General features: G+C 44.8%; 13 protein-coding genes and 1 long non-coding RNA gene across 23 annotated transcripts; 4 read left to right on the forward strand and 10 right to left on the reverse strand.

Annotated features, from left to right (window-relative positions):
• The first annotated feature begins 212 nt into the window (after positions 1 to 212).
• On the forward strand, positions 213 to 9,318 carry LOC100823800. The gene is made up of 18 exons (XM_003575211.4): positions 213 to 392; positions 460 to 559; positions 1,220 to 1,276; positions 1,367 to 1,419; positions 1,577 to 1,610; positions 2,162 to 2,252; positions 2,723 to 2,814; positions 3,004 to 3,078; positions 4,656 to 4,750; positions 5,292 to 5,421; positions 5,932 to 6,021; positions 6,783 to 6,842; positions 7,406 to 7,497; positions 7,640 to 7,705; positions 7,813 to 7,870; positions 8,088 to 8,176; positions 8,380 to 8,500; positions 8,797 to 9,318. The coding sequence occupies exons 1-18, from the start codon at positions 319 to 321 to the stop codon at positions 8,851 to 8,853; spliced, it is 1,434 nt and encodes a 477-aa protein (XP_003575259.2). The 5' UTR covers positions 213 to 318; the 3' UTR covers positions 8,854 to 9,318.
• Positions 9,319 to 9,570: 252 nt separating this feature from the next.
• Positions 9,571 to 12,070, reverse strand: LOC100824111 (protein GIGAS CELL1). Of its 2 annotated transcripts, none has more exons than XM_014900328.2 (4): positions 11,794 to 12,070; positions 11,637 to 11,692; positions 11,080 to 11,389; positions 9,571 to 10,327 (listed from the first exon to the last, which is right to left on the reverse strand). In XM_014900328.2, the coding sequence occupies exons 3-4, from the start codon at positions 11,338 to 11,340 to the stop codon at positions 9,890 to 9,892; spliced, it is 699 nt and encodes a 232-aa protein (XP_014755814.1). In that variant the 5' UTR covers positions 11,341 to 11,389; positions 11,637 to 11,692; positions 11,794 to 12,070; the 3' UTR covers positions 9,571 to 9,889. The 2 variants fall into 2 exon arrangements, with proteins under 2 accessions (XP_014755814.1, XP_010235621.1); XM_010237319.3 differs by having other exon boundaries at positions 11,912 to 12,039.
• A 3,204-nt stretch (positions 12,071 to 15,274) lies between these two features.
• Positions 15,275 to 17,867, forward strand: LOC106866461. Of its 2 annotated transcripts, none has more exons than XM_014900708.2 (2): positions 15,275 to 16,098; positions 16,194 to 17,867. In XM_014900708.2, exon 1 carries the CDS (start codon positions 15,328 to 15,330, stop codon positions 16,087 to 16,089), a length of 762 nt encoding a protein of 253 aa, XP_014756194.1. In that variant the 5' UTR covers positions 15,275 to 15,327; the 3' UTR covers positions 16,090 to 16,098; positions 16,194 to 17,867. The 2 variants fall into 2 exon arrangements, with proteins under 2 accessions (XP_014756194.1, XP_014756193.1); XM_014900707.2 differs by having other exon boundaries at positions 17,051 to 17,867.
• Positions 17,868 to 18,003: 136 nt separating this feature from the next.
• On the reverse strand, positions 18,004 to 19,990 carry LOC106866448. 3 transcript variants are annotated; one of them, XM_014900684.2, is made up of 2 exons: positions 19,405 to 19,989; positions 18,004 to 18,102 (listed from the first exon to the last, which is right to left on the reverse strand). In XM_014900684.2, the coding sequence occupies exons 1-2, from the start codon at positions 19,725 to 19,727 to the stop codon at positions 18,093 to 18,095; spliced, it is 333 nt and encodes a 110-aa protein (XP_014756170.1). In that variant the 5' UTR covers positions 19,728 to 19,989; the 3' UTR covers positions 18,004 to 18,092. The 3 variants fall into 3 exon arrangements, with proteins under 3 accessions (XP_014756170.1, XP_014756168.1, XP_014756169.1); XM_014900682.2 differs by lacking the exon at positions 18,004 to 18,102 and adding an exon at positions 18,109 to 18,571 and having other exon boundaries at positions 19,405 to 19,990; XM_014900683.2 differs by lacking the exon at positions 18,004 to 18,102 and adding an exon at positions 18,109 to 18,647 and having other exon boundaries at positions 19,405 to 19,990.
• Positions 19,991 to 22,186: 2,196 nt separating this feature from the next.
• On the reverse strand, positions 22,187 to 26,945 carry LOC100821940 (polynucleotide 5'-hydroxyl-kinase NOL9). The gene is made up of 9 exons (XM_003572622.4): positions 26,679 to 26,945; positions 25,589 to 25,686; positions 25,460 to 25,493; positions 25,136 to 25,305; positions 24,166 to 24,346; positions 23,874 to 24,054; positions 23,481 to 23,592; positions 23,246 to 23,373; positions 22,187 to 22,519 (listed from the first exon to the last, which is right to left on the reverse strand). Exons 1-9 carry the CDS (start codon positions 26,873 to 26,875, stop codon positions 22,472 to 22,474), a joined length of 1,149 nt encoding a protein of 382 aa, XP_003572670.2. The 5' UTR covers positions 26,876 to 26,945; the 3' UTR covers positions 22,187 to 22,471.
• Positions 26,946 to 31,043: 4,098 nt separating this feature from the next.
• LOC100822249 lies at positions 31,044 to 33,811 on the reverse strand. Its single transcript, XM_024461464.1, has 2 exons — positions 33,669 to 33,811; positions 31,044 to 32,975 (listed from the first exon to the last, which is right to left on the reverse strand). The coding sequence occupies exons 1-2, from the start codon at positions 33,809 to 33,811 to the stop codon at positions 31,226 to 31,228; spliced, it is 1,893 nt and encodes a 630-aa protein (XP_024317232.1). The 3' UTR covers positions 31,044 to 31,225.
• Positions 33,812 to 57,587: 23,776 nt separating this feature from the next.
• On the reverse strand, positions 57,588 to 64,648 carry LOC100824417 (alkaline phosphatase D). Of its 2 annotated transcripts, XM_003575213.4 has the most exons (9): positions 64,385 to 64,640; positions 64,059 to 64,286; positions 63,259 to 63,380; positions 62,954 to 63,014; positions 62,228 to 62,368; positions 60,048 to 60,155; positions 58,996 to 59,224; positions 58,118 to 58,366; positions 57,588 to 57,994 (listed from the first exon to the last, which is right to left on the reverse strand). In XM_003575213.4, exons 1-9 carry the CDS (start codon positions 64,520 to 64,522, stop codon positions 57,912 to 57,914), a joined length of 1,359 nt encoding a protein of 452 aa, XP_003575261.1. In that variant the 5' UTR covers positions 64,523 to 64,640; the 3' UTR covers positions 57,588 to 57,911. The 2 variants fall into 2 exon arrangements, with proteins under 2 accessions (XP_003575261.1, XP_010235625.1); XM_010237323.3 differs by lacking the exons at positions 57,588 to 57,994; positions 58,118 to 58,366 and having other exon boundaries at positions 59,062 to 59,224; positions 60,053 to 60,155; positions 64,385 to 64,648.
• Positions 64,649 to 66,299: 1,651 nt separating this feature from the next.
• LOC100822874 (armadillo repeat-containing protein LFR) lies at positions 66,300 to 71,215 on the reverse strand. 3 transcript variants are annotated; one of them, XM_024462375.1, is made up of 8 exons: positions 70,946 to 71,215; positions 68,891 to 69,060; positions 68,227 to 68,360; positions 67,885 to 68,132; positions 67,331 to 67,433; positions 67,102 to 67,240; positions 66,853 to 66,980; positions 66,300 to 66,759 (listed from the first exon to the last, which is right to left on the reverse strand). In XM_024462375.1, exons 1-8 carry the CDS (start codon positions 71,124 to 71,126, stop codon positions 66,498 to 66,500), a joined length of 1,365 nt encoding a protein of 454 aa, XP_024318143.1. In that variant the 5' UTR covers positions 71,127 to 71,215; the 3' UTR covers positions 66,300 to 66,497. The 3 variants fall into 3 exon arrangements, with proteins under 3 accessions (XP_024318143.1, XP_010235622.1, XP_010235624.1); XM_010237320.3 differs by having other exon boundaries at positions 67,331 to 67,436; positions 70,946 to 71,214; XM_010237322.3 differs by lacking the exon at positions 70,946 to 71,215 and adding an exon at positions 70,814 to 70,931 and having other exon boundaries at positions 67,331 to 67,436.
• Positions 71,216 to 73,503: 2,288 nt separating this feature from the next.
• On the reverse strand, positions 73,504 to 79,530 carry LOC100824722 (DNA mismatch repair protein PMS1). Of its 3 annotated transcripts, XM_003575214.4 has the most exons (12): positions 79,237 to 79,529; positions 78,769 to 79,092; positions 77,350 to 78,570; positions 76,728 to 76,966; positions 76,514 to 76,640; positions 75,915 to 75,983; positions 75,727 to 75,800; positions 75,479 to 75,544; positions 74,964 to 75,067; positions 74,698 to 74,879; positions 74,148 to 74,247; positions 73,504 to 73,919 (listed from the first exon to the last, which is right to left on the reverse strand). In XM_003575214.4, the coding sequence occupies exons 1-12, from the start codon at positions 79,456 to 79,458 to the stop codon at positions 73,882 to 73,884; spliced, it is 2,766 nt and encodes a 921-aa protein (XP_003575262.1). In that variant the 5' UTR covers positions 79,459 to 79,529; the 3' UTR covers positions 73,504 to 73,881. The 3 variants fall into 3 exon arrangements, 2 of the variants coding, with proteins under 2 accessions (XP_003575262.1, XP_024318144.1); XR_001406552.2 differs by lacking the exons at positions 73,504 to 73,919; positions 74,148 to 74,247; positions 74,698 to 74,879 and having other exon boundaries at positions 74,992 to 75,067; positions 75,723 to 75,800; positions 79,237 to 79,530; XM_024462376.1 differs by lacking the exons at positions 73,504 to 73,919; positions 74,148 to 74,247; positions 74,698 to 74,879; positions 74,964 to 75,067 and having other exon boundaries at positions 75,478 to 75,544; positions 75,723 to 75,800; positions 79,237 to 79,530.
• A 608-nt stretch (positions 79,531 to 80,138) lies between these two features.
• LOC100825026 (xyloglucan galactosyltransferase KATAMARI1 homolog) lies at positions 80,139 to 81,965 on the reverse strand. The gene has a single exon (XM_003575215.3). The coding sequence runs from the start codon at positions 81,881 to 81,883 to the stop codon at positions 80,396 to 80,398; it is 1,488 nt and encodes a 495-aa protein (XP_003575263.1). The 5' UTR covers positions 81,884 to 81,965; the 3' UTR covers positions 80,139 to 80,395.
• A 7,652-nt stretch (positions 81,966 to 89,617) lies between these two features.
• On the reverse strand, positions 89,618 to 90,979 carry LOC100825331 (cysteine-rich and transmembrane domain-containing protein WIH2). The gene is made up of 3 exons (XM_003575216.4): positions 90,780 to 90,979; positions 90,522 to 90,660; positions 89,618 to 89,895 (listed from the first exon to the last, which is right to left on the reverse strand). Exons 1-3 carry the CDS (start codon positions 90,829 to 90,831, stop codon positions 89,850 to 89,852), a joined length of 237 nt encoding a protein of 78 aa, XP_003575264.1. The 5' UTR covers positions 90,832 to 90,979; the 3' UTR covers positions 89,618 to 89,849.
• Positions 90,980 to 96,848: 5,869 nt separating this feature from the next.
• On the forward strand, positions 96,849 to 99,409 carry LOC100823182. The gene is made up of 3 exons (XR_001406592.2): positions 96,849 to 97,010; positions 97,296 to 97,386; positions 98,986 to 99,409. It is a non-coding gene; the product is annotated as an uncharacterized LOC100823182 (long non-coding RNA).
• A 1,781-nt stretch (positions 99,410 to 101,190) lies between these two features.
• Positions 101,191 to 104,272, forward strand: LOC100825636 (pentatricopeptide repeat-containing protein At4g14850). Its single transcript, XM_003575217.4, has one exon. It carries the CDS (start codon positions 101,292 to 101,294, stop codon positions 103,923 to 103,925), a length of 2,634 nt encoding a protein of 877 aa, XP_003575265.1. The 5' UTR covers positions 101,191 to 101,291; the 3' UTR covers positions 103,926 to 104,272.
• A 513-nt stretch (positions 104,273 to 104,785) lies between these two features.
• LOC100825950 lies at positions 104,786 to 107,215 on the reverse strand. Its single transcript, XM_003575218.4, has 4 exons — positions 106,997 to 107,215; positions 105,974 to 106,332; positions 105,386 to 105,717; positions 104,786 to 105,190 (listed from the first exon to the last, which is right to left on the reverse strand). Exons 1-4 carry the CDS (start codon positions 107,082 to 107,084, stop codon positions 105,085 to 105,087), a joined length of 885 nt encoding a protein of 294 aa, XP_003575266.1. The 5' UTR covers positions 107,085 to 107,215; the 3' UTR covers positions 104,786 to 105,084.
• Positions 107,216 to 108,567: the final 1,352 nt, after the last annotated feature.

A 108,567-nucleotide genomic window follows, 5' to 3' on the forward strand; every position in this document is an offset into this window, starting at 1 on the left:
GGAAAGAGGGGAAAAGAAAAAGAAAACCACAGAACTTTCCACGCGAATCTTGATGCATGAACGCACGCACGAGAAATCGCGTGTGTTCCCAAGAAAAACCAGTCGCCTGTGCTATAGCAAAATCGTAATTCTAAATCTATAGACGCTTTATGTTTTTTCTTTGTTACCCAAACTCTGAAAGTCTGAAGACGTGCAATTTGCCTTTTTTTTTTTAATTCCAGACCGGTTGGGCAAAATCCGCGTACGGGCACAATATCCCCCGTCATTTTGGCGGGAAAGTGAAAATCTATCGAGGTCGAACCCTAACTAGGCGGCGCCATGGACAAGTTCCTCCTGGCGGCGGCACCTCCTCCCGGCAATGGACCAGCAGCGCCGCGGCCACCAACACAAAGGTGCCCTGCCTGACTCCTTACCCTTGTTCTGTCTCCTGACTGTGCTGACTTTTCTTCTGGTCCGTAGGTGGCACCGGTGGAGCCGCATCGCCGTGGAGCTAGAAGGGCGCATCGATGCCAGGTTCCGGCACCGGGAGTCGCGCCGCCTCCTCGACTCATACGCTGAGGTGATAGAAACTTCGAAGGAAGTTGTATTTTCGTTTTTTGGTTTTAAGCTCGGTTGTTGGTTGCATTCTCAATCGGAATTACTCCGTAGGAGTTTCGGAAATAGAAACTGAAAATCTCTAGAAGGACTAATTTCTATGACATTCTTTCGAAATCTAATGGCAAGACCATGCCAGAGTAGGTTAAATGGGACTATGGGAGCAAAAACTTTAAACAGTTCTGGCCATTTCAGTATAATTGTTGTTTTAAGTTTCAGCCCATTTTCTGTTTCATAGTGAGTGGTGGTTGTAAAATCTCTATGATTTGGGGCTTATCACTTTCAGGATGTTGCAAACCACTGGCCCTTCTTTTTTGGGTGGGTGGGTGGGTGGGTGGGGGCGGGGTACTAATTCATAGGTGCTTATGTAGCATATTCTTGATATTGGAAAAATATTATCTGAGATACTCTTTCAGGTTATATTTTGTATTTTATGATCTTTGCATAGGCAAGTATCCAAACTGTATGTTGCTTTGGTATTCTGTATCAGAAATTGAATGATTTTTTAGCATTTTAGCTGTGCCTATGTTACTTCCAAGTTCTATTTTTTTTTTGGCAAGGATACAATTTTATTCTTCATTAGTCTATAATGCTTGCAAAATGTCTTCTTTTTGATGGTGAGAAGACTAGGAGCTTCAAACACAAGTACTATACACATGGCGAGGAACGGTGTCAGACATATGTAATGCTGATAAGTACATTGATTTGTATTTTTAGTGTCGAGTTGCTGTGTATTATGTGGCTAATCCATCCACCATCATTACTTCTTTAGGTGAATCGCATGATTAATGCTTCAACTATGGTTGGATGTTACAATCCAGCAAGGTCAGTATTGATCTTCAATGCCTTTTAGCGTATTTCGTGGAAAAATCAAGTGCATAGCAGTAGTTACAATCCACCTTCCCGCAGTAACATTTTACACTTTTGTAGTAAATTTGCTTATTAGATAGGCTAATAAACTTTTTTTTACTTATTTGGGCAGGGAGGGGGTTTCGGCAATGGAATTTGATAGAAAGGTATCATGGAAATGTATAAAAACGTTAAGTTTTTTTTTCTTAGTTTACCATGACTACGGAAGGCTTGTCAGTATTTGTACATTCTGCATGGGATGACCATTATGTCCTGTTCAACCTAGAAACTGGAATAAAAACTCTTGCACTCTGCTCTGCCAGTACTGCACAGTTCCACTCCATTCGACCTCTCTATCTAGTATATGTCAAGAATGTTCTGTTCTGTTGCTCTTGCTATCAATTACTTAGCATGGAATTGAATTTGTTAATATACATTTGACTAAAAATATGACTACTTTCTGTATTCTACACATAACATGCGAGTCAGCTGAAAAATTTGAACTTAGGTTACAATTTGTATTTTTATATGTCATTATTATACACCAGAAGTTGCTGCTACTAGAGTGTCCGTTCCAATTGGGAAAACAAAATGGCCACTTGAATGGAATTAACAAGTATATCCAAAGTTAATTGATTCCTTACTTACTTTTAGTCAGATCGTGAATTCGTGATGCATAGAATATTTAAGCACCTTCCTCATGTTTTTAATTGTGCAGGGAGTATACCTTGCATCCGTGACAATCTCAGGGTGTTTAACAGTGCATGACTTTGAGACTTTATACTGCTCCATGTATGGCCCATCATGTAGTAAGTTAAACTTATAACCCGACTCACTTTACTTTTAGAAAGCTTAAATCAGATGTGTTTTGAATACATCAGGCATATCATAAGTTCTTAATATAAATAAGCAAGAATAACTTCTGACATTATCGTTTTTAAACCCAAATCTTCTCCTAGTTCAAATTATTTTCCTCTTCAAGAAAATAGACCTAGTTTGCCATGTTCATGTGATTCGGATACCAGATTAAGGATATGATGTTTGCTGTTGCTGCATTTTTGTTGATGCAAAATGACCTTGTTAACCATCGTAAATATATAGTTGAAAAGAACATGTATTGCTGTTTCTTAACCAAAAAAAAAGAGTTGGAATGAAACTCCTTTGAAATTATTCATTGACATCCTCCAATATAGTAAGCCACAGTATAGATAATTTGCTCATAGCAAACTGTCTCAGGTACCATCATAATTCTGCTGCAATTTTACTGTTTTCTTGGTAGGTTTGCCAGACGACTCTTCAAACTATCTGCTCCATATATCAAACCCAATGCCCCTTTGTTCCGTTCGATGGAATCCAGGAAATCAAGATGAGGTTGGTGTCAGCACTGATCTTCCTGTAGGATTCTATTTTCACTATATTTGAGTTCTGAAAGTACTTTGGCATTCCATACCAATGAGTATTGCTAAGTGTAACCAGCAGTTAGGGATCACAATTAGGTTTATTTCATAAATTAAATGAAGCGCTTATGATTCCATGTGGTTCTATGGATGCTTGATGCAGATTGTTTGCTCTTCTAGCCAAAGGGACAAAGTTTTCCTATTTGATATTGGCTATGTCTCAGCTGCCCCGAATGAAGTAAGTACCTTTTTTCACATCGTTCCATATGGATGCTTCAAATGTTACACAAGGTTATTTTCAATTTATTTGTCCATGTTGACTTACGTAGGAATTTCATAGTTCATGTTTCTCCCCTTTTGCTTTTGATCCTAATTTATCATGCTTAGAGCAGCCACACTCTTTTCCATCGGTACGGATCTATCTAAGCATGTGTATCTACACCTATACAATTTGGACATAATTTTATGACATAAGAGATGTACGTAAAAATATATCAGAACATTCATGGGTGCAGTACATCATGGCATAATGTTACATACATAATTTTGATGCCAAACTCTATAGTTTTTGGTACATAGAGGAAAAAAGAAGCTGTACCAATCATATGTAAAAATAAATTTGCCGTTACCTTCTACTCCATGTAGGATGTTCAGTAGTACAGCATGTAGGATGTTTTCTTCAGTTTTTTAGAATACCAATATCCAAAGATTAATGGGTATGGGTGTAGGTACCAATGCTAAGGAAACCACACTCAGAAATGTACCAAAAAATACTAAATAATTTTCATTGATGTAGTACAACATAGTACAATTGTACAAACAAGATTTTGGTACCAATCTCTAGTATTTGTGGCACAAAAACTGAAGCGGCACCAGATATATATATATATATATATAATATGTACTCCCTCCGTTCCATAATTCTTGTCGCTGTTTTAGTTCACTTTTGTACTAAAACAGCGACAAGAATTATGGAACGGAGTATAATATATCTATATTTCTTGTTACCTCTCATTTTCTTGTTTCTAACAAATGGTACCACATATGGCCATGCAACTTTGGGGAGATAATTACCCTTGTGTTAAGTTGTACGACATGTAGTTTTCCCCCAAGTGCTCTATTTTGATACGATGAGATATCTGAACTGCTACTTGGTACGCCCATGCTTAGAAAAGTCACATCGTTGGTCTAAATCACATATTGTCCACCATTAATGCATTTTTTTTACCTACGGTGGACTATACCACCCTACTATCTATTTTCAGATCATGCTTTGATGTTCACAATTTTTTTCCTCTACACTGTGGAGCACTGTACTCTGTAATTAACCAATTCATATTTAGCTTGCACTACTAATTCATTTATTGATTTATATGTGTGTTAGGCATGGAAATGAATTAATGATTAAGTGGGATAGTAAAATCTAGATCATGTTAACCTTGTTTTAGATAGGGCGGTATATTAGAATTCACTTTATTAAGGTGTGAAATGAGAATGTGCTATAATGTAGATGATGAAAATATGTGAATTTCAAAGCACAAACTGAAGTTGGATCTAGGGGTGGTATGGCCCACTGTTGTTAGCCACGTATTATCCATCAAAGGCAGACAGGGTTCCCTCTGTATGTACTAAAAGTAAAATTACAGAATGCTAAAGAAAACGTTTCCTCAGAATGTCTCAAGAAAATACTTGCAGATGTCGTACACTTGTACATCTTGGTCCATTAGAAAGAAATGTGTTCCAGCAGCTCCAGATCCATCACATAGCCTTTTGTATTACTCAACTTACCCTTCTGATTTTGTTACTGTATTTTAGATTCTACAGATAGGGAAGTCCAAATTTCACACTCTTTGCTCTGAATCCCGCAAGGGTCTGACTGATCTAGCTTTTACGTCAGATGATAAGTCCTGGTATGTAGCAATTTTGTGCTTATTCATGTTATTTGATACAAGGCCTATCGTGAACATTTCTAATTTGTAATATTGTGAAGCTTGGTATGGAGAACTGTCTCCATATCATGCTCTTTCTTATGAAAACAGATGGTATTGGTTTGGCCTCCTGATCCTGTAAGAAATATTAATGGTTGTGTAGAAAAATAAATTGAGTTTTGTTAAAATCTGGTACTACCACGATAATAAACTTTTTACTTGATTGGATGGGATAAGATGGGTTTCCAAAGAAGAGAGTATGTAGATTCTGCTTATGGTAGGTGTTGATCTGTATTGTAAAATTCAGATTCTTCTAATGTTGGTTTATCAGGTAATGGTAGGTTATCAGTGTTAATTACTAAGTGCACTTATAACACTGTTACTAACTTACCATCTTAACGATATTTTAGTATGTAGGAGACATAAGCCACATATACAGGTGTCAAATACCAATATTCTTAATGGGATTTCTCTTGCTGGAAATCATGCATAAACTTTGCACCTAATGGCTCTCCTTATGTAGGCTATTTGCATCTGGCCTTGATGGTGCAGTCTACATGTGGGACAGGCGGCTAAGTAAGACACATTGTCGTGAGCTTACAGCACTTCCAGAATCCCAATTTACCAGCATCAAGCTAAATATGGACAATAGGGTATGCTAATTCTCCTGTTAAGTATTTGTTGTTCTATAACAGTTAGTATGTACATTTCCTAATTCTCATGTTAACCACACGATGTTCTATAACAATAAATCTGCAGCTTTCTTAGTTTTCTCCTCTTATACACCTACATGTGTTCCACATTATGTCTTGCTTTGTAAATACCATGTAATATAGTGATATCCTTAGCTTGCTAATGTGTTGTTTAGCTTACTTAACAATAACACTCTATATAGGTGCATTACTGTATGATCAATCAACAGTCTCAGATGTAAAAAAAACTAAATAAATACAGTTTCATCTGAACTTGATTGGCTGGACACAAATAATTTAATGTTAAACAAGAGGTTAATCTAGCATTTTTTATGCTGCTTACATTTTCTGTATCTCTGAAAGTTCATCTAATTAAACATTTTCTGTTAACTTCAGCCATTAATTTTGTCAACTGTAAACATTCAAGTATTGGACCACTCACTAATGGGGATTAACAATTTCTTTTTTCAGACATTCTTCGGTGCAACTAAAAATGGTACCATGCATGTTTGGGATCTGCGTGGAGGGAAAGCGTCAGCTGCTTTTCAAAGCCATAACGAGGTACATTCAACAGTGGAACATTCTTTTTTCTCTCGAGAAAACGCAAGAGCATTTCGTCTCGTTGTATTGAAAAGGTGGAAGAGTATTTACAGGCCTAGAGAGGGGGTACAAACACCAGAGGAACATTCTGGTAGTTCTCCTTTGTATGTGATCCAATATCATCCAACAAGATGTATTCTGCATGATGATTTCATGGTTCTAAGATTCCGAAAAGTAAACTTCTGTTTGTGAACTTTATGTATGCAGTAATAATTTAGCATCCAGATGCATGTCTGTACAGATTTCCACTATCTGGTATAGCTAGTCAGCTAGTTTAAAAGTAGTGCAAGTTAGTTCTATTTGATTGTAAACACGCTTTGTTAGGATATTTTCAAATGAATCCCAAAAGTTGCTTTTATTTCTCCATCTTTTATTCTTACAACTGATATAAGTGATTTTGGGTCCCAAGAAAAACAAAGAAGCTGTGACATTTTACCCGGGACATATTTAAACTTAATAGATACTAAAGAATCCTGAATCATAGAAACAACTCTCATTAGGATTTAAGTTATATTGGAGATTGCGAAATATCTGAAATAGAGTATTAGACTATAGAGTGCGAAATTGCGAAGCATAATCTATCTAGTTTAATCATAAACAACGAGCCTTGATAGTTACCTTTTTATGCAGCAATGTCATAGCTGTCTTGGCGACATTTCATCCAGGTTCAACTGTCAATGTGTTTCTTGCCTTGGTTCTGGGCTGACAAAATTTTCATCCAGGTTCAACCGTTATCATCAGTGAAGATATCAACGTTGTTGGGCAAAATTACATCGCTGAAGGTATGAGCAAGATAAATAGATTTATCTATAGTGAGCATCTCTCCTTCTATTTTAGAGTTCCCATTTTGCTTGTCGCCCCTCTCATTTGTCTCTGCTGCTGGGGAACGAGTGGCGTTGATGCTCGCTGGAGCAGGAGAAGAGCCAAAAAAAAAAGTACATTTTCAACTAACCGTGTATTAACTTTTACTAAAAATATATTTGCTTTCAAATTGATGAAGAACAGAGATCCATCGGATGGATGATTTTTTTCTTTAGAATCATCGGATGGATGAACTATAGATACACTTTTGTACTAGTTTTTCCTCATCCAAAAGCAACATACACCTTGCAATTGAAATGCCCTATTGTATTACAGATTAAATGATATAAATCAAAGTGTGTTTTTTCTTTATTTTCTGGCATCAGGAACAAAAAAGTAATATTTGGAACCAGTTCCGGGGCATACCATTTGTAGAGAAGGCACTATATTCACATAACTATACCTTGCTAACAATTTTATAAAATGTTTAATTTATTTGATATCTTATTTTTCACATTTTTTTGACTTTGCATACTATTTTCAGGAACAATCAAACATTATTTCATGTGAAATTCTGTCTATTGACTTTAACCCTAGTTGCTCATATCAGTTGGCCTTTCATCTTGATGATGGCTGGTAAGTATCCTTGTTTTTGCCATGTCATTATCTGATGATTAAATTTTACACCCATCATGCTTACATGTCTAGAATAAATTCCAGTGTGCTTACTATGTACCAGATCTCAGTGATTTTCTCTTCCATTCGCATCCCATGTTAGGTCTGGAGTCCTGAATGTTAACACCCTCAGTGTGAGTCACTTGCACTGCCCTCCTCCTGCTTGGTTGTAAGTGTTGCTCTATGGATTTCTTCCAACATGGAGTGCATGCGCAGTTTCCCAAGTAAGCCTTACTAATATGACCTATTTTTTTGTGTCTCTGATGCTTTTGTTAGAGATGGTACGGACTCTGTGTTGCATAAGCGGAAACCAACCTGGCTGGCGACGTCTTCAGTAAGAATATTATAGAGCACCCTTAATTTTAGTACACGCAAGACTTTTTCTTGAAATTGTACCTCTTAGGCCCTGTTTGGATTGAATTTAGTCGGGGGTCCTGCCATATTTATATTTAGTACATGCTAGTCATAATGTATTGTTTTCATTACTTGGCATAAGATAAAGTGAAACACATTAAGGAATTTGATGTACTTAATATGTTTACAATGTACAGATTTATGCAGTTGGGTCTTCCTCCATTAGTGGAATGTATGTACTGGATTTTCATCCAGATACAAGCTCGGCATGCCATGTGGACTACAAGTGAGCTGATCATTGCTGTCCCTTTTGTTTTGGCTTTCGCACCATCAACTTCTGAATCCAATCTTTTGTTTGTTTTGCCGGGAACTTACATTTAAGTTCTTCCAGCGATTCATCCATCACTTAAAGTCCCCTGGAAATAAACACTTGCTTCTGCCCAATTTATACGCAATTTTATTTCTCATTCTCGTATTCTTATGTTTCAGTGAGGAAATAAAAGGTTCTGGGGAAAATCAACCCACTGAAAATAAGTTTATTCCTTTATCCGAAAGGGTGCTTTCCTGTTCAGCCCATCCACTCAGTGATAGCATAATTGCCGGTACAGAGGTTCGTTTGTTTACAATCTGGTTAAGATAGTTACATATAATCTGATTCTGTACGTGACAAGCCTTACTGAAGTTATTTTTATGTTGAATGCCATTATTTGTTACCTTGGACATAGAGTTGGAAACATCATTTACTTCTCATTAAGACCTACTCCCTCCGATCTTAAATTCTTGTCGTTGTTTTAGTTCAATTTGTACTCCGTACTAAAACAACGACAACAATTTATGATCGGAGGGAGTACAATAAAATTTAAGCCAGATGGTAGCAAATATTGACTAGTCATTATTTGGCTTCAGTTCTCATCGTTGCTCATGGTATCACAAAAGAACGAGACTATCAGAAATCCAGAGTAGCGAGCCAGCACATCTGGAGCTTCCTCCGAGCACAAGAAATATCTCCGATTCCTGCATTCAGAAGGCTACTCATCCGCTTTGTCCGTCCTGCACATAAGAATGATGGCAAGGGGTCTTTGCTGGTGCAAACACAGGCTTAGAATGTCGTTGGCAGGAAGCTAGCTGGGAAATATCACTTTACAAGAAAATCCATCGATATAGTCGTTGTGGACATCCATATAGATGCAGTGACGCTTGTGCTTGATCTTTCACAACGGAGTAGTTGTGGAAGGCATGCTTCCATTGGCCCAGCCGCCCATAAGTCTCATGCTTATTTGTAATCACTGTAGTCACCAGAAAGTGCCGTCCTCTGTATATGTTGGTGTTCGGTACATGGACTTTTTGTTACCAATTTAATCTGTGTGGTGTACATAAACTCTCTCGATTTATCATGCTTTACAAAGCACTCGAATTTGAAGACACTAAGTGCAATTTGAATTCAGCATTTACGTTGCAGGATCTTCATGCGCTAAACTATTAAGAGCATGTAAACGATTTGATCTCCTACACATTCTGCAAGACCAGAACATTAGTAACAACAGTTTCTGAGGGTTGTGCAAAATACTTAAATCTACCAATTTTCCAATTTGGACCTAAAACATAAATCTGGAACATAAAGCAAAAACTATACATCTAGAACAATGCCTGTTCTGTGACCAGAACTGTGATCAGAAGATCTTCAAAGGCACTCAGAATAATGCCTGTACTGCAGCTAACAAGAGGCATACTGCTAAGATTCAAAACACATTGTCTTTCTACTACATAGTGGAACAACTGATTTCACAGGATGAAGTTCAGCTGAATGATGATAAAACGTAGAGAAGCTATATACATATATGCCCTCAAGCAGAGAGCCAAGTGTCCTCCCACCCCACGTCCTCAAGCAGAGAACCATGAAAACCCTGAATCCTAAAGCCAAAACACTAGCACAATGCTACCTGCGGTTAGGACTAGCGGCTAAGAAAGCGGCAGACAAGAGGGAGAAGGTTAACCGAGCTCATCGCATAGACATCAGGGTGCGCCTCTGCACAGCCTGGGTCTTGGAGGGCTGAGCAGCCTTGGGATCACCTAGCGTCAGGTTCTGGCATACCATCTTCTCGATCTGTTCAATGGAGCTTGCCAGTAACTTCTCCAAGAGATCAGAGAGAGCTGGGTGGTTGCCTTGTCTCGATGGCGTCTGCAAGGAGCAGTCACCAGTTGCTGCCTTCAGCGTGCCCTCAGCCACACAAGTCGCTGAGGTGCTTGCAACAGCTTGAGCTGAGCCAGCAGGGTCAGAGGCAACAGCAGCAGCAGCCAGGGTTCCATTAGTTGGTGGTGTTCTTCGATGAACATCCTGATCTGCTTGTGCTGGATTCTCAGGTTCTGAGGAGTCTTCAGTCCACTGGAGCTGCTGCCGAGCCGCAGCATCTCGCAGAAGGTTTTTCCTCTCAACAGCCTGCAGGTTGCCATGGAAACCTTATACTATGAGCAGTTGACAAGCAGATTTTCAGCACTTAAATAAACAAAACTATGAGTAGGAATACAATGCATGAACAGTTAATCGTGTGCAGATGGTTATTTCAGATAAGTACTGAAGCAAAGTACTAAAGCGAAAAGCTGCACTGTAAAGGATAATACAACAGAGAAAACAAATGGTTGAATGGCACGCTTCCATTAGTTGAACTTATTATTTCTCAAAGACTTATCTGTGAAATTAAGCACTTATTGTTTCTGTAATCTTATCTGCGAAATTTAACATGCCAAAGAGCTAGACTGAAGCAGAGATGTTTCTAATTCATTTATGCTCTTAGGAACTTCAGATAACGGCACGAAACATAAAAGAAAACAATTGCATGCTAGCGTCTTCTGAAATCTAGTCGTTGAGACAATGATTAACAGAATTCATGGATCTTACAGTATTAACAACATACATATATTATCCAGTAGAGTCAAAATAAATTTGTAATTCCTACCGTCCCAGTTTGACTAGTGATGGATCGACGGCCACAATTGCTGTTCGATCACGCAAAATTGACCAGAACCTAACTTTTGGTAACCATAGATCTTGAATACAATGCCAATCACAGTTTCAGAATCATGAGGACAAGACAACGTAACATATCATGATACAACTTAACTCTGCTATTAGCAAAATGGCCAAAACATTTGGAGAAACCCCCCCAAAAGTTCAATGGAATAGTTTATCACCTTGATGATCGACGTTATGTCACGGAGTGGGGACCTTGGGTACCACTCGGGCAGGGTGCTTCTCCTCTTCTGTGTAGTCGCCACAGCCCACGCTGGTGGCACGTTCTCCTTGTTGCTTGATGGCGTCAGGGGCCGTCGAGCCAGCCGCTTGGCAGCGCCCTTCTCCACCACAGCTCCTGGAGACTCCACCCTCCTGATAAAGAACCCGCCACCAGAGCGCTCGGCTACCGCCGTCCTGCTGACAGTCCTCACTTCAACCATCTTGGGAGCCCAATTGCAACTTTCGAAACCCCGTACGATCCTAAGATACCTGCAAGAACGCTTCAAGGGATAAGACCTCACGAAAGCACCCATAAGGCCATAACATCAAGAAATCCGCCTCAAGAAAAACAAAATATCGTCTAATCTCCGATTCGTTCTACTCAGAATACAATCGAAATCCCCTAACTCCCAAGGATTCGCAACTAAATAGCCCAAGAAACGGATCAGAAAAAGAACGAATTCCATTTGGGGCGGACGCGATCCAACCAAATTTGTTCAGATTCCACACTACTGACCTCAGGTTCTTGCCTCCCCGTTCCCCTCACACGCCAATCCTTACCCTTCCGCAGATCTGCAAGAACAGAACGAAAGAAATGCATCAAGAAATTGCTCGGGAAGTGGCAAGAACGATAACACCCAACAAAACTGCAAAAAATCTCACGATCTGCTCACCTCTTCCCCGATTCCTTCCGATCTTCCTTCCGGTCCGAGCCTCTTCACGATCTGCTCACCTCTTCCCCGATTCCTTCCGATCTTCCTTCCGGTCCGAGCCTCTTCACGATCTGCTCACCTCTTCCCCGATTCCTTCCGATCCGAGCCTCGCAGGCTGATTCCTAAGGTACAGCCCTAATCGAGATCTGATTTCTGGGTGGATTCCTACGGTCTGTGCTTGGAGGCGGCTCTGGGCTCTAGACCTAACGGTCGGGGGAGACGAGGAGCGGGATCTGAACCCGTTTAAAATGCCAAAATGGCCGGTGTACAGTGTGTTCGGTGGACCCGGGGCATCATATCCCACCGTTCGTGTGTCCGGTTGGAGGAATGGACGGACAGGGTTGTTCCGGCGTATGGATCTGGTGCACAGTTCAAAAGTTTCGACCGTTGGTTGGTCCAGTCGTGGAATCACAGTCTCGGTATAATTTTGGAAAGTCTTTGCCTACGATGAAATCGTTACGATTGGGACGCGATCTGCTAATTTTGCTAAGTCCAAGCCCAAGCCCATATGGCAAAGATGTTAATTTGTTCTGCATCGTAACGAAATCGTAACAAGGTCATCGTACGTAGATCAGCTCTCTGTCAAATTTTGAAACGAGGTTGTTGTATTAGAAGTCAACCTACCCTCATGTTTCCTACAAATTCATTTGTGAACTGTGAGAATACAATTTTTTACTCCGTCCGTCTCATATTTAGTTTTTATTTAAGAGTGATCGTGAGAAGGGGTTGGGGTCAACTCACATTGCTGAGTATTTGACCAGAAACTGTAGGGAAATCCCCGACAAAAGGTCTAATCATCAAAAACTCACGTTGCTAAGTTGTCGATTGGTGGTGCTAGAAATATGATAAAATTGTAATAACTTGCAAATAAACTCATTTGTTTCTGGATCTTGTTTGTTCTTCGTCAATTCACTTGGTTCGTAAGAAAATCATACAAAGAACGTAGTACGACTAGCGTTTCCCGTATTTCATCCCGCCGATTGTTAGCTACTGCCTCTCTTTGGGTTTATAAGGTCACCGCATGTTCCAAAGTCATCAATTTAACTAAAAAATATAAGTTATATGGCAACAAAAAAATATACCATTGAAATTTCATTTGACTATGATTCTAGTGATATGGAGCACTTTTTTGCAATATAATACTCCCTCTGTCCCAAAATAACTGATCTATACAAATCCACATCACTTATTTTGAAAGGGAGGGAGTACGTATTTTGTTAGTTAAATTGATGATCTTGGAACACGCCCAGACCTTATATATCCGGACGAATGTAACAGTACCAAGGCCGGAGCATGTGTTGCACATTCCTCCGTACATGTCACGTGATTATTTATTCGTACGCATTTGAAATTTGACAGTTAAGTTATGCAACTATGTATTAAAGATACAGAAAAATAAATATTGCTTAGATTAAAATCTTGATTACAATTATTAAGTATACAATGAATAAAATTTAAAATTAATATTAAACGAGTGCAGTTCTACCCTGCATTCACTACTTATATTTAACTCACAGCTACTATTTGAACAAGCATTTTTTACTCGACCTCCAAACATATTAGTCAACTTTCCCTTTTAAAAATCATATTAGTCAACTTGTAGAGTGTGCTCCCTCCTCCTCCTCTCTTTTTCTCTCTCTCAATGTTTATATATTTGGCATCGCTCTAAGTCAAATTTTGTAAAAAAATATTTGATGATTGTTTTCTTTTAGAGTAAATTTCAAAAAACCACACATTTCGGGGCACTTTTCTCACGCAGCCCCTACTTTCACTAATTTGCCCGAAAAACCACAGTTTTCCGGTCACAATGTAACGTAGCGCAGCGGGCCGTGTCAGAATATGGGCATTCTGCTCGCCACACCTCCGCCCGCTGAATTCTCCCCCGACCCTGTCACCTATGATCTCCTCCCGGTCGCGTTGCGTCCTCCGCCTCTCCATACGCCGCTCACCACGAAATGTGCAGCAAAGCTATAGCTGCATGTCGTTAATTTACATCAATGAACTCACACACCCAAACGTGAAAATTGGGTCAACCCATTCACTCCGACTTAGCCTACTAAACATAAAATTGGTTTGCCCCACACTGACAATCAAACACGAAATTGGTTCGCCCCACTCTTGAAATTAGTTTTGGCCAACCGACCGCCCTCCACCAACCAAAAACACACCCTTAGAAAACGAAAAGAATTTAAAGGCCGTGGCAACGCACGGGCACTGTACTAGTTTTTATGAAAAGACCGTAGGGGAAACCCCTAAAGCATAATTGTGAGCACCGGTATTTGAACTCTTGTGGCGGAGTTATGCACCCGTGACTCCACCACCACACGAAAAGGTGTTTCTCTATATTTGATAATAGTTGATACCAGTTTTGGTTGTTATAGACATTTTTCTATAATAAACTCGGTAAAATTTGATGAAGTTTGACTTAAAACGAACCCATATATAGAAATTCCCCTTGAAACAAAGGGAGTATGTATACTTTTAAATCGAGTTCGCTATAATCATGATTAGATGAACAGTCCATATATTTTATTTTCATTTTTTGTGTCTTATTTTTTTTAGGGGATTGGTTTTTTATCGTGTCTTTTTTTTTTGACAAACATGTGGCTTTATTGATTCAATAAACAAGTTCAAAGTGTTGAGAAAACTGAAATAAAAACTGGCAACAAAGATCCCTAATGAAAATCTATAAGTCCGTAATCCGTATCTTGAAATCTTTCCATGTCTCTTGTGATGAAACTGCAGAACACTAGTGCTGCACAAGCTGGACTAACCATGTAGGTTTTGAATAGCCGCATGAGTTGCTCACCGCAACTGATGAGAACCTATGATCGTTGAACGCACTTTGGCCGGGAAGACACCCCTTGCAAGTCAGGTTGTCGAAACGCAGATTCGTCGCTAAACCGACGAGGTAGAAGACCAAAATAACAAAAATACAAACCGCGAGATCCACTAGCTCCATGGAGTAGATCGTGTTGACTACACCATGACGAGAATGGAGTCGGGAGACCATTATTTCATACGGCGCCGCCTCTATCGCCAGGACGCCGTCGCGAGGACACAAAACTTTCAAAAAAGATACTCAAACTATAGTCGGATGTTGATATATGGTTCCCCGGTCATCCGATGCCTAATCGGCGGTCGGAGTCATGGCTCTTTTTTTTTTTGAGGGGACGGAACGATGGCTCCTGTTTCGTGTCTCGTTGTTTTGAGTGGTAATCCAGAGGGCTAGGCCCAACGAGACCCTATTAGCCTGCGGCTATCGAGGCCTCCCGAAGAGGTGGGGAGTCCACATCCAGGTCCAGCAATGGGATTCGTGGGATTCGTGGTTCCGCTCCGGTCGAGTCCTTTTCGAATTGGGCCGGCCGAGGTAACACACGCCAGGTTCTCGTCTACATATACTACGGATCGAAGAACTCGAGGGCAACATCTTCTAAAAAAAAAACAATAACTCGAGGGCAACAACCGCTAGAAGACAGAGATCGATATTGGACGATGGCGATCGAGGCGCCCTTGAGCGAGGAGGAGATCAGGTCCATGGTAGACCAAGGCATAGTCGATCCCAAGGTGGAATCGTCCCTGCGGGCCGAGCACACGGTCGTGAGCACGACGCTGGAGCTGCACACGGACTTATTCTTCCCCTCGCTGGCGCATCTGGACTTGCAGGACAGCCGCGAGGGCTACGCCGTCTCGGTCCGCGACAGGATGGCGGCGGACGGCGAGCGCCTCAGGCACGGCGCGGCCGTGTTCGATGACGGGAGGGATCTCACGGGCGAGGAGGCGGCGCTGGTGTCCGAGCTGCGGCGCCAGGCCGCGTGGTGCGACGCGCGGCGCGCGGAGGCTGACGCGCTGGCGGCCGACGTGCGGCGCCTGCGGGACGGGCACCTGAGGGAGATGGCGACGACCGGGGACCCGCGGGGGGAGCTCATCGACGCGGCGGCGTTCGATCTGATGGAGTTCCTGTTCGCGGAGATCGAGGCCTTCGTGGCCCCCGAGGGCGGCTGCTTGGACGAGGTGGCCGGGGCCAGCATCGACCTCGGCCCGCGTTTCGCGGCGACGTTCGTGGGGCTGTCGGAGAGGGCCAGGAGCTGCGCGGAGGCGTACACGGCGAGCGAGGACGCGGCGGTCGCGGAGGGGCTGCGGCGGCGCGCGGATGAGGTGGAGGCGCTCTGCGCGGACCCGGAGGATCTCGTGGCGCAGATACGGGCGTCGGCTTGGTGGAGGTCTGGAGCTGGCGGCAGAGGTGCAACGTGGTGATCCCTCTAGGTAATGTTTGATCCTGCTCAGTTCAAACAAATGAACTGGTTTTTTAAAAAATTATGTCATTTTAAAAGTTTAATTCATTTGGTTGAACTAAGAAGGATCAAAGCGTATCTTGAAGGTCACAAAGTTGCAGATCTAGCTGGCGGATGATGCACGTCTAGCGTGAATTAGTTTTTTTTTCCGGCAAAATAGCATGAATTATTGTGTTAAGTGAAAAATAGTACTGTACTCCATATTAGCGTGAATTAGATTTTTTATTCGCAAAAAAAAACTCGCAGTAACTCTTATGCAGTTTCTACAGAATTATCATCATCATCATCATCATTATTATCATCTTGTATGAGTTGTTTAAATGTGTTTGTGTTATTATGTTCCTAAATTTAGTGTTGAAAAACAATATATTATGTTAAAATATAGATCGATCAAGCCAACTGTTGTCAAAAGATCGTGATGTATATATGAACATATTGAATGGACGCAAATATATTCATTTCCTAGCAACAACAGAAACAGTCTCAACCTAATGAAAAAAAGCACAAAATTAGATCTCCATGAGTACTATTGCGGTTACATAAAATTGATTATCATAACTGAACAATTGGACTAACTTTGACTTCTCAACTTTGAATAGACATTAAGCCCTTTAACTTCAAACTCCAATTTTGGAAAGTAGTGTTGAGTGTATGAATTTTCAAACAGCAAGATGAATTTTATGGATGTAGGTTTCGCAATGAGGTGATGACACAAGTTACTTCGAACTTTTGGGTAGTCGTTCATGCAAAAATAACAAATATATCCATCTTTTAGTTTCTTAAAGCATAAGGTGTTTGCTTGGTTAACTCTTCCCGACCGATGTTGGACGGGTGAACGTCGGTTGCGCAAGGGGCTTAGCGACAAGGCTACTTGTCTGCCCTGCGATCAAGAGCTTGAAACCATTGACCATCTTTTGTTGCAGTGCCCCTTTTCCAGATCCCTTTGGTTTGAGGTTTTATCCATCTTTAGTTGCGGACCTTGGACGCCGTCGGCCTCATATTCGCTCAAGGTTTGGTGGTCCGGATTTCTCTCTTCTCTCCATGGCGCAGCTCGTAAGAAGGCGAGCTCTATCATCCTTTTGCTGCTGTGGGAGATTTGGCTTGAGCGTAACTCTCTATTTTTTCGTTACTTCGATAGGCCGGTTCATATTTTGCTTGATGCTATTTGTCTTGAGCTAAGTAGGTGGAAAAAGGTGGGCCTGTTGAGAGAGTAGGTTTTTGCTAGGGTGTTCTTGTTGTGGTGGAGTGGTGTTGTATTGATACTATTGTGGTCGGCAGTTTTCCCGTCCTTCCTTTAATGAAAAAATAAAAATAGGCGTGCAATCTCGCACGGTTGCTGAAAAAAAGAAATTGTCATATTTGGGATGGGTTTATCATTTTTATATCATTCCATGAATTGATGTAATTTTTTCAAGTTTTTTGTCTCTAGATTTTCTAGGTGCAAAATCAGGAATCTGGGGCAAAGTGTAGAAGGTGGTTTTGACTCTCAAGGTTGCTAAATAAAACAATTCATTGATGTAGATAATGCAATAAAAAAATTCAACCAAAAAGAAATTCATCAAATAATTATGCATTTATGTTCCATATAAAAAGACAACGATAAATGGATTTAGACATTTTTGTATACCCTTGAAATGTAACCTTTTCTTTGTAAAAGCTCGAATCGCAACAAATATTGTGTTGATAGTTTAGGACGCATATATAGTAGAGTAAAAAAAAGGACAATATCTACAATATTTGTACAAGACTAGTAAGATACCCGTGCGTTGCAACGGGCCACCACACACCCCACTCAATTCTTCCTATTTTGCTCGTCCTTTCAATCATAGTTGGCACAAAAGCAATGTCATTGCATCACAACTTTGTGAAAACTTTGTTGTTTTAATCCCATTCCAACAATGCTATTTTTCAACAGAAATTACAATGCTATTTTCTTTCAGAGGCAATTACGGTGCTTGTAAAGGACTAAATTATCCTGCAAACACAATATGTGTACAAATTATATACACTCATAGTAAGTTCGTGCAGCTATTATAGTGAAACCTTATTCATCTGTTACACAAATAAAGCTGAAACATGGTAACCAAAATCTGAAATTCCAAGAGAATACCCAAGCAAAAGACCCCCAATGAAGCAGGAGAAGCATAACAATGGGAGGCAATTTTTCAGACCCTTTACTGATTTGTTCAAAAGAAATAAATGCTTTCTGAGTTCGTTCATCTTGGCAATCCTTCCCTACATGTATTGTTTCCCTTGGCAATTTGTTCTCTGATATGCAATGCGTACTAACTGCAGATACGCATGCAAAGCTCGTCACTTTAACAAACAAATTCACATGCCAAGACGCACATTTTCGATAATTAGAGTATTCATTTCCTTCCTGCTGCATTGAGATGGTGTGGCCGGAAATTGACAGTAGCTTCCAGCATGGTTCTTCTGGAAATCTTTGGCAATGGACCTCTCAGATTGTTAAATGAAATATCTCTGAAACACATCTATTCTGACCAGCAAGCAAGAAGGCTGAGGCATCAAGAACCAGAAAAAGAAATCTTTTAGAATAATTAATTAAGGTTCTTGAGATCGCCGACTGAACTGAGGATACTCCCAGTAAGATGCTTGTCTGATATGTCAAGCATTTGTAGCATCGCCGGCCTGCCTATGCTACCAGCAATAGGGCCGGAAATAGCGTTGTTCCGCAATAGACTGTCCAAGAACCGCAAAGATGAACACTTGCGATCTATCATCTCTCTAGAATCTAGAGCAAGCCATTGTACAGAATATGGGGCACATAGTTCCATACGGTACTAATTTAGATCTTGCCACACCCAAGTACAGTTCATAGAGATTAGTGATCTCAATCCTTAAGATCCAACAATTCTGAGAAAAAAGATGGGATACTCTTTGAAAGCACAGGGCAATGAGATATGCCAATATATAACTCCAAACCATCTCCAGTTTGAAATTCCAGTTCTCAGAGAACTGACGGAAATACCAGGAGACATGGAAGCCATCAAACCAAATTTGAACAAAATATTAAAATGCATAAGCCAAATCTGAAGAAATTTTGTGGGCTACAGCATCAAAATGCTCGTCTATCCAATTTTCCTACAGCATTCATGCACTTTCGTTCTGAATTTTTTGTGAAGAATCCTTTGCTATTTGGCTCCAACGTCTTTGATTTTTGGACAGATGGAACAGAACAAAGGGAAAAATCACAGGAAACACACAACAATGATTCAATCCGGCCCGTGGGTTCACCAGGGTTCAATTCAGATACCTGAAGGGTCGCTGCAGGGAAGAGCCGGCGGACAAGGCGGACGGCGGGGGCGAGCTCGAAAGGATCGCAGAAGCTGTTGCGGACGAGGAGACGAGGCGTGGATGAACTCGCTGTTGCGGGATCTCTTTGCCGGTGCCGAGGCCACCCTCGTCCTCGTGGGCTCGCGGCCCACCACGGAGGCGCCACAGTGCAGTCGGTGAGGGATGCAGGTGGAGGAGGCCAGCTTGCGGCGGCGGCGGTGATGGAAGTGGGGAAGCGGCGATCCAGTATCCATGGCGTCGCCCGCAGGGGAGGAGCGCGTCGGCGACGGGCCGTCCATGCATCTTGGCCAGCGGAGGCGGAGGTGGCGGCCTTGGAGGGCGGCGCCGTGGCTAGGGAGGGAGTGGGCGGCGTTCGCGGTAGGGGAGAGAGGCAGCGGCGTCCGTGTCGGGGCAGGGCAGCTGAGTCCCAGGCTGCGATGGGCGGCGGCGGTAGCGGGGGCAACGGCGGCATGGCCTCGCCTGTGGTGATAGCGGGGGAGCGAGACGCGAGGCGATGGAGGGAGGAGAAGGAAAAAATGCTTCGGTATCATGGCCGTGCGGCAGGGTCGGACTGCGCGTTGATTTCTGAAAAAAAAGAAAGACCAAAACGTAAAATTGCAACAACAGACGAAACTCGACTACGGAAACACTAGTGTTTTTATTACTCCGTATTAGGTACAGATACATCTACCATATAGCAAAATTGTTGAATTTATGCATTGTGTCTTTCCGGCAGAAACTAGCCGACATATGTGGTGATCAAACTTAGAATGTATATTTTCTAAAAATGTTTTTTTCGTGAACATGACAATAAATATTGTCTGAACTATGTATTAAAAAACTGAGAATTCAAAAAAAAAAATTGATCGGAGAGAATTCAACATTTGTTTCGAGATGGGACAGAGAAAAAGTGAATGGAGCAACCACTGACGATTATTATTAGAGAGCAGTGCGTTCTGGACAATGTCTCATGTTGTTTACCATGGACCTGATCTCCTCGGTCATTAGTCAAAGCGTTGCTCGGTACTCTATATTTTTAGCCTACGACAATGTCTCATGTTGTTTTGAGTGGGCCTGATAAGGTAGTCCTTTTAGCCCACGAGAATAAATATGGTGCCTTCGCCTCATGTTGTTTTGAGTGGGCCTGAAAAGGTAGTCCAGAGACGTGCAGTAATCGGATTCATCGTGGCCTCCGGGTCCTTTTCGAATCGGGCCGGCGCCGTAACACACGCCCCAGCCTGTGTCGTTCTCGTCTACATATATACCGATCGAGCTCGAGGGCAACCGAAGGAAAAAAGACAGATCGAGATCGATCTTGGACGACGATGGCGATCGAGGTGCCCTCGTTGCCGATGAGCGAGGAGGAGGAGGAGATCAGGTCCATGGTAGACGAAGGCATAGTCGATCCAGAGGTGGATCGTACTTGCGGACCATGCAGTCGAACATCACCAGGGCACTGGAGCTGCACATGGAGGAGTTCCCCTCGCTGGCGCATCTCGACTGGGTGGACAGCCGCGAGGACTACGGCGTCGGCGTCCGCGACAGGATGGTGGAGGACGCGGAGTACCTCAGGCACGGCGCGGCCGTGTTCGAAGACGGGAGGAGAATATCCCATGCGACGAGGACGCGCTGCTGGTGTCCGAGCTGCGGAGCCAGGCCGCGTGGTGCGACGCACGGCGCGCGGAGGCGGACGCGCTGGTGGCCGACGCGCGGCGCATGCGGGACAGATACCTGAGGGAGATGGCGCGGACGAGGGATCCGCAAGAGGAGGGGCCGCTCGTCACCGCGGCGGCGTCCGACTTCCTGGCGTTCCTGGCCAAGGAGCTGGACGGCGGCGTGGCCCCCGAGGCCGACGCGGCGAGGGCCGAATCCATGGACGCGGCGGCCAGGGCGGGCCACGGCGTCGGCGCGCGTTTCGCGGCGACGTTCGTGGGGCTGGCGGGGAGGGTCAGGCGGCTCGCGGAGGCGTACGCGGCGGTCGCCGAGGGGCTGCGGCGGCGCGCGGCTGAGGTGGAGGCGCTTTGCGCGGACCCGGAGGCGCTCCTGGAGCAGATACTGGACTCGGGATGGTATACGTTCTGGAAGTATCTGAACGAATACGCCGGCGGAAGAACACCAACTCAGCCTTCCGCGCCCGCAGCGCCAAAACCAACGCCGACGCCGACACATCCTCTCTGAATCTCTGATTAAAATTAGATCGAATAGGGAAGCTTCCGTGGCGTTGTTCATCAACCGTTTGGCTGGCAGGATAAAAAAACGGATCGATTTACTTTATTTTATAAGAGAAACTGAACCCTTTTGATGTAAAATGACCTGATACTAAAAACTACAATAGCCTGTTTGAAAAATATTCTTGTTGATTATTTCGCCGCTTGTGATCAATTGGTTAATGTGGCAAAATCCAGTGTGTTCATCGGTCCAAATAGCAAAGTAAATTGTACTCATCGACAAGTATTTAGGAACGGAGAGAGTAGAAAACAAATGTGGAAGTCTAGATATCATGGCAGAAACTCTCATCAATTACAAATATTTGGTACTGCCAACCAATTGTAGAGTGTGCGCTGTTTTTTTCTCGAACACGTCGAGCAACATCTCATTTTCATAAAGGAGAAGGCGCTGAGGAAGCGTTAGTACAATCAAATGCAAACCAAAAAGCAAAGCAAGTAGCAAAAACAGGCAAAGGAAAAAAAAGAAGAGAAAAACTAAGCTGTACAGGGGAGAAAAACAAATTTGTATGTTCCGAAACAACAACCCTTTGCTGATATGGTGATTCTTTGTGAATTAATATGTTTTGAATTTGAACTAATAGTTGTTGATATGATCATTCTTTGTCGAAGAGAACAGTTTCTGTAATCAAATAAGGTTTCTAAGGACCAGTGTTCAGTAAGAACATTAATTAATTGCTACGAAGTTCACAATTCGTACTAAATGTTAACTTTCCAGTGATTTATCTCTCTCCAGGTTGTTTGTTCATGGCAAGTGACCGAGGTGTTGTTGTCTACTTGTCTTCTCTTGCGATCATACTAACTGTAGACATCAACAGCACTCTAGAGCTCCCTCAGCCTGTCAGTTATACCGTCCACTATGTCCGACACCTGCAAGTACAAGGTCGACTTAGAAATGATTATGTGGATGCATAAATCAAATAATTGATCTACTCAAATACAACCAAAGTCCAGTGGAGCAGGTGCTATCTGTGTTTGTTATTTGTTGCTACTAACAAAGAATGGATAGTTGTGGTTTCATTTTCGGCAGATATTTATGGTTATTTCCTCCTTGACTTGGCATCATAAGTAACACTAACAAGATTATGCAGAACCACATCTTGGTGGTGTGCTGAGCGCATAAATGATAAATCTACATACTAAATGCACTATGAGTCCTAAAAGTATTGCAGGGTGCCAATTAATCCTAATACAATGAAAATAAAGATTTCAGTCCTAAAATTACAGTAGGTGAGTCGTCAAAGGTCCTATCCATGCCACATGATCCCTGATATGCACACGTGGCAGGTTCACCACCGCAATGTAGGCAGTATTTTGTAAAAGACCCCCTGAAAAGTCTCATCTTTCCATTTTGTGGCTCCTCAACCAACTTCGCAAAAAGTATATGGCCCAGGAATGTCGACCAAGAGCAATCCAGGAAGCATATTTAATCCAATGTTCAGTGTATATTCTAACACTAAGCAAAAAAATTGACTCTCACGTGTTAGGTAATTTAATTTAGTGATTACTTTATAAAGGTGAGGTAAACAGAAGGCTGTACATTCCAAGAAACAAAAAGGAAAAGAAATAGATAGAAGTCTCCTCACTATCTGTTACCTGCAAGAAGCAGCTAGGAACTGCCATACAACTTCGAAACATGATATCGACATTTTCCAGATGATGAAGAGAGACAGGTGTCATCAAATGAATGCAGTCTCCTGGAATATCAATAGCCTTGATGTAACCTAAAATCCAACTCAGCACAAGACCAGCACCATTCAGGAAAGTAGTCAGTGCCATCAATTTATTTTAGCTAAAACATTGAGTAAAGCAACAGTAAATCTCGACGTACCAAGTCCAATGCACCAAGGGGTGGAGCATTCAGTTGACGAAGGAACAGATGTACTTAATCCAATACCAACGATAGTACCAACCAAGAATTTGTATGCAGCATCACCAGAAACCTATACACAAACACAACCAAATAAACTACAGAGACCTCAAAATCAAGGTTCTCAGTATTGACATTCCATATCAAATTAATATTACAGATCGCATCCACTAATCAACTTAAAGAAATTTTGAAGTCACTGGCTGATCATTTCTTTTGTTTCACTAGAAAATACTGTTTGGAAGGAACACAGGAAAAAAGGCCACTATTAGGAAATCCTACATTCAGAACAAAGCTTGACTGTTATATGATGCAGTACTGATACGATATGAATAAAGGCGGAGAGGCAGTCACCTGGTAGTGTAGATCAATGACCTGTATTTTTGAAAGAGGAAGCTGAAAGGGTTGTATGGAAGCAAAGCCCTTAACTAAATCATCACGAGAGAAAATAGGAAAATCCTTTGGCAAGCACTGCCTGAAGTAAGCAATCAACCTAAGATCACGAATCATTCGGGCTTCTTTCTTCGCTAACAGACTGCATTGACATACTCATTAGTATAACAGCGATTCAAGGTCATATTCATTTCATCAAACCAATACTACCTGTCAAGGAGAGTTATATTCATTTCATTAAACTAAGACTTACTGAGGGGGAGGGTTATGCGATCCATGGATTTCAACTAGATTAACTGGTGAATCTCCTTCATGTACATTCAGCCAAAATGCACCAGTTGGTAAATTTTTACGCTCTATTGTGGTGCGTAGCTGAACAACATCAGTTGGGGATACATATCTCAATATTTCTGACAGTACATGAAGTCCAATACCTGTAAGTCAGATAATAGAAGATCAACAAATTTATAGAAACAAAACAGACAGTAGCAGAAGAAGAAAAGGTGCAATCATTTAGCAACAACAGTATTAGGATTACATGTGTGGTATCATTTTGAGGTAAACCATACCACCGTCGAGCCACAACAGATAGTGACATCAGCGCTGCACGAGTGGGAATGGTACAGCGTAGCTGTATCTTGCACAACACGTAGGGTACTTCAGCTAAGTTTTTTTTTGACCAAAGACTTCAGCTAAGTTCATTTAGGATATTAAGAGAATTCATAATCAAGTTAAGTTGATCCATCTCTAAGCTTACATGACTTTTTAGGGGCACTTAGTTAAAAATAAGTTGTCTGTTTTAATAATCTACTAGTGTAATACTCGTGAGTTGCTAACAATTAGAAGAACAATGCTATATGGTTAATAATATATTTCAGTCGTTCAGTCTAAATCTATCCATATCCACTTCTCAGCCATTTGTGCCAAATCTAACTTGTGTCTTGGTTGAATGTGGACAGGACTGCCCCCACCAATTTTCAACTTTATAGGAGTAAAGGATTTTCTAAAGCAATAGAAATTAACTGCATTTCCCTCCTATAACGGTCAGATGCAAATCCTGTTGTGGATAGGATGGTCATAGCTTGCCTCTGCTATCTTGTTATCCATTTCAATCAAACCCGAAACAAATCATACTATATGTTCCGATCCTACGTTTTACAAAGTTCATGTGAATTAACAAGAAAACCCTTTGATGCAAGGAAGTGCCAGCAATGAAATATCACCTTTCACCCATCCCGAAGTGTTAATAACAAGTGGTATAGCTGATTTGAGAGGGTTATCGACCTCATTAAAGCGATAGAGTTCCTTAAGAAAATAGTCATAAAGGCCAAATGTACAGCTCAAGAGAAGTTTTGGGTTCTTGTGTGCACATACATCACCAAAAAAGAAGCACCTACAGAAGTGAAAAGGTCTTACACAGTTTGTAGTAGATCATACATGAAAATTTTAATGCAATAATAACTGGAACGTCAATTTCTTTCAGTAAGTAAAATATCTACGAAACTATAAAGAGTACGCGTAACTGATACTTTTGCAAAATCAACTACCTCTTTGGAGAACGTAGATATAGCATCGTAAAATCTGCAATTATCAGAAAAAAAAAATATGATAAAATGCTCAACGTTGGAGCCAGGAATTTTGAAGGGGAAGTAAATTTAAAGACCAAGAGCCAACACCTTTAGCTGGTTCCTCAATTACATGAAGTGACACAAATCCTGGAGGTGTGAACTCAGGCTGACCAACATCAGTATCCAAGTATGCCACCGTCTGATACCTTTTTGTATGAAAGAATCAAGAATTGATATGACAGTACAGAAGCTAATAGGAAATACAAAAGGTAAATCTAACAATCCTGAATTGCTCAATCATACAAACTTGCGTCAACTACCAGTCAAACCAGTCTAGTCTTGCATATAATTTCTAGATTAAGTACAGGCATCTAACTAGTGCTGACCACAAAAACTACGTACTCACTCACACTTCTAAAAATCACAAGACCAACTAAGAAATTATGAGCAATTAGCTACCTTGCAAGGGGTCGAATAAATGAATCGTTGAGTAACTAACTCCCCGTTACCTTTTTTTCAAATGCAGATTGATTTTCTTTTCTTTTTTAGGGGAAAGATGCAGATTGATTTTCAATATAAATGCTAAATACAGACGGCATGTCAACTAAATTTGAAGCGCACGGAAATAGATATTCAGATTATGCATGAAACATTTTGACAAATCCCGTTTACTAAATAAACAAAAATGCAATGATTGTTTGAGCTTATGCTAATATGACTACTATGTTTGACCATCCTAATGCATCAATTCTATCTATCCGCAGATTTTTACAACCTACAAGCAAATTATGGCCCTATGCAAAAAAAGGGAAATTCAATCAACCCACTCGAACAGAGCACATTGATTCCATCTTACTAGCCAGAAAGCTAGCAAATAGGAGTCCCCTCTGTACGAGTAGTCGAGTACCGCAGCGATCACCCAGAACCTTACATAAATTTATCAAAGCACCACCCATCCCAAATTCCGAGCAAAATATAACTCAAATTTATTTTCAGCTTATGACTTGAGAAGAAGCCGTCGAGTACTCGCATTAGTCGATAATAACCGCATTTACTTGTTTTACTGTCAAACAGAAGAGACCGCGACCAAAAGAGGATTGGGGGAAAATGCAGTACGCAGGACTTCTTCAGCACACAGTAAATTTAGAAGAAGAAATAACAATTAAGCAAATTATGTACAGTATCATTACTGTTTCACCTTTCGAGGAGGGTGTTGAGGAGGAGACGGGAGAATGCAGACTTGCCGCAGTTGCCGGGGCCGCACACCACCACCACCGGCGGTGGCCAGGTGCACGAGTCGTACGCCACCGCCTCCGCCGCCTCCTCCCACTCCCGCTCCTTCCCCCTCGCCTCCTCGAATGCCTCGCCGCCGTCGCCCATCTCGCCTCTTCCCATCTCTCTAGCTCTTTCCACGGTTCACACACACAGTTCGCCTACTCAACGCTGGTTGGGGAATCCTTGGAGTACCACTACTTTCATAACTAAAGCCATTCACGCGGATCGCGACTGGAGATTTTAGTTGCGGCTGCGGGTGGTGACTCTGTATGACGTGTGGGGTCTTGGGCCCGCTCCTCAGCAGTGAAAATGGTAGGGATTTGTTTTCAGTTTGTGCAATGAAAATGCAAAAAAAAATCGATTTTGCTATATTTAAGTTGATTGATTTTTTAATTAGCGATAAATCGATTTCTGAGCCGTTTGATATGATTTGTGTTTTAAGATTCGAAACGGAATATAAAAAAAGTGAGTAAATGAGATTTAGATCCAACGGTTCTGATTCTTCAATTTAGATTTAATAATTTTGCTTAAAAATCAGGCAACTTAGATATATTAAATATAGCCACACCCATTTTTTTTAATCCCCACGGTCCTATATAAATCTTTTTCTTTGCATACAAATGTATGCTATGTATGTATAAATTTCATTTAAGAAATAATGTATGGGTGCACGAAAAAGAACCGTCGATGAATAGTACAACTAGCTAGTGTATATCTACTGCCAGTTTTCTCAATGAAATTTTACAATGACTTCCCCGTATAGATGTACAAGATTTGTTTTCAGGATTATAAAATTTCTGGCTCCATGCCGAGCTGTGAAAGCATATTTGGCTCAGCGTAGAACAAAATATAACTCAAACTATTAATTGAGTCATCGTTGCTTTAGAGGTGATTCAGAGCAGACGGCCCAGTGTCCTAGCATGTTTGTTTTACTGTAGTATGTAACATTACCGTACACAATAAATCATGACAAAACTTGCCATCCTGCCAACTCTCCGTGCGCACATATGGCAGGCAAAACGCTGTTACAGCAGAGCGGAGCGCTAGAAATTACTTGACCAGGCCTTGCGACGCCGTCAATTAGCCCGGGCATGCATGCTAGCATATGAGTTCGATCTTCAACTTTGCAAACATCGCGGATGCACTGTCGTCCACGCGTGGCTAAGCGTCCACAACTATTAGTCCCACATCGCCTACGAAGGAACGCAAACGCCAGCTTAAATATGCAGCTCTCAGCCCGTGCATCAGCCGAGCACAGTCGTTTGCGCTTGTAACTCCAAGCTTTGGAGGGCTAAAGAGTTCGTATCGTTGATTGTGGACTTGAAGCCCAATGTCAGAGCACAGTGTAAACGCCACACCTGCTTCCTGTCTTCCCTACACCACGGTGTGTGCCATAAAGGTCTGAGTGGTCCTCGTGTGGAGGCCTTCCGCCCGTGTCGAGCATAAGAGGGTCGGGTGGTCCTGTGAAGGAGAATTGGCAGGCAGCGGGCCTCGAGGCTGCAGGATCCCTTGGGCTGGAGTACCACTTCATGTAGCATGGGGTTCGCTTACTAATCAATCATACCAACTTTTTTTTATTTTGTTCACCACAACTAGACTTCAGTCCTCATTGCGGTCACACAGAAAAAGCACAGCCACCGCTGTTCTGGCGAGTCTCATGTTGAACACCTCTTTAGCCGTCCACCTTTGGTGTCTCGATTCTAATTGACTTTCATCGTTTCTAACATGGTAGTTGTATCTGTAGCCCGATGCAAGCACACGTGGACCGGCTAGTGATTTCTTGTCGTTGGGTTTTGCCGGAAGAGAAACATCACGAGCCGATGAACGCTGAGAGTAGAAGTAATTTGAACATGAACATTAACAAATTCAGAAAAAATTGAAAAGAGAAGGTTTAGGAACCCGAATAATCGCAGATTTTAGAAAGATCCACATTCGTATCATGAAATATATGGATCCTAAGAGATAAAAGCTTGAATAGTCGAATGGGACACCAAAATAAATTGCTATTGGTCTGCAGCACGTGATGTGAATGATGTGAACAATTTGTATGCACATGATATGCATGACGTGGATGGTGAAGTGCACGCTTTGCATGCGCAGCTTGTAAACATTAAATCATTTTAGTAAAGATCAACTTTATAGAGATTATAGATATGTGACGTCACAAACTTTTTCAATTGACGTCGCACGATTGAAATCTTGGCACCGCCTGCAGTCATTCACTCTTTTAAGCTTATCTCGTCAAATTATTTAGCCCGGCTTATCATTTCTAAGGAATTCGAATTTTGATATACAAATTAAAATTGTTATATATACAAGGCAATTAAAAGTACATACATATATTCTTAACCACAGGTGCTAAATAATAATTATTACTCCCTACGTTTCATAAAAAGTGTCGTCTATTTTGTACTAAGTTGCGACATTTTTTATGGATCGAAGGGAGTATACATCTACTTAACCCCTAGGGATATCAATTATCTAAGGTATTTGAAGTTGCCTTGCTAATGAGCAGAAGATACAGATGATCTATGATTGTTTGAAGTTCCCTTGGTCGAGCAGAAGACGGAGGGAGTATCTTCCTTGTTTCCCCACAGACAAAGCAAAAGGTCTAGAAAACAGACGCCAACGATTCTGGCAATAATCCATCTGATCGCCCTCAGCATCAATCAAAGTAAAAAAAAACATATAAAGCAGATAAACAAGCTATCCATTCATCAGCAACCAGCGGAATTCCCGTGAGATAACTTCAATATCTGCTATCTAGAAAAGTCATCATAGCTACGTTACATTTATCCAGTTTTCCCAAAGGTGCTCTGAACGCTGCACATCATGCTATATTCACATGGAAGTGGCATGTTGATTCTTAGCCCAAAACATCTATGGTCACTTGGTCAGTATCTAATTCAGTCTTTCCAGCTGTGATCAGACCGAAAACCTCTGCCTTTGTCCTCTGCAATGTGTAGATATCCCATCTTACACTTCTTTGGGAAAATATTATTAGCTGACGAGCATAAAACATGAAAACATGGAGGCCTGCATCGTTAGGAAAGCGAGAGTTGAAAAGTTGAGGTAGATGTGAGTAGCATACAAGCATTGTTGCCAAAGGACAATAGAGCAAGACGGTAGCTCACCAGCCATGGAGCTCTGTCTCGAGAGTACAGTGCCATTAAAAAATGCCACTGTTGTTTGTTCAAAAGCGCATTAATTTGATGGTTTCAGCTCAGACATAGGGAACTGAATACCACCAACAGAATTACCGTGTACGTCTCTTAGTTCAACTTTAGGGGACGTACTACTGAATTCCAATCAATTTTAATTGCACCATAATTTGGTTGGCCTGATAGATACAACAAAACACCAACTGATACAGAAGTAGCACAACTCAAACACGGCAGAAAATAAAGTAGATAAGCACTGAAAATTCTTAGTATCATGTGACATGTTTCATGGTAATATTTTAGCATTAAAATGTAGCTTTCAGAAAAGATTTGTTAAGTTTCTACTGGTCACTATGCAAATCGTGTTAAAAAGGAACATATTGCTGCTACAAGAGTAACAGAAAATAACCTTCATATCATAGTGCAAGAAGACACAAAGAAAATCCAGCAAGCCAAAACTTCAGAACACATCCTAAGTAATTGATTCATATTGAAAAAAAAAATGCTTTCTTGGTACCAATTTCTAAGAAAATGAAAGCTTACCATCATGAGCAAGATTTGTAATGGCAGTTAGGGGTAAAGACTGGCATTTGGGCTTGGTGTCAGGACAGGTACAAGTCTCATAATAGACTGAAATACTGCTGGTACAGAATTCTCAGCAGATTGTGCAAGCAATCAAAACGAGCGATTTCGCCAAAATGTACATCGCCAGTACTAAATAACACCCCAGTTATCTACATATAGTCAACACATTTTCCTTAAAAGAATTGAAGCAACGTTCCATAAAATTAATGAGCAGTCAGGCTAATTTTGATAAGATACATTCTGGGGTCTTGGAAAAATAATCCAACACCGCTTTCATTATAAGATGGATAAGTTGTGAAGCCTTACATCCTGTCATCAAACTGGGCAACATATTTCTAGTTCTAGAGCACATTTTTCGTCCCAAATTAAATAAACCAGTTATCTATGCCAATAACTTCTTAATTGATGACTATGCCAATTAAAGGACTATTTTTTACAAAGTAATAGTAAGCAAACCTTAGAGAAGCTTCCATATGGATAATCACATCCAGACAAACTATTAGAGAAGCCTGTCCATATGGAACATCGAACAAACAGATTAATTAAGTTCAACTGAAAATGCACCCAATGTTTATTAGCACTAGAAATTAAGAACGACCACGATTCCACCAACACATTATTATTTGAGTGAGAGAGAATATACATAAATTACATCAACTAAAACTAAAAAGAGGCCTTAATTTGTATTACTACACTTTCAAGTCTTGCACAAACATGAGAAAATTCAGCCAAAAACCAGTTGAACAGAAGCAGCAGTTGAGGAAGGAACACCATCCATGATCTGCTTCAGCGTGTTGTTCTTCTCCTCCGTGGTCCACGAATGTGGCTGCGTCACCATCTCCCAGTCCCAGTGCCCATTGTCCCGAGCATGCCCCTCCTTGAACAATGCGAGATGGTGCAACGCCGTGCATACTCCCATGACAAACCTGACAAGGTAAACCTGCCTCTCGGTCCCCTCAAAACCAACGATCACAAACTCCTTAAGGTGATGGTGCAGAAGCTCGCTGGGCTGCCAAGGTATCTCATCACCGGGTTCCTCCTCCACGCAAGGTGCAATGTGGATATGAAGGGTCTCAAGGGAAGGCGCCGTCTCAAGGAGGAGACGGGGCCATGAGGCGTCCCAGGATGAAGGCACGTCGGCGACCAATAGGCGTCTCGCGTTGGGTAACAATGAAGTCGACGGGGAGTTTATAGACGGTACGATCCATCTGTGAGGTCCAGTGAAGCGGAGAATAAGACTAGTTATGTCCGGGGTGCGTCCAAAGAACACGCCAAGATGCAGGCTGAGGAGCTCTGCCCGCAGCAAGTGTAGGATAGATCCTTCCCCCCATATGATACCGCACCACAGGGCAAAGTTACATTGCCTGAGGTAGGGAAATGAGGTGGACTCAAAGAGCACCCTGCAAACTCCCAGCGAGGCCAGTCTCTCGAGACTAGGAAGGGCCCTCATGCACACCTGTACGAAGTCACATCTGTCCACAACGAGCTCCCTGATCTCTGACCTTGGGGCGTCCACGACCAGCTCCACGCCGCATTTGCACAGGCAAGAGATGAGATGCACCACCTGCAGCTGCGGGCACGACGTGAAGACACCCGCATACGCTGCCTGTGATGTCGATTCCGGCAGGCCTTGCAGGACGAGCCTAGTGAGCGCGCTGTACTCGTGCAGCGGCGGGAGGAAGCAGCCTCCAAGCTTGAGGCTTCGCAGGCGGGACGCGCTGGGCTTCTCGCAGAGGCCATGGCTGGGAAAGGAGTGGACAGCTTGTTCCCTGAAGATTGGCGTGGCCACGGCCTCGAGATCATCGACCCCCCAAGCATCCACGGCCTTGGCGATGAGCTGGTTCATGCAGCCGCTGTTGAGGGTGGCGAAGAATTCCAGCGTCAGCCTGCTGATCCTCCGGCCAGGTCCTCCTCCTAGGACGCCGCCGCCGTCGTCCAAGGAGGTCTTGATAAAGCCGTTCAAGGCGCGCATGGCGCGGCGCTCGTACCTCCTGATGATATGTTTGAGCTTCTTCTTCATGGTGTGGAGTTCGTAGTCTGAAGGAGTCACCGTTGTGTTGCTGTAAAGGAGCATCAATCGGTGGCAGCGCGGCGGGAGTATGTCGCCGACACGGAAGTCGAGGGCAGGGAGCTCGCGGGGGAGGCTGGACCAGCGCCTGGACAGCAGCCCGGTGCCGAGCGCCGTGCGGGTGTCGAGGCGGCGCAGGATGACGAGGAGGAGATCGTCGGAGAGGGCGCTGATCCGGTCGCCACCGCGGACCACCTGCGGCCGCCGGCGTAGGAACAGATCCCTTTTCCGGCACCTTTGCCATGGGTGAGCTACGTCCGGCTGCGCGACGGATCGAGTAGCGAGAAGATCTTGCGGATATATAAATAGAGCCTTCGGCCGGCATCGACGCTGAGATCTACTCGGATTCGGGAACTGTGGCCGGGAAGTAATCGGCGCCGGCGAAGGCCTCAGGTTCTCTCTCTCTCTGTTTTTTTTAGAGGAGCCTCGGGTTTACTCGGGCATCCCAAGAAACAACCTCCAGCTAGAAATAACTTTAGACCCATTGGGCTGGAGTTCTCTCCCTCGATTGTTTAGCTTAGGAGGGTTTTGGGGTCACGTGGGCTCCCTAGCCCAGGTGTACTGACGATTAAAGGGCGTCGCCTCAATTCATGAGTTCTTTTTTCCGTTTCCTTTTTACTTCTCATTTTGCTTGTTTTCTGTTATTTTTTTGTCATCATACTTATTTTTTATAAAAAAAATTGTTCTTTCGTTTTTCACTATTATTATGAGACAAAATAAACGAACAATTTTTTTTGATATACTACCATGTTTCTAAACGTAAGAAATCGTACCTTTGTCTTGAGTACCAACAACTTTTTTCGTGAGTAGATGAACATTTGTCTACAATACAAGTTTTACAGTGGTTGGCGATTTTAGGAACCTCCAACCTAGTTGATCGAACGGTAGAGAAATAGAAAGTACTAGAAATTACTAAAACAAAAGTACTGAAAAATACTGGAAAGTACCAAAATTATCAATTATTTTTAAGTAAAAGCCCTCTATTCTCAACAGGCACCCTCTTGTGTGTGTCGATTGCAATCCCTAGCCCGAGCTTTAAGGAGGCCGACGGCCAATGGCTTTGTGGAGGCGCTAGCGGCAGACGGCGCTGTACACAGACGAAGGCGGCGACAGCCACGGCCCCATGCGCTGGAGGCAGAGGTTGAACCCCACGCACGGGCGGAGGATCCTCCAGGAATGGGGGCGGGCGGAGCTGCCCCACGTGCAGGCGAAGGTGGCCCCATGAGCCGGCGGCGTCCCCATGCTCTGACGGCAGCGGCAGAACCACGCGCAGGCGGCGGCCCCACGCAACGGTGGCGGCGTACCCATGATGTTAGCTAAATCGAAATGGAAGATTGATGTTAGCTTAGTCGAATTGGACGCTCTTTGTTTGTTGAATCGAATTAGATGCTCGCTGTTTCCTGAATTCAAATTGGTGCTTGTTGTTTGCTAAAGCTTGCTGTTTGCTGAACCTGTGTCTGCTCTTTAACCTGAAGCTGTTATCTGCTGTACAAAATAGCAATGGTGTTATGCTCGTTGTAAAGACGAACGCTGGTTTTTTTCTGTACCTGAATCAATGAAAGCTTTGCTGTTTTGAACGTGAAACAGAAATTTCTGGAATGAGATAGTACAGAAATTTCTGGAATGAGATATGTACTGTCGTACTGAGATCTCATATATTATGACAATGTACTGGAATCTCATCTTTTGGTGAACAAGAAGCATTCAGACTTAGGCAATAGGTTTACATTTTTGTTTATGGATATGCATATCTCATCAACACAAAACACAACATTCAGGTTTAGTATTCAGATCAAGAGATTAAGCTACAGTTTGACATGTATTGTGGAGCTTCAACAAAATCTACTGTTTTACATTGAAAAATGCATGATACGATCTCTGAACACACATGTATCGTGGAGTTTCAACAAAACCTACCCTTGGCCTTGTCGTAATTTATTATGTTCCAGAAATGTGTCTGTTTTGGCACAAAGACAGTCAGATTTACCGAAAACCTGATGATGAAGGGTCACCTTCGACAATACCCATGTTGATGAGCTTTAGATCAGGGAGAAGACACGTAGCGTGCGTATCGGCGACTCCGTCGGCTAACAAGGACACAAGGGACACGATTTACCCAGGTTCAGGGCCCTCGGAAGGTAATACCCCTACGTCCTGCTTGTCTGATCTTGATATCGATAGAGAGATTACAATGGAGCCGCTGGGGCTATGATGCGCATAGTAGATCTGGCAAAGGGAGTCTCGGCGACTCTGTAGATCTAGGGTTCTACGTGGAGATGGGTGTATGCGAGAGGCTTGTTCGTTGTTCGTTGTTCCTGGCTCCCCCCTCCTAGTCCTTTATATATGTAGGAGTCTAGGTCTCAGGGAGAGTCCAAACCCATTACAATGATGAGATATGCTATATTTAAAGCTTCCTTATCTCGAGTCGTCGAGATTGGCATGTTGACTATAGGAGCTGTAGTCGTTCTCCTCATGGACCCCGTGGTGGGCCATGATGGGTATCCTTGAGTTGAGTACATGATTAGTAACCACTTCAGTAGCCCCCAAGTGCCTAGTTGATTCGTAGACTTGAGTAGGGACTTCATAAAGACTTCATCCATCTTGAGTCGAGCCAGTTGCAGCCGATGGACTTGTAGACTCGGTATTGCGTCGAGTTGAGGCTTGTACTTCAAATGATGAAGGATTGACTCATAAAGATTGCTTGAGTCGAGTATATGTGACGATAGGCAGCTGAGATGCCAATGAATAGCTGAGAAGCTATTGATTCGGAAGTGCATCAAATCCTTGATTGAAGCTCGAGTCATAGGGATAATACACAATATGCCTGGAATTCTTGTCAAGTCAAATCCAGCTAATTGCGCTAGGGCAAACGCTATATTAGCTCCTTCAGGCTCGAGTCCCCGGGCTCGAACCTGGCAACTGGCGAGTTTCGACTCAGCCCACGGGGTCTTACGGAGTTGAATTCCAATTTTGACGTTTCACGTACTCGACTCGTATGTGAGGAGTCATGACTTTAATGCTGTGAGCATAATTGGGGTACGCAGCTGGTGTGTTTCCTTGGCTCATTAGAGAACCTGTAAGTTGCCACGTCATGAACGTGAATGACGGAGAAGTCCTGTAGAGGGTATTTACTGGATAATGTGCAGTTGATGCATATCCAGGCCTAGTAATAGGACTTATCTTCACACGATGAGTGTGGTTTGTAGGAAATGATTCCCAAGTCGAAACTTTCTAGATAAAGGCAGTTGATGCGTATCTAGGCTTGATAATAAGTCTTATCTTCACACAATGAGTGTGGATAGGGAGTGTTCCTTGAGTCGAAGCTTTCTAGATTAACGCAGTTGATGCGCATCCAGGCCTGATAACAGGTCTTATCTTCACATAATGAATGTGGATTACTAGAACAATGCACCTGGTGCGGTTCTAGGCCCAGTAGATGATCTATGGGTCTTATCTTCATGCAATGAGCACGGATAAACTAGAGTATCGCAGCTGGTACGACTCCAGGCCCATTGAAGGGGCTTACCTTCATGCAATGAGCATGGATAAACTAGAGTTGCGCAGCTGGTGCGGCTCCAGGCCCATTGAAGGGGCTTACCTTCATGCAATGAGCATGGATAAACTAGAGTTGCGCAGCTGGTGCGGCTCCAGGCCCATTGAAGGGACTTACCTTTATGCAATGAGCATGGATAAACTAGAGTTGCGCAGCTGGTGCGGCTCCAGGCTCAAGGGTTAAACCCTAGAGGCTTATTAGTTGTACGCAATGAGCGCATATTGACTGAAGAGACGCAGCTGGTGCGACTTCAGGCTCGAGGATTAGATCCTGGAGACTCAGTTGTATGCAATGAGCGTTTCTTTGAGTGCTTAACTGCAGCGGGTATGACTCAAAGGTTTTTTCGACTGTGAACAATCGACTCGCATGTCATGGACATGGCATAGTGGGTGTTTTTATGCAGCAGATGCAACCCTCTTTTGGTTATATGTAACAAGTTTTTCGACTGCATGGTGTCGAAGATGATGACTCGATAATCAATTGACTCAATCATGAGTCGAAGTGCCGTGAGAACAGATAATAGAATCGACTGTCGAGTCGAAGAAGTAATGCTGGGTGAAAATCGTCACGGGTGACGTACCTTGTAAATATGGAGAGTCATCCCTGGTCAATTGAAATGACCCAGGCGCAGTCTAGCCTGACAGCTAGGGGCACTGTTGACGTGCATCAGTGGAGAAATGACCGCTCAATGCCAATTTCCACCACCCAGAGAGGGATCTCCCTGCCAATGCATGCCGCTATATCAGCGGCATGGACCCCTGTTGCTGCGAGGGTTCCTTCGGTTGCCGGAGGGGCGTCTCCGGTAGCCGGCTTGGGGGTGACTGAAGGAGCCGCTTGCTTCTGGTAGAACACCCCCGCCGGGGGCTTCCGGCGCTCTGCTGCCATCTTGGCCAGCTCGTCAGCAGCAAAGTTATCCTTCCGCTTGACGTGCTCAAATCGCAAACCTTTGAACTTGCGTTCTAGCTTGCGGACTTCCTCCACGTACGGTGCCATCTGTGGGCTGTCGTAGTCCTTGTTCACCTGGTTGATCACGAGCTGGGAGTCCCCGCGAACAACCAAGCGCTTGATGTCGAGGGCGATCGCTGCCCGTAACCCGGCGAGCAAGCCCTCATACTCTGCCGTGTTATTGGCGGACTTCAGAAAATCGAGCTGGACAGCGAACCTCAACTGGTCCCCTGTCGGTGACTCGATTACGACCCCGGCGCCAGCTCCTTGGAGACTGAACGCGACGTCAAAGTAGAGGACCCAGTGGTCCTCGTACAGCTTGCCGGGCAGGCTGGTCTCCAGCTCATTCTCTTCCACGCTTGTTGACGTCCACTCCGCGACGAAGTCCGCCAAGGCCGTACTCTTGATGCTCTTGGAGTTGGTGAAGTGGAGGTCCAACTCCGACAGGTCCATCCTCCATTCGGCCACCCTCCCGGTGGTTTCACGGTTGGTGAGGGCTCGCTCAAGGCAGAACCCCGACACCACCGTGACGCGGTGCGCCTGAAAGTAGTGGCGCAGCTTGCGGGACGCAAGGAGAATCCCCAACGGGAGCTTCTATACTTGCGGGTACCTTGTTCGCGCGTCGCGCAGCACCGTGCTGACGAAGTACACCGGGTGCTGCACTAATCGCTTACGCGGTGCCGAAGCTGCCGGCTCGGGGGTGGTCCCTGGGTCCGAGGCGGTTGCGGAGCGCTGACTCGGCCTCGGGAGTCCAGTCAACCGGACCCTTCTTCTTCATCACCTTGAAGAAAGGTAGGGCGCATTAGCCCAGCCTTGAGATGAAGCGTCCCAACGCGGCAACGCGGCCGTTGAGGCGGTGGACATCTTTCACCTTGCGGGGAGCATCCATCTTCTCGATGGCCTCTATCTTGATCGGGTTGGCTTGTATCCCCCTGTGTGAAACAAAGAAACTCAGAAGTTGACCGGAGTTCACACCGAAGATGCACTTCTCGGGGTTCAACTTGAGCTTGATCCTACGGAGGTTATCAAACGTTTCCCGCAGGTCTTCAATCAGCGAGTCCCCGCGCTTCGATTTGATGACGATGTCGTCCATGTAGGCCTCCGCGTTGCGGCCTAGCTGGGCACCCAAACATTCGCGCAACGCGCGCTGAAATGTGGAGCACGCATTCTTTAACCTGAAAGGCATGCATGTATAACAATAGCAGCCAACCGGGGTGATGAACGCTGTTTTTTCCTCGTCTTCGATCGCCATCTTAATTTGATGGTAGCCGGAAAAAGCATCCAGAAAACTCAGCTAGTCACAACCAGCGGTAGAATCAACTATTTGATCGATACGGGGTACAGGGAAGGGATCTTTGGGGCATGCACGATTGAGATCAGTAAAATCTACGCACATGCGAAGCTTGTTCCCTGCTTTAGGCACTACTACAGGGTTAGCTAACCAGGTGGGGTACAGAACTTCCCTGATAGCCCTAGCAGCCTTGAGCTTGTCCACCTCCTGCTTGATGAAATCTTTACGCTCTTGTGCTTGCCGCCGAATCTTCTGCTTGACGGGGCGCGCGTCCGGGCGCACCGCGAGCCGATGCTCAATCACCTCCCTGGGGACTCCGGGAAGATCTGACGGTTCCCAAGCGGACACGTCGGCGTTATCCCGGAGGAAAGTGATGATGGCGCTTTCCTATTCGGCAGTAAGGTTCGCACCGATGGTGACGGTGCGTTCCTTGTTGCCGGCTTGGAAGGGCAGCTTCTTCACCTTGGCGGCCTCCTCCCGGAGCTTCTGCCCCTTGCCGGGGCGCGAGCTCGAGCCTGCGCTTCCCCCGGCAAGCTCCTGCGGGGTAGCGTGGGCCTTCTTCGTTGCCGGGGCATCGCCCGGCGAGCTGTCGTCTCCGGCAGCGTCTTCATCGCCGGCGTCAGCTGCAGCGGCGGCCCTGACGACCTCGCCCATGCACCAGGCCGCGTCCCTGAGGTCGCACCTGATGGAGAGAACTCCATATACGGACGGCATCTTCATCACGCCATACGCGCAATGTGTAGCCGCCATGAACTTGATCAGCGCTGGCCGACCTAGGATCCCGTTGTAGGGCAACGGGGTGTGTGCCACGTCGAACACTACGTGTTTGGTCCTGAATGCTTCCTGGGACCCGAAGGTTACCGGCAGCGTGAAGCGCCCTATTGGGCGCACGATCCCGGGGTTTACCCCCCGGAACGGGTCGGTGTGCTTTAGCTGCTCCACCGGCAACTGGAGTTTCTCCACCAGCCTGGCGGACAGGAGGTTAAGCCCCGCTCCGTTGTCCACCAGTACCTTGGTCACCGTCATATTGCTGATGATCGGCGAGACGACGAAGGGTATTACCCCTGAACCTAGCTGCCGCACGGGTTGATCGTCAGCGCTGAAAGTGATCGGCACATGCGACCACCTCAGCGGCTGTTGCGGCTCCGCGTCCGGCAACTGCGCGCACACATCACAGGTGAGGCGCTTCACCGCGGCGTAGAGCATAGGCTCCCCCATGGATGCAGGCAACGCCGCGAGGCTCCTGGAAGCCCGGCTCGTCGCCACCCGCGCAGTCGGACTTGCGCTGCTCCTCCGTGCGAGCCCTTTAGCATCCCCGGGGAGGGCGCTCCCGTCCCGCGCGAGGCTGGCCGCGTCAACCTTGGGGCTCGTCCCTGCCGGCGCCGGCGCCGGCAGGCCTCGGCCCCGCTCTGGGGTCGTGCGGGCAATCTCGGGAGAGATGCCCGTTGTCGCCATAGTTGAAGCAGGCGCCAGCAACGTGGCGCTCCTCATGGCGCTGCTCGCGCCGCTGCTTGACCCCCTGCAGGATGCGGCAGTCCTGCGCGTCGCGGGTGGAGTTGTTGTGGATGGGGCAGCGGGGCTCGTCACCCTGCTTTCCGCCAAACCTGCCACCCGCCGAGGCCTTCTTCGCAGGCCTCGCGGCAGGAGCCCCAGAGTCCACAGCGAGAACCTGCTTCCCGCTGCGCTTGCGGGAACCCTTCTTCTGCGAACCTTCGCCTGGGCTCGCAGCAGCCTTGGCCGCCAGCTCGGGCGCCAGGCGCCCTTCCTCGGCCATGGCGCACTTGTGCGCCAGGGCATATAGATCCTGCGTCGTCCGGATCCGATGTGTGTTCAGCTTCTCGCGCATCTTGGAGTCGCGGACGTGGAAGGCGAAGGTGTTGACGATGGCAGCCGCCTCCGCCTCCGGGATAGAATAGGAGAGATTGGAGAAGCGGTTGACGAAACTCCACAACATCTCTCCCGGCTTCTGCACGATCGTGTGCAGTTCCACCATGGTTCCCGGACGCTTGTAGCCGCCTTGGAACGCGCTCACAAACTGCTCGCGCAGGTCCGCCCAAGTGGCGATGGACCCGGCTGGCAGGTGGAGCAGCCAGGTTCTCGCTGATCTCTTCAGGACCATTGGGAACCAGTTGGCTCTGACCTTGTCGTCGGCGTCGATGGCATGCATCCCCAACGTGTAGGTCAGGAGGAAATCCTTGGGATTCACGGTCCTGTCGTACGTATCGAGCGCTGGCGCTCGGAACTTACGGGGCCATGTCACCCGCCGCAACTCGCGCGTGAACGCAGTGCAACCGTCCTCGAGGCCCATAGGAGCATCTTCCTGCTCCTGCGGGCGCTGGCGCTCTACCTCACGCCGGTGTTGGTGCTCTAAGCGCGGACGTAGATCCTCTTGCTGGCGGGCATTCAAGATGCCGCGCACGTCACCTCGCGTGACGGTGGGTGACGAGTCCAAGGACCCCTCCGGGCCCCCGTTTCCCTGGCCTCCCTGCGGAGAAGGGTTCTCCCCCTGTCGCGAGGTGCGGGGCGCGTCTCCGCGCTCCGGGTTCTGCCCGTGGCCGGAGCCTACCGGGACGCCCTCGCCTTGCGGCTGCTGGGCGGCCAGAGCGAGGAGCGCGTCCAACTCCTCGCCCCACATCTCGTCCGCAGGCGTGCCTTGCTGCGGTTCATACCGCATCATGACGCGCACGGCGATGATGGCTTCCGCCGGGGTTCGTGCGGGAGGCAGCCGATTTCCCGAGCGGCTGCTGTCCGCTCTGGCCCCGGACGCCTCCGGGTGCGCGGGGTGTCAGCCCCCGGGCGTCGCCCGAGACGTGGTATGCTCATGGTGCCGCTGTCGCTGCGCATCCTCGGCCCGCGACTCGACTCGCTGGCCGGTGCGGGCGGCACCATGACCGCTCGCGCGACTGGCCCCGGCACTGGGGGCCGCCGGTCCCCTCAGCCGATTGTCTGCAGACGGCCGAGGAGGCGGGAGAGGCAGCTGTGATTGCTGCACTCTCGAGGGCTCCAGGTTCTCCTGAGCCCCCGACGTGGGTCGCACGTCATGCGACCGCGTGTGCTCCGCTGGGGCCTCACGCGAGTCTATCCGAGGGTCACCAGCCCCCTTGGGGGGCATGGTGGCCGGTCCCGTCGGCGAAGAAGACGAAGCCGACGTCGATGCAAACACTGCTGTCGGCGGTCACCGGCGAGCTCTCCTCTCGCGCCCCTACCTGGCGCGCCAGATGTCGTCGCACGGGGCTCCGACACCGGGGCGTGCTGGCACGCCCCCTTTTAGGTTTGGCAGGGGCGTCGGGGATCGGTCCGGCGATCGCCGGCGTGGCCGATGGCCTACGTAACCTGCAAAGTAATGTACCCAGATGCATGCAAGCTAAGAACACGTGCACACACGTTTTTACCTAGGTTCGGGCCACCCGGAGGTGTAAAACCCTACGTGCTGCCTGTCTAAACTTGTATTAGCTATTGATCAAGTGTTTACATGTTGCCGGGGGGAGGGTCCCTGGGCGCTCTCTTTTTGGCTAAGTGCCATTTACTGCTTTAGGCTACTGCTAATGGCTAAGTGTGAGTTCGTCTACCCGTGCAATTGTGGAGCCGTGGAGCTATCCAACCGTGTGATCAGCGAACCGTAGATGAATGTGGAACCGTCCAACCATCGAACCCGTTGATCGTCGGCGGGGATCCTCCTTTTATATTGAAGGGGATACCACAGGTGCCGCAGTGCATGCATTACAAGTGTCGATCAGGGAGACATGCCACTCCCCCTCGGTGAGCTGGTGGCATGCATGGACGCCACCTCCGCTGCTAGGACTGGACAGCCACTTTTCACCTGATTTGGACGGGTAACGCCCCTCCTGTCGACTCATTTAATGCGCCGTGCGCCTCACTCCTCGCCCTGGTGAGACTACGCATCCGACGCCCGCCACGCGCCCGTGTGGTGCTGTTGCTCTATCCGCTGGGCCCCACCCTTGTGGCGGGAGCCTGCACCCGGGAACTCCCCCTCCCAGCAAGTCGCTCCTTGGAAAGCGCCCAGGCCAAACACACTCGGGAACCCCCTCCCGAGAAGCGGCTTCCCAGGAGGTGTCCAGGTGGGAATATTCCCCGAAGCCCCGCTAGCCCTTCCGGGCTGGTAGCTTGCCGGGCAGCTCGTGGCTGCTGCCCGGGACGGAATCCTCTCGAGAACTCGGAGACGGGCCCACACGTCGCGCAACCGTGGTACCCCGGGAGCCACTGGTGCGACATGAAGAGATTACAATGGAGCCGCCAGGGCTATGATGCGCAGAGCAGATCTAGCAATGGGAGTCTCGGCGACTCCGTAGATCTAGGGTTCTACGTGGAGATGGGTTTATGCGAGAGGCTTGTTCGTTGTTCGTTGTTCCTGGCTCCCCCCTCCTAGTCCTTTATATATGAAGGGGTCTAGGTCTCAGGGAGAGTCCAAGCCCATTAAACTGATGAGATATGCTATATTTAAAGCTTCCTTATTTCGAGTTGTCGAGATTGGCATGTTGACTCCAGGAGTTGTAGTCGTTCTCCTCATGACCTCGTGGTGGGCCATGATGGGTATCCTTGAGTTGAGTACGTGATTAGTCATAACCACGTCAGTAGCCCCCAAGTGCCTAGTGGAGTCGTAGACTTGAGTAGGTACTTCATAAAGACTTCATCCATCTTGAGTCGAGCCAGTTGCAGCCGATGGACTTGTAGACTCGGTATTGCATAGAGTTGCTGCTTGTACTTCAAATGATGAAGGATTGACTCATAAATATTGCTTGAGTCGAGTCGGTATATGTGACGATATGCAGCTGAGAAGCCAATGAATAGCTGAGAAGCTATTGATTCGGAAGTGCATCGAATCCTTGATTGAAGCTCGAGTCATAAGGATAATGCATAATATGCCTGGAATTCTTGTAACATCCCAAAATTCCAAAACCTTTCGTATGCATTGCATCCATGAGCTTCATGCCACAATTGCATATTTGAATTCAAATTTGAATCTCAAAAGACTTTAAAAAGGTTTTTATTTCATTTTAAACCCTAGGGTTTCAATCATTTGAGCTTTGGATCTTAAAACCAATAAGGTTTATCTATAAATGGGGTTTATTGCATAAATAAGCTATCCCATAATTTTTGGATATTTATTTGGAGTTGAAAAACTATTTTATTTATATAGTTATATAGCCCTAAAGGCATTTATAGGGAAAATATATTTTTTATATATTTTATTTTGAAGGGAAACTACTCCCAAAAGTTGAACCATGATAAAACATGATTTTACAAATTTTCTAGAATTTGTTTGGATCAATTTGGAGTTCAAAATCAAAAGATATCAAAGAAATCAGAAAAAGAAAAAAAGAAAAGGCTAAAAGGAAAAGAAAAAAAAAGAGAAGAAACGGACCGGCCCGGCCGAATTGGGCCGAACCGGCCTCCTCCCCCGCGTGCGCCCGAGCCAGACCGGCCCAGCGCCAGCGCAGCACGCGCCCGAGGCTGACAGGCAGGGCCCTCCTGTCAAATCCTTCGTCCCAAAGGAAGGCGCCGCGCGTCACGCCGCCAGATCCGCCCACGCCGTCGCGGCCGCCATCACCGCGCCCGCCGATTCCGTGCTTTCCAAAGTTGCCCGAGCACACCCCTATAAAGTCCAGCCTCCCCTCTCTCTTTCGCCTCTGTTTGCCCGCACTCGCACGCGCCCACGCCGCCGGAGTTACTCGCCGAAGAACACCGCCGCCGCCATCCTTCGCTTCGGGTCCACACCGCCAGTGAGCCTCCCCGCCCGAGACCTCAAATTTCTGGACCCCCTCGACCTTGCGCACATTTTGACTTGATCAGTTTTTCGTTTGGTGCTTCGTAGCCGCCGGACGCCGCTCGCCGACCTCGCCGGAGACTCGAGCTGTGCCGCCGCCGCTTACCGTCATCCTAGGCGACGTTCCCGACGACCGGCGACCACGCCACGCCGCCCTCGCCCCTCTCCACCCCGATGACCGACGACCACCGGAAACCGCGTCCGCCGCCCGGCCGCACCGCGCCGACGCCGGACGCCGTTCGCCGGAACCCTAGGGTTCCCGAAGGTGAGCCTGACCCCCTCCTGGCCGTTGGATCTCGGCCAACGGCCGAGATTAAAACATTTTAATGTTTTAAGTGAACCGGTACGTGCCAGTAGGGACGTGACACGTGGCACTATAATAGAAAAAGGAAATATAATTTTTAATCCCGGATTTAATTAAAAGGCTCTTTTGCAGAAAGGCCCCTGGAACTTCAAATGATCATAACTTTTAAACCCTTTGGCCAAATTTGGCAAGTTTTATCTTTTTGGAAAGCTCTTGACCTGTAGAATCTTTTAACACTGTTTAATTTTAAATTTGAATATTTGAACCACAGTCAATTTACAGAAAGGCCTTTTATGCCATTTAATTCATAACTAATTAATTAGAGATTCTTTTTAATTGAAACCAGTGCCCAAAAATTTGTTTTAATGTCCTCTGTCCAGTGGGACAGAGATAAAATTTTGGAATAAAATTGTTTAGCTGATGCAAATAAAACCTTGTATTAGGGTTTAATCCCTAGTTTTTGCATTATGTTTTTAAACCTAATGCAATAATTTTAATTACCAATGCTTAGGTCCTGTTGATCACCCGAATAAAATAAACCAATTCATGTCACTTGTTGCATCGCATCATAGCATATCTTATTTTGTCGTGATGTGAACTGTGTGTTTATGTATGTGTATGTTGTTTGTTTCGTATAGTTTTCTCGGAGAGCGAACCTTGTGTGTGACGAGTGTTTCAACTCCAACTGCTACCAAGGCAAGTTCACTTTGGTCATATCCCATTACTGTTTGTTTTTAAATACTTATGCATTAGAGTTGTTGTTAGAAATGCATTGATAGGACTATTACTCGTACTTATGCTAGCTATGATTGACCTACTAGCTATAGGGTTACTTTTGCCATGAATCCTCCACCAATAGCCATCGTGATTAGTATTGCTTAGCCATGCTATGTTAGTAAACGTGGGAGGGAATCTCAATCACTGTGAAATGATGATGTGGAGTGATTTTGGAAACTTGGCAAAACAACCCTAATGAACCATCCTAGGTGGACTGCTTTGAGATTTTGAGATGTTATGCGACGTCAGGTCCATTTCTATGGGTCCCTCTGAGTCGAGTCCCCGTGGATTCGGGGATGGATCATCCATGGACGTCTCCCTGTGGATTCGGGGAGCGCTTGCGTCGCAAATGTGGAATGCCACCCGGGGTAATCAGAGACTGGACTAGTTTCCTATTTAGTAGCTTCCAGTACAACCACATGCTAATATAGGCTCTAGCTGGATGGAGTAAGAAATATGAACCCAGATCCGAGGGATTGTAATGAGGTAGTTGTGTAGGTGGGAGCGCGGGTCCCTCAGGTGGTCTGGGTGAATATGTTCTGAAAAGTCTTGAAGTCGATGTCGTTGCTACTCCACCCGGAGGACAGCAAGGGATTAACACGTCGATTTCTTGTGGGGAATCTGTACAACCTCTCGAGAGTGTCAAACTAAGTACTTAGCCGTGTCCCCAGTTACGGACAATTATGAGCGACTAGATTTGGGGCCTGTAAGGAAGGTCTCACTCATTCCAATTTCTTAATTAAAATGAATGGTTTGAACTTGGGTTTAGGAGCATTGATGTATCTACTCGATGTCCTTAGATTAATAGGAGCATCGGTGTTTCTACCCAGTGTCCATTAGTTAACAATAATGTAACATTCAATTGTAGTAAGATAAACTATATTTTGCTATCACGCCATAAAGCCTGAACCCCACTGTACCTCAATTGCATATACTTGGTAGGTTTGTAATAACTACCAGGTGAACTTGCCAATACATTCAATGTATTGACCACGTAGTGGCTGCAATCAATAATGCAGGTGAATCTGACGAAGAGTGAGGTTCGTCGATGTTCTTTGGGTCATGTGCTTACATTCCAACATGCTCTCTCCTCTGGAAATAGTTGAGGCCATTTGCTCTACCTTTCCGCTGCAGTTTTATGATAAAATGTTTTATGGTTTTGAAACAGTATTTGTTTATGCTGGCCCAAGGGGTCATGCAATTTTGTAAGTACAATTAATTTTGGATGATACGATGTAATAAAGTACTTTTGACCTTTGTATCTTGGTATTACATCTTGAAACTGTGTGTGCTAGTGAGTCGATCTAGGGACTAGCACATTAAGCACAGAGATCGAACCCTGTACGGGGGCGGTCGCTTCAATTCTTGTCAAGTCAAATCCAGCTAATTGCGCTAGGGCAAAGGCTATATTAGCTCCTTCAGGCTCGAGTCCCCGGGCTCGAACCTGGCAACTGGCGAGTTTCGACTCAGCCCACGGGGTCTTACGGAGTCGAATTCTAGTTTTGACGTTTCACGTACTCGACTCGTATGTGAGGAGTCATGATTTTAATGCTGTGAGCACAATTGGGGTACGCAGTTGGTGCGTTTCCTTGGCTCATTAGAGAACCTGTAAGTCGCCACGTTATGACCGTGAATGACGGAGAAGTCCCGTAGAGGGTATTTACTGGATAATGTGCAGTTGATGAATATCCAGGCCTAGTAATAGGACTCATCTTCACACGATGAGTGTGGTTTGTAGGAAATGATTCCCAAGTCGAAACTTTCTAGATAAACGCAATTGATGCGTATCTAGGCTTCATAATAAGTCTTATCTTCACAGAATGAGTGTGGATAGGGAGTGTTCCCTGAGTCGAAGCTTTCTAGCTTAACGCAGTTGATGCGCATTCAGGCCTGGTAATAGGTCTTATCTTCACATAATGAATGTGGATTACTAGAACAACACAGCTGGTGCGGTTCTAGGCCCAGTAGATGATCCATGGGTCTTATCTTCATGCAATGAGCACGGATAAACTAGAGTATCGCAGCTGGTACGACTCCAGGCCCATTGAAGGGGCTTACCTTCATGCAATGAGCATGGATAAACTAGAGTTGCGCAGCTGGTGCGGCTCCAGGCCCATTGAAGGGACTTACCTTCATGCAACGAGCATGGATAAACTAGAGTTACGCAGCTGGTGCGACTCCAGGCTCAAGGGTTAGACCTTAGAGGCTTATTAGTTGTACGCAATGAGCGTATATTGACTGAAGAGACGCAGCTGGTGCGACTTCAGGCTCAAGGATTAGATCCTAGAGACTCAGTTGTACGCAATGTACATATCTTTGAGTGCTTAACCACAGCGGGTATGACTCAAAAGTTTTTTCGACTGTGAACAATCGACTCGCATGTCATGGACATGGCATAGTGGGTGTTTTTATGCAGCAGATGCAACCCTCTTTTGGTTATATGTAACAAGTTTTTCGACTGCATGGAGTCGAAGATGATGACTCGAGGATCAATTGACTCAATCATGAGTCGAAGTGCTGTGTGAACAGATAATAGAATCGACTGTCGAGTCGAAGAAGTAATGCTGGGTGAAAATCGTCACAGGTGACGTACCTTGTAAGTATGGAGAGTCATCCCTGGTCAATTGAGATGACCCAGGGTGGAGTCTAGCCTGACAGCTAGGGGCACTATCGACGTGCGTCAGTGGAGAAATGACCGCTCAATGTGTGGTAAATGAGGCGTAATGATGGCCTCCATGATCCTTGATCCCGCAAAATAGGCGGTCGTTGCCATGCCCACTGTTTCGCACCCCGTTAGACGCGGGACATGTGGCCACGAATTAGATCGTGTGACCCGAATTCTGCTCCAGGATTGGCTTATAAAAGGGGAGAAAGGTTAACTTGTTTTACCCTTCTGTCTCCTCACGCTCAAGCCCAAGCACTCCAGCTTTGTTCTTCTGTAGCAAGACAGATCTCTCGAGCTTTCAGAGCCCAAATCTTCCTCTTCCTCGACCCAGTTCGTTGGGAAAGAACAAAGCCGTCGGCACGAAGACTGGTGCTGGCAATAGCCTCGCCAACCAAGACGCCACCTCCTGGGCACTGGCGGTGAATGAGCGCAACCAGATCCTGAGCCTTCAGGAGGAAGGACTGCTACCGCAGGGTGAGCGTGTCATCCGCCTCCCCGGGATGGAGAAGATTCCTCGTCCGCTCCTCGGGGAGCGGGTCATTTTTTGTGATTACGTGCTAAGGGGACTTTCGTTCCCTTTGAACTTGGCCTCAAGAAGGCGCTTGACTTCCTCCCCAATAGCCTTGCGCTTTGGTTCTGAGAAACGCCGCATGGGTTGTCGAACAGTTTAGCGTTCTCATCCACACGTAGTTCGTGCTCGGCGAGTCCCCTAGGGATGCCTGGCATGTTAGCTGGGACCCAGGCAAAGATTTCCCATCGCTCACGGAGGAACTCGACGAGCGCGCTTTCCTACGAGGGAGTAAGGGTTGTTGAGATGACGGCGTTCTTGCTTGGGTCGGTAGGATGGACCCGAACCTCCTTTGTTTCTGTCTTGGCGTTGAATTCTTCCTGTGATGATTTCTTCTTGGAGACAGGGAGGAGATCGTGCTCGACTGCCGGCTTGAGTCGCTCCAGCTCTTCATGCATGCCAAAGGATTCGAAGATCTTGTGAAACTCCTTGTCGCAGTTGTCTGAACGTGTAAAGTTCCCTGAGATGGTGATCACGCCGTTGGGTCCAGGCATTTTGAGCTTGAGGTAAGCATAATGCGGGACTGCCATGAAGCGTGCCAGGGCGATGCGACGCAAGACTACGTGGTACTGGGATGGCCAGTCGACAACCTCGAAGTCGAGTCGTTCCCGCCGGAAGTTCTCGGGTGTGCCGAATACAACGTCCAGGCTTATCTTCCCTAGAGGAGTCGCAGCCTTGCCGGGTATGATGCCATGGAAAGTCGTATCGGTTGCGGCAAGATTGGTTATCGACCGATTCATCCCGCGAAGGGTATCGGCATAAATGATGTTGAGGCCACTGCCTCCATCGATGAACACTTTGTTCATTACGTAGCCACCGATCTGGGCATCAAGTACCAAAGCAGCATGCCCGAGCCGTGGGACTCGAGGCGGATGATCTTCTCGGGAGAAGGTGATCTCGGTTTCCGACCAGTTGAGGAACTCAGGCATGGCTGGCGGTGTAGTGACGGCCATGTGCACTTGCCTGGTGATTAGCTTCTGCGCCCGGTTGGTCGGCCTTCCTTTCTGGATCATGCCGACGAGAGCGATCGGGGCGAGGTACTGCCTGAGTATGACCCGATCTTCATGGTGACTGCTCTCCCGATGTGAGTCCCACTCTTCGGGAGGGCAGTCGGTCTGTGGTGTTTGCGCGTCATGGACGGCAATTGTCACGAAGGCTTGAGCTGCGTTGCCCTGAGGCTCCGAGTCATTGCCGTCGTGGCAACTTCCTTGATCAGAGCAGTCGCCAGCATCGCTAGGGACGGGGCTTTCTGCTGGAAAGGATTGATCTGATCCAGTAAGGACCAGATCGGGATCTGACTTCCTGATGCCACTGGGACGTGAGATATCGGACGTCGAGAGCAATCTGACCGTAGCGAAGGGCCGTGGCTCTTCGAGTGGGGGCGTGATGAGATCTGGGAATTGCAGAATTCCTCTCCCATCGGCCCGTATGCGGTAATCTCCAAACGTGAGATCAACGCCAGATTAAAGCGAGTCGAAAGCCGCGCGTCTGGCCGGCAGGTGAGCGGTGAAGTGGAAGGAGCCGAGAGCCATTGACTCCACCTAAGTCAACGACTCGCCCGATGAAGATGAGGCCGCTGGAATCGTAGACCCGACACACGTCTTCCGCACGGTCGGCGCCAATGACGAAGGGTCACCTTCGACAATGCCCATGTTGATGAGCTTTAGATCAGGGAGAAGACACGTAGCGTGCGTATCGGCGACTCCGTCGGCTAACAAGGACACAAGGGACACGATTTACCCAGGTTTAGGGCCCTCAGAAGGTAATACCCCTACGTCCTGCTTGTCTGATCTTGATATCGATGAAGAGATTACAATGGAGCCGCTGGGGCTATGATGCGCATAGTAGATCTGGCAAAGGGAGTCTCGGCGACTCTGTAGATCTAGGGTTCTACGTGGAGATGGGTGTATGCGAGAGGCTTGTTCGTTGTTCCTTGTTCCTAGCTCCCCCCTCCTAGTTCTTTATATATGCAGGAGTCTAGGTCTCAGGGAGAGTCCAAGCCCATTACAATGATGAGATATGCTATATTTAAAGCTTCCTTATCTCGAGTCGTCGAGATTGGCATGTTGACTCCAGGAGTTGTAGTCGTTCTCCTCATGACCCCGTGGTGGGCCATGATGGGTATCCTTGAGTTGAGTACGTGATTAGTCATAACCACGTCACGAGTAGCCCCCGAGTCCGGTTGCGACTATGAGGAGTCGTGACTGGACTGAGTCTTGTATCTTGTTATCTTCTGTAATCTTGTATACTTGAAATAAAATATCTGTCCGCACAAGGCTTGATGACTTCGGACGTGAATTTGATTTGAATTCTGATTTCCGGTAGGAGTTGAGTATGAACCCGGTTTGAACCTTGACTACCGATGGGAGTAGCCCCCGAGTGTGCGGTTGACTATAAATAGTCAGGCACAGACTCAGGTTTAAATCCAGCCCAAGGAGTGGGACGCTTGCGATGAGTTCCTCAGATGATCTTGAGGTGATGCGCACGCGATAGAGGTACGCAGAGCGTCAGGTTTTGGTTGCCCGCGACAAGATTGCTGTGCTTGAGTCGAAACTCCAGGCTGCTTCGAGTCGAGAGGACTTTCTTCTTGGAGAATTGGTGAAGCTGAGTCTTGATCTCAGAGGTATGAATAATTCTTCTTTCTGTAGTCCTTGATGAAGGTGCCCTTTGACTAAGCATCCCCTTTGTTTTTTGGCTAGGGAGTGTCATAGAGCCGCATGCTGAAGCTGAAAGAGTCAAGAATCGGTTGAACCGGTTTTGTATTCGGGTCAAGCTGCCCCAATCTTTTGGTCCAATCGTGATAGAGGGTACACACTGGTGCTGCTGCAAGACCGAGTTGCTCGGGCTGTGACCTGCCTTGAGTCGTGTCAAGATTGCTTGACGACTGAGCACAATATCCTGTTTCCAGAACTGACGAGTCCGAAAGATCTGAAGGGTTTGATCCATAGATTGAGTGGAGGTGGCTTGGTGAAGGGGGTTTTGCTGGAACAAATGGTAGAAGGGGCAGTCGTGTCCCTTGCATTTGTTCGGCTTCGCTACCCTTCACTCAATTTAGAGATGTTGCATGTTCCACCTCCATCAATGCCAGAAGATCTTCCACTGGGGCCAGTTTACGATTCAGTGGAGCTCGTGGCTCGCCAACTGATCACGGCCGTGACATTAGAGTAGAATATCCCTTGATCGAGTCTTTTTTTAAGTGCAGTTGTAAGCTTGGAGCCTGTCGGGTGCGTGACCAGCGCTCCCGACGGGAGTAGCCCCCAGGTCTATGCGCGACTGTTTGCAGTCGGGGGTAGACCCAAGTGCCTTTTGCTTCCATCGTGTCTGTAATGTCAGAATTTTAAGTGCAATAAAAACAACTGAAATGCATACCTTTGGAGTGTGGGATTCCGGTTGTAAAGATACTGAGATGAAATTCCATGAGGAATATAATAACTGACGAGCAGATGTAGATATCCTGAACTCGTATTATAAGTTGCTGTAGAGTAGCAAATAAGCCCAGTACGAAACAATCAGCCGAATTCAGGCGGCATTTTGTTTGTGTCTTGAATTTCCCGTAAGTAGTGGGATCAGAATTTATCCATGAGTCGATCGGACGCAGCCCCCGAGTGAGAGGTGCGGCCAAGACTATTTAATGAGTCGATTGGCGCGGCCAATACTATTTGATGAGTCGATTGGGCGCAGTCTCCATATGGGAGGCGCAACCAAGACTATTTGATGAGTCGATTGGACGCGGCCAAGACTATTTGATGAGTCGATTGGGCGCAGTCTCCATATGGGAGGCGCAACCAAGACTATTTGATGAGTCGATTGGACGCCGCCCCCGAGTGAGAGGTGCGGCCAAGACTATTTGATGCTCAGTAGATGAATAATATCTTTGTGGTGTACCGGAGTACATAGTCGAGGAAGAAAACAAAGCATAGCAAGGCTAAAAATTAAAGCATCCTGAGAGAAGGGTTTACGTCGAGGAATGAAATAATACACGCCGCTCCTCTTGGGTCGTAGATCTTCATGCTCCCTTTATCAGGTCGAGTGCCTGAGGGTTAAGTTGGCAACCTGGTTTGCCAGGTGCAGGACTGAGTGGTCCTCGTGGAGGTGCTCGTGGAGCAAGGTGGAGTCGTCATGAGTATGTCCAACTCCGTTTGGTTGAGCGACGGTTGAGGTGGCGGGCGAACGAGGACGGATGCTCATCGACTCGAGTTGCTGCGCCTCCTCCCGTGCTCCTTCGGCTGTGGTAGCCGCTTGTATCATGCAGATATGGCCACCGGAGTGGGATAGTACTCCTCAGTAACGGGTGCAGGCTCTGATGGCGGCGCACGTTGGACTGGATGAATTGCTCCGACGAAATTTGCCGGAAGTGGCGGAGGTGGCGGTGCACCAATGGCCAAAGCTCCTGGTATGGGAGGTGGCTGAGGTGCAGCCATGCACGTGCTTGCGTACGGGTGAGTGCCTGGTACCTGCTGGAATCCAGCGTTTGTAGCTGCCTGCTGGGTTCTTGCGATTTCGCTCTGCAGATCTGCTCTGCGCATCATAGCCCCAGCGGCTCCATTGTAATCTCTTCATCGATATCAAGATCAAACAAGCAGGACGTAAGGGTATTACCTTCCGAGGCCCCTGAAACCGGGTAAATCGTGCCCTTGTGTCCTTGGCCTTCCGGGCTCAAGGATCAAGGAGGCCATCATTACGCCTCATTTACCGCGCATTGAGCGGTCATTTCTCCACTGACGCACGTCAACAGTGCCCCTAGCTGTCAGGCTAGACTCCGCCCTGGGTCCTATCAATTGACCAGGGATGATTCTCCAAATTTACAAGGTACGTCACCCGTGACAATTTTCACCCAGCATTACTTTTTCGACTCGACAGTCGATTCTATTATCTGTTCACACAGCACTTCGACTCATGATTGAGTCAATTGATATTGGTTACCGAGAAAAGGAGAGAAAATTAAAGGCAAAGGCCATGTGCAGTCTCTGCCAAAGTTATTGTGATGAACGAATGTACTAGCAGAGATGAGCAGACGTTTGTGTTAGAGCATCTCTGGCAGATACCGAACCGGCCCGATCCGAACTATGTATTCGGTTTTGGGCCAAAAAAACGGCCCGATTAGCTACCGAAAACCGGCCCGGCCCCAAAAAAAGAATTCGGGGAACCGAAACGGTCCGCAACGAGCTCGTATATCTACGTCTCGGAGGGTTCGTTTCGGTACCAAATCCGAAACTCTCTGCCACCCCCGCAACCGCCCCCCCCCCACCCCCGCGCCCGCAATGAGGCCCCCTCCTCGTCCACTGCGCGGTCGGGAAAACCCCAGGTCCCCGTTGTGGTGGGGAAATGCTGCCGCCACCGCCCCCGATGCCCTCCGCCCTGACGAGCGCCACCGCCTAGGTGCACGCCGTCGGGGCATGCTGAGGTATTACCACAGCTACCACCTCAGCGAGGAAGCCCACATCCGCTAGGATTCATTCCTCGAGGAGGAAGACGAGAGGGTGGCGCCGCCTCGTGCCACAGCCCGCGCCTTCCATGCCGCGGGAGGAGACCGAGTCCTCCCGCACTGCGGCCCGCCACGGCGGTGGCCCTACCGCCCTCACCCACGACGGCAACGACGACGAGATCAACTGGGATCGCCTCGCCGAGGACTCCGACGGCTCCAACGACTCCACCACGCGCCGCTTTAAGGAGCCGTCGACGGCAAGCCTCGCAGACGACGAAGCACGCCGGATTGTGAAGGAGCAGGCCGACCTCCAGTTGGCAACCGACATCTTGAAGATTCCGGCGGTAAACGTCTCCGACGACGACTAGGCGTAGATAGATTCCGGTGCGGCATGAAGATGGCGTCGACATGTTCGTCACGAATGTGTAGGTATTTTGTGTAGGATTTCAACTGGAAAATATGAAAATCACATGCAATGTGATGTGTTCGTCTGGAATGTGTTGTTTGCTCCTAATTCGCGCCATGTTTGAATTCGAAAGTTCGGTTCGCATTTCGGTATCTGATCTGCGCCGACCTGAGCGAAACTGAATTTCCTTGATCGGTAAACTGAATCACGGAAATTCTGATTGCACAAGATCAGTATCTGCTAGAGCATCTCCAATGGCATCCCCCAAAGCTGTCCCAAATGTCCTATTTGGGGATATGAACATTTTGCCCCCAAAATCATCTTCCAATGTCATCCCCTAAACGGACAAAATGTCATGTTGGTCCGGACACATTCTCCAAACTTGCTCCAAATTTGGGGTTATCCGGTGTTCTCTTTTGTACTCTCCGGCCCCACAACAAGAGATGAGAAAAGGAGACGAAAAAGTGAAAAGGGGAGAAGAAAGGATAAATATAAGGAAAAACTAATTTCGGAGAGAATTTTGTGTGGGGGGGGGGGTGGAGAGGGAAACACATGTCGTGTCCACTTGCTCCCCAATAACAAAAGAAAACATTTGTGGACAAAATTTAGGGATCCGATTGGAGTTGCTCTAACATGCCTCTTCTGTTACAATGCGTTTGGTTCTGTGGTGAAGCAGGTTGGGTCGGCCACGCACATAATTTTCCTGTTTGGATCGGTGAAAAGGCTCAGAGCGAAGCCACCCTTGAAGAAACTGCGTCCAGAAAAACAGTCCGCCCTTGAGCACAACCAATCATGAGATCTGAGTTCCACGTCCGTCCTTTCTTCAGCGTTCCCACGTTCTAAGTATCCAACGAAGAGAAAGCCTATGCTTGGATCATTGGACGTAAACGTCTAGACGTGGCACCCTGCAAAAGAAAAAACATCTAGACGTGGCGATACATTTTGTTTTGAGAGAAGACGTGGCGATACATGAAGCAGTTATAAATCCGGTCATGGGCCATTGCAGCACAGTAGCACAGCGGATCCAGGCCTTGGTCGATGCCTTCAATTAGCTAATGGGCCTGCGGGCATACGGGGTCCGACGGCAACTCTGCAATCGATCGGCATCCGTCGGTTGTTAAGACTTCGCCACCTGTTTTAGTCCCACCTCGCCAACGGATAGGCGAGCGCACCAGCATAAATACGCGTGTCTCGGCGCCTGCACCAGCCGAGCGTGGTCGTTTGCGCTTGTAACTCCAGCTTTGGAGGGCTAAAGAGTTGGAATGGTTGGTCGTGGGTTTGAAGCCCTGTGTCAGAGCGTAGTGTAAAGGCCCACCTTACTCCTGTCTTTCCGTCGGGAGATCCGCAGCGCGCAGTGCAAGACGACGGGTGAAAGGCCGGCAGAGAAGTTCCTCTCTCGCGAGAGGTGGGGGGGAGAGGCGCTCGTTGTTGGGCCGTTGTCCTGAGAGAGCAGGCCGGTCGTCGTGGAGGCCCTCCTCTCGCCGCCTGTGTCGAGCAGTTAATAGTCCCGGGTCCTTTGAGGAGAGAGTGGCACGGGGCCACCTGTCGGTGCAAGGAGGCGCGCGCGTGAAAAGTGGGACGGGGAAAGAAGACATGGAAAAGAAGGGTTTCTGCGTCTGGTCCCAGGCTGCCTGCCTTAACTGGCTAGCGGGCAATTGGGCTGGGGGTGTCACATCTCCAGCCCAGAGCCCTGAATTAGTAGCCTGTGGGCTTACACGGAGGGGGGGAAGGAGGCCCTGTTGCATACACAGGCACACTGTATATGTCAACGAGAGGGTTGTGCCCCTGGGCTGCGTGTGTGTCGCGTAGCCAACTTCGTGCAGCACGGGTTCGCTCACTAACCAATCGTACCAACTTTTTCTATTTGTATTGATGATGATGATGAACTTTTTTCTTTTATCTGTTCTACAACTTCTACTATATTTGTGCCATGTTTGTGTCCGTCGGCTTGAATATAATTTTGTTTCGAAATTATTATATTACAAACAAATGTTTTTGTCTTGGATTATGTAGCACTCATGTTGTCCATACAAAAATTCCCACCTAGATCTACTAGGCCTTGTCTTTGACTGGTCCCTTGACCTGATCAGCATAAATTACACCAGATGATAGGTGCCAGCTCTAATTAGGCTTATATCTAAAAAGTATCTTATGTGAAATTCTGTATCTTCTAGTCTGGGTCTTGCCAGCCCTAGGTCCAACAACCCCACTCTTATCCGGAAAAAAAAAGGACAACCCCACTAGTTTGGAATTACTCCAGATGATAGGTCTAGGAAAACCCCACTTCCTTTTTCTTTTATGTGTACCAAAGTTTTTTTTTTCGTATCACGTTATTCTTTGGGACAGTATATCTAGTTATGTGCGTAAGTCGAAAGTGCCTTAGAAGATTGTATCTCTTGATACGAAGATGAGTTGATAAAACTTCCTTTGCCTTAAAAAAACATCAGCATAAGGCCCCTACCTCACATGCGCAGTAGCTATTATTCATGCACATCAGCAGAAGAATATGTTTGGATTGAAGCCAACATTGGTCATTGATGAAAATTGATCTTTGTTTGGATGGTTGCCAATTATTTGACATGTCAATGCCTTTTAGCCAAATCTGTTTATTTTTTGTCCAAAGTTGGCTAATTCATCGGCAAACAAGACCATGGAGCCAAATTATTAGTAAGCGCGGTTATAACTCGCACTCCTGCACGCATGTACTACGCTGGATGCCTTACAACCTAGCAAGTGAGATGCCAGGTTAGACACATCACTTCAAACTGAAAGCTAAGTTAAACACATCAATTTTTCTCTCTTCATTCACCTTTCAAGCGTTTTGCCAAATTGTTTAGCCCTACATATCAGTTCTAAGGGTGTTTATATAAGGCAACTAAAATTACATACATATATACTTTGACCATTAGTGCTAAAAAATTTATAAGCATACATCTACCTAGCACCTACGGAAGTCGATTATCTAAGGTTGTTTGAAGCCTTGCTTAGGAGCAGAAGATACACATGACCCAAGATTGTTTGTTTGAAATTCCCTTGGTTCAGTATCTTTCGTTGTTTCTCCACGGACAAAGCAAAAAGGCCTAGAAAACAGCACAGAAGTATCCAGAGGGTGGAAGGGTGGGCATTCCCCTCCGGCCCATATACCATGGTAAAAAAGGAAAAGAAAAAACTTGGCTCAAAATTCATGTGAACATTCACTACTGGCCCACTCTGGTTCAAAGCAGACACCAAAAATTCTACCAATAACCCGTGTCCATCTGATCACCCTCATCATCAACCAAAGTAAAAGGCACAGAAAATAGATGAACAGTCTATACATTCATCGGCAACCAAAGTAATCCCCGCAGATAATTTCTCCAATATGCTGCTATACAGAAAGTCGTCAGAAAAAGTACGCAGCAGTTGCACCACGAGGCTTGTGCACAGGATACACCCTCAAAATTCATCGTAGCTACGTTACATTTATCCAGTTTGTGCACACTGCACATCATGCTATATTCACATTGAAGTGGCATATTGATTCTTAGCCAAAAACATCCATGGTCACTTGGTCAGTGTCTAATTCAGTTTTTGCAACTCAGGTCAGACCGAAAACCTCTGCCTTGGTCCTCTGCAGTGTGTAGCTATGACGTCTTGCACTTCTTAGGGCAAATATTAGTAGCTGACAAGCAGGCAATACTGAGTAGCACAACAGCTATGACAAAACCTGCAGACAACAAATGAAATCCATGAACACACAAACTAGACAAATGTATATATGGTCATTGAGCCCTGCAGTGAAAGCGAGAGATCATGGTTTGAAATGTTGAGATGCATGTGAGTAGCTTACCAGCAATGGTGCCAAAGAACAGTAGAGCAAGGCGGTAGCGCACCAGCCATGGAAGCTCTGTTTCGAGAGTACAATGAAGTTCAAAAGAATGCCCTTGTTTTTTGTTCAAAACTGTGTTCAATGGCTGTAGCTCAGATATAGGGAACTGAACACCACCAACAGAATTACCCTGTACATCTCTTAGTTCAACTTTAATATGGTGAGGTACTGAATTCCAATCTATTTCAATTGCGCCAAAATTTGGTTGGCCTGATAGATACAACAAGAAAACATCAACTGATAAAGTAGTACAACTAAAACATGGCAGAAAATAAAATAGATAAGCATTGAAAACTCTTACAGCTCGTTTGGCACCCATCATTTGGGCATAGAATTGTAGAATTCATTTTGAATTCCAAAAAACAACTTGTTTGGTTGGAATTCAATCTCAAATTTCATGGAATCACACTATAACTAGCCTCAATTCCTCTCTAAAAGCCATCATTTCCCTAGAATTGTCTCTCACTCTTCAATTCTATGTGGTAGACAAACATGATTTTTCAACCCGGAATTCAAATTCAACCAAATGAAATCCTATCAAAAATTGGAATATTTTGATCAAATGAAATGAATTCTTGGTTGCCAAACGAGCTGTCAGTATCATGTTTCATGGTAACAATTTAGCACTTAACTTCAGCATTCGTAGTGAAGTTACTATTGGTAACTATGCAAATCATGTCAAAAAGGAACATATTGCTGCTACAAGAGTAACACAGAATAACCTTCCTATCATAGTGCAACAAGACATAAGGAAATTCAGCAAGTCAAAACTTCAGAACACATCCTAAGTGGACAAATATGCCTTCTCGGTACCAATTTCTAAGAAAATGAAAGCTTACCATATGAGCAAGATTTGTGACGGCAGTTAGGGGTAAAAACTCGCATGGGGGTTGGTGTCAGGACAGCTAGGAGTCTCATAATAGACCGAAATACTGCTGGTACAGAATTCTCGACAGATTGGGTAAGACCACTTGAGGTAATATCATACAATGGATATTGAGCACCACAGTCGAAACGAGCAATTTCTCCAAAATGTACGTCACCACTAATAAATAACACCCCATTTCTCTGCACATAGTCAGCACATGTTCCATAAATAGTGAGCAGGTAGGCTAATATTGATTTTAGATACATTGTGGGGTCTTGGAAAAATAATCCAGCACCCCCTTATAAGATGGATAAGTCTGAAGCCTTACAACGTGCTACAAGAAAAGAACAACTGTCATCAAACTGAGCAACATATTTCTACTTTTGGAACACTTTACATAGGTCATTTTTCTCGAAAAGGAGGGAAATCGCCCAGCCTCTGGATCAAATTATGCATGCAACCACACTTTTAACATAGGTCATAAATGAAGTATAACAGTAATCTCTACATCCTAGTTTATAAGGCACCCACACATTTCAAGGTTTGACTTTGACTAATAAAGTGTGGGTTATGTGCCACAAAAATGATATCATCTGAAGCCTTACAACGTGCTACAAGAAAAGGAAAACTGTCATCAGACTGGGCAACATATTTCTACTTCTAGAACACTTTAGATGGGTCATAAATGAAATAAAACAGTACTACCCCCATCCGAGTATAGAAGGCATCCACACATTCGAGGTTCAACTTTGACCATCAATTTGACCAATAAAGTGTGGGTTATGTGCCACAAAAAATTATACAATGGGAAACTTATTTTGAATAAAAAATTAATGGTATAACTTTAGTGGCACATAAGTATATAACCCACACTTCATTGGTCAAATTGATGGTCAAAGTTGAACCCCAAAATATGCGGATGCCTTCTAAACTGCGATGAAGGGAGTAGGAAATATGCAAACAACTACTTAGTTAATGAATATGCCAAAGGAGGACTGTTTTTAGGAAGTAATAGTAAGCAACCTTACTGCTATCAATCAATCTAAACAGCCGTTCTCTCTCCCTTGGAAAGCGTGCCCATGACTCCACATAGAACAAAGGTCCAGTAGTGGCAGAAAGATTCGACACTACCTGTATTAACAGATCAGAATAAAGTTTTGTTACGATATGACTATCAATGAAAGTTCAAACACATACAGTAACATAACGGCAATGGCAAAGCCAAAGACTAGGATCTTTTACACCATTCAGCAGGCAAAAGCTCCAGGTGACTCCCCCGCGATATAGCCCCACCGTGTCCACCAACCACGTGGCGATTTTTTCTTTTTCTTAATCTCCCTCTGGTGTGATTAGCAGTGGATGGGTGGCAGCTTTTCTCTCTCTCCATCCCATCGTTCTCTCTCCCATTCTCTCTCACGCTCCATCTCCTCTGGTCCTGTATCTCTCATACGCATCTGCTATCCCAACGAATCTCTCTCTTGCTCGTGTGAGAAATGAGGACCGCCACGGCCGGCCAGGCACGCATCGGCAGGTGCTAGCAGTGTGGCAGAGGAAGGAAGGGCCAGGAGCGCCACGGAAGCTGCAAGGCACAAGGCCGCTGCTGCCACGGATCGTGGTCTTCGCCTCCGCGCCGCCGCGCGCCGGCCGTGGGCTCGGCCTTCGACGCCGTTGCAGCTGGCCATGAGTTCGACCGCTGCTGTCCTCTAAGATTCCTTCAACCACGTCTGGCCTCCGCTCCCATCCTCATTCGGATCTGGTGTTGTTGTTTTGATTTTGTTATCTCATTGATTTGGTAACTATTGAGAGGTAAGGATTGTATTGATTTCGTTATCCCCATCGCAATGTGGATAAAAGGAAGCTGTTCTTCTTTTGATTTTGGATCTTGCGTTTTTTCTGTGAATCGAAAATACAGACTATTTGAAATTTTGATGAATATGTACACGAGAAGGTACAGGTGATGTACCCTCATGTGGTACATGACGAGATACTAATTTTGATGAATGTGTATACGAGAAGGTACAGGTCATGTACCATGGGTACATGACGAGGTACTATTTTTTATAAAATTTTGTGCTGTGATTTTGTCAAGACATGACGAGGTACCTAAAAGTTATTAAGGTACATGTGATGTACCATCACGTACCATGGGTACATGGCGATGTAATAATTTTGATGAATGGTTACACGAGAAGGAATTAAGTTTTGATGAATGTTTCTGCTTTTTTTTTCTTCCTGGTACTTGGTGTATCTTTGATGTACCTTGGTGTATCTGTGATGTACCATGGGTACATGACGGTGTAATAATTTTCATGAATGTTTGCGGTTTTTTTCTTGATACATGACGTACAATTATGAGTTGATGTATGTACTGTTATTTGAGTACCATCACGCACAACTAAGTATTGAAGAGGTACTCGTCTTTGTTTTGGGTAGATGTTCATGCTGTGATTTGAGTACCATCATGTATTCTTGTTAGGACCGATAGGTACATACAAAAGCGAGCAGTTTCGAAATTTCAGCAAGGAAACAAGAGAGAAGAGAGAAGCAAAGAAAAATTCAAAAAGTTGCCGGTGGTCACATCCAAAAGAGAGAGAGGACTGACACAAAAGGATTCAAAAAAGATACCTGACACAAATAGTACTTTTGCTTGTTAACAACTTTCTCTAATTAACTAAGAGAGAGAAAAAGAAGAGGAAGAGGGGCAAACTAGTGGACAGGAAGGTGGGGCTAGATCACGTTCCTATGCTAGATCGTGTGGCTCAGACGGTGGAGCGAGATAGCTCCCGAGCTACCGCCTCTGCGTTACATTCAGCAGCTGTTAAACAGGTGAGATATCTCATTGTTGAAATTCTTCTAGCAAAAGCAAATTGTAGATGTCACCCATATTACTGGATTTTTGTATCTGGGTACCAAACGATAGGAGAATCTTTGCTTGAATACTATCACCTGTCATAGAACTGTCAGGAAAAATTATACCCAGCTTTGCAAACTCCTTGTACTACTAAATTTCTGCATGTTTTTAACTTTTTATGCAATTTCTAGGTTTGCGACATGGTTTCACTAGGACCAGTCTTGATCCTGCGCCAGATTTTTAGCCAGTATTGCATGAACATATCAAACAACCACCAGAGTTTACCCAAGAGAATGATGTTATTTCTAATGCTTTTATCTGCATTTTAGGATCAGCGGGAGAATCTCTTTACCTGGATTGAAGATCCAATGATAGTAATCTCTGACTGGGGACCATGTAGCTCCCTCTCCAGCCACTGCCACTGAGGATCTCCAAGTATAGATCCATCGCTTAAAAGTGGATCTCTGTGATATCTAGTATCCAACATAATTACCTGCAATAATGCAAGACTAAATTTTAGTGCCTGGTGAAACATAATCTGCAACAAACTTTGTAAACACAGTAGTTCGCTTTGGTGATGTTGAATAATGGATAACCATTTTGGAGCAGGCATGAACGGTCAGAAACTCAAAACTTACGTACAGTGCTCAAAGTATCTGCTGGGGTGCTACTTGTTACTGGTTTTGAACTCAATAGGTGCAGTCTGTTTAACCGTGCGCTGAACTTAACAAATAACATAAAACTATATACACAGGAAATGTAACATCAATTGGAAACACAAGCACAAACCTGAATCCACACAGTACAAAGTAGTTACACAGCTTGGACATTATTTACTAGAAAATCTTTGGAAGGATAATGTTGGTTTCCATTTAAGGAATACGAAAAATGAAGCAACATCTGTAGACTGGATAACTTAAGTGCTAAATGACGTATTCTGAAAATGCCATGAAATGCTACATGGTTGCAAATTAGAAGGATAACAGGGGAACATGGAGCAGACTGAAAGGATCACAAAATGTATGAGATATCCTATGTGAGCAGGATTTTGAATTGAACATGGTATAACAGACTCTACCTTTACCCGTTTTCCTTCAGGACCAAACATGTATGATGTATAAACACCGGCTTGTTGCCTCCTAAATAAACAAGAACGAGAGCACTGTGAGGTTTCTGATGGCATAAGTTGTAGGTGTAAAATCCTGAAACCTACGCAGGAATGTTTAATCAAAGAAGATCCGAGTATGCTCGGCAAACAGATTGGCGAGAGACATCTTGAAGAAGAAAGAAGAGGCATTCCAAAGTATTATCATTCAGGCAATGATGGCATAGTAAATAAATATCAAGAATTCATAGTTAACTCAAGTATTCCTACGTACATACCGTGAACTGTCTTCAGCTTCATCCAAGAAATCTAATAGAAGCCTTTGAGTAAAAACTTTCCCACTAAACTCCTTTCCTGCATCATTCAATCCATAATCATGGTCATCCCATGTTCCAATGACCTGCAAAGTGAATGATAGTGATCCTAAGTCCTCAATTAATAAGAGTGACTTTTTTAAAATAGCAATGTTGCAAGAATCTCATGTGCTAGACCAATATGAACTGTCACAAATATGTTATTGAGCAATAAAATGAACAAGCTATCATCCCACCGCTCGGTTGGAGATTACAATTCTAAATAGCACGGAAGTGATTCCTCCACAGCCGTGGAATTAGCCAGGAAGTGCATAAATCAAGATTTGCGTTTGCCAATGTAAATCAGTGCCATCGACATTCTGCATTTCATCTTTCATCATACTGGACATTGGACAATTAGGGCATGTTTGGTTTGTGACAAAGCTAACCCTACCAAATGCGCCTATGTGGGATCTGGTAACGCCCCAGAACCCCAAGAAACGTCCCCCTACCCACTCACCCAGACCCAGCTCGAACAAACATGTCAGACTCCTGGACACAGGAACCAAACAAAACAATAGACTATGTAACCCAGGAATGCAAAACGAAGCAAAATCTCACAAGTCGCTACCAACAACAGAGGCTGCCATAAAGAAACATAGCAGGCAGGAACTGATCGACCCTAAAGAAACAAAAGCACACGTCCGACCGAGTTCCTGACTACTGAATACACAGGCAATAGACTACAGCCAGCAATCCAATGCAGCAAACGACCAAAAGCTCACCTGAGCTCTCTCCCTCAGCTTGGTGTACCCGGGATTGGCCTTGGCCAGCTCGTACTTCCTCCGCAGCTCCTCCTCCGTTGCCGGGTAGAACCGCGGCACGTTCTTCCAGGGCCCCACCGTCCGCTCCCTCCCGAACACCCGGAACGGGCGCTTGTTGTCCCCGTAGACGTTGTCCCCTAGCCAGATGAAGACCTGCGGGTCGAACTCCACGATAGCCTCCCACACGGGCTGTACAAAAAGAAGACCAAACAAAACCCATCACCCCCGGTTCAGGAAAAGCTCAGGAAGTCAAGAGCAGGCGGTGCGGTGGGCGTTCGGTCGAGCACCTGGGGCGCGCTCTGGTTCGCACAGGAGCCGAATGCGATCCTGGACACGACGGCGGTGGCGTTGGGGGCGGTGCGGAGGGAGGGGATCAAGAGTAAGAGGAAGAGGACGAAGAGAGGGGCGTGCGAAGAGCTGGCCATTGCTGGGGAGTGGGGGCGAGCTTGGAGGTGGAGAGCAGAGGAGAAATGGTGGGAGGAGAGGTGGGGATATTCCAATTCCCAAGGCGATTCTTCTTTTTTATTAGAAGTGGATCCTGCCGATGAGACGTGTGTTGTGGTAAAGGGAGCGGGTGGCACACGGAGGAGGAAACACAGAGCTCTGATCATGTTTCCTTTGTCTCTCCACTTTTTTTCTCTTCCAGGACCTCTCTGATTTACCGTACTGTAGAAATTAATAAAAAATACAGTATCATAATGTTACAGTAATAAAAGTCGAATTCTACAAGATTAAACTTAACAGAAAGTTTGTTGAATTTCTATCATTTTGCATGTGTTTTTCTATCATATTTCTATGATTTTTAGTCCTATGAGTACTATGTACACTTTACATAAGAAATAAATCGTGTCACATTTTTTAGATCGAAAATTACCTTTGGGAATACTCATTGTGGTGAAAATTAAGGAATTATTTCAAGCACCAATCAATATGGAAAACTTCCTAAATAAAGGGTGAGGAGGTAGGTCTTAATTCATTAAAAAAAACATGCTCCCTCCGTCCAACAAAACATGTCTCAACTTTGATTAAATTTAAATGCATCTATACACTAAGTCATATCTAGATACATTCAAATTTTGACAAACTTGAGACATCTTTTGTTAGACGGAGGGAGTAACTTAAATCAAACTACCTGTGACTAAATTTGTAGAAAAATATACTGATGTCTACAATAACAAATGAGTATGTTGTGAGATATATATCATGCAGATTTAATTAAACTAATTTAGAGTCGTAGGTGTTGATAGATTTTTCTATAAAGTTGGTCAAACATTAAGAAATTTGGCTTATGACAAAAGTAGAACATCTTATATTTATAAACAAAGTGAGTGCTATATTTAATAAGTAGCAAACCGTTGAAAAATAAACATTTTAGTGTGTTGTACTGTTGTTTATCTCACATGATATCATTTCGTGGGATAGTATCATCTCTCATTTTGTTCAAGCACCTTACTAATTACGAGGGGTGACAATAGATAAGCATGCATTCGATTTCTTCAAATCAGATAAGTGAGTTTATGTACTTCTTGGATTAGTCTCCGATCCAAAAAAGATATCTTGGGGTTAAAGTTGCTCACGGTCTCAATGTTACCCGGACGCATGTGCGACGGTTTCTTTCTAGGCATCGAAAAGCCAAGGAAGCTGTGTTTGCTGAGCAGAATTTTCGTGTTCTCTTTTTTCTACATGTTGCTGAGGCGGCTTGAGCGAGAAGAGGCTGCTGCCTTGCGCCTACTTGCTCTACTTGCTTTCGCCTTCAGTTTGGACTTTTTTAATCAAGCGATTTTACTTGCCAAAGACGTCGCGGTGTTGGCTGCAACCTGCAAAAAGGGCATCTCGCTGTGGTTGGAAGCCGACGGTTTTCCATTCGGATAACTTTGCCCACTTTTCGCGTCTTCTAGACAGGGCACGTAGATAACTACGGAGTACATACCGTTATCAGATTTGTCTACTTTGAATTTCTGAAATAATGAACAAAAATCCGTTGCTGTAAATTATGTCTTCATTCTTTTTAGGATAAACATTACGGACTACAGATTCCTATGCTTCAAATATTCAAGTCCTAAAGCGCATAGCTTACTGCGCCATTGCTTACGGAACAGGATTGTGGTAGCTTCTGTAGAAAGCAAATGAGAACGAGTACCCGGCCAGGCTGTCATTCTTTAGAAACCCGTGATTCCAGCAGAATACATAACGGGCATACGCTAAGTTCTACCAACAGTTCCAGAATTTATCTCTAAAATAATAATAGTTCCAAGCTTCAGCATCCCAACGAAGTTCTTACACAACATATCAGGGAGCTAAATACATCAACTGCCTTTTAACACACAAGTAGTACCTAGATTACATCCAGTGTCCACATCACAAAGTTCAAACAACAACTTTTTAGGGTCAGCACATGCATCAGTTTATGTTTCCCCAGATAGCTTGCCCAGATGTCACTTTGTTGCTCGGCCTAGCGGTCAGCTCATATAGAATCCGAGCAAACGTGTCCGAGTATTTCCCTTCTGTCGTCAGGATCTCAGCAAAGGTATTCTCATGAACGAGAAGGTGCATCTTGTTTTGAGGCTCGGAGACAAGGCTCTCCAGTATCACTGTTGCTTTCCTGCAAACCTCAGGCACAGGGTGTGGTGCCTTAACGATCTTGAGGAGTCTATCGATAGCCCTGGTTCAATTGACATTGAAACAATAGATTCAATTTTCATATCGCTTCTTCAATGTTAGTATGTTATCTCTGATTAAATGAAGCAGGTTTTACCATCGTTCACATGCAAGCTTCAGCCTACAATCCATATTCACTTCCGATACATTGTAGAGTGCACTGACAGCAGCAGCTTGTGCATCAAATGCTGGCACACTTAAGAGATCAACTAGCCTCTTGTATATCTGTATCAAGTATACAAAAGTTTAGTACGACAACTGTGCCACCCAGACAAATAGCTTTATTTAAAACCCTCTAGATAACATATAACAGTAAGTAGAAAAGTTCCCCCAACGAAGCTTTTACCTGTGAAATCACAGGAAGAAGAAAAGATTCATTGTCTGGATTGATTATCAACCGTCCAATCAATTCAGCAGCAGCACAATGCCACGCCTTTACTGAAGACGCAAGCATGCCCATTATGGCATGAACTGCACTTTTCTCACTGTTTTTTTGCAAAAGCAGGGAAGAAGAATAAGGACAAATATATATAGGAAAGAATGTGGAAATCACTAGCCATAAACTTCTATCTCACGTCATTTGAATAAATGATGGCTTTGATGAGCTGAAGATTCTCAGGTCCAGCACAGGTGCTAAATTGACTAGGGTTTCCAGCATGTTTGTTATAAGCTCATCGTCTTCTGTCAGATGATAAAAGTGCATAAAAGGTTAGATTTTAGTCTTTCGGTAATGCTTGTTGCAAATAACAGAACATATGTGCTATCAATACATAGTCTCCTATGATAAATAACTCATTTGAATCACTACAGATACTCAACCAAAATAATCAACAAAAAACAAATAGAGATTTTATTACATTTTTGTTTTGCTCTAAACTCAACACAAGAATCAAATGGTTGACATTAATATCAAATTTTGGATGAAAGCAGTCCCACAGCTCAAATGAACCATACGTAGGTACAATTTGGCAATAACAAAAACAACAATACAGAAATAGTATTGGCATAGATAGATTCAGTTAACTACAAATTAATTTGTGCATATAAACTAGATGAACTGAGCAAACGATCATAGGGCACAAGCATGGGAGCAGAAAAATAAGGACAAGAATTGAGTTTTAAACTTTACCAGTATTTTGGTCTTCTAAGCACTGAAATATAGTCTCCAAGCAATGTCTATGTTGAACCATGATAGTCTCATTTTCTGGCATGAAAGAGAAATTGCGGATTATATTGGAGGCTGCGACAGCACATTGCTGCCTTTCTGTCCGTCCTTCATCATCCATATTAAACAGACCCTCTTCATCCAACAAAAATCCTGCAGATCTCTTCTTCGTGATGGTGGAATCCTCTTTCTTTGATTCATCATTTGAAGGACTGAAATCATCATATTAAGAACATGAGTATGTGGCACGGATCATGAAAAGTGAGATGGTTAATCAGGATCTTGATGAGATCAATCATGACATACGTAGCGGTGTCCGAGTAGACTTTTCCAATGTTTTCAAGACCAAAGCCCGAGAGTGTTGTATTGACACCCAAAGTTCTTACTCTTGGTGGCTTCGTATGGTCCTTGGGCATTGCAATATCTCGCCAATCATCAATCTGTATAAGATAAAAAGATAAAGTACCAAACAGAGTGCCAATGAAAAGACCAACAGCACAACCTTGTAAAAAACATTCCTCTTTTTTGTGGAAATCAAAATAAATACATGTTACTTAGCAGACTGTAAAATTCATCCTCATGTAAGAAAGTCAAATTAGAATAACTACTTTGCCAACAAACAGGCAAACTGTACTTGTACATAACAAAACTTATCTTGAGATTTTTGTTTACAGTTACAGTGGATAATGATGCCAAATCCTAGAGTTTGCATGAGACCATCAAACTTTCTCTTCAATTTTTATACGAAGGATGGTGCTTCATTAATTATTTTAATTAATACGCTCGCTTGATTAATTACTTGTAATGATTTTGCTAGCTTGATTAATTAATTTAAATGAACTATAGTACAAATAGATTAAGTTGTGAATGTTGAAGGAATTGGGAGCATGGATAACTACGCAGTTTCAGATTGAATGGATAGTAACAGCCAGATCAAACGGGGGAGGGAGAAAGGGAACTAAGCACCTACAACTTGAAGGAGAGCATCCAAGAGACCAGGAACTTTAGCAAGAGGTGTTGTATCCCTTCGAAGATCATCCTTCTCCTTAAATGAGAGTACTGTGAGGGCATTCAGTGCCCACAGTATCTCACTCTTCAAACCACTTTGCAATGCAAGGACAATTCTTTTATTGTTCTGATCTGAAAAATCCACAACAACAACAAAAAATGTTATCTATCCTTCCGCTGAATAGTCGTGCTGGTAACTATTAAGCATACTAAAAAAAAGACTGATCATGCATTTCAAGCCCATGGCACGGAAGTGAGGTATCACCTTTACCAAATGGGGCTATGAACTGTCAGAACAAAATCCTGGTCTTAGTAAATGGAACAATAAAGACTATCCTTATGCATTTGTAAAAAGGGAAACAGATACAGTAAATAAAACAATACCGTGATGCAATTTCTCAGCTCCTCAGCCAAAAAATCCCTGTTTCAAAGCTTGGCCACGTGCATTCATGGCCTATTTGCATTTACAATTTCTCGAGCAAGCATGTGTAGAAACAGGAAATTTTAATCACCATGCAGGCTCAGTTTGCCACTGTGATGTGCTTATTTTTTAAGCTGTTGTAGAAAAGAAGTTACAAAATAAATATTACTTCCGATAAATCAAATGTAGATAGGTTATGTTGTTGAATGGTAGAGCCCCTCACATTCTATCCAGTATGTTCTGGAATGCAAAAACAAGTCCATTTGTAACTTGATAAAGAAAAAGAAAAGGATATCCAAATGCCTAATTATGTAAAACTAGCTCAACCCAACGAGCAACGGGATTATCATAATCCATCGTAATACCAGACAAAGCCATAGAATCTTAGCAGTAAATCCTACCAAAGTTTTGTATGCTATAGAAATAAAGGCAATTACAAATCACTACTGAATGTTGGTATTTAATTATTTCGCTACTACTTTCTCCCTAATCGGGCTGACAAGCAGTCGGACGTGCCATTTTCCTCTAATTATTTTCAACCAGAAAAAGAAGAAGCAATTTAAGGGTTCATGATTATTGTGTGATCTTCATCACACGGAAAAAAATAAGTTTCTATCATGGTCACAGCAGCCTCAATCTTGGTAGTATCATATAGATTTGTCCTTGTTCAGCTGAAGCTGGATTATGTGTCCAAGAACTGGAACAATGAACATCTATCTGAAAGTAATGCTGCCAGATAGTGTAGTGCACTGGTTTTCCAGCATCACACAGCTTTGACAAAGGGTCTATTTGTGTGCTGAAACACTGTCCATTGTGGGCTAACTTTGCTACTTGCTTATGAAGGAAAAAAAAAGGATTGTATTAATATATGTACCATATAATGTGCAACTTGAAGCTATTAGCTATGGTTTGTGATGTATGAGCTGGGATCCGAACGGAGCTTTAGAAAGACAAGGTCTCTCGGTGTCAATGATACCTCTTCTGGTGTATCTTTTATTTGTTTTGACTGTAGTTTAATTCCAACATCATACTTGGCAACCACCAGAGCAACATACAGCCATTCCCCCAATTATCATACAGTCAATCATAACTCTTATTGTTTATCGTGTTGATGGTAGTTTTACTTCTGACATTATATCAATGTCGTTGCAGCCACTGACTCTAATCTAGTTAACCTAAATGACGTTATATGACATCATTGTTGCTCATTGAAGAATCCAAAAATGGTTCAGGTGCCTTATTGGTTTCTATTTGAAAAATCTGTAACTCCTCACAATTGTCATCGTGTCAAACATGACTGGTGTATTCACTGTTTGACGTACATTATTGGTTATCATATCACAGTCATGGCATCCAGTTTCATTTCATTACCAGAAATAACAGCAGTAAACTGACCCTCTTTACGCATAACAGAAGGCACATAATTACTCAAAGCATTTCAGCTCCAATTAACAGCGAGAGTACCTAATTTTTCCCAAACAAGTCGACTCCAATTCGAAGATCCAACACGCGATTTGCAGTGTGCTTCCATCATGATTCCCTAGAATCCTTCGCGATTCCGATTATAAGTTAAGAAGAGCGTAACGAGATGCTCACCAGATAGGGCAGTTAGGACCTGGAGGGAGGGCCCAACGAGGGCGGCCGGCGCCGCAGGATCGCCGATGGCCGCCGCCGCTGCGGCGGCAGCCCCGCCGCCGGTGGTGCTTCCGAACGGACGGCCGCGCTTTGCTGACGTGGACCCGCCGCTTCCACCGGACTTGCCCGTCTGCTTCTGCATGCCTAGGGTTTTGGTGCTCTTCAGTAGGCTCTGGGAAGTTCGGGCGTGGAGGAAGAAGGGGGGCAACTGGGCAAGGAGACGTGCGCGACGGGTGGGTGGGTGTCCAATAAAACCCGTGTGATTTCTTCAGAGCAAGAATAACAAGGAGACGCAAGGAACTCCCAAAGCATCGTAATGTTGTATCATATGCTCTATACATGTTTAATACAACTTTTTCAATGCTTTGTATCTCAGGGCTGTATCTAAATAGGCTCTCATTTATTATGTTTTGGAAAACCCCTTCGTTCCCCACCGCTTTGCTCTCCTCCGGTCTCTCGTTCTTTCTAGTTGAGTTTTTGGTTTTCTCGGTCGCCTCCTCTCCCCCTCTCCTCTGCCGGCTCTGTCGGTCGAAGGGATGGGGTAGAGGGGCTCGTTCTTCGGGTTTTTTTTTCTGTTAATCCGTTTCGTAGTAGGGTTGCTACCTTAGGGGCTTGTTCGTGCTCGCCGCCGTTATGGAGCTGCCGATGGAATGTTCTGAGCCTAAATAAATTGCTCCTCCTGGATCTCATGTTTTTTCTTAGGGGCATTAGATCTGGGACCCTGTTGATCCATGGCAGAGCATCGGTTCTAGCCCTGTTTTGCTCCTTTTCCCCCTTAGTTGTTGTTCTGTAATAAAAAAAACCACTTGGTTTTTGCCCCCTTTTGATGCTAGAGCCATGGATCTGAATATTGATAAGCTCCACTGCATCTTGTGTTGTACTTTTCTCTGGATCCGGCCGTCCGAGAGCTTTCTTTGGTGCTGTCACTTTAATCTTATTAGGTGCTTGAAATCTTGTTGGAGAGCTACGCCTCCCGTTGAGATCTCTAACCTCCCTCAAAGGAGGCCCAGTATCTGGTTCTTGGTCACAACGGGTGTATGGCGGCCTCTTCTCGCGATTTTCTTGCACCTGAATCAAGAACTGCAAGCTCCTTCAAGATCCTGGGCGTCGGCGTTCTTCTTCCTCCAGCTCAGTGCTGAGCATACTAGTAGGCAGTTCCGCGAGTTCGTCTCGCTGATGGTTGGTAATGTGGTGATTACGGCGGAGATCTCCGACGTCGGCGACTGTTTGGGCTTCGCCATTGAGGTGACCATAGTTTTCACACGTTGCCCCCTACGTGTCGACTCCCTGCGTGGTTGTGCGACGCGTGGGGTTGTTAGCGGCCTTGTAATTTTTATTTTACTCTTTGCCCATGCTGCTGGGGCTATTGTACTCTTCGAGTCTTAATCTATCAAGTGGGTTTTCTTTAAAAAATAATATGTTTTGTGAGAGAGAATTTATGAATTTTCTTGGGTGGAGCGCTAAGAGTTGTATCTAGATTAACCACATCAATCTCTCTCCTCTTTAAATAACCTTCCACCTCAACTTTTTGATTATGTGGCAATTTTAGATACGGCACACGTAAGCAGGCTATAAGGATTTAAATATTGTATCCTTGTTTAGTTGGAGGGAAGAGAAAGGGAGAGAGAGAAGAGATGTGGGCTACTGTCTAATAGTCAGATGTGAGACTACAATATGGGCATTCTCGTGATAAAGCAGTACATTCTTGTAACCAACTTATTATACATGCTAGCTATATTTTAGTTAAAGATGACATGGCAAAAACTTACAACCAACAACAGGCTAAACTATTAATCTTGTTCTCACAGGTCATGGACATAGCGCCAGCCGTGCAAACTACAATCATCTGGGCGCACGTTTCGGGAGACCCCGTCTGTCGAAAAAAAATTCAAAGGATCGAGAAAGCTAACATTAGAGTTTATATGTTTCACTTTTGAGTAAAATTTTCACTGTACCAACTACAATGCACTGCTGAGTAGAGGGGCAATTGAGAATCAACTTAACAACGAATAACGAGTAGTCCAGGACATAGAGACGTGTCGTGAGAGCTTAAGGATCAATCTGTCCTTCTATTTTTTGAATTTCTCATATTATAATTTTTCTTGTATTTTTGGATGGTAGGCAAAAGTTCTTTCATATTTTAATACGGAGTACTTCTCATATCGAATGGAAGTTCCTCTAGGTGGAGAATTTGTTGGAATTTCAGATTTTCAAAAGCTTTGTTCAGATCTGTTGAGAGTTCCTCTTTTCTGAATGCTCTTCGATTTACTAAAAGTCAGACTTCGTCTGATAAAAAAAGTTTTCCAATATTTGTTGGAAGTTTGATTTCTTGAAAGTGTTTCAAAAAAAAAACGTAATCTCAAATGTTATGAAAGACCGTCTCTTCCCAAAAAAAGATGGAGGGCACGACAACCATGGGTATGCACTATGCGGGCATCGGCTTTCCGACAGTGGTCGGAATTGGCCGCGCGTGCATAGCTCCACAGTTAACCTGATTCATGGCCTCATGGGAACTCAAATATGCCCAAGGTGTCTATCCGCATGGCACCTCTTCTTGACGCCCGAAAACAATCTATTCCGTAGCCATTAGCCTAACCCATGACAACATACGCTCGAAAACAATCGTTTACAGAGAAGTGGGTGCGTCAGCCTGGGCAGACGCACATCAACCAACACAGCCTGATAGCATATACAGAAAAGTACAAAATGATTGGGCATTGAGCAGCAGCAGCAAAAGAAGGGATTGACTCTACCCAATCAGCCAGTCACTTGAACAGCTTTCATGATGTCGCCCTAGATCTTGTGAAATCTCCGCAGCATTTGAAAGAGGTTTGTAGAAAAGAACCAGCGGAGTTAGCACGGAAATCCTGAAGAGTGTCAATGGATGTTTGTTCCTTTCACCCAATTAACTTCTTGACACCACTTTGATTTGATTCTGCGGAAACATGGGATATCCTTTTGTTAGACAAAGACAGTGGTAAATATGTGCAGTGGCAGTCATGTACAGCTAGTGGTCCAGAATGTTTGGAACTTTTTCTTTTGAAAGGGAGAATGTTTGGAACTTAAAACCACACCGTTGCACGTCATACTGGCCCAAACCATTTGGTATTGCAATAAACCATTATGCAAATAGAAAATGTTGTGAACCGGTAAAATCCTTTACCTTGGGATTTTATAGTATGCAGATCTGCTAGATGGCGCATGGTTGGCCTCCCATGTGGGCAATTCCAAGGGGACCTCAGCCCTGTTAGATTTTTAAGAATCTGAAGGGCAAAAGCAAACAAACGCATCATCGGCTAATTGTTTAAAGGGATACTTGTTTGAGTAAAATGCAAACCAGGTATGTGAACTTGGCACAAATGTACAGTTTAGTACATCAACCTGCAAAACTTGCCTCGGACGACCATAACTTGCCATCCGCGGTCACTTTAGTACAAATACGCAGACAGGAGAAAAGAAAAAGGCAAATTTAGGGATTTGAGAAGGAATCAGGATGGCAAGTTATGGTTGTCAAATGCATGTTTTGCAAGTTGATGTACTCTATGCCAAAATCATGTATCCGGGGTGCATTTTACTCTTGACACAAAAGGGGACTGAAGCACTAATTATCTTTCTGAAACAATAAAAAACACTTAAGAACCATAATTTTGACACATAATTTTAAGGTGCTTGTAAGGTTGTTTCTCCAGAACACCAGTAAAAATGTCAATTACCTTCTTCATTTCAGCTTTTGTCAGTGGATCACCAATCATGGTGGACATTCGGCAAGCCCTCGAAGCCAACATAGCACGAACCCTCGAAGGGCAGACAGAATCAGTTTTATCCATTTTGTAGCTACTAATTATTGAACAGTCGCCTTGACTGTCAGTGAGCATGGAGATTAGCTCCTTCATGTCTAAATCAAGGGCAGTGCAATTAGTCCACATTTTAGTTTTTTTTCAAGAACTAAATGTACATCTTGAACATACGAGAGTAATACCTTGAACACCAAATGTAATATTTTTACTGAAGGGCACAGCTTTCAAAAGATAATGATTGCCAGGGGAAGCATGCAAATCTTCTGCTAAAACAAAGCCATTTTTCCTGAAAAATAAGAAAATGAAAGAAAGAAACTAAGGTAGCAAGATCGAAATGGCATGTACTTAGTGGAGAACAAGGTTATACATTGAGCAATCAAAATACACCTAGTTGGCGCATATGAAAAGTTTGTTGCGTAATAATTGTAAAATAAAGTAGAACTAGCAACTTCTCCCATGAAAACTAAAATAAGAAACAATATGGGGATCTCATAAGTTCTGAACTACAAACTTCCGACCAGAAAATATAAAAAGAATACTCTATATTTTATTTTCAATAATCAAATATTGAATGTCAAATGTAACAGAACATCTGATCACACATACATTTGATGATTACTGCATACAACATTAAGTTGTTCAACCCACTTGTTGAGAAGGCAGAATTGAGTTAGCAGGAACTAAAGAAATGCAATACCTAATGGTGGTCATGTTCATCGAAACAATAACTTCTTCCTCTGGTGAAAGTTCAAGTCTCAGTGGGCTGCGTTTGAACAGAGTCAGAAATAATCCCTCAATACAAGAGAAAAATAATATAAGGTATCCATAAACCTAACATTAAAACTGCGAAGTCATTCCTTGAACCATCCAACTGGTCCCAATAGGTATTTAGAAGTTCCATGTACAGAAATAACACAAGAAAAATGTTGGGTATTGCTTACTCACTGAAGAAGAGGTTGTATGTTTAATGTTGTTGACTGTGATAGGCTCTCAAAGTTGTACTTCTCATCAGCAGCATGCTAATAGCAAAAGAAAATATTAATCCCCTTCCCTGAATAAGGTATAGGTGCTACTCCTATATCCAGGGATGTGTATGATGGTGTCACCGTTATGCTAAAAATACGTAGGGATACCTGATCTACAATAAACAGGTCTTGGTCCAGCTTTCCAATGATGAAACCAAGATTAAACTGGCCAACAACCTGGAGATGAGATAATATGTAATCTAAGAAACAATTGCAAACAACACGATATTTTTTTTACATTGCCACTTATTTTAAAAGAACAGTTATGCCCCATTCTAGCACATAAAAAAGAGGTCATAACAACGGATTACTTTTCAAATAAGAATAACAAATACAGTCCATATTTCCCAAGGTACTTGTAACATCAAAATGGCCAATAGTAGCTTGGCAAAGCCTTGAACAGGAGAATTAGATCAAGTGCCCTCAGGATATAACATATGACAAATTCTACAGATGGCCAATCCAAAAGCATGGAACGTGCATGAAGCACAAATCATTATTTTCCAGAAAATCAATGTGGCTCCTCCCAAGCACTAAGTACATTGAATTTACTTTAATATGGCATTTCAAATAAGGTAAAATAATCATGGAGAGCAACTAGGCACAGTTATCACCTAGATAGATAGAGGACTTTCATCTAGGAGGCAAATAGTATATTACTATATTAAAAAAAGAGAATAATGAAAATAAGGAGCTATTTCAAAAACCTCCATTTCTCCAAAATTATCTTTGCTGAAAAGCCTGTCCAGCTCATTTGTGGCTGCGGCTAAATAATTTGATTTTCCCTCGTCATCATTTGGTACATAATTATCCAGTGTTGCAGCTTTATAAAACCTAGGTGAGCACAATTAAACTAGTCATTCAAAAAACACAACTCCCGATGATAACAGAACTTGTTTATAACAATAGCATAAGTGTTACCTTGCAGTTTTATTGGAGCAATAGACTCCTTTTTTATGTGAGACCGTAAAACTGTATTTTCTTCTTCTCCTAAGCTCAGCAACCGTAAATTGCATAACTGGATAAGATACTGATGTAGAACATACTGTAGTACCATTATCATGACCACAAGCATCAGGTAAAGGAATATTGATAGGTTCAACCTCTGAATATTTATCAGGGGCAGCAAAATTTGAATTGTGTTGGTCATTCTGTTGATCCTGCAGGGATTGCAGCATACATTATGTAATCAATTCCGTGAACTGAGAACACATCAAAAGCCTTAAACAAAAAAATTGACACATGCCAAAACATAACATAGCTACTGGAAGAAACTAGTCCAAAACAAATCCCCATATCATCCACAATTAAAAAGAACATTTGAAAATTCCAGAAATAGATTGATGATGCCTTATAACTCACAACAGTTGAGAAATTCATGATGAACCTCTTGAAAAATACAATTTTAGGCATAAACACTTAACAGTTGAGGATACAAAACGAAAGAGGAGGTACAAAATACATGGTATTGGTAGTACTCTAATCTCCTATAGGAACCAAATGGAAAGAACTGTAGTCTCGATGCCAAAAAAATCTTTCTTACCACATAAGATTTTGTACTAGGAATACTGCATGGATCAAGGGGAGGTGTCTCAGTACTATGAGACTCAATATTAGGTGGTTCAGAATGATGTGGTGAAACTTCTGTCCTCTTAGGTAAAAAAGATTGTGGAGAATGATGCCGCAAAGGACTAGTTTCCTGATCTGAGTTCACATTTGGAATACCAGATGTACCCGATATTAATATAGTAGGTGTGCTTGTTTCTGAACTTGTTCTTCTCACTTGTCCTGAGCATGTCCCCCTTCTCAGCACTGGAGCTTCAGAAAGAAGATTGCAACTGTCTTCATGCTTCCTCTTGTTTAGTGACAGAAAGTTCGAAAGAGAAGATTGAACAGTAGTTGAAGGGGAGGATTTAGCAGCAAGCCCTGTTCTATCATGATATGATCCCGCTGGGTTTTTTTTTACTTGAGCATGGAATACTTTTGGCTGTTCATGCTGGAATTCGGAAAGCCAAGATCTATCAACCGGAGTGGCTGGGTCCCCTGGCAAGGGGCTCCTGTCTTTGGATGCAGTTCCAACAGCTACCCTTCTTGCTGAAAAAGACGCTTTCTGATTCTGCGGTAAATCCTGATCATCGCTGTCTGTTTCATCCTTGTCATCATCATTTCTAGGAGATGAAACATTCCCAGTTTCTATTAAATCTGTGCTTTCATGAGGTTCATCAATGGCAGGGTCCACTTCCTTTTCAGGATCTTCAATGAGATTGATGGAGAAACTACACTGTTGAGGATTGTAAAGATTTTCAATAGCTTCCCTTAAAGATAGCAAAATGGTTTGCTCAGATGAGAAGAAAATTTTTCTCTTATCAGGTGCCACATTCACATCATAAGATGTGGTTGGAATACAGAAATTTAGGACAGCCACAGGATACTGCTTGGAATTTGAGCTTTTGTACAGTTCATTAACGAGTTTGGTGACCTTTGGCATGTCCACAGGTCTGCCATTTACATAGAAGAACTGTCTATCTCCTGAGTTGCGACCACTGCCAGGTCCAGGCTTGGAAAGAAAACCTTCTACCTGGCAACCTTCCAAGATGGTCACATTGAAGGGCTCCAGGCATTTGAAGGTGTTCAGACCAAAGACCGTAATGATATTGTCTTTCAGTGAACTGCTTCCTTGAGTTTTAAGCACCACCATTTTAGAATTCTTCCCCACAGTATTTGTGCAAAGTAGTCTGACCCCTTTGGCAATCAAGGCATAAGCCTAAAGCAGGTAAGACGAGACAATTAGTAATGATTTTTTTAAAAAAAAAAATCAGCATACATCACCACCCTACTCTGGGAAGCAAGACATTAGGTAAGTACTAAAAAGTATGATTAAGCAGAAGAGCTACGCTTCAATGCGCAAAAAATGGCATGTAATACTTGCAAGCAAATATGTACCATAAGATGCAAAACTCACATTCAGCAAGGAGATCACTTTCCCGTACTCCTTTCGAATATTCCTACTAAACTCCTTGCCCCGAACCGGCAAGGTGGAGAACAATTTCTCGATGGTTACAGTGGTCCCGACTTGCCGTGCAATCTTCCTATTACTGATCACCACGCCCGAGTGCTCGAATTCCAAATGTGTTCCGACTGATTCATCTTTAGTTCTTGTTTCAACGGTCAACTTCCCCAATGCGCAGAGGGAACTTAGCGCCTCTCCCCTGAACCCGAAGGTGACCACGGAGTTCAGATCGGAGAAATCCGATATCTTGGATGTGTGGTGCTTCAGAGCGAGAGCCTAAGGAGGTCACGGGAGCATTGTCTGGTCAGCAACCAATGATGATACCAAAAACAACAAAGTTGCGACCAAGTGGCGTAACAGTCATACTAGTACATCTAGCAACGAGATTAAGAATGAGGGGTTTCGTGTGTGTGTGTGTGCCTGAAAATTGCTGGGCGAGATGCCGCTGCCGTTGTCGGCGACCTTGAACCACTCCTCGCCGTAGGCCTTGAGGTTGACCTCGACCGTGGTGGCGCCGGCGTCGAGGCTGTTCTCGACGAGCTCCTTGACGGCGGAGGAAAGGTCGAATATGACCTGTCCGGAGCAAATCCGGTGCACCGCCGACTTGCCGATGGGCTTTATCGCCGGCGAGGCTCCTCCCATCCCCCCCGGAACCAGTAAACCCTACCACAGCTGGAGTTCGAGAGGTGGGGTTTTGGTTCCTCCCCCTCGCGCTTTCTCGCCTCACTTGCGCGCTACTGGCAGAAATTAGCTGGGCCACAGTTAGGCCTAAACTGAGGGCTTGGTCCAGGCCACAGCCCAGGTAGGTAACCAAGCAAATACTCCTGACTGGGCCGGCCACAGTTCGGTGGAACAGAGAAGCAGAGGAGCTCGGTCGGCGGCAGCAACGCAGCCGCGGAGCCCGCGCCTCAGACCGCTCAAAGTCCGGCGGCCCTTTCGCAAGAGAGTCGCCGCAGCCACGTTTCTTCCAAGAAGGCCACCGCCTTGGAGTTGGAGCACGGCGAGGGAGCGGATCGACGTCGACGACCTCGGCGGTGCATCAGGCAAGGAAGGTGCAGGAGACCGCCCACACGGCCAAAGCGCGCCGATCATCACTACGGCTACCGCGCTCCAATTGCGCCGACGTGTTACGATCCCTTTTTCGGTGCTGATGGATATGATGCCGTGGCCGGCTGATCCTTCCCTGTACTACTACGGCGGCATGCCATACGCTTACGGTGGTGGCGGTTACCACGTACGGCGAACGACACGGCAGCAAGAGGACGGGATGCGACGATCAGACGTATCCGGACCATGGTTTCAAGAGAAGGTGCGGTGGACAATCTCTTAATTCAGTGGCGGATCGACATATATATACACGGTAACGTAGCAAGACAGGTACAAAAGCAACACATAAATTTGACAAGCTAGCGTCGTGAATCATTCGCAACGGACGGGCTCTCTCTTGGCTCTGCAGTCGGGACGAGCACAGCGTGGTTCCAAGCTTGAACCTCTGTGGTGTGGGCGGAGCTTAATCACTCTGGTTTATTTCGCGCCACGTTCGTCTGAAGTCTGAATCAAATGCCATCAACATCGGTCATCATATTTGCCATCCCAAATCCTCGCCATTTTTAATCCTCCTGGTCCTCGCCAACACCTCGTCAATGGCGATGTCGAACGCATCACTCATGTGCCCTTGAAACCTCACCCTGGGGTCCTTGTACAGGAGCCTGGGGATCATCCTGATCACCTCTTCCCTCATGGCAGCCACCTCCTCGTCCGTATACCTGCCCAGCACCTCCTCGATATCCACTTTCCCTTGCAGCACATCATCCGGGTCGATGAACACCGAGTAATTGCCGCCGCTTTTGTTCCCCTGCGGCGCGTGCCACCGGTACTGCTTCTCGAAGGTGGAGGCCTCGTGGAAGAAGACGGGGACGCATCCGGCGATGACGGCGTCGACGGAGGACCGGCGCATGAAGGAGTCCCCCCGCGGCTGCAGGCAGAAGCGGGCGGACAAGAAGAGGGCCACGAGCTTCTCGGGCGAGCGGCAGCCCTCGAGGCCGCCGCGTTGGCTGTCGCAGCCGAACATGCCGCAACGGGCCGGTACGGAGACGCAGGTGTCGATGACGCGGTCGCGGAGGAGCAGCGTGCCGTTGGGCCTGCGCGCGCCGGCGAACGCGAAGAGCCAGGGCCGGGGCGCGGCCCGGGCGCGCGCCTGCCATGCCGAGACGGCCCCGGACGACGACGGGTGGAAGTAGCTCGGGTAAGGCACGGCCATGTCGCGGCGGTCCCAGATGTTGGACTCGTAGGTGAGAACCGTCATGTTCCGGGGCTCCGCCCGGTCCAGGAACCGGTTGCCGCAGGAGCCGGCTTCCTCGTCGGGCTGCACGCGCCGCCGGAGCATCCACGTCGTCTTGGCCACCACCATGAAGTGGTCGCGCCCGCCGTGCGCCGCCCACTCCGGCCGCGAGGAAAGCCACCGGAGGAACTCCCCCGAGGGCCCGTCGCGCTCCGTGGCGTTGGCCTCGCAGGCGTGGCGGTTCAGCTCCAGGCCCGGGTAGTACGGCACGTACACCGCGGACGACGACGCCGGGTCGTCCGTGAGGCACTCGTAGTGCCGCATCCGGTTGTGGAAGATTACCTCCAGGGAGTACTGGTTCGTGTTGAACCACCCGTTGCTGGAGATCACGCCGTCGTCACCGGACGCGGCGGGAGCGAGTGCCGGGCCGAGGCCGGCATTGGACATGAGGACGCACGCGCCGTGCTCGTCCTCGAGTAACGACGAGGATCCGTCGACGCAGGCGTTGAGAAGATCGAACCGCGGGTGTATGTCCAGCATGTAGACGTACCGGCCGTCGCAGGACGGCGACCGGCGGCTGCTGGTAAAATCTTGGGCGAAAGCATGGGAGGAGGCGAAGGTGGCTTCGAGCGGGACGGAGGCAGCACGTAGACGGTGGTAGTAGGGGAACGAGTAGCGCAAGAGGGAGAGGTGGAAGAACTGGAGGTGGAGGAGGAAGGAGCAGATCCATGAGCCCACCAGGAGGAGGGCGTACAGGAGGCACTTGTTGTGGTAGTGAGCTTCCATGGCTGCTCGATCTAGCTTACAGGCAGCTTAGCCAGCTACTTGAAGAGTGTAGTAGTTGGCCAGCTGTGTGTGGTGCTTTTTGTATGGGATCACTGCCGGCGCTTGCAGGGGGGAAAGCAACAACAACAAGTATATAGTCCTAATGGTCGGTTAAAATTGACAGAGTTTAACTCAGAAGAAACCTAAACTTATACTCGTAAGAAGCAGGAAGATTCCAAAGAATTTGATTACAGGAAGATTCTATTACTCCCTCTGTTCCTTAAAGAGTCATATTAGCTTTCATTAAAACAAGATTTTGACCATAAATTACTATATTAAAGTATGGTTTATATGTCATGAAACCACGAGTATCATGAAGTACTTTTGATAACGAATCTAGCGATATTAATTTTATACCATATAAAACACGTCTTGATATAGTAATTTGTGGTCAAAGTCTTATCTAGGTTAATGAGAGCTAATATTCCATTCCTTAAGTAACGGAGGAAATACTTATTAGTATTCGAGATATCTATATTGTATAGAGTACTTGTGAAAGTTGGATGTGAAAGTTGGAGTACATTGGAGATCTTGCCAATGTCTACAACATTTACTACTGCGTAATAACTACTTCAAAATTTGCACAAATGAGACTATTTTTTCTTGTGAATATCGCTCCATTGATACTTCTTGGATCACGCGACCATTACTAGTTTCCAGCTCAAAGTGTTCCTTCAGGAACACTTCTTAGTTTAGGAGACTGTGCTTATTGTTTGCTTCAAAAATGCACTCTGTTTCACCGCCGATCACTTTGTACGAAGCACTAACTTCTCTTCTCCTTTTTTTTTCACTGTTTCACTAATTGTGCAAACTGAGTAATAAAATTAATCATGCATATATACGGCTAGCAGGTCAATGTAGCTGCGTGAATGGGGTGTGTGTGAGTTATGTGCGTCCATTCCCGTGCTCTCGATAAATTCATACATTCTCATATTAAGTGACGCAATATTACATGTATCTAGACGTTTTTTAAGTATAGATACATCTATATTTGGACAAGTTTGAGTCACTTAATATGAGACGGAGGAATACTATTAATTAAACGTAAATTAAATCAAGTGTGTTTTAGCAATTGCTTAATGCATACACTTAATCATGCACCCTTTTTAATTTAAAAAAAATAGGAGTACTTTCTTACTCCATTATTTAAGAATTTAACTTTGATCGTAGATTAAACAACAGCTGAATACTTTTTTCGAAAAAGCATAATACTTCCTCCGTCCCATATTAAGTTACGAAATATTACATGTATCTAGACACTTTTTGACTATAGATCCATACATGTTTGGACAAATTTGAGTCAGTTAATATGTGACGTAGGGAGCATATATATAAGGGCATCTTCAATAGGAGGTAGTAAGCAGGTACTAGTCTTACGTGATGAAGAGATGAAGAGAAAAAGTTAGTACTAGTTACTTGCAGAAGTAACAGCTTCTGTATGGTATCAAGAATGAAAAGAGAATGACATGTGAATCCATTAAAACAAATTAGAGAGATAAAAATAATTACCGACTTGCCATTGGAGATGCACTGATAACTCAATGTCTTCATTTTCCTCCGGAATCTTGATTGACGAAGATTGGCAGCTTGTCGCCACGTAGCATCCACCTTTTGCAGTATTCAAATCCTACGTTGCAGGCTGCAGTTGACTTGAGTTTCTGCTCATTAAGATTTGCTCATCGGTATTCCAAGCAAACCTCAGCCAGCAGATTAAAAATTTGAACAGTGCGTGTTCTCGTTTCCAAGCTCTAGTACACCTCGACGCCGGCCGTAGGTTAATATTTTGGAACGGGTTTCTCGGGCGCAAAAATCGACGACCAAGTGGTCAAGGCCAGGATCCCTTGCTGTCTAATCATCTGACTTCGAAATGCATACGGTGACATGCGAGTATGCGACATTGCTAGTCTATCTCATTTGCCACCGGGCATGCTCACGTATAGTCGAAGTTCTTGGTGACTCAACTGCTATCTAGCCCCATCTTCTCCACCACACACGTGTTTTTTTTTCTTTTAATCTCTGTCGACATGGGATTAACAGGGTGGTCCTCTCTTCCTTCTTTCTCTCCTTTCTCTCTCTCCTTTCTCTCTCTCCTGCCTCTCCTCTCCCTCACGACTCACGCTCTCTGCGCCATGGGGAAGCCCCGCCTCGGTGCCTGTCCGATCCAACTCCGTGCAGGAGAAGGAGGATGCCACGCCGTCGGGAGCAGCCGCCGTGGAGGACGTCTGGAGCTGTCGGGTCCCTGCACATGGATTGACTGCATCGAAGGTGTAATTTTTGTGCTGATTTAGTGGGGATCTTTCTGCTTATTTAGCGAGGATTGTGAATACCACTTGGTACTGTGATTGAGGATTGAGAGGTACCTGGTACTCAACTGTATAATACCATTTGTTTGACGTAGTTTAATGTGCATTTTAATGCTAACGTACTAAGATGTACGCCATGTACTAGTCATGTGTCTCGACGTATTTGTGATGTGCCTTGATGTATTTGCATGTGTCTTGATGTATTTGTCATGTATCTTGATGTGTCTCTGATGTGTCTTGATGTACTTGTCATGTGCTTCGATGTATTTGTGATGTGCCTTGATGTACTTGTCATGTACCTTGATGTGTCTCTGATGTGTGTTGATGTACTTGTCAAGTATCTGTCACGTACTGTGGTTTTTTTCTGAAAAAAATGTGATGTGCCATATGATACAATAGTCTCATAAATCCATATACACGAGGTACTTAAAAAGTGATAATGTACATGTGATGTACCATACGATGTACTCCTCTCCTAAGTTCATGTATACGAGATATTTGAAAACTGATAAGGTACAGTTTATTTATCATAATGTACGAAATATGTATTTCAAAACATGTTGTGTACCACAATGTACTTGAAAATGGGACAGAGATGCATAGAACGAGAGAGAACCAGATAAAAATAAAAAGTTGTCACTAAAAAAAAATACGTGACTGCCACAAGTACTAGTTCCCTGCTAATCTCTCTGTGTCACAAGTACTAGTTTCCTGCTAATCTCTCTGTAATATATGACAAAATAAATTAATTTGGTGGGTCTGAGGTGAAACATGTGACTGGAAAGATGGGCTAGATAGTGGGGGTGTCACAGCCCCCGCGTTACTCACATATAGCTCTAGCCACCTGCAATGGGCCGGCCACCAGGCGCCGACAAGCAGAGGTTACACCTGTGTTTCCAGCAAGATTCAGCTTTCAACTAGAAACATAGGACACCTTTTTCAACTGAGGACCAACATATTCCAAGAACGTAGGAGCCTTAAACCAAAATCGGCACTCGAGAAGAAGCCAGACTGTCTATCCCACATGTCAATGGAGGAAAATAAGTGGGCATTGTCGATTCCTTCCTTTCCTTGGCGTACCAAACAAGCAAAAGGTTGCAACAGTCAGGAACTCAGGATTCTTAATTTCGGAGTCCCGAATTCAGAGTTCAGGGCTCAACCTGACAACATACTGAAGTTTAAAAGTTCTCTGACAAAGAACGGGGCATGTAGAATTTTCTTGGTTAGATGATTAGTGTTTTGCTTGATTATTTTGAGTTTATAAACATCTCAAATAAAACAAGATTGTAAGTACAATGTACCTCTGCTCATCGCTTACCGTGGGGTAAACCCTACCCCACTTAAGGCACACAACTACACAAGTTTGTGTAAATATGATACACTACGTCAGCCATAGCCCATAGGGATTGAACCGACATGGATGAGCACGAACAGCCTCGCTCTCATAATTTGGTTTTGTTTCATTTTAATATTTTATGGGCATTAGTGGCAAAAATAAAAAGGAGATAACAAGCGAGAGCACGAGGTACACACGCGCACGCACCCTCCTGCCTCACTTAGTGCGGGTAATTAAGCGTTATCTCACTTTCGAACATATATGACACTACGCCATGTCAATCATAGGGATTGAACTAGGTGGGTGAAAACAAACAACCTCGCTGTCTTAATTTGTTTATTTTGGTTTAAGTTCTTATGAGCAACAGTAGCAAAAGGGAGATTATGATAATGTACAGTGAATAAAAATGTTTCTTGTCATAGTTAAGGCCGCCATGGGAACGAAGAATTATTGTAGGAACTCACAAGGAATGGGTTCCCACTTCCCATAGGATTTCTTGTGAACCCCTTTGGACCGTATAGTTGGCTTTGGAAAATCCTACAAGAATCCTTTGTTTCTTCATTGTTGGAGGATTTTCAAGAAATCCACTTAAACCTCATGTCTTCGTTTCCTTTGAGAAATCTAATGTAACGGTCTTTTTTTTTTCATCTTTTATCTTATTTCTTTGTGTTCAAGAAACACATATCTGCAAAATTTGCATGGAGCATCCAAATAGCTACATTATACAATTCAAATTTTTTCAATTCAGAAGAGATCCAAAAGACAGGCCATCCAATTTTCATGATTTTTCTATCATATGTTTCCAAATGTCACAAGAGTATGGCTTTCTAGTAGGGCATTTATGATAGGGAGCCATAAAGTTGCAGATTTGAAGGGCAGATAGGTTTATGGGTGCACTACTAGTTGCGCAAGCTTATGGGTAACTTCTCCTTTCGTTCGGCTTTATAAGGCCTGTCTGAAAAATTACAAATTCAAGATGGCGGTGTCTATGGTGAAAACCACATTGTAAATACTCCTTGAAAGTAATAATAAAAAGTTAAAAAAATATGTTAGGAAAGCAATGTTTTATATATGTGTGAAATTTCAAGTACAAACTCAAATGCACTTTTAGCAGGAAAACAACAAATTTAGTGTGAACAGTGGTTCTTCGGTGTTTGAAACTATTCATTTGCATTATTTCTCTTTTAAAATTCTTGCATATACAATTCCGTGAAACATCACAACTCATACTAATATTTTAAATATTATATCTACATTTAATCTCTCCTTTTGTTATGCCTTGGTTATGTTGCTCCCGTTTCAAAATATAAGACGTATTTTATTGACCAAGGGTTTGACCATAAATTACTCATATAATATGTAACTTATGTGATTTATAGCATAATCATTATGTAAGTTCTTTTGAATATGAATACAATGATAACTTGTTCAAGATAGGATTTCGCATATCAATGTACAAACTATTGGTCAAATTAAGCCTTAGTTAAAGGAAAAAAAAATATGCCTTATAATTTGGGACGGATAGAGTATTATTTTCCAAGTGGGAATTTAGCCGAACAAATGGAGTAGTGCGAAATCCTATCTTGAGCAAGTTATTTATTACAAAGTTTCACCTTACCAATGTATATGACACTTAAAAATATCTCCTCTTTGCACCATAGTTAAAATGCAACTCTGAAATGAACCAAATTCAATGTCTAGTTCACAACGAGGCGTCTATTCGGAAGTTTGATCTGTTTGTGGGGCCAGTGTGGACGTTGTTCAGTTGTGGAGCACTAAGGGCATATACAATAGTCGATAAGATTGTCTTTTCTTAGGTGTTCCACATCACTTAAGAAAGACAACAAAACATGTCGTACACTATATTACCTTTTAGCATACAATTAATTAAATACTCCCTCCGTTCCGAAAAGAAGGGCGTGTAACATTCTGCGCGATGTTCCGAAAAGGAGGGCGCGCTCCTCTTTTCTCCTCCCACCTGACGAAAGAGCCCCTACTTTCTGTCCACTCAACTGCCCACCCGTTTGATCACTTTATTGCCTTCTTGTTTTACTCTGCATGCAGATTCTTCCCCCTTTTCTCTTCTCCTCCCGAATACTACTCCTCCTGCTCCTCCTCCACTGCACCTTGCTGCCTCCGCCTCCAACTCCAAGAGAAGAACACCAAGACGAGATGAAATCAAAAAGAAAAATCGAGATGTTTGATGAGAAATCGAAGAGAGCTTGTTTTCCGTCTGTGGAGGACGAGTCAGCTCCGCTTGCCGTTGGCTTCACATGCCTGGCGACCACTCCAACGACGAGACCGATGATGGTGAATACCAGGATCTTTTGATTTGGGGGGAGAGCCAAGAAGATGGCTTCGACGAACTCTACGTCTGCAGCGAGGAAGAAGACACGGAAGAAGAGAAGCGCGTGGGTGGAGGGCGATGCGTCCGTCACAGCGAGCACTGTGACCCGCACGACAGCCACCGTGACGAGCCCGGCTGGCTCGGTGAGGGCACACGCGGGCTCGTCCACAGCGGCATGCACGACTTGCCGGTGGATGACGGCGTGCGCGGGGTCGGCCACGACACGAGCACGAGCGGCACGCACGGGCATGGCCACGGCTCCAGCGGACTCAGCAGCGAGCTCTCCATCGGCCGCGAGGAAGAAGGCGACCAGCACAGCGAGGACGGTGCGTGCGGTCTCGACGACGGCGTGTGCGGACTCGGCGGGGACATGCACGGCGGCACGGCGCGTGGACTTGGACACACGTGCGGCAAGCTCGGCATGCAAGGAGGTGGAATCTGAGCGGACGTGGGCAAGCAACAAGCAGCGTAGTGGTGGGCCCAATGCAAATTCTTCCGAATTGTTTGCATGCAAGGAGCTGGCTAGTGATAGCGACAGGAGCCCACAGCCAGAGGAGATTGCGTACGCACAGAGTACTACTCAAAGGGCAAACAGGTCCAAAATGAGATAACTTTGCACTGCATTGGTTTTGCTGCAAGAGATTATGCGCCCTCCTTTTTGAACGAAGGGAGTAAGTGTTAAGAAAATGTGAAATCCTAGTACAATGAGCAATTTGTCTTATCTTTGTCTTATTATTTTTGTGAAAAGATCATCTCTTAACTAAGAGAATGCATGTGTCTTCACGGACTGAGCGTAACTCAGGTGGTTGGTTCCTTGTGGTAGGTTCAAGTCTCCGACTTGACATGGATGCTCGCATTTTTCTGAATTTATTCCAAAATTTAACCGGTGTTGTGCTTTCAGTGGGAGTGACGTACCCGTCAACTACGAGATACCTGTGGTGATTTTGTCAATCTCAAGATGTTGTGCCGGAACAGTTTCTCGGAGGTGCTCATAGGGGTAGGTCGGTAGGGTGTGCGTGCATGTGTTCATAGGGATAAGTGTATGTGTGTCTGCGGCTGTACTGTGTTTCCTAAAAAGAAAGAATGCATGTGTCTTCCTTTATTCCTCTCTTACCCGCCCACCATTATGCTATGTGGCATTATTAAAAAAGGCTTATTTTACCCTAATGTACATGTCCAAAGATTGACTGTGTTCCCTAAAAAGAAAAAAGAGTGATGGTGTTCCCTAAAAGAAAATATTGACTGCGAGGTGTTATCGCGACATTTCCACCCAGACATGTGTGCACGGCAAAATAACACGAGAACAAAACACGCACGTGTGGATGGATGGAACCGTGCACAAAAACTGGATGTCACGTGGGGCCGAGGCACAAGAAGTGGACCGGGCACAGGAGTGGACTCGACTTGGATGGAGACCGGGAAAAGTGAGAGGGTGAGAGGCGGGCCAGCAAAAACACCTCCGCCGTGGATCCTGGTAACAGGCTGCTTTGGTGGATCCGTGGATGTGCCGAGTACAGCGTGTTGATCAGGAGATGGGCTTTGGGGAATGAGTTTTAAATTTGGCAACTAAATTACCCTTGAAATTATTGTTTGGGAATTGCAAAGTAGAGTTTGAGTAGCACTGCTGGTTCGAATGGCCTTATTGTGAGTCCTAAGAAAAAAAAATCTGGGTAGAGCCTAGAAAAAAAACAATGCAATTGTTGTGAGAATTAAAATGAAATCCACTAAGTCATTACTTTATTAAAAAAGATTACAAATCAGGATATCACAATTAACTGAATAGTCATCCCATCAACACCCGAAAACAATTCCATTCCGGAGGTCCAACAAACAGGGCAGAATAATGCGCAACATGGAAGCTAGAAGCATCTCGGTAACAAGGCACAAGGCACAGTTCAGTTCCAGTTCCAGAAGGGCGATGTTGAACCGTCGTCTCTCTTCTCAGAAGCAAGCATCCAGGAGACAGCAGCAGCAAAGGGCGGCCAAGCTGTTGCAACAAATATGACAAAGAGAGTCATGACATGATTAACCTCCAAGATGAGGAAGCTAGATGGCAAAACAAATCAAAATATCGACAATTATCTGTGCAAAATCAAGGTTGCGTCCAGCTAAGGTTGTACTCGCTCATATAATCTTTGTTCTTTTCTGTGCAGAGTCAGGACCCTGAATTGCCATATGCAATTTCCAAACTACGTTTTCAGTATTTTATGATAGTAGTGCTGGCGGCAGCCTGTACCCAAACACTGGCTATCGCGTCAGAGTCGTCGGAGGCATCTTCCATGGAATCTGACCAGAGAAGCGATTTTGATGCTACCGAGACATGGCCGCATGGGAAACGCCGTATTTTGTACAGTACGGAGAGAGGAATATCCCTCCTAGCGTAGGATTTCTCCGCCCCGTGTTTGACTCTAGAATTGGATCATAAGCGTACTCGACGCCTCGCACGGCAGGGGACACTCGCCTGCAGTGCCCTCGGGCAGTCGGGCTGAGCCAACCCCAGTTATCTAACTACCTAGTACTGGATCTCATAACTAAAATTCTTTAGACAAGCGATTTCACATAATCCGAGATGTGCAGGTAGCAGAAATCAGACAGAGGAACTCAGAAACATACCAGCCCTGCATGAAGGAAGGCCCGCTGCTCTGTTGCTGTTGCTGCTGGGGCGGGTATCCCTGCTGGCCGTAGCCGGGCGGCGGGTATCCCTGCTGTGGCGGCGGGTAGCCTGCCGGAGGGTACCCTGCCGGCGGGTAGCCTGAAGAAACCAAGATCCACACACAACAAGGTTAATTGACTTTTGTTAAACTCGATCGCCCAAAACGAAAAGAAAAGGGAGCCAGCGGAAGAGCAAGGGCGGGGATACGCTGTATATACCTTGCTGCGGTGGGGCGCCGACGGGTCCCTGCTGCTGGCCGTAGTAGCTCATCTCCTCCGCCTTGCCTAGCTAGCAAGGTCGCTCGATCCGGCCGGGGGTTGTTGCTGGCTTGCCGCTGGCTTCTTGCCTTGTGCTACGGGCGTTGGGGCGCGTGATTTTATAAACCGCGGCGGAAACGCGTGTGACCTGGCCAAGGCTGGCCCGGCCCCGGGTGCTACTGATCAGTAATGTATTCATTTCGCGCATCGAGCGTTCGGGGCGGACTTGTCGTTTGCCGCGTACTGGTAGTCTGGCACTACTCCACTTGCCTTGCCCTGGCCATTCTACGACCATGAGTTGTACGTTCCTTTCTTTTTCCCCTCTTTGATAATGACGACCGCGACTCGTTAGGTAAGAAAAGGACGCGTTATAGAGGTGCTTCGCTTCTAAGATTTGGGTTTCCTTCGTTGTACTCCCTGGGAAAAATTTGACTAGAGACTGGGAACGCCGAACGCCGGTCCTGTTTGGTTCTGGAACACATACATGTGGACGTGGAGTTCCGGGGACAGAGTTGACCGACCGAGCGTACTTGATTTGACCAACCGATTAAGCCAGGAAGAGGAATGATTGATTATTCAAGACGAATAAAGCGCATTGTTTGAGAACGAGAGTTCCTTTTGTACCCTTGCCAGAGCTTATTACTCGCATATTCGCCTACCAAGAAGCAGCACAGCACAGATCGTCGTGCCGAGAGTTAGCGCTAAATTTGGTTCTGATCGATCGTCTTTTCTAGGTTATTGTGCTAAATATGCTTGGAACTCGCTCTTTATGAATCGATTGTCCTTACGCTACGATTTGTATGGAACTATGATACTACTATGAATCGATTGTACTACAAGACTACAAGTCTTCACTTTCTTAATTAGGATGTTCGATGTTAGTTAGCCAAGAAAATCAATACTGAGAACAGTTTTCGTTCCAAATTCAGCCAACGCGAGAGCTAAAGATGCAATGAGTTGGTGGAGAGCTAGCTGGCCTACCCGAAAAGCCAAAGCCGAACGGAGACAAGTTTTTTGTTCAAGTCTGACCCTGATCAGGTTAACCCCGGCTGCATGCTGACTGGTGTGACGGGCGCCGGGCACCCGATCGGGAATGCAGGTCCCATATATGTCTGCCGAGCAAACCGTGGGATTCCGTCAGTTCGTTGAATATTGAGTTCTAAGCAAAGGATCACGTACCTGTTAATTGTGTAACTTATTGAAGAAGCTTCTATGTGCCAAAATTGTATGGAGCCATGTTGTACCACGCATGTGCTGTCAGAAGAATGAATATTCCCTCTGGCCGGAATTACTTATCGAAATATTACATGCATCTAGACGCTTTTTAAATATAGATATATACATCCATATTTGGACACATTTGAGACAAGTAATATGGATCAGAGGGAGTAGTTTTTTTTTACCATGACGACAACTGAATAGGTTAGAGTATTTCCACTCGCAGGAGAAAACCCACTTCCAAAACTGTTTTTTTTCTTCCAAACTGCTCCACTAGCTCCCCTAAAACACTTTACAATGAGTAAAAATTTTGGGAGGAAAGAAAAACCTCTCTAGGCAACACCCGGAGGAGAAAAAAGAATTCCTCCTCCGCGTTCACTCCCAACTGCCGCCAACTTTCTCCCGCCGCCGCCCGGAGGGTCGCCGTCGGCCTCCCTCGTCCTGGCCCGAAGGTTCCCCGCCCCTCCTCCGCCCTCACCGCGGCCCGCCCCGCCCGCATCGGCCCAGTCGCGAAGCCTGAGCTTGGCTACCCGCCACGGGGGCTATCTCCCCGAACGCGCGGCGGAGGCACGGCCGCACATCACCGCCCCCTACTCCCTCCATCACCGCCGCCCGCAACTCCTGCACGATCTCGTCGGCCGGTCCAGTTGGTGATTTTTTTTTTCTTTTTTCAATTGATGTTGCTCTTTTTAAAAGAAAGACTGTAAGAGAGACCCATATATAATTGTGAGCACTAGGATTTGAACCCTGATGTGTGGAGTCATGCACCCACAACTCCACCACCACACCATGAAGTGTTTCTCTTCAATTGATGTTGCTTGTGATGTCAATTTTGCAAATGGTAGTTGTTGAATTTTGGAAGTGGAATGCAAATGGTAGATGAAGGGGATATGGTTATATGCTCATTGTTGCTATTGTATTCGATGGATTTGGTATGTTTGGCTTGCCATATGTTGAAATGTGGAGTTTATTTGAGGTGATTTGTGCAATAGGATGAGAGTTAGAAAATTTTAGGGAGGCAATTTTTCTCATGCTGGTGTAGAGGAAAACCGTGAAGGAGAAAGTAATAGGGTTTTCTCACTCCCAAAAACCTCTTTTTTCACCTCCAGTTTTTCTCATGCCGGTGGAGATGCTCTTTGTATGTTTGTAGTTGCTGAAATGGCGGATTCACCTGCTACATTACAATACCTCGCTCCTTATACGGGAGCCGCCCTATAACACGAAAACTGATTTCGGCAGACCCGCGCAGAACATAACAAAAGCAATGGTTTTGTTTCAAAGATGGAGTAGTTATATATGGCCAGTGATGGAGCTTGAAAAAATATCAAGGAGGCACAAATACCAATTTAAAATAGGGAGTGTCTTATCGATCTCAGTCGACAATCATAACGATCCGATTAAGGATTTTCCATCCTTTGTATCTGCATAAATTTTAGTGATTTGATCGAACGGTTGTTAGCATCGATTTAGAAATAGCAAAAAAAATGAATATTTCAAATGCTAACTCAAACTATTTTTATTAGAATAAAACTTGTAGAAAGACATTAGAGTTTGGTCATATAAGGTCTGTTGAACCAGTGATATGTGGGCTTGCTAGGAAGAAGGAAATTGGTCAATCATGGACTTCTAGAGATGTGAAAACTAGCTTTATTCAGCCCAAAGGCCCTGAACGAGTAGAGGGCCGGAAGGTGGATCCACCTCTGAAAACTAGCTTTATTCAGCCCGAAGGCCCTGAACGAGTAGAGGGCCGGAAGGTGGATCCACCTCTGTTTTCAGGCGACGATTAGGAACACCCACGGCACATGCACATACAAATTGTCTCCGCTGGAGGTCATTTATATCTCTCCGAACTCACAATTTAATGATCGTTTAATGAAATCCTCCGTTTCGCTGAAGTACCATCATCCTAAAATAGGGTGTCAAAATGATTTTCCTCTGTGAAAAACTTAATCGTCCAACCCTTTCTTCCTTTCAGGCCTTGTTCGTTTCCACTTTCCAGCAATCACTGCAGGGATCGACAGGGAATCTAGGGAAATTGAACTGAATTTCAAACCTTCCCTGTCAATCCCCACCGTGAATGGCAAAAAGGAACTGGCCCTCAAGTAATTGATCACCTTCTAGTTTCTTTTTTGGCATTGCTGTTGTCCCGGCCCAGGAGTACTCCTCGTTTGGTCCACTATTTTGTTTTTTCTTTGCTAATATGGCTCGAAGAGAGTTCCCTCGAACAAAAAAACATGGCTGGAAGATTGATCTAGGAGTAATCTTCTATATCTAAGTAGAAACAACCCACCATTTGATTTTTTTAAACATACAAGTATGTCACATCATCACATAATTAATTTGTTCACACCTATTTAGTCGAAAACACATTCTTTTGCACATCTATGTATGTTACTTTCATCAAGTTATTCCATGAAATGGAATGTATAATTTTATTATGTTTTCAGTTTTGAATACTCTTTATGTTAATTAAAAATTGTCGCAACAAAAGTGCGGGCCATCGTCTAGGGAAAAAAACAGCCTCCGTGTCTATTACTCCGTACTAAGAAAACAGCGGCCGTGTCTGTAGTTATCTTTCCTTTTCTATTCTTTGTATCTAGACTCGGAAACGTTCACGGTGTTGGACCGACGCACAAGCGGATACCATCCCCGTGCCGCCCGGATCACAGTAGCCCCGTCCGTGAAACTCAAAACAGCCAGGAAATTAAGCACAACCCCAACTTCGCTACGTCTAAAAGAAGAAGAACACGCAACGGTCCGAGTCCGACCACATTACATCAAAACCGCCAGAAAGGACGCGCAACCCAACTTCGTTACGTCCAATTTGAAGAACACGTGACGAATCCGACCACATTACATGCACACGAGGTGTCATCGTGTGCGGCCGTGCCTCCGCCGCGCGTTCTCGCTTGGCAAAAGTTCATTCGGCTCTGCCAGATGGACCCGTGGCGGGCGCAAGTATCCAGCCGAGGTTTCCCCTGTTTTGTTTGGTCCGGCTCTGGGCCGAAGTTTGACCTCGCAGCCGGCGTCCAACGTGCCATTTTTTGCCGTGCATGTCTTGCTCAGTTCGCACCTCCATCTTGTAGCTTTTTGTGGCACTGTCCTCCGCGGGCAGCAAAGTTTTCAATTTCTTCGTTTTTTCTCTCTCTCGTCTGCGACCGCGATGGCTGCCTTACACATATGGGGCGAGTGTTCAATACACATATGGTTTGAATTTTCAAAGCCTGGTATGTTTGTATTTAGAGTAAAATACAGTCACGGTCACTGGACTTGGTATCGATTCTTAATTTAGTCACTGTATTTTGTAAATCGAAAGTTATGGTTCGTGAACATGGTGAAATATCCCACGTATGGTCACTGGTACAGTATTTTGTACGTATGAGTCCGTAGACCGTGCCAGCTCAGCTCGGACATTTGCATTTTGTCCCTAAAAGATAATTCATAGGGACCTGAACGCATTTTTTGCATTTTTTCAAGGGGCAAAATGCAAAAATCTGAGCTGAGCTGGCACATGCTACGGACCTATACATACAAAATACAATAAGGCGACCACATGTGCGATATTTTGTCAAGTTCGCGAACCGTAATTTTCTATTTCTAAAATACAGTGATTAAATTGAGAATCAAAACAAGTCATGACGCTTGTATTTATGCAACCCCCATGTGGATAACAAAGGTTGGTTTTAACTTTCTAAAATATAAATCTATTTTGCAGTTTGAGCTATGACATCCTTCTCTTCGGATACTAGTTCACATCTCCTATTGGTTATGATTAAATTTCACATCATTCACAAGAAGAGCACATACAGAGCACCAGGCGGTCCTATTTTGGTGCTTGGCAGTTGGCATTCATAGACCAAGGATGGAATTAGGATTTAGCTACAAGAGAGGCGGACAAAGAACATTCAAGATTGAAGAGGACATAGTAGGAACAATCGCATAGTTTTTTATCCTAAATACAATTAAATACGGCATGGAAACAAAAATTCAGTAAGGCAAGCCTCTGCTTCCTATTTGATGCGCCATGGCGATGGTACACACGCGTGACAATGACCACATGTCATGAGCTAGGCCGTAGTTGATCATATACATTACTCACTCCGATCCAAAAATTTACTAAATCAGCGACACTTATTATGTATCGGAAGTAGTAATAGTTAATTGTCAACAACAAATATGTAGGTTGAGCCAAGGTAAGTCCTAAGGCCGAAAAATCAGAGCTCGAATATGTGTACTATGAAAATAGGTGTGGCAGCGGCATGTGCTAAGACTCTTGGGAGGGAACGTGAGAGTCAATTTGCGACATGTCTTTATTCGGCACCTTCTCATCTTCTTTAATTTGAAAAAAAAAACTTCTCATTTCTTTGAAATGCAAACAGTTAATCTACCGCAATAGACTGAGATGGCAATGTTATTTGCCATCGAAACTAAAGATAAAATTATTATCAAATGCCATTAATATGTAACAGTTTTTTCTTCTAATTACTTAGGTAATATCCATAGGAAAAGAGTGCAGACCGGTGTGAGATATGCCACGGATGTTCAATTTAATTCAATTATGCTTTTTAAAAAGAACACATTATACTCATGCAATACTAACAAAATACGAATATTCCGTAAATAATAATATAAAATATATCTAGGAGGGAGAAAACATGGACCGTTCTTTCTTCGGTCACAAGAAAACCAAACACGCCTAACGCAAGTGGTGCATGTGAGAAAGGAATCCAACCATGTGGATACTAAACGAATTGCAAATTTTATCAAGGACCAAATACAAACAAGCTCTCCAATATAAAGCAACAGGCGGACCAAACTTCTCAATTTCAGAAAGATCTCGGCAGAGATACAGAGGAAACGCAAAGCCGCCAAACTTCGAAGGGGTGGAGCAGGAGGCGAAGCAAATGGCGGAGACCCCGAGCAAGGTCGAATCGATGAGGAAGTGGGTCGTCGACCACAAGCTCCGAGCCGTAGGTAAATATCTCGTAATTTCTCCTTTCCTCTGCCCGGATCTAGATATTTTGAGTCGGTTTCGGATGTATCGATTCCGTCAAATCTCTGCAACTTCACACGGAGATTATTAGATGTTTCTTAGGTTTCTTTATCTGACAGTATCTTGCAATCCTGTGTCGATTTCTTCGTTCTCTTGTTCTGTTGGGGGATTGTTCCCTTTCCCCCCCAATTGTGAGGTTATTTCCGCCCAAATGGTCTGCAACATATTCTAATTTTGTTTACATTAATGCTCTGTGGCGAGGAAAGGTTGTCTATGGCTAGCTGGGATCACTAGCTCGGTCGCGTACAACTGGTCGCGGCCCACTATGAAGACCAGCGTCAAGCTCATCCACGCAAGGTTTGCGCATTTCTCATCTGATGATTTCGCCCCTTCCTAATTTTTGCGCCTTTCTTAGCATGCCATCTCATCACACGAATTTGACAATGGAAGATTGATTTTGAAGACTATCATTAGGAAAATGGTTAATTAATTTCGAGCACTACCACAATAGGAATATTGATTACTGAAATCATCAGATAGATCATAAAATGCTGATTCTGATTGCATGCGGTTGTTTCCTGGAGTCATTTAGGGCCATTGCATTTAGAACAGACCCAAGCGATCCATGTTATACCTAAATGTAGAAACAAAAGCTCAAGCCTTTTTATGTTAGTAGGAAATTTCCATTATGATTCATGTAGTTTGGTTAAGTACACATCTATTTTTTTACGTGAAGGTGAAGGTACATTGTCTTTTTTTAGCATGAACAACCACTGCTTTGTTTCTGTCATTATTAAATTTAGGTTGCACATGTACGTTACAACCTGCATGACTATGAAGTATTATCTTAAAGCTGGAAGAGTACAGTTTTGTTGATTGGATTTCTAAGTTTCTAGGTTTGTAAATATCTACTTGTCATATGGGCATATATGATGGCTCCACCACAACCTTACCAGTATGTGCATTCTCTAATTCCATATGAAGATAGACTGGTCCATTTTAAAACCAATCATTCTGCCCCTATGTATTTCCAAGCCAATGGGCGCTTGCCCTCCCAATCTGTACTCCACCGCTAAATTTTGTGTGCTTGGTTTGTAAGTCCACTTTGCTTCAACAGGGAAGTACCAAAATATGTTCATTTCACCAGACTGGGGACTTTTTTTGGCACATTAATGAAAATTTGGCGTGTGAACAATTGACCAATCCTAGTTCATATTTGTGATGAATTGGAGTTATCAAATTCGTGGTTACAGTTTCGATATGCAAAATTTCGCATGTTAATGTTCGTCGTGGCTTGGTGACATAAACTAAACATACACACCCATAAACTTACAGGGATTCAGTAACATATGAAAATATTGTCTTTTCCAAGTTTAACAAGCTAAGGTAGTAAGGTGGCAAGGCCAGAGAATTAATTAGAGGTTGCTTAATTTCTGAATTCAAACTTGCAACACATTAATAGCCTTTTGTTGAAGTATGTCAATGCACAGGAACATGACACAAATTATTGATGTAATATGCTGGCCGTGCAAAATCTAAATACCGTGTGACCTTTAGACCTCAGCTATCCCTCAAGTAGTATCCTGCAACCTGTAACTTTTTTTCCAAATTGATCATTTTTCTATAGATACAGACTTCTTTGGATCTGTCTTTCATCTCACTAAATTTTATTCTTTTTAGCTTGGCAATTTCCCCTTTGCCCACAAATTGCTTTTTATTCATATCATTTAAGTTTGACTTTAAAGATGGTAGTACTGCAGGAACTTCTCCTAGCACCCATGCCTGCGTGAAAATGTCCGCCTGCAGCTGTAGCCTTTTTATGTAACATGTAGGCACTCTAGTTGTTTATGTAGGTTTGATTAGATTCCAGATGGCTGCACCTACGAATCAAATTCTTCATCCCATAATTCAGAAGTTTGCTGTCATATCATCTGAAAAACTATTTGACCATTGCAGGTTGCATGCTCAGGCTCTAACGCTGGCTGCCTTAGTTGGTTCTGGATTAGTAGAGTACTATGATCGAGAGTATGGCTCTTCTGGACCAAAGGTGGACAGATACACTAGGCAATACATGTCACACTCGCATAAAGATTAAGCTCTTCATGCTCGAAGCTGGATACTGGATTAGTTTTAGGTTCTTCTTTGGGTGCCATTAACTGGTCCCCGTGATGGTTCCTAGAGTCTCTGGTACTGCGAAACGAAATTATATACTTGCCAGGAATTTCCTGAGCAATGAGGTCGTAATACAGATATGGTCTGCATAACTTGAACCTCAGATTGCACCCTGTAACAAAGTTTGTTGGCAATCTTGGTACTATTGGTACTTCTTTTCTCTGGTTATAAAAAAGAGGGAGTTCCTCTGCTGCACTGAATTATCTGAGATCCTGTGTTGTCTAACTCCTGTTCGTCGTTCGTGTATGCTTTTTTTTTGACAGCCATTCCTGTATGCTTCTACTACTTCTCTAGTTCTCTGCCGAATCGTCAGTAATTAAGGAAGAGCAGAAAAAGGGTCTAACGACGTGGATATCAACCACTCTGTTTTTGAGGGATCAGGGATAGGGAGGGAACAGGTATAGCAGTTAGCAAATATGTTACCTCATACTGTTAAAACAAATGATTTTGGGTCTAGTCGAACAAAATATAGTTCTCAGGACGTGTTGGACTTTGGATGCTCCCAAGGTATTCGAGGACAACTATTTCAAGTTGGAATTCCATTAGGATCTTGCAAGTTGTAAGGATTATACTCCAATATATAGGCTGGACTGCTTAAACACTGTTATAATATTCAAAATTCTTAAAATAGATCACCAAAACATGAAAACAATGTAAGACCGTTGTCAAAGTACATCTAGTGTGTTTTCAAATAACATGAAAAAATTGAGGTAATTGCATTGGGGGTCCTACAACTTGGCACTGATGTGCACTTTAGTCAAACATGCAGCAAATTGAAAAGGCGCGAACCCGCCTCCTCTCACTCTCTCACCCGTTGTTCGCACCCTCTCTCCTGAGTCATGTGGGAAAGTCTATTCGCCGTGGCCCAAATTTTCCATCTCAACCACTTTTAACTTCGACACTGACAGACATGTTCTGAGCTGCTAGTTCGAACTCAAGACCCAATTATCATCACACAGTTTCTAGCAATCTTTCTCTATCTCTACATACTTGGCATCCATCAATGGACGCTACTGACGACACCATATACTTCATTCGGTTCCTCGATCTCAGATGAAAACTGTAGCAAAATGCAAAATCAAATCTGATGAATTTGGTTGAAATCAACAACTTAGAGAAAAAAAAGGAAGACACTAACCTTGCTTGAATCGTCGTAGAGAGGCCAAGACATGATCGAGGAACCGCCTTGCTCATGTACCTACCATGCTTTGGCATCGTGTCAACCACGGGCGATGAGAGAGTTCTTGCGGATGGGGCGCGAAGGAGCGGCACAGAACAAATGACTCATCGGCGCTGCTACAAACCGGGCCAACGACCAACCTAAGGTTAGTGATTTCGCCCAAATGGGAAAGGAGTCGGGGATTTGAAGGTGGCGCTTGAAGGACAAGAGGTGATGACCGCACGTGAAAGCGTTGTCAAAATTAGATATGCGCCTTTTCGATTTGTTGTTTGTTGGACTAAAGTGTACGTCATTGTCAAGTTGCAAGACCCGCAATGTAATTCCTCTCGCTACACTAATTTTTTGAACCTTTTGGGACAGCCTATACATTTTGCATAAAATTTGGCGAGTGCTCATGTTGGGCATCTCCAAGGGAACCCTCCCAATTCTCCCCATTTGTCCAAATCTGTCCATATGAAGATCCAAGAGCAAAATACACGATCCAATGGGAACCCTCATTTGTCCAAAAGTGGTACACACTTCCCATTTCTTCTCTAAATTTGGGAGAGTACGGGGACCTCCCATTTGTGCAAAACTCATTCAAATTTTGTCCACTTGTCTTTTTGGTCCACATGTCAACAATTCATGAAAAGATAAATGAGAAGTTATCATTGGACAAATTGATATTTTTCACACTCCCATTTGTCCAAAAAACATGGGGATGGACAAATTGAGGAAAAATGGGGACTCACCCTTGGAGATGCTTAGCACGTACAGTGCTCCGTATGCTGTACATTGATCGGTTCACGAGTATTTTCAGTTTCTTTTTTACTTTGGCAGGCGGGTTCTCTCGTCTAAAACCTTTGCATAAAACCCCCTCTCTGGCCCGCCCTTCCGGCGGCGGCGCCCCTGGTGTTAGAATGCCCTTCCGATGAGAAGCCTGGAGACCATCGGCCCGCTCCTCACCCGCTACGCCGCCACTCAGTCTCTGCTCCAGGGTGCCCACATCCACGCCCACCTCCTCAAGTCCGGCCTCTTCGCCGTGTTCCGCAACCACCTCCTCTCTTTCTACTCCAAGTGCCGCCTACCCGGCAGCGCCCGCAGGGTGTTCGACGAAATCCCCGACCCTTGCCACGTCTCCTGGTCCTCGCTCGTCACCGCATACTCCAACAATGCCATGCCCCGGGACGCGCTCGGGGCCTTTCGTTCCATGCGATCTTGCAGCGTCCGCTGCAACGAGTTCGTGCTCCCCGTCGTACTCAAGTGCGCGCCAGACGCCGGGTTCGGCACCCAGTTGCACGCCTTGGCGATGGCTACAGGGCTCGGTGGCGACATCTTTGTTGCCAACGCGCTCGTTGCCATGTATGGGGGGTTTGGCTTCGTGGACGAGGCTAGGATGGTGTTCGACGAGGCCGGCTGCGAGCGGAACACCGTTTCTTGGAATGGCCTTATGTCGGCGTACGTCAAGAATGACCGGTGCAGCCATGCTGTCAAGGTGTTTGGTGAGATGGTGTGGGGTGGGGTACAGCCGAATGAGTTTGGATTCTCTTGCGTCGTGAATGCCTGCACGGGCTCAAGGGATTTGGAAGCCGGCAGGAAGGTGCATGCCATGGTGATACGGACGGGGTATGACAAGGACGTCTTCACGGCCAACGCGTTGGTCGACATGTACTCAAAGCTGGGGGACATTCGTATGGCAGCTGTGGTTTTTGGGAAGGTGCCTGAGACGGATGTTGTCTCATGGAACGCTTTCATTTCTGGGTGTGTGCTTCATGGACATGACCAGCATGCACTAGAGTTGTTGCTGCAGATGAAGTCTTCAGGGCTGGTGCCTAATGTGTTTACGTTGTCCAGCATCCTGAAGGCCTGTGCTGGTTCCGGCGCATTCAATCTGGGCCGGCAAATTCATGGGTTCATGGTTAAAGCCAATGCAGATTCAGATAACTATATCGCTTTTGGTCTTGTGGATATGTATGCAAAGCATGGTCTTCTAGATGACGCGAAAAAGGTGTTCGACTGGATCCCTCAGAGGGATTTGGTTTTATGGAATGCACTGATATCAGGTTGCTCTCATGGAGCACAACATGCCGAAGCGCTCTCGCTCTTTTGCAGGATGAGAAAGGAAGGCTTTGACGTCAATAGGACTACACTGGCCGCTGTTCTCAAGTCAACAGCGAGTTTGGAGGCAATCAGTGACACAAGACAGGTTCATGCCCTTGCAGAGAAGTTAGGGTTCCTGTCTGACTCTCATGTCGTCAATGGTCTTATTGATTCATACTGGAAGTGTGACTGCCTCAATTATGCATATAGAGTGTTTGAAAAACATGGTTCTTATGACATCATAGCTTTTACATCCATGATCACTGCACTCTCACAATGTGACCATGGCGAGGATGCAATAAAGTTGTTCATGGAAATGCTAAGAAAGGGTCTTGATCCAGATCCATTTGTGCTGAGTAGTCTCTTGAATGCTTGTGCTAGCCTTTCAGCATATGAGCAAGGGAAGCAAGTGCATGCTCATCTGATCAAAAGGCAGTTCATGTCAGATGTGTTTGCAGGGAATGCCCTTGTGTACACATATGCAAAGTGCGGGAGCATTGAGGATGCAGATCTAGCCTTCTCCGGCCTGCCAGAGAAGGGAGTTGTCTCATGGTCTGCGATGATTGGAGGTCTGGCACAACATGGGCATGGGAAGAGAGCATTAGATGTGTTCCACAGGATGGTTGATGAGCATATTTCTCCAAACCATATCACCATGACTAGTGTTCTGTGTGCTTGTAACCACGCAGGGCTTGTTGATGAGGCCAAGCGATACTTCAATTCAATGAAGGAAATGTTTGGAATTGAGAGGACGGAGGAGCATTACGCATGCATGATTGATCTTCTTGGCCGTGCTGGTAAACTAGATGATGCAATGGAGCTTGTCAACAGCATGCCGTTCCAAACCAATGCCGCAGTTTGGGGGGCACTACTAGCAGCCTCAAGAGTACACCGAGATCCAGAACTGGGAAGGCTGGCAGCTGAAAAGCTCTTCATCCTGGAGCCAGAGAAGTCTGGCACACATGTGTTGCTTGCAAACACATATGCATCTGCAGGCATGTGGGATGATGTGGCTAAGGTGAGAAAACTGATGAAAGACAGTAAAGTCAAGAAGGAGCCTGCTATGAGCTGGGTTGAGTTGAAGGACAAGGTGCATACTTTCATTGTCGGTGACAAGAGCCACCCAAGGGCAAGGGACATATATGCAAAGCTAGATGAGTTAGGAGATTTAATGACCAAAGCTGGTTATGTTCCGAATGTAGAGGTTGATCTCCATGATGTAGACAAGAACGAAAAGGAGTTGCTTCTTTCTCACCACAGCGAAAGGCTGGCTGTCGCATTTGCATTAATAAGCACCCCAGCTGGAGCACCTATTAGGGTCAAGAAGAACCTGCGCATATGCAGAGATTGCCATGCTGCATTCAAGTTCATTTCAGATATTGTTTCAAGGGAGATTATCATCAGAGACATCAACCGGTTCCATCATTTCAGAGATGGGGCTTGTTCTTGCAGGGATTACTGGTAAAGTTGTTATGGACAAAGCAGTTACATACCCTCAGGGAGCCGGGAGGTTTCCAGTTTACAACATTTAGCTTAATGTTGTAACACCTTTTTTTAGATGCCTGCATCAGTGCTGCAGTAAAGCCATGATTGCTACAATTGCTTCTGCAGCAAGATGCGCTGCACTAAGCCAGAAAAGTTCATGAATTGGGTCCGTATAGTTCTTGAGTTTTAACATAGGTACATTCCTCGTGTACATCATGATTCAAACATTCTTATTCGTTATCGTTCTAGGATACGGCAAAATAAACTACTAATGGCTTGGCTTCTGGGTTTGATTATACGGGGAATATGATTATCATTTTCTGTTTATTGAAAGTTTAGCTCGTTGTGAAGGAACCTTATTGATTATAAGTTTATAACTGATGAACACCATACTGTCCAACTGACCATCTAATTATCGATAGCAGATCCTTCATAGTACTATACAAATCTACTAAATTGGCACTCTTCATAATTTGCAAAATTAAATATGGGGTTCAAATTTCAAATTCACGTCTGAATTTGACTTCAGAAATAGAAATAACTGGAAAAAAACTATAAACTTAAATATTGTTTCCTTCATTTTTATCTCAAAGTCAAACTAACAGGGAGGGTCGTGAACTTTACTAACATACTGGCCACAGTGGTACTTGATATCCTATTTATTAGAAATGCTTTCAAGCATATCTGCAACTAAAGCACTGGGTATAGAATTTACGCTCTATATTGTGTTTATAATAAATAGACAGGCTTGGAACGAAACGGAGTTTTCTGTACATATATACATGCCCCAAGTTAGACATTCAGCAATCATACCAATCAGATATTAATGGCAGGAGAAAGTGACCGCAGAATAACCTCTGAAGAAATCTTTCCCAAATATTCTATAGTAGTATATACAACTCGAGCAAAACTAGAGATTGCATTCCAAACGAATCTCAACTCACACAATGATGGCAAAAGGCTGTACCATTGACTGCGTGTATTAAGAACAAGAATAGAGAGCATGATCTACAATCTATCCTTCGAGAATAGAGGGCATGGTCTACAATCTATCCTTTTCATAGTTGATCAGAATTAACCACAGAGCGCAGAAGTACAAATCCAAGAGATTATCTATTAGTAATGCTACATGTGTCTTCCTAGCTTCGCTTCAGCTGGCTGCAGGTTAGCTCCTGATTCCATCTTCTTCTCACAGTCTCAGCGACAGAAGCTTGTTTCCGACGACGGCTGTAGCCCTCTCTTTTGCTGCACAGATAACAAAAACTTAAAGGTTTTACAGAGAAGTGGAATTGTTCATTCAATCTTTGCAGGAATTAGTTTTAATGCATGCACCAATCTAGCGAGCCAAGGCAGGAAATTGCCACACAAACAAATCTAATCTTCTTTTAATAGATCACCCCTGTTTAGAATATCAAAAGAGAGAAGGAAATATACAAATACCTGATAAAAAGGCCTGCTGTAAGAACCATTCCTCCAATTGCCCACGAAATTCTTTCACCTACAGGCATTTGTGTCGCCCATCTCTGAAAATCTTCAAGATCCCAAGAGGTCACACCACGTAATGTTGGGCGGTCTTTCGAAGACGTCCATGTATCAGAGATGGAATCCAAACTTGCTTTCCCACCATAGCAGAAAGTTTCATCAACTTCAGTAGGGCTGGCCTCAGATACTTGCACAGCGAAACCAGCAAGGCGACATAGTTCTGTGCCATTAGAAACCCATTTATGTGCTTTGCCACAAAGGATGTCACCCAAACCACAGGGAGATAAGGCCTAGCAAAGCAGTTAGGGATCAGCAATCAAACCGTGAAATAATATCCACAGCAAAAAAAGATCTGTTAGCTACTAGAAACACAAGGAATTTCTGCCATTATAATAGCTAGATTGAGTAAACATGATTGCTTAATCTGCAATCTGATTATGAAGCCTAATCTGCAAACTGCATTTGTACTTGCACGGTAGTAGGTGATTTCACATACAATTGTTTCAATTAGGCATATATCATGTAACTTCAGCAAAGAGTTGTTACCTGTGTTTTCGTATCAACAGAGAAGTATGCCTCTGAACAAGCTTCAAAAACCATGTCACAGAATGATGCACATATAACAGGAGGTCCAGGCCTGACACCCACCCACGGATCACATACTGAGCACTCGAGCAATTCCCATAAATGAAGGCATTCTCCGCTGCCTTCGCCAGTTGAGGAGAGCTTTCTCACTGAAAGCAGGGCAGGAAATGTCTGTGTCACATCGCAACATGTGTTCTGACGGAATAGCCTACATAGTGCTAGATCTCTGCGCCCCTTTGCTGCTCTTCCTGGAGGCTTGCCTTCAGATGAGAAAGCAGGGAACCGCCCACCAGGTGAAACACATACACCTTTTGGTTGTCCTGTGGAGCAAGAAATTAGACAACTGTTAATGTCACTTTCTGATTCCAACCAAGATAGTGACAAACCTCCTATACTACCTTAACACGAATCATCCATTGGCAGAGATGCTGAGAAAATGAAATTACTAAAGAATATGACACAGGGCTCATATACAAGCAGGAAACCCGGCTTAAAGCTATTGCTTTCAAGCAAGTACCTTTGCTCATGTACCTTAACATTGGCAGAGATACTGAGAAAATGAAATTACTAAAGAATATGACAACAAAGCTTCTTCTAGCAGTAAATTTTTAACTTCATATCATCAGAAGTGATAACAGATCTTCCTATCCTATGCTGTACGAACTGACAATTCGTACAAGCATGGCATGGATTCGAAAGTGAACCTAAAATGCACACAGATCATGGTCATTTCTGAACCACCATCCATAAAAATAAGGACTGAACTTAAGAAACTTAAATAAACCTAGACATCCAAAGAGACTAATAATAATTCGTCAGTACAGACATACACAATAAGTCCAGCGGCTAAAGCACAGAACACACCAAGGATCCACTCAAATCCATCAAGACTCGCTCAGAAACATACACGCAAACTCATCTCACCGGCAAAAGCAGCATAACCAAGGAAAGATCACGAGAACGTGCGGACGGGATTGCTCGTACCAGCCGATGCGATTGGCGAGAAGAAGAGCAGCAGGAGAAGCAACAACTGGTAAGTGGGAGCCTGACGCGACTGCGGGGGAGAGCTCATCGGGGTCGCCCTGCCCGCCGGCCGGCCAGCCGGCGTGATGCGTCGGGCGGATAGGCGAGGGAGTGGGGAACAATCCGTAGCCGGATCGATTCGCTCGCGGCGCCGGGGGACCAGACAAGTCAACAAGCTCCGGGCATCGGCAAACCATCTCGAAGTTACTGGGCCGGCCACGACATTTTGAGCCCAACAACGCAGCACAGTCCGTTTCCGCTTGCAGCGCTCGCGGCTGCGGAATGGACGCACTAGTAATTTTAGTATTTATTCTCAAAAAAAATAGTATTCCCTAAAAAAAAGTAGTTTTAGTACCTTTCAATTCTAATAAGAATTAAAGAAAGTACTCTCTCCGCCTGAAAATAAGGGCATCCGCAAGAGTCGGTGTTGACTCTCCATGTCATTTAAAATCAATGACAAAATAGCACATATAATAGGTTACGTCTTTAGACTTACTACAGAGTATAAATAATTTGTTAGCATTAAATGTGATATGCACAATGGTAAATGGGTCGACTCTTAGCTGATTCTTCGTCGATTCTTCCTTAAGAATATGACTCTTCACGAAAAGTTGGTTCTCGTATTTCTCTTCCCTCCACATCAACATGTTTCAAATAAGAGTCAATTAAGACTTAAGAGCCCGCCTTTGCGGATGTCCTAAGTCACTCGGATTTGTCTAGATTTGTATGTATCTAGACACATTTTCATGTATGTATATATGCGAATTTAGACAAATCCAAGTCACTTATTTCTAAACAGAGAAAGTACTACTCCCTACGACCCTAAATTGTTGTCGTGATTTTAGTTCAAATTTGAACTAAAACCACGACAAGAATTTAAGATCGGAGGAATAGTTTTTAGTACCACATTGCTCCGCAATAGAAGCGGGGCAGCAAAATACGGTACAATAGCAAGGGCTATGCATGTAGAAAATCGTATTTTCTCGGCCTTTTGTTGTAGTACTCACTTTGACCCATATTACTTGTCGAAATATTACACGTATCTAGACGCTTTTTAAACATAGATACATCCATATTTGGACAAATTTGATACAAATAATGTGTCGGATTATATGTAAGGCCATAGGCGGAGACAAGCCCCAGGCAAGGGGGGCCACGGCCTGGGGCTTGGGCTTTTTTTCCTTTGGGAAATTGTGGTAATTTGATGTTTGGCGTGGGGTTTGTCCTCTTTAATTACTATTGCTTAGCCACATACACTATAATAGCCGTGGTCTAAATTAGTTCCCGGCTCCGCCGCTGTGTAAGGCTTGTCCTTGCAACGATAGTAGATTTGTTTTTCGTGGGGAAAGGCTCGTCAGAGTATCTTTGGGTCTTTGTGTGTCGTCGTCCTGGTTTTGCACTCCTGCCAGGGCGCTCCCCAACCAAAACAAAAGAAATCATTCCAAATGCTGGAGATTGCACCTGAAATCATTGGATTTGTTCAAGAAATTCTAGTACTTTCTCCGTCCAACAAAAGATGTTTCAAATTTGTT

Source organism: Brachypodium distachyon, chromosome 3 (genome assembly GCF_000005505.3).
Source record: "Brachypodium distachyon strain Bd21 chromosome 3, Brachypodium_distachyon_v3.0, whole genome shotgun sequence".
NCBI classification, from domain to species: Eukaryota; Viridiplantae; Streptophyta; class Magnoliopsida; order Poales; family Poaceae; genus Brachypodium; species Brachypodium distachyon.

Bases quoted from the DNA above. Each gene is read 5' to 3' on its own strand.
- LOC100824722 (XM_003575214.4), bottom strand. From the start codon at position 79,458: ATGGGAGGAGCCTCGCCGGCGATAAAGCCCATCGGCAAGTCGGCGGTG. The intron at 75,545-75,726 runs GTGAGTAAGCAA...GTTCAAACGCAG, and splicing joins AACATACAACCTCTTCTTCA to CCCACTGAGACTTGAACTTT. The intron at 74,248-74,697 runs GTAATTGACATT...TTTGCCCTTCAG, and splicing joins CAAAAGCTGAAATGAAGAAG to ATTCTTAAAAATCTAACAGG.
- LOC100822249 (XM_024461464.1), bottom strand. From the start codon at position 33,811: ATGGGGACGCCGCCGGCTCATGGGGCCACCTTCGCCTGCACGTGGGGC. The intron at 32,976-33,668 runs GTCTGTGTACAG...TAAAAAAAACAG, and splicing joins CCGTGGCTGTCGCCGCCTTC to AGAGAGAGAGAACCTGAGGC.
- LOC100824111 (XM_014900328.2), bottom strand. From the start codon at position 11,340: ATGGTTGAAGTGAGGACTGTCAGCAGGACGGCGGTAGCCGAGCGCTCT. The intron at 10,328-11,079 runs GTGATAAACTAT...GGCAACCTGCAG, and splicing joins ACATAACGTCGATCATCAAG to GCTGTTGAGAGGAAAAACCT.
- LOC100825026 (XM_003575215.3), bottom strand. From the start codon at position 81,883: ATGGAAGCTCACTACCACAACAAGTGCCTCCTGTACGCCCTCCTCCTG.
- LOC100825331 (XM_003575216.4), bottom strand. From the start codon at position 90,831: ATGAGCTACTACGGCCAGCAGCAGGGACCCGTCGGCGCCCCACCGCAG. The intron at 90,661-90,779 runs GTATATACAGCG...TGGTTTCTTCAG, and splicing joins CGGCGCCCCACCGCAGCAAG to GCTACCCGCCGGCAGGGTAC. The intron at 89,896-90,521 runs GTATGTTTCTGA...TTGTTGCAACAG, and splicing joins CCTTCCTTCATGCAGGGCTG to CTTGGCCGCCCTTTGCTGCT.
- LOC100824417 (XM_003575213.4), bottom strand. From the start codon at position 64,522: ATGGCCAGCTCTTCGCACGCCCCTCTCTTCGTCCTCTTCCTCTTACTC. The intron at 60,156-62,227 runs GTAAAGAGATTC...CTGTTAATACAG, and splicing joins TCATTGGATCTTCAATCCAG to GTAGTGTCGAATCTTTCTGC. The intron at 58,367-58,995 runs GTAAGCTTTCAT...TGTATCTATCAG, and splicing joins TCACAAATCTTGCTCATATG to GCCAACCAAATTTTGGCGCA.
- LOC100825950 (XM_003575218.4), bottom strand. From the start codon at position 107,084: ATGAGCTCTCCCCCGCAGTCGCGTCAGGCTCCCACTTACCAGTTGTTG. The intron at 106,333-106,996 runs GTACGAGCAATC...CTTGCTCCACAG, and splicing joins CTCGCCAATCGCATCGGCTG to GACAACCAAAAGGTGTATGT. The intron at 105,191-105,385 runs GTATTTGTATAT...TTATCTGTGCAG, and splicing joins ACAGCAGGCCTTTTTATCAG to CAAAAGAGAGGGCTACAGCC.
- LOC100825636 (XM_003575217.4), top strand. From the start codon at position 101,292: ATGAGAAGCCTGGAGACCATCGGCCCGCTCCTCACCCGCTACGCCGCC.
- LOC100823800 (XM_003575211.4), top strand. From the start codon at position 319: ATGGACAAGTTCCTCCTGGCGGCGGCACCTCCTCCCGGCAATGGACCA. The intron at 560-1,219 runs GTGATAGAAACT...GATGGTGAGAAG, and splicing joins TCCTCGACTCATACGCTGAG to ACTAGGAGCTTCAAACACAA. The intron at 4,751-5,291 runs GTATGTAGCAAT...CTCCTTATGTAG, and splicing joins ACGTCAGATGATAAGTCCTG to GCTATTTGCATCTGGCCTTG.
- LOC106866448 (XM_014900682.2), bottom strand. From the start codon at position 19,975: ATGATACCGAAGCATTTTTTCCTTCTCCTCCCTCCATCGCCTCGCGTC. The intron at 18,572-19,404 runs GTATCTGAATTG...CCATTGCCAAAG, and splicing joins TCCCTGCAGCGACCCTTCAG to ATTTCCAGAAGAACCATGCT.
- LOC100821940 (XM_003572622.4), bottom strand. From the start codon at position 26,875: ATGGGAAGAGGCGAGATGGGCGACGGCGGCGAGGCATTCGAGGAGGCG. The intron at 24,347-25,135 runs GTGATATTTCAT...TCTGACTTACAG, and splicing joins CACTTCGGGATGGGTGAAAG to GTATTGGACTTCATGTACTG. The intron at 23,374-23,480 runs GTACGTCGAGAT...GTTGGATTTTAG, and splicing joins CCCTTGGTGCATTGGACTTG to GTTACATCAAGGCTATTGAT.
- LOC106866461 (XM_014900708.2), top strand. From the start codon at position 15,328: ATGGCGATCGAGGCGCCCTTGAGCGAGGAGGAGATCAGGTCCATGGTA.
- LOC100822874 (XM_010237320.3), bottom strand. From the start codon at position 71,126: ATGCAGAAGCAGACGGGCAAGTCCGGTGGAAGCGGCGGGTCCACGTCA. The intron at 69,061-70,945 runs GTGAGCATCTCG...TGGATTTTTCAG, and splicing joins GGTCCTAACTGCCCTATCTG to ATCAGAACAATAAAAGAATT. The intron at 68,133-68,226 runs GTATGTCATGAT...TGATGATTTCAG, and splicing joins GTCTACTCGGACACCGCTAC to TCCTTCAAATGATGAATCAA.